At 42.6% G+C, this 144,179-nt stretch overlaps 3 protein-coding genes across 13 annotated transcripts in view; 2 read left to right on the top strand and 1 right to left on the bottom strand.

Annotated features, from left to right (window-relative positions):
- The window catches only part of frmd4a (FERM domain containing 4A), a 496,550-nt gene extending 479,318 nt beyond the window's left edge, over positions 1 to 17,232 (top strand). For 9 of the 10 annotated variants that reach the window (XM_073066422.1, XM_073066423.1, XM_073066424.1 and 6 more), the window contains 2 exons: positions 8,890 to 8,986; positions 15,085 to 17,232. In XM_073066422.1, coding sequence (XP_072922523.1) covers positions 8,890 to 8,986; positions 15,085 to 15,187 — 200 coding nt within the window. In that variant the 3' untranslated portion in view covers positions 15,188 to 17,232. Of the gene's footprint in view, positions 1 to 8,889; positions 8,987 to 11,640; positions 11,716 to 15,084 lie in introns of all 10 variants that reach the window. The other variant, XM_073066419.1, reaches the window with a different exon arrangement.
- A 21,490-nt stretch (positions 17,233 to 38,722) lies between these two features.
- Positions 38,723 to 68,084, bottom strand: prpf18 (PRP18 pre-mRNA processing factor 18 homolog (yeast)). 2 transcript variants are annotated; one of them, XM_073066415.1, is made up of 11 exons: positions 67,990 to 68,084; positions 66,318 to 66,395; positions 65,757 to 65,783; positions 59,347 to 59,451; positions 56,679 to 56,792; positions 53,842 to 53,988; positions 48,008 to 48,076; positions 46,319 to 46,459; positions 44,899 to 44,970; positions 40,424 to 40,579; positions 38,723 to 39,256 (listed from the first exon to the last, which is right to left on the bottom strand). In XM_073066415.1, the coding sequence occupies exons 1-11, from the start codon at positions 68,053 to 68,055 to the stop codon at positions 39,176 to 39,178; spliced, it is 1,056 nt and encodes a 351-aa protein (XP_072922516.1). In that variant the 5' UTR covers positions 68,056 to 68,084; the 3' UTR covers positions 38,723 to 39,175. The 2 variants fall into 2 exon arrangements, with proteins under 2 accessions (XP_072922516.1, XP_072922517.1); XM_073066416.1 differs by lacking the exon at positions 65,757 to 65,783.
- Positions 68,085 to 68,124: 40 nt separating this feature from the next.
- On the top strand, positions 68,125 to 142,734 carry bend7 (BEN domain containing 7). Its single transcript, XM_073065305.1, has 10 exons — positions 68,125 to 68,157; positions 82,449 to 82,821; positions 90,116 to 90,190; positions 105,846 to 106,187; positions 109,105 to 109,221; positions 113,400 to 113,689; positions 128,904 to 129,129; positions 131,774 to 131,893; positions 138,391 to 138,447; positions 139,822 to 142,734. The coding sequence occupies exons 1-10, from the start codon at positions 68,125 to 68,127 to the stop codon at positions 139,893 to 139,895; spliced, it is 1,707 nt and encodes a 568-aa protein (XP_072921406.1). The 3' UTR covers positions 139,896 to 142,734.
- The last annotated feature ends 1,445 nt before the right edge of the window (positions 142,735 to 144,179 follow it).

Here is a 144,179-nt window from a genome sequence, read left to right as displayed (position 1 = left end):
CGAAATGACAAGCAGTACACAATATGCGATTAAACAATTAAAATTTTATGACTCTTACTTGGACTATGGGATTAATAGAGAACAAAATATAAAATAAAAGGCGCCAAGAATTTATTTAATCAGTTCGTGCACAATTCGGCAATTCGTTGGAGCTCACGGTTTTCCTTCACTGATCCGCCTTCGACCCCCACTGGGTCCTGTGCCCCCCCCCCCCCCGACCCCGCTCAGAGTCTGCTCCATCGGCCAGCCTACAGCATTTCTTCATGCGTGTCTCCTCTCTTCAACCCCAGTGCACCTTCTGGCCAAAGCCCGCTGAAATCAACAGCTTTCAGACCCCAAGAAAGAATAACATCTCTCCCATTGGTTAGCAACTGAATCCCAAAGTCCCGTTATCACTAGTTATAACCCAAATATGCTGCTACAGAGAACCCGTTACCTCAGCAGTTTACATTACAGAGAGCCATTTTATTAGCCTTAGCAGTTAGTATGAAAGAGAAACCCTTACATACAGGTTAGGGTTAGTGAGTTGTGGACATGCTATGTTGGCACCCGAAGCATGGTAACACTTGCACAATATTCGCTGATTTGTTTTGACACAAATTGCATGTTTCACAGTATTCAGTGACAAATAAAGTCTCAGAATGAGCACTGCCTGAAGAGGGATTAGATTAGATCAGATCAGATTATTTTTATTTTTAACATGTACATTGAAATATCGAAACGTACAGTGAAATCATCATTTACATCCACGACCAACACAGTCCAAGTATGTGCTGAGGGCAGCCTGCAAATACCACCACATTCTCTCACCAACATAGCATTTACTAAACCTAACCTATGCATGTTTGACATGTCTGAGAAAATCAGAGCACCCGGAGGAAATCCATGCGGTCAAGGGGAGAACATACAAACTCCGTAAGATAACTCCATAACTCCAGAATTAGGCCTTTCAGCCCATTGAGTTATTCAGTCATGGCTGATTTATCACCCTCCCCAACTCCATTCTCCTTTGACACCATTACTAATCCAGCACTCATGCTACAAAAATACCCAATGACTTGGCTTCCACAGCTATCTCTACAATGAATTCCATGGATTCACCACCTTCTAGCTGAAGAAATTCCTCCTCATCTCTGTTCTAAGTGGGTAGACATATCCTGAGGCTCTGCCCTCTGGTCCTAGACTGTATGGGAAGCATCCTCTGCACATCCTCTATCCTTTCAGTATTCAGAAGGTTTCGATGAGATCCCCCTCATTCTTCTAAAACTCGTGAGTTAGAGGGTAGAATGCACTGAGATTTATGGGATATCTCCTTAAATGCTGGACAATACTGACCAAGCACGTTATCCTTTCGTCTGGTTTTCCCAGACTGCTTCTATACACTTGAGAGAAGAAAGAGTGGACAGCACAGGCAACTGGAATATCCCCAGATCTGAGGCTGTAAAACTGAGACAGGTCAAAGGTCAGCCTAAATGTAATTGGAAATTCTCTTGGCTTCATTTTGAAGAAAATGCCACATAATCCTGTAACTCACTTCCCCCTCTTCCTGTACTTCCAAGTACCTTATCCTCCAAGTTTACAACATTTCCTGCACTAAGTGATTTACTGTCAACAGAAGATAAAAATCACCAACGTTTCTTCTGAAGCCCCCCCACCTTCCTCAGAATGTAGTGTAAAAAAAGCTCCAAATGATCTGGATAATGCAAACTGTTAGATTTTCGATTCCATGCACTACTGTGGGGTGACACAGCTGCGCAACGGTTAGCATAACACAGTTACAGCGCCAGCAACCAGGGTTCAATTCCCACTGCTATCTGTAAGGAGTTTGTACCTTCTTCCCTGTGGCCGCATGGGTTTCCCCTGGGTGCTCCAGTATCCTCCCACAGTCCATAGGCGTGCCAGTTCATAGATTAATTGGCTGACATAAATTGTCCCAAGTGTGTGGGTGAGGGGATGAATCTTGCGGTTATTGATGGGATATGGGGCAGAATAAAATGTGAATGTGGGTACTGGCATTGACCTGATGGGCTGAAGGGCCTTTTTCTGTTTTACATCAAAGTCAAAGTAAAATTTCTTATTAAAATATGTATATGTATAAAATAAAATCCACTTTCTTGCAGGCATCTGTTTAATATTTATTTAGCGATACAGCACAGAATAGGCCCTTCCAGCCACACTGTCCAGCAACCCCTGACAACTGCAATTTAACCCTAACTTAGTCATGGGACAATTTACAACGATCGATCAACTTACCCAGTAGGTCTTTGGACTGTGGGAGGAAACCGGAGGACCTGGGGGAAACCCACACGTTCCACAGGAGGACATATAGAATCCTCACAGATGACACTGGGATTGAACTCCAAACTCCGACATCCTGAGCTAACTGCTATGCCACCGTGGTGCAGGAAAATGAAAACAATGCAATAGAATTTGTGAAAAATCTGTACGTTATCTAAACGTTCCCTCTATCTTTATATTATAGCTGCACAGACCAACCACTGCTCTGAGCTCAAAATTTTTACATGTCCTTAAAACTGCGCGGCAACAAAGGCTATGTGCATGGGAGCATTTGAGTCACTGCGCAGCCACACACTCACACAGCTTAGAGGGAACAGTAATGAAGAAAGACTGACAATTAACTAGTAGGCAAATGAAGACAAACATACATGTGCAAATTAAAAAAAACATTCATGACTGATCAAGAATTAAATATCTGAAGTGTTCCCTCCGTCAGCTTTAGACATCAGTACATCTTTACATGACAGTGGGATCGGGTGGGTCGTGGCTATTGAGCGGATATTTGGTAGATCACATCGTTCACTTTCTAACCAGCTGCCCAGAGTTGGAGCTTGCTACCACACTTCCCTTCTGTGGTCTATGTGACTCCTATCACCCACGGGTCTTGTGGGTCAGACTGTAACTGGAGGCCAGACCTCAAGTGTCGCATCCTGAGTCCCAGTCCCAAGCCAACCCAAACACCTCTGTCCTCATCCTCCTCCTCCTGAACTCTCAAGGTCCCTGAAAGTGATTCAGATCTTTAAAAGACTTTTACCATGCCGCAGTAGCGTAGCAGTTAGCGCAACACTATTACAATTCGGGGCATTGGAGATGGAAGTTCAATTCTGGTGTCCTCTGTAAGGAGTTTCTATGTTCCTCACCATGACCAAGTAGGTTTCCTCTGGGTGTTCCTGTTTCCTCCCACAGATCAAAGGTGTACCAGCTGGACCAGTTAACAGGTGTATGTTAACTGGTCATTGTAACTGGGCTCGTGATTAGGCTAGGATTAAATAGGTGGGTTGCTGGGTGGCGAGATTCATTGGGCCTATTCTGCACTGATTCTCTAAATAAATAAATATTAGTAAAAGTTATTGCAAAATGTCTTAAGAACTATATATTTATGGAAACATTTAAAGTATTAGTTAATGTTAGATAATTAAAACATGAATATACAGAGAACAACTAAAAATATAACACTATTAAATTTAGCAGGTTAATGCAGCCGGGTATCTAACAAATGGGGTAGTGATAGATAGGGTTGACACATAGATGAGGGGCCAGATGCAAAGAGTATACACGTCACTCGGGTCAGTATCTTTCCTAATATCTCTAGGTTCAGTGGTTACATAGTAACACAGCACAGAAACAGGCCCTTTAGATGAATGTGTCCGTATCTGAGCAAGTCCCACTTGCCCACATTTGACTCTCATCCTTCTAACCTTTCCCATCTAAGTGTTGTCCAAATATTGCAATTGTATCCACCTCTACCACTTCCTCTGGCAACTCAATCCAGATACCAACCATCCTTTGTGTCATAAAAGTTGCCCCTCAAGTCCCCTTTAAAACTTCCTCTTCTCTTCTTAAATCTCTGTGCTCTAGGCAATGTGGTGGTGTAGCAGTTAGCTTTACACTTTACAGCGCCAGCGATTGGGGTTCAACTCCCACCACCGCCTGTAAGGAGTTTGTAGGTTCCTCCCAGTGACCGCGCAGGTTTCCCCTGGGTGCTCCGGTTTCCGCCCACAGTCCAAAGGTGTACAGGTTAGGATTAGTAAGTTGTGGGCATGCGACATTGGTGCTGAAAGTACGATGACACCTGTGGGCTGCCCTAGCAGATCCTTGGACTGTGTTGGATGTTGATACAGATGATGCATTTCACTGTTTGGATGTATGTGTGACAAATAAAGCTAATCTTTCATCTTTAATGTTTTAGACTCCTCTACCCTGGGAAAACAACAGTGACCTTATCTGTCCACCTTATCTATTTCCCTCATTTAATTGGAGTTGTTTATTTCTTTATTTAGTGATACAGTGCGGAACAAGCCCTTCTGACCCAACAAACTGCGCCGTCCAGAAACCTGCCAGTTTAACCCTAGCCTGAATCACTGGACAATTTTAAATGACCGATTAACCTAATAAACCGTACATCTTTGGAATGTGGGAGGAAACCGGAACACCCGGAGGAAAGCCAGCACTCACATAGAGGAGCGTGCAGTCTCCTGACAGACAACTCTGGAATTGAACTCCAAACTCCAGAACGTCCCAAGCTGTAATAGCACCGTGCTACAGTGGCCCCAAAACCTCAATAGAGTCGCCCTCTATAACAGGGGCTCCCAACCTGTGGTCGACAGACCCCTCACTTAACGGTATTGGCCCGTGGCACAAAAAAAGGCTAGGAAGCCCTCTTCTATAAGGTCACCTCCCTCGGCCTCTTCCACTCCCGGGAAAAAGTCCCAGTCTCTCCTAGCATCTCCTTGTAATCACAGCCCTCCAATCCTGGCAATATCCTTGCAAATCTTTTCTGGTCAGCTTGGGGTCAGTGGGATGTTGCGTGCAGCCAGTGTGGAACTCCAGTGCATTCCATGTTTCTTGTCGGAAGTGTGAGCAAAAGATGTAATCCAGAGCCCGCAGTCACTTGCATTTCCTGTGTACTGTCAGAGGATTCATACACCAGCTGCTGTGCTTTTTCTCTACAGGGTTCTTGCTGGTATAAAAGCTGATGCTTATAAAATGTTTTTAAAGATGAGGATTAGTTTTATTTGTTATACGTAAAGAGAAACATGCTGTGAGATGTATTGTTTGCGTCAACAACGAGCCTCAGAATGGAGGGATGTTCCTTTAGAACTGAGATGAGGAGGAATTTCTATCATTGGGAGATGGTGGATCTGTGGAGTTCATTGCCACAGAGGGCTGTGGAGGGTAGGTCATTGGGTGTGTTTAAGGCAGAGCTTTGTAAGTTTTTGATCGGTAAAGGGAAAGACAGGAGAAGGAGAGTGTTGGGCGGGGGGGGAGAGTGCTGAAAGATAATCAGCCATGATTAAATGACAGACAGACACAATGGAGCCATGATCTAATTCTGCTCCTTTATCTTACGGTCTTATGATCTCATCCTAAACACATGTGGGTTGATTAGTTAATTGGGAGCCACAGTAGCATAGTGGTTAGCATGAGGCTATTACAGCTCGGTGCGTCAGAGTTCAGATTCCAGTCCAGTGTCCTCTATAAGAAGTTTGTACATCCTCCCTGTGGAATGTGTGGGTTTCCTCCGGGTGCTCCAGTTTCCTCCAACAGTCCAAAGGCCTACCAGGTAGGTTCATTGGTCATTGTAAGCTGTCCCGTGATTGGGTTAGGGTTAAATCGGGGTTGTCAGGGGATGCTCAGCAGTACAACTTGAAGGGCTGGAAAGGCCTATTCTGCACTGTATCACGAAAATAAAATAAATAAATAAATTGCTGCCATGTGTAGGTGTGAGGTAGAATCCAGCAGGGGAGTTGCTGGGAATCTGGGAAGAACAAAACGGGATTAAAGTAAATGGGTGGTTCTCGTTCTGCACAGACTCGATGGACTGAAGGGCCTCTTTCTTTGCATGACGGAGATATCTAAGCAAATGTAAATGGGGTAGATTTTAGGAGTATTATAAGTTAGGCCAATCGGCCCATCGAGTCTGTTCTGTCATTCCATCATGACTGATTTATTATCCCTCTAAAACCCCATTCTCCTGCCTTCTCCCCATAATCTTTGATTCCCTGATTAATCAAGAACCTATCAAACTCTGCGTCAAATACACCCAATGACTTAACCGCCACAGCCATCTGTGGCAATGAGTTCCACAGATTCACCACCATCTGGCTAAAGAAATTACTCCTCATCTCTGTTCTAAAGAGGTGTCTTTCTATTCTGAGGCTGTGTTCTCTGGTCCTAGATCTTAGGACTATAGGAAATGTCCTCTCCTTGTCCTCTCTTGTCTTGGCTTTTCAATATTCGATAGATTTTAATGAGATCCAACCCCCCCCCACCCCAAGAGTACAAGCCCAGAGCCATCAGCCAACACTCCAAATGTGTTAGCCCTTTCATTCTCGGGATCATTCTTCTGAACATCCTCTGGACCTTCTCCAATTCCAGCACGTCCTTTCTTTAGATAAGAGGCCCAAACCTTGAAGTGGGATCTGACCAATGCCTTATAAAGCCTCAGCATTAAAGTACTGTGTAATAGTCTTAGGCACCCCAGGTTTTTTACATAAATTTTGTTTGAGATGTTTATTCTTGTCTTCTGCATTAGTATGTCAGTAGAAAATAGTAAATTTTAGATTTCCAAACATTAATTTTCCAAAAAGTTTAATGTTACAGAGAAATGTTTGTATTAAAGAAAGTGACATATTAAGTAATAGACCACTTTACAAACAAAAACTTGATTTCTTAGTAGGCATGTGGTCCAGTGCATGATTAAACAAAGATTACAAACAGGATGCTAATGATCAGTGACATAATAAGTTGAATGAACTAAACAGAAACAGGTGCAGAAGGAATCAAACCGGGCAAAGGACAACCAAACTAAAAGGTGGCAGTGAGGTAGATGTGACAGTTTAGCTTCAAATCATCAATTTTTACACCAAGAGTGAGCATACCAACAAGATACAAGGTGGTCATCATGCATCAGCAAGATCTCTCCCGAGCAGAAATTTCATGGCAGACAGGAGTTTCAAGATGTGCTGTCCAAGCTCTTCTGAAGTAGCACAAAGAAACGGGCAAGGCTGAGGACTAAACAGAGTTGTCGGCCACAGAGGCTGCGTGCAGCAGATGAGATAAACTGATGTCCCTTCGAAATCAGAAGAAATCTATCACTGCTATCAACACTGAACTCACAGAAACCACTGGAACTTAAGTACATCCCTCTAAAGTCCGGAGAAATCTTGTCAGAAATAGTCTTCATTGAATTTTCTCCTAGATTAGAAAATAGTGTATGCCTTTATTCCTTCTACCAATGTGCAGATCCATCTAACCTGGGGCAGTTTGCAATAGTTCAGAGATAAGAGGTGAGAAGAAAATTGCACTGGAAACAGAATCATCAAACTGTGATAAATTATGATTTGTTCAGTGTATAATTCTGGAACAGAACTTCAGAACGAATAACAGAAGGAAAGAGTCAAAGACATTTGGGGTCCATTTGAACAAAAATGTACAATTCATGAAATTGACAGGGTAGTGAAGAAAGCTGGCCTTTGTAAGTCAAAGCACTGAGTATACGGTGTGGTTAGAGTGTTAGAGAATTATCAAACCGCATTTGGACCATAGCCCATTGTAGCCCTCCCATCCATGTACTTATCCAAACTTTTCTCCAATGTTACAATCCAACCTGCATCCACCACTTCTGCTGGCAGCTCCTTCCAGGATGTTTGTAAGGACACCGACGAGGCCGCTCTTGAAGTTTTATTAAGCACGAATGAGTCCTGAAAAAAAATTACAATGATGTTGCCAAGACTCGAGGGACTGAGTTAAAGGGAGATGTTGGATAGGGTAGGACATTATCCGCCTGGAGCATAGGGGCCTGAGATGTGATCTTATAGAGGTGTATAAAGCCATCAGGAGTGAATGCACATAGGCTTTTTCCCAGCTTTGGGGAATCATGAACCAGAGGACATACTGTAGGTTTAAGGTGAGAGGGGAGAGATTTAATAGGAAGTAGAGGGGCAACTTGTTATATATAGATAGTGGTGTGCATATAGAACAAGCTGCCAGAGGAAGTGATTGAGGCAGGTACAATAATGACAAAAGGACAGTTGGACATTCATTCATTCATCCATCCATCCATTTATTTATTGATTGATTGATTGAGATCCAGCGCAGAATAGGCCTTTCCAACCCTTCGAGCCACACTGCCCATAACCCCCAATTTAACCCTAGCCTAACCCACAGGACAATTTACAATGACCAATTAACCTACCAACCAGTACATCTTTGGACTGTGGGAGGAAACCGGAACACCCTGAAGAAACCCACACGATCGCAGGGAGACAGCAGTAGGAATGGATAGGAAGGGTTTAGAGGGATTTGGGCCAAATGGGATTAGATGGGGTATCTGAGTTGGCATAGACCAGTTGGGCCGAAGGGCCTGTGTCCGAGCAGTATATCTGACTCTGGCAGTTTTCAGCCTGTGTCATTCAGAGATTTGTGCAAATATTATTTTGTGACTAATTGTGCTGTATTGTAACTATATGTGGTGTGTGTGACTAATGTGTTTTGCACCTTGGCCCCAGAGGAACAGTGTTTCGTTTAGCTGTATACATGTGTATGGTTGAGCGACAATCAACGTGACCTTGAACTATGACACAAAATGGGAGAGAGTGTAAGTTTTCAGTAGCAGAAGTGATGCATGTTCCTGACAGGACAGTTCAGAGGCAGGGACACCCAGTGTGACCAGCAGAATGCAGCCTTGCTACAAACAATGGTATTGACATTACTGCAGAATGGTTTATACCTTCCATTGTGAGTTTAATGCTGAATCGAATGCCTTAATCCTAAATCTAACCCGTGAGTCAAGCTTTGTCAGAGGTTTTGTATTATCTGCGTGGATCTCTGTCAGACTGTTAATCGTGTTTTCTTTTCCCTCTCGGACAGCTTCACCTCGCAGTCAAAGGAGCACAACGCAGCCTGCTGAACTGGCCGTGAATTCCCCGTCAAGCAGTCCTCACCACATCGTGTCCTGGCAGAGTGGGTGAGTCTCGCTGTCCGCCAACAAAGCCCACTGTCATCCTACAGCTTTTACTCACAACTGTCCTTCACCTATCATTATCGCTTCAAAGCCCTTTTGCCAAACTTCTGTCTCCATTGTTAATTAATTCGAGGATAGGACCCTACAGGGGACAATATCTGTGCGGTAACCATGCTCTCTGGGGAGCCTACCTAAGTTTCAATAGCTACCATCAAGGATCAGGGTTACATATGTTTTCCTTATATTTATTTAAATAGAACGTAGAATATTCTAGCACAGTACAGGCTCTTCGGCCCATGATATTGTGCTGACCTTTTATCATACTCCAAGATCAGTCTAACCCTTCCCTTCCATATTGCCCTCCATTTTCCTTTCATCCTTGTGCCTATTTAAGAGATTCCTAGATGTCCCTAATCTATCTTCCTCTAACACCAGCCCCGGAAGTACATTCCACGACCCACCACTCTCTGTGTAAAATGCTACCTCTGACATCTCCCCTTATACTTTTCTCCATTCTACTTAAATGGCTGTCCCCTGGTGTTGGCCATTGCTGCCCTGGGAAAAGGAGCTGGCTGTCCAGGGATAAAGGCTCCGGCTGTCCACTCTGTCTATGCCTCTTATCATCTTATACACCAGTATCAAGTCACTTCTCATCCTCCTTCGCTCCCAAGAAAAAAAAGCCCTAGCTGACTCAACCTTTCCTCATAGGATGGTGTCTCTAATCTAGTCATCATCCTGGTTTCCTCGGCACCCTCTCGAAAGATTCTACATCCTTCCTATAAGTGAGTCGACCAGGACTGAACACAATACAGCAAGTGTAATTTAACCAGGGTTTTATAGAGCTGCTACATTACCTCGCAGCTCTTGAATCGAATCCCCTGACTAATGAAGACCAACGCACTATACGCCTTTAAGCACTCTATCAACTTGTGCGGCAACTTTGAGGGATTTAAGGGCATGGATCCCAAGATCCCTCTGTTCCTCCAGACTGCTAAGAGTCCTGCCATTAACCCTGTACTCTGCCTTCAGTTCGACCTTCCAAAGTGAATCACTTTACACTTTTCTGGATTGAACTCCATCTGCCAGTTCTGCATGCTGTCAGCGTCCCATTGTACCCACAACCACCCTCTATCCACAACTCCACCAACAGTGAGGGTGGGTAACCCTTGTGCGTCTGTGTAACACATAAAGCTACGGTAGCATAGCAGTTAGCACGATGGTATTACAGCTCGGGGCGTCGGAGTTCAGAGTTCAATCCCGGCATCCTCTGTAAAGAGTCTCTTTATATCGTCCCCTTGGAATACCTGGGTTCTCCCAGGGTCTACAGGTTTCATCCCACTGTCCAAAGACATACCGGGTAGGTTAATTGGTCACTGTAAATTTTCCCACGTTAGGGTTAGGGTTAAATCTGGGTTGTTGGAAGGTGGAACACAGCAGGCCAGGCAGCATCTATAGAGAGAAGCACTGTCGACGTTTCTGGCCGAGACCCTTCACCAGGACTCAAAGTCAAAGGACAAAAGTCCTGAGTCCCGATGAAGGGTCTTGGCCCGAAACGTTGACAGCGCTTCTCACTATAGATGCTGCCTGGCCTGCTGCGTTCCACCAACATTTTGTGCGTGTTGTTTGAAGTTGCTGGGCGGTGCAGATCTACTCCCCGCCTGCGTCTCTAAATTTAAGAATTAAAATTTTCAAAAAAGTAATCTTCATGTTTATATCCAGGCAGATCATTCTGTACATAAACACATCAAGACGGTACAAAAGGAAACCAAACAGCGGATATGGGATTACAGATACAGGGAAAGTGCAGTGCAGGCAAATAACTAAAGTGCTGGGGCATTGACAAGCTAGATCAAGTGATCACGTTCATTTTGATTACATGAGAGGTCTGTTCAATAGTCTGATACCAGTGGGATAGAAGCTGTCCTTGAGCCTGGTGGTTTGTGTTCTCAGATCTTTACTCATGGGCTTGAAACGTTATCTCAGCATCCATCCAGTCCTACCACCTCAGAATCGTATTTCTTGTATTAAGAATCCACCCCCCAGCTGCTGTTTGTGTAGATTAAGTCAACTTTTTCTTTGCTTATAAAAGGCTCTTGATCAGTAAAGCATCGGGGAAAAGGCAAGAGAACAGGGTTCAGAGGGATAGTAAGTCAGCCATGATGGAGCAGACTCAATGGGCCAAATGGTCCAATTCTGCACTTATGTCTTATGGTCTAAAAACCTTTTGGTCAACTTGTGAATCTCCCCTGAAAGGAAATATATCCTTTAAGTGCATAGTCCAAATCTGGTGCAGTCTCATCAATGCCATGATCTACTGTAGCAAGGCTTCCCTCTCCTGTACCCCAGCGCTCCTGGAATAAATAGTTGGATTGAGAGTGTGAGTGATGGAATTGTTGTATAGTCTTATATTTTGTAATCTTCCACTTTGGCTTCTGTGTTCTACCGTGCATGCAGCTTAAAACCCAAGCAGAATATGAAATGTCTGGCTGATGTAACACACAGTTTCATTAACGAACGAGTTCTTGGTCATTTCAACACTAAAAGGCATGTTTCGTACTAACCTTCTGACCTCAAGTTCTGACTAACCTTTTCCTCACTTTCTTCTTTTTCACTAATATTCAATCTTACCTGGTCCTCTTTCGCCTGCTATCCTATAGAGAAGCAACAGAAAACAGCCCACTTCACGATGAGCAGACTCTCTCGCCAGCTCACCAAAGCCCAGTAAAGTAGAGGTACAGTAAAGCTGAGCCGTGTGGTACACGTCCCTCACTCTGCACAATCCGTTTCTGCGTATTCCCTTTGTGATGTACTGTGATGTTACTTCAGTAAACTCCTCCACAAAACCAGCTTAGAAGTTCGAGCTTAGAGGAATGAGGGGGATCTCATTGAAGCGTATTGAGTATTGAAAGGCCTGGGTGGAGCGGATTTGGAGATGGGGGTGTCCAGGGCCAGAGGGCACAGCCTCAGAATAGAGGGATGTCCCTTTAGAACAGAGATGAGAAGGAATTTCTTTAGCCAGAGGGTAGTGAATCTGTGGAATTAATTGCCACAGTTAGCTGTGGAGGCCAAGTCACTCGGTATTAAAGTAGAGGTTGATAGGTTCTTGATTAGTCAGATTATCCAAGGTTACAGGGAGAAGGCAGGAAAATGGAGTTGAGCTGACTCAATGGACTGAATGGCCTAATTCTACTCCTATGTACAGCCTTAAAATGAAACCTCTGTGACGATAAAATTGTCACTGCAGTGCGTGGTTTCATGTACACAAAACTACCAGGGGGTAGTTGAGGGAGACAGTAAGAATCGATTTGCTTTGGTGGGGGTGTCTAAAACAAGAGAAGAGAGGGAGGAGATTTGGAGATCTGTGGGGGATGTTTATTTCCACTCACAGACTTGTGGGAAGCTGTGTCTGCCTAAGGAGATGGTGAGGCTGAGAGACTCACAACACTACAGAATTACCTGGACGAGCTAAGACGAGAAGGTGAGGCTGAGAGACTCACAACACTACAGAATTACCTGGATGAGCTAAGACGAGAAGGTGAGGCCCGGAGACTCACAACACTACAGAATTACCTGGACGAGCTAAGACGAGAAGGTGAGGCTGAGAGACTCACAACACTACAGAATTACCTGGACGAGCTAAGACGAGAAGGTGAGGCTGACAGACTCACAACACTACAGAATTACCTGGACGAGCTAAGACGAGAAGGTGAGGCTGACAGACTCACAACACTACAGAATTACCTGGACGAGCTAAGACGAGATGGTGAGGCTGAGAGACTCACAACACTACAGAATTACCTGGACGAGCTAAGACGAGAAGGTGAGGCCCGGAGACTCACAACACTACAGAATTACCTGGATGAGCTAAGACGAGAAGGTGAGGCTGAGAGACTCACAACACTACAGAATTACCTGGACGAGCTAAGACGAGAAGGTGAGGCTGACAGACTCACAACACTACAGAATTACCTGGACGAGCTAAGACGAGAAGGTGAGGCTGACAGACTCACAACACTACAGAATTACCTGGACGAGCTAAGACGAGAAGGTGAGGCTGACAGACTCACAACACTACAGAATTACCTGGACGAGCTAAGACGAGAAGGTGAGGCTGACAGACTCACAACACTACAGAATTACCTGGACGAGCTAAGACGAGATGGTGAGGCTGAGAGACTCACAACACTACAGAATTACCTGGACGAGCTAAGACGAGAAGGTGAGGCCCGGAGACTCACAACACTACAGAATTACCTGGATGAGCTAAGACGAGAAGGTGAGGCTGAGAGACTCACAACACTACAGAATTACCTGGACGAGCTAAGACGAGAAGGTGAGGCTGACAGACTCACAACACTACAGAATTACCTGGACGAGCTAAGACGAGAAGGTGAGGCCCGGAGACTCACAACACTACAGAATTACCTGGATGAGCTAAGACGAGAAGGTGAGGCTGAGAGACTCACAACACTTCAGAATTACCTGGACGAGCTAAGACGAGAAGGTGAGGCTGAGAGACTCACAACACTACAGAATTACCTGGACGAGCTAAGACGAGAAGGTGAGGCCCGGAGACTCACAACACTACAGAATTACCTGGATGAGCTAAGACGAGAAGGTGAGGCTGAGAGACTCACAACACTACAGAATTACCTGGACGAGCTAAGACGAGAAGGTGAGGCTGACAGACTCACAACACTACAGAATTACCTGGACGAGCTAAGACGAGAAGGTGAGGCCCGGAGACTCACAACACTACAGAATTACCTGGATGAGCTAAGACGAGAAGGTGAGGCTGAGAGACTCACAACACTTCAGAATTACCTGGACGAGCTAAGACGAGAAGGTGAGGCTGAGAGACTCACAACACTACAGAATTACCTGGACGAGCTAAGACGAGAAGGTGAATAGGAGCAGACTAGACCTTAAGACTGGTGCGAATGTTGTGGTCGGTACAGACACAGGCACGTGGCCGGTGCAATACCGACCCTGTGACGGGTACAGGTTTTGTGAGGAGGGGACCCAGCGGGAGGTGATAGGTGAGGAGAGGAGTTAAGAGGCCAGAGTGAGGAATGGAAGGGGGAGGGGGAAAACAATGTTCATGTCATCAGGTTGGAGGCTACTCAGACAGAATATGAGGTGTTACCCCCTCCACCCTCAGAGTGGCCTCATCGTGGCAAAAGAGGAGGCCACGGACTGACGTGTTGCAACAGGAATGGGGATAGAAGTTAAAATAGTTTGCCACTGGGAAATTTTGGTTGGCAAAGCGGTCCCCCAATTTATGTCAGGTGTCAGAGTTGTTCTGGGGAAAGGACACAGTCTCTAAAGTTGGGTCATAAATCAGCCACTGAACAGGCTGAAGGGGCTGTATGATAAATAGGTTTATCGTTGTCACAGGTGTTGAGGTACAGTGGAAAACATTGTTTTGCACGTCATACATTTCAGATCATTACACAGTGCATGAGGTAGTACAAAATAAAACAGTAACAAAATGCAGAATAAAGTGTTGCAGTTAGAGAGAAAGTGCAGTGCAGGCAGGCAGTAAGGTTCAAGGCCTTTAGAAGGCAGATTGTGAGTTCAAGAGTCCATCTTAATCGTACTAGGGAACAGTCGAAGAATCTGATAACAGTGGGGTAGAAGCTGGTCCTTGGCCCAATGGGAGAGGGGAGAAGAGAGATTATCTGGGATGGGCAGTGTCTTTGATTATGCAGGATGCTTTTCACGAGGCAGCAATAAGTGTAGACAGAGTCCATGGGAGGGGGGAGGATGGTTTCTGTGATGTGTTGATTTGTGTCCACGACTCTCTGCAGTTTCTTGCAATCGCGAGCAGAGCAGCTACCATACCAAGGCGTGATGCATCTGGATAACAACATTGAAAGGATACTCAGACAGTTACGTGGATAGGAAAGGTAGCTGGATATGGGTCGAATGCAGGCAGTTAGGACTGGCTTAGATAGCATCTTGCTCAGCATGAACAAGTTGGGCCGGAAGGCCTGTTTCCATGCTGTGACTAGTGAACTACAAGTTAGCAATGTGCTACTGTACATTTTGCTAAATAGCCAATGATGTGTTTGACTGACTGTGAGTTTCTCTTCCTTCAGGCCCTATCAGGACACTTGCTACATGGACAGGTCCCTCTATTCAGAATTAGCAGACGTCCAGTGGTATGGGAGCGATAGTGCTAAACCTGGAACTCTCGTCTGACCAATGACCTCAGCTCAAAGTACAAGCGTCAAGTCCACCTGGTGATCATCTCACTGCCCTTTGTCACTGCCTTACTCTATGCACAGCTAGGGACCAGAAATCTCAGCTCCAAGCACACCCGCAAAGGAAATTTCTAAGCCAAGCTAAAGTGAATCCTCAGTAAAGTACCACAAACTGTGCTCTATTTTCCTCTCTCTCTCTCTCTCTCTCTCTCTCTCTTTCTCACCCCACTCTCCCCTCCACCCCTCCCCCTCTCACTCCCTCTCCCCCAAACCCTCTCCCCTCTCTCACCCCACTCTCTCTCTCCCCCTCCCCTCTCTCTCCCTCTCTTCTATTTCTCTATCTCCCCTCTTTCCTGTATTTTTCTCTGTCTCTCCCCATCTCTCTCTCTCTTTATCTCTATCTCTATCTCTCTCAGGTAACCACCTGGTCAAGAATAACAAAGGTTTTTTACAGTTGAAGTCAGATTGCAAATCCCACCCACCAGACCTCCCTTTGTAGAAGTCTGTGTGATTCCATTCCGATCTCTAGTGGGGAACAAATGCCAATAGTTTAGGAACAAGATACTTCAGAACTTAACCAAGCTTAATGTTTACTTGAATTTTACCAAAGACCAACTTTAAGCTAAAGAGAACAAGCTGGACAGATGTTGTCCATTGGTTACCGGTTAAGTAAACAAGCGGGCAAGCACGGAACAATGGTTATGTTTGTCTGCGTATCCCAACTGGAAGGGGCTGAGCAGACTCAAATACAGGACCGGAGGTTTGATTCCTAGCACCTGTTTCACACTGGCGTTGGAAGAGGAATTTGACCCCAGTACGTTGCCAATTTGTGCTTCACTGACAGGCCCTGCAAAGTATCTGAAAAATGCATTGGTCATGTTAATGAGTGCCGGGGTGTAGGAAAAAAGTCTTTCCTCTCTTTACACAACACGGTTATGAAATGGAGACTGTATGATACGTCACTGATACACAGATTCAGTGTGAGATAAAGCACATGATTAATATAATCTGTATATTTTTGAGTTGGGAGAAAAATTGATATAAAATCAGTCCCTGGTTCAAGATGAAAATCATTTAACTAGTCACGCATTCTCTTCAAAGGCTTTAGCTGATTTAGTGGAAGAGACCTTGGAGAGTTATCAACCCTTGGAAGGCCTCACGAAATTTTAAAAAAATATTTTCCCATGAAGTACTCATCAGAAGTAATTTAGTGACTATAAAGTTTGGCAGGCAGAGTGTGTGTGTGTGCTCACTCCAGATTTCTCAGCAAGGGGGCTGTTACAGACATAGAACTCCCTCTCTCTCTCTCTTCTGCATTTCTGAATGGCGGAGGGTTTCCTGTTTGAGAGGAAGGTGAATTGAATATCAGTGCTGAGGCAGCACCACTGTGTGTGGTCCCGGAGCAAGGATAAATTGCTTCAGTAAACCAGACACCACCGTTTGTTTTCGGGAGACAGCTAAGAGGGATTTGCGTTCAGTTAAAGAGGCCAACATTCTCAGATGCCACCATGCATTTATCGTGGGGTGAATTTTTCTTTCTAATTCTCCGTTTCTGTTACCATTGTGGAAAATGTTAAAGTTCCAATATGTTTTATAAATCAGTATTAGTTTAGTTTGGCCATAGACAGTCACATTCAGGTGCTCACCCAACAGAACAGTTACCACTAGAATAGATGTAGGGTTTAAAATCTATAAATGTCAATAGTTTTATTACAAGTTTGTGTAAATTAAAGCAATGTAGTTAAAACAAATTCAGTAGATTGCGGCCTGAAACGACTGTAGATTCTAAAAGAGCATGTAAAATGTCTTTTTTTTTTACCCCTCTTTTTGTTCAATTTTAATCAAAGAGGATTATGTATGGCGTAGAAAGTGCAGAATTATGAAATTCTGCTATTAATTTATTCTTTTTGTATTAAGAATTTGTATAGTACCTTTACATTTTACAGAAGTGTTGTCGAGAATTCCAAAATGAAGCATTTTCAAGATAATGAATTTGGTGGTTCTTGAAATTAACAAAATAAATTATTACTGTATGTTACAAAAGCCTGGCACTTGTTTTTGGATTCAGATTCATTTGTTGATCACATGTACATTGAAATATTAAGTGAAATGCACTGTTTGTGTCAACAATCAACTCAGTGTGACTCACCACAAGTGTCGACACACTTCCAGCACAATCACAGCAGGCGTGCAACTCACTAACTCTAACCTGTATGTCGCTGCGATATGGGAGGAAGCCAGATCATCCGGAGGAAACTTATGTGGTCACGGGGAGATCATACAGACTCCTTAAAGACAGCAGTGAGAATTGAACCCTGATTGATGGCGCTGTAAACATTGTTTTACAGGCCACATTACAGTCCTGAACACTGAAAAGTCCCGATGAAGGGGCTCAGCCCGAAACATTGACTGTTTGTTCCTCTCCATAGATGCTGCCTGACCTGTTAAGTTCTTCCAGCATTTTGTGTGTGTTGCCAAGCCTGTTCTGGGGGTCAGCCCATAAGTGTCGCCATACATTCTAGTGCTGACATAGCGTGCCCACAATGTTCAGCAGAACAACATGACATCAAAAAAAAACCCTTTTGCTCCCTTCCCCCGTTTACATACACGGACAGGCCTCCTCTCGGCCCCAGCCTCCAGTGGACTGGCAGACATTGGGCCCCTGACTTCCCTAGTGGACTCACACACCAGGGCATCTCCTTTACTTGCCATGGAGGATTTGGCTCAGACATGTCTCCGTATCAGAAATGTTTCTCCTCTGATAAAACTTAAACAAAGTTCCAGCTCCTTGGGCTTTCCTGGTGACCTAATTTTTTTTAATTTAACTTCTTGATTGTATAATGTAATTAAAGGAACAGTTATTGCATTTTTAGAAAATCTGCAGAATAAGAAATACCTACCAGCATAATTGTATTAATAAAATATTGCATGGTCCATTGATTACGGTTTAATTGAGGTCTGGAGGCATATGCACCCTAGTGATAGAGAATACTCTTTTTTTTCTCACATGCTCATGATAAATGTTCAAGAATCAACTATTTTATAGTTGACCCTCGACTTTTATTCAATGTTCAGAAATGTGAGTATGATGCGATCGCTATTTCTGATCATGCTCCTTTAAACTTAATATTTGAACTGAAAGATGTTGTTTCTACCAGACCATTTTGGTGTTTTCCAGAACATTTATTACAAAGTTCAGAATTTGTTGAGTTTATTGAAGCTCAGATAAAAGAGTTTTTTCTCTTTAATAATATAGGAAACGTCTCTAAGTAAGTAATTTGGGATACATTAAAAGCTTATCTACGCGGTCAAATTATTTTGTATATAGCTAAACTGAAGAAACAAACAAGAATGGAATTAGATAAAATCTAAACAAATTAAAGAATTAGATAACATCAATGCAATCTCTACAAATGTTTCATTTAAAAGAAGAGTAGAATTACAATCACGGTATAATTTATTACTAACATATCCTATTGAAGGATATTTGCTTAAACTTGAAAAGACAATTTTATATCTTTGGGATAAAAATAATAAGCTCTTAGCTTCTCAATTAAGAACAGCTGGAGCTAAAAGACAAATCTTAAAGATTCGTAAAAATAATGGAGATATAGTAAGTAATCATGAAGACATTAATAATACTATGTTTCTATTTTTACTCTGGTCTTTATAGATCTCAATTTCCTGCAGATTCCTCTAAAATGAAGGCTTTTTTACATAAGATTAAATTTCCACAAATTTCTCTTGAAGATCAACAGATGCTTGATGCTCCAAATACCAAGCATGAAATTCAGAAAGCTATTTTATCAATGCAATCAGGTAAAGCTCCCGGACTTGATGGTTATTCAGTGGGATTTTACAAAAAATTTGAAAGATTACTTTCTCCATATCTTTTGGAAATATTTCATGAATCCTTTGAGAAGGGTAATTTACCTTTTTATGAAGCATCTATTTACTTAATTCTTTAAAAAGATAAAGATCATGTTGAATGTTCATCATATAGACCTATTTCTCTATTAAATGTGGATGCAAAAATTCTCTCTAAAATTATGGCTAATCGCTTGGAAAATATTTTAACTAAAATCATTTCTATGGATCAAACGGACTTTATTAAAGGCCATTAAATCTCTTACGTTCAGAGATTGATGAACATTATATATTCATCATTATCTAAGCAACCTCAATGTTATCTCTCTCGATGCAGAAAAGGCATTTGATAGAGTTGAGTGGCCATATTTGTTTAAAGTATTAGAAAAATTTGGTTTTGATAATTTCAATAGATGGATTCAAATGATTTATAAGAATCCTATTGCCATGGTCATTACTAATAACTGCAGGTCTTTTTTCTCACTTTCTCGTGGCACTAGACAGCGATGTCCATTAAGTCCTTTATTATTTAATCTTGTATTGGAGACTTTAGCTATAACACTTTGTGAAGCTAAAAATATTCATGGTATCTCTATGAATGAAACCATACATAAGATTTCTCTTTATGCAGATGATCTTTTGGTTTTTATTTCAAATCTTGAGGAATCAATTCCTAATCTTTTGGAAACACTTAAAGATTTTGGTAAATTTTCAGGATATAAACTTAACTTGAATAAAAGTGAATTGTTTCCATTAAATGTCCCTGTTAGTATATATAATGACATTCCTTTTAGAATTGTTAATACATTTAGATATTTAGGTATTATAATTACTAAAAAATATAAAGATCTCTATAAAGCGAATATAGTTCCTTTAATGGACTCCATGAAACAACTATTTTCTAGATGGAATCCACTTACTCTTTCTTTAATAGGTCATATTCATGCTGTGAAAATGATGATTTTACCTAGATTTTTATATATTTTCCAAAATATACCTATCTTTTTAACTAAAATTTTTTCAATCAAATTGACTCTCCTATTTCTTCTTTTATTTGGAACAATAAGAAACCAAGGATTAACAAGTATCATTTACAAAAATTTTTAAAAGATGGTGGACTTGCACTTCCTAATTTAAGACTATTATTGGGCTGTGAATATTAGACAATTATGTTTTTGGTTATATTGGCTTGATTAGAACCAAAAACCATTATGAGTTGATTTGGAATTAAAAGCTGTTAAACAATTTCATTTAACTTCAATTTTAGGAGCTCCATTACCTTTACAGCTCTCTAAAATTCCAAATTTAGATATATCCAGTTATTAAACAATCCCTACGGATTTGGGTTCAGTTTTGTAATTTTTTTAATTTTAAACAATTTAAGTTGTCTAGTTTTTTATATCAAAACTTTTCATTTAAACCTTCAACAACTGACCCCATTTTTCTTCTATGGAAAAATAAAGGAATCCATTCTTTTACAGATTTATTTTGTGATCGTCGATTGATTACTTTTGAGGAGTTAATTAATAAATTTTCTCTTGCTCATACACATTTTTTTGCAATATTTTCAGGTCATCATTATTATGTGCCATGTCGCATGACGTGGGCAATTGTGGTCCATGACCGTGGTTGTTCTTGGCAAATTTTCTACAGAAGTGGTTTGCCATTGCCTTCTTCTGGGCAGTGTCTTTACAAGACGGGTGACTCCAGTCATTATCAACACTCTTCAGAGATTGCCTGCCTGGTATCAGGGGTCACATAACCAGGACTTGTGGTATGTAGCAGCTGCTCATAGGACCATCCGCCACCTGCCCCGTGACCCTGATTGGAGAGGGGGGTACTAAGTAGGTGCTACACCTTGCCCAAGGGTGACCTGCAGGCTTGCAGAGGAAAGGAATGCCTTACACCTTCTTTGTATGAGATGTATCTCCACCCTGGCATCCACCCCTCGAATTGGACAATAATAATCCAATACCAATAATAAGCATTTTAAATTTAATTTATTTACAGTTGATGTTTTAGGCTGAGACCCTTCATCAGGACTGGAAAGGAAAGACAAGACAAAGTTATAAGGTGGGGGAGGAGTAGAAATACAAGCTCGAAGGTGATAGGTGGAGCCAGGTAGGTGGGAAAGGAAGAAAGAAGATGGGAGGTGATAGAGGGAAAAGGCAAAGGGCTGGAGATGAAGGAATCTGATAGGAGAGGAGAATGGAGTGGGGACAAAGAGAAGGAGGAGGGCCACCAGGAAGAGATATTAGGCAGGTGAGAGGGGAGCCAGAGGAGGAAATACCAGAACTGAAAGAAATCAATGTTCAAATCAACATTCACCTTTTACATATTGTTATTTTACCTGCTTTATCTTCTTCCTCTGGCATTTCATTGCAGACACCCACCACTCTGTGTAAAAATAAAGTTGCCCCTCAAGTTCCTTTCAGATCTCTCCCACCTCACTTTAAACCTGTGCCCGTTTGTCCCAGATTCCCTAACCCTGGGTAAAGGTCTGAATCTGAGTGCCTAGAGTAACCCCATTTGAAATGACTGAAAATTATTTGAAGAAAAGCTATCCTGGTTCATTTAATTATTTAACTGGTCATTGAGTCAAAACACACCACAGTATAGAAATGGGCCCTTCAGCCCATCTAGTCCATGCCAGCCTAGTTTGATATAGCCGCAGGTAATGTAACAGACCATAGCCATCGAGAGACATCCATGTATCCAAACTTGTAGAAGTATTGCAAATGAATCCACAGCATGTTCCTCACCCTGAGTGATGAAGTTCCCTTCAGACACCCCGTAAGTATTCCACCTTTCACTCTAAACTTATGACTTCCCAATCTAACCTTGCCCAAAATGAAATGGCAAAAGCTAAATACATTCCCTTTGTCTATACATTTCATGCTGCCTGGATCAGAGAGCATATTTTGTGAGAAGCTTGTTATTCTCTGGAGCAGAGGGAAGCTAAACGCAATTTATTATAAGACTATGAGAGCATAGGTAGGAAAATCTCAAACCTCCGCTGCCTTGCAGCTATATCCACTCATGGGGGAGGCTTCGGGATTAAACCCCGAGGAAGAATCTGAAGTCCCTAACATTGAGTTCAACAGTGATTGACAACTCTTGCAATGCTACTGGTGCCAAATTGTATCAGTCTCTGCCGTTCCTTGGGTTTCATCAGATGTGTGGAAAGAGGGAGCCTGCTGCATGGGCAACAGCTTGCTCTCCATATTGTACTGCCCTGGTTTACGTACTGGTTTGCATATCACATTGACAGCTAGGTCACAAAATCCATGGTTGACCCCAACCAACGGAGGCCTACAAGATAGAGTAGACACTTGGTATCTTTTTTCCAGAGTGGAAATGTCTAATACTAGAAGGCATGGATTAAAAGTGAGGTTGGTAGTGTGATAAGTTCAAAGGAGATGTCAGGGGCAAGTTTTCTTTTTACACAGAGAGTGACGGGTGCCTGAAATGATATTAAATAAAAATTCAACAGGCTGGGCAGCATCTGTGGAAGGGAATTGGTGATGGACCAGATGAAAGGTCTTGAGCCATCAACCAGATGCAGGAGCCAGATCTCAAACAAGGATGAGACAACATACAGAAAGGAGACAGAGAGCCTAATGGCACGGTGTCTTGAAAACAACATCTCCCTCACTGTAAGATGATGGAGACAAATGTTGTTTCTTGTGAGTCTGAGTCTTAAAGGTGCAGATGAAGACTTGGAAAGAAGAATTTGGTCTCATTTTCCACTCCCCATTCTGGTTATCTTCTCACCCCTTCTCTTCTCACCTGTCCATCACCTCCCTCTGGTCCCCCTTCTTCCTTCCCTTTCTCCCATGGTCCACTCTCCTCTATCAGTTTCCTTCTTCTTCAGCCCTTTGCCTCTTCCACCTATCACCTCCCTTCTTCTTACTTCACCCCCTTCCCCCACCCACTGACCTTCCCCCTCACCGGGTCTCACCTATCACCTGCCAGTTTGTACTCGTCCCCAAACCCCACCATCTTATTCGGCCTTCTGCCTTCTTCCTTTCCAGTTCTGATGAAGGATCTCAACCCAAAATGTTTATTCCCCTCCATCAATGTTGCCTGACCTGCTGAGTTCCTCCAATATTTTGTGTGTGTTGCAGACAAATTCAATTACTTGGCATTTCTTTAGTTGGTACAGTCATGATGAATTGAATGGTTCTGTGGTAATCTGACAATGATGGTCTCTGGTGTCAGCACCGACTTTCCATTTGGTCCTGGGTATGTCATACACACACAGTTAGTGGTATGGTAAGGAAGCATTGTGGTTAACGTAGCACTTCACAGTAGCAGCTGTAAGATCGGTATTCAATTCCTGCCTCTGTCTGTAAAGAGTTTGTATGTTCTCCCCATGACCTCCAGTCTCCTACCACATTCGGAATACATACGAGTTAGAGTGAGTGAGCCGTGGGCATCCATGTTGGCGCCAGAAGCACGGTGACACTTGCGGGCTGCCCCCAGCACCTCCTCGGACTGTGTTGGTTGTTGATGCTAATTACATTTTTCACTGCATGTTTCATTCTACGGTACTGTGCAACAGTCATAGGCACATATATAAATATATATATAGAGAGAGAGAGAGACCTAGGACTATATATATATATATAGTCTAAGACTTTTGCACAGTTCTGCAGTAATTTTATGTATTGCACTGTACTGCTGCCGCAAAAAAAAAAACAAATTTCATGACATATGTGAGTGATGGTACGGGTCTCCTTTGTGGACTGAGAACGGGAAAGGTGGCATCCCCACCCCTGGCACTCCCTCTCTGCCACCTGTCCCACACCTCACTCATGGCATTCCACCCTCGCCATTCCTAACACACTTTGCTCCCTCCAGATTTGCAGACTCGCTTTCCACTCCACGATGACAAATACAGTGCTATGCAAAAATCTTAGGCACCCTAGCTATATATATGTGCGCAAGATTTTTGCACAGTACCATACATGTGACAAATAAAACTACTCTTGAATCTTCAGTGTTCTCCTAGAGTGTAGGAGAATGAGGGGAGATTTGATAGAGGCATATAAAATTATGAGACGTATAGAAAGACGTATGCAAGCAAGCTTTTTCCATTGGAGGTTGGGTAGGACTGAAACTAGAGGTCGTAGGTTAAAGATGAAAGGAGAAATGTTCGAGGGAACCTCAGGGGATCAACTTCATTCAAAGGGTTGTGAGAGTGTCAGCGCAAAAGGTAGATGTGGGCTTGGTTTCAACACTTCAGAGAAATTTGGATGAGAAATAAGTACATGAATGGGAGAGGTATCAAGGGCTATGATCCAGGTGTGGGTTGATGGGACCAGACAGATTAATAGTTCAGCATAGGCTAGATGGGCCGAAGAGCCTGTTTCAGGGCTGTAGTTCTTCATGGCTCTATGACTCTAGTCTGCCTGAAACAGAATCTGTACAACAAATGGATATTCCAAAGCCATAGAACTTGGAGCAGAAAAATAGCCTTCACCGCAATGTGTGGAAAGAGGGAATATGATGGATAGTTCTCACCACATCTGTCTCACGTTCTGCAAAGGCGCAGGAAGTGTAAAAGTAAAACCATGTGCAAGAACAGATTGTGGTCCAACAAAGCTCTGTCTGTCAGACACCAGCCTGCGCTGCAGGCAGGGAAGGAACTGGGAATTCTCGGGCCCGACCTCCCTCTGTGAAGGGCAATGAGGACATGTGAACACTTTACAGCATTGGAACAAGGCCATTAACTGCTCTAAGTACTCATTAGCTTTACAATCTCAGTATTTATTAGAAAAACTGAAGCCAAGTGTTTTGTGACTTCTCAGATCTCATGGATATCACGTTTAATTTTATTTAGAGATACAGCACGGTAACAGCCCCCTTCCAGTCCAATGAGCCCGCGCCACCCAATTAAACCCATGTGACCCATTAACCTACTAACCCGTACGTGTTTGCACTGTGGGAGGAATCTGCCACACCCGGAGGAAACCCATGAGATCAAGGGGAGAATTTACCAACTCTGTACAGACTGAAGCCAGATCTTACCAGATCTTACGGCTGGTGCTGTGAAGCACTGCGCTAACCACTACACTACTGTGCCTCCCATCTATCGTCAGGCCTTCCGGTGCCCTGCAGATGTGGCTAATGCAGATGCAAAAATCTCCAATGTGAAGACTTTCTGTTACATTACCCGCGGCAATATCAAAACTAACATCATACAGTAATGCTTCATATTCCAACAACCCAATGTGATAATGACAGATAATCTGCTTGAGGGGTGGACACAGAGGGGTAATGTCCTTCCTCGTTTTCCAAAGAATATCATAGATTTTGTTTTATTTAGAGATACAGTGTTGTAACAGACACTGCGTCCCAACGAGCCCGCACCAGCCACTCACAGCCAGGTGGCTAATTACCCAGATAACCTATACAGCTGTGCGGTATGGGAGGAAACCACAGCGGCTGAGGAAAGCCACACTGTCACGAGGAGAATGCACACACACGCAGCAGTGGAAATAGAACCTGGTGCTGTAATAGAGGACCGCCACCACACCGTGGTTTGCAGGCTTGCGTACCGCAACGACCCGGAGAGCTACGCTGGCTGGAGTCAGGGCTTTGCGCTTTGCCTCTTGGCGGGGTTCACCCATTCCAACCAGGTCAAAGGGTAGAGGCCAGGCTAAGAGTGGTTCGCTGGCCCGCCAGGTTTGGGGGGTTCAGCTCAGAGATAACAGCCCTGACCGGTAAAACAAGAAAATGAAGAATCCTCCTACGTCTGAGAGCGACGGTGTTCCTGAGTCTCCACCCGGGACTTGCATGACTGAGAGTAGAGAAAGCCAAGAGGAAGCTATTGACACGATGAAGGAAACCCTGAACACCACCGGAGATGGAGGACCTTCATTGCTGCCCTAAACACCAGCAGCATAACAGGCAAGAACATAGTACCACATAGTGTTCTCTCTTTGTCTCCGTTGTATACACTGTCCCATCCGTGTTTAAGATCTCACACCACCTGGTTGATCAGGCTGACACCCTTCATTTGGTTCACTGTCCATTTCCTTCCACAGACAGTCCTTTGCAAAAGCCTTAGGCATATATATATAGAGAGAGAGAGAGCTAAGACGCCTAAGATTTTTGCACAGTATTGTATTTGTCAACGTGGAGTGGAGAGCGGGTTTGTAAATCTGGCAGTAGCAAACAATGTTAGGAATGGCGAGGGTGGAGTACAATGGGAGGGGTGTGGGACAGGTGGCAGAGCAGGAAAGCCATGGATGGAGGGGGGGTGGTGCAGGTGCAGACTCACCCAGCCCTGAGACACCAGGCAATGACATTAGATTCCAAACAATTGGTTTACTGATCAATATAGAATGTCTCCCTGGTGCTTCCAGTCCCTCCCCTTTTCCCAACCATGATTCCCCTCTCCCTGCCCATTCCCCACTCCCAGTCCACAACAGAGACCCATATCAGAATCAGGCTTATCATCACTCACAAATGTCATGAAATTTGTTTTTTTTGTGGAAGTACAGTGCAAGATATAAAATTACTACAGTACTGTGCAGGAGCCTTCGTCACCTAGCTATATGTGTGCCTAAGGCATTTGCACAGTATTGTTACTTATATATTGTAACATTTACGAGTAGAGTTGCCACAAGAAAACAGTGACCATCATCAAGGGCCTCCACCATCCAAGCCATGCTCTCCTCTCAATACTACGATCGGGGAGAAGATACAGGAGCCTCAGGACCCACACCACCAGGTTCAGGCACAGTTATTACCCTACCACCGTCAGGCTCCTGAACCAACGTGGATAACTTCACTCACCTCAACGCTGATTCCACAACCTGCAGACTCACTTTCAAAGTCTCTACAAATTCATATTCACTGTATTATTTATTTATTTTTAATCTCCGCTGTTTGTCTTCCTTTTCCCATTGGTTGTTTGTCAGTTGTTGTTTATTTATAGTTGTTCATAAATTCTATTATATTTCTTTATCTTCCTGCAAATGCCTGCAAGAGAATGAACTGCAAGGTAACGTGTGGGGATGCACAGTGTCTGGAAGCAGAGATGACAGAGCTGTATAAAGGCTGCTTGATAGATAGGTGATTCTACAGGGATATAGATCATGTGCTGGCAGAAGGGATTTAGTTCATAATTCTATAAACATCTATCAGGTCTTCTTATGATCCACAGCTGCTTTGATTTCTTGTTTTTAATCCGGTGAGCATAATTATAATTGACAGCTGAAACCAGAAATAATTTAACAAACAGCTGACTTTTCACTCTGAGCACCATTTAGTCGTTATTTTAAGAAACAGTTTGAGAGCAATATGGATGCCATTTCCCCATGGATACTGACAGCACTCCCTCTTTAGACTCTTAGACTAATGTCATCCTCAGCAATCTGGAGTCCTTGAGAGATCCTGAGGGGGAACTCACTTCACTCAGAGGGTAGTGCGGGTGTGGAATGAGTGGAAATGGTGGAGGCAGGTTCGACTGCAAAACTTAAGAGAAGTTTGGATAAGTACATGGATGGGAGGGTTGATGAGACTAGGCAGAACAGCAGCACAGCATGGACTAGATGGGCCAAAGGGCCTGTTTCTGTGCCATTGTGCTCTATGACTTTTTAACTCAGAAACAACATTGCTCCAATGCACTGATGAGGGGTCCAGGCTCTGAGCTGAGAGGAGTGTGAATTCAGTGACAACATTGCAAAGCTTAGATCAGTAATGATTGGTGAGAAAGGGTTAAACCTGTCGGGATTGTTGGTAACTGTGAGTTTGATGCTGTAAGAGACTCCCTGTAATTTGTGCCAGTTATACTGCCCACACTTCAATGGATACAGGCCTATAAAAACATAATAGTATTCCTGCTCTGTATGTAACTATCAACCCTTGAAACACAGGCTCCCTCTAGTGTCTGCATGAAATTCTGCAGTGGCCCTGATGAGAGTGATCATGGAGAGGATGTTTCCAATAGCCCGTGGAGTCTAAGCCCAGAGGGCACAACCCCAGAATAGAAGAACAGAGATGAGGAAGAATTTCCTGAGCCAGAGGGTGGTGAATCTGTGGCTGTGGAAGCCAAGTCATTGGACATATTAAAGTGGAAGTTGGTAGGGTTCAAAGGGATAATAAATCAGCTGTGATGGATTGCTGAAGCAGACTTGGTGGGCCAAATGGCCTAATTCTCCTCCTGAGTCGTATGGTCTCAAAAAATGCTACGGATTCTGAAAATCGGAAGTACTCACCTGTTGGCTTAGTGCCTCACATTTTGAAATTTCAGGTTGACTAGCCTTGCACTAGACTAAAAATCATTACTGAATTAATTATTTGTGATATACAATGGATTTTGGTTAATTGGGCCATCAGTTAATTGGGGTAACCTCTTTTTAGGACAACTTTTAAAGAACAACAAAAAATTGAGAAAATTCTCTGTTTACTTGAGACACTATTCCGCTTAATTGGGGCAGTTTTAACTGTTGCTGACAGTTTCCAACATTGGGCACGCACACTTGGGTGACTGTTATTGATGCCACGTTGCTTTGAGCGAAAAGTTTTTAAATAGCACCAGTTGCATGTGTTTGTGTTCAAAATTCAGTGATTGTTGTCACTGATAGTTGGCGAGAAATAAGCAGTAAGACAACTCACTGCGGTTTCAAGCATTCAGGCTTGGAGATGCCAAAAACGGGCAGGAGTGAAAATGAAATGATTTTACTACTTCAACAAGTTAGGAACTAGCTAGTTGATTATTGAAGGTATCAATAATCATCTAGAATGTTGAAATGAAAATGAAGATTTGGGGCATGTAATCATCAAAAGCATTTTTGAAGGCAATCCATCACCTGTACTGATTTTGTTCATTCCGTACACTGGATGAATTCCTTCATTGATAACTATTAGAAACAAATACACTGTTTTATAATACTGTAGTAGAAAAATAGAACACAGAAAGCCTACAGCACAATACAGGCCCTTTGGCCCACAATGCTGTGCCAAACATGTACTTACTTTAGAAATTACCTAGGGTTACCCATAGCCCCCTATTTTTCTAAGCTCCGTGTACCTATTCAGGAGTCTCTTAAAAGACCCTATTGTATCCGCCTCCACCAATGTTGCCAGCAGCCCATTCCACGCACTCACCATTCTCTGCGTAAAAAACTTACCCCTGACATCTCCTCTATATCTACTTCCAAGCACCTTAAAACTGTGCCCTCTTGTGTTAGCCATTTCAGCCCTGGGAAAAGCCTCTGACTATCCACATGATCAATGCCTCTCATCACGTTACACACCTCTATCAGGTCACCTCTCATCCTCTGTCGCTCCAAGGAGAAAAGGCCAAGTTCACTCAACCTATTTTCATAAGGCATACTCCCCAATCCTGGCAACGTCCCTGTAAATCTCCTCTGCACCCTTTCTGTAGTTTTCACATCCTTGCTGTAGTGAGGTGACCAGAACTGAGCACAGTACTCCAAGTGGGGTCTGACCAGGGTCTTATATAGCTGCAACATTACCTCTCGGCTCAAATTCAATCCCACGGTTGATGAAGGCCAATACACCAAATGACTTCTTAACCACAGAGTCAACTTGCGCAGCAGCTTTGAGTGTCCTATGGACTCCGACCCCAAGATCCCTCTGATCCTCCACACTGCCAAGAGTCTTACCATTAATACTATATTCTGCCATCATTTTGACCTACCAAAATGAACAACCTCACACTTATCTGGGTTGAACTCCATTTGCCACTTCTCAGCCCAGTTTTGCATCCTATCGATGTCCCGCTGTAACCTCTGACAGCCCTCCACACTATCCACAACACCCCCAACTTTTGTGTCATCAGCAAATTTACTAACCCATCCCTCCATTTCCTCATCCAGGTCATTTATAAATATCACATAGAGAAGGGGTCCCAGACCATATCCCTGAGGCATACCACTGGTCACCGACCTCCATGCAGAATATGACCTGTCTACAACCACTCTTTGCCTTCTGTGGGCAAGCCAGTTCTGGATCCATAAAGCAATGTCCCCTTGGATCCCATGCCTCCTTACTTTCTCAATAAGCCTTGCATGGGATACCTTATCAAATGCCTCGCTGAAATCCATATACACTACATCTACTACTCTACCTTCATCAATGTGTTTAGTCACATCCTCAAAAATTCAGTCAGTTTCATGACCTGCCTTTAACAAAGCCATGCTGACCATTTCTAATCATATTATGCCTCTTCAAATGTTCATTAGTCCTGCCTCTCAAGATCTTTTACACTAACTTACCAGCCACTGAAGTAAGACTCACTGGTCTATAATGTCCTGGGCTATCTCTACTCCCTTTCTTGAATAAGGGAACAACATCTGCAACCCTCCAATCCTCTGGAAAAGAGGATTAGAGGATCAAAGATCATCACCAGAGGCTCAGCAATCTCCTCCCTCACCTCGCACAGTAACCTGGGGTACATCTCATCCAGTCCTAGAGACTTATCCAACTTGATGCTATCGAAAAGCTCCAGCACATCCTCTTTCATAATGTCTACATGCTCAAGCTTTTCAATCCGCTGCAAGTCATCGCTACAATCACCAAGATCCTTTTCCGTAGTGAATACTGAAGCAAAGTACTCATTAAGTACCTCTGCTATTTCCTCCAGTTCCATACACACTTTTCCACTGTCACACTCTATTGGTCCTATTCTCTCATGTCTTATCCTCTTGCTCTTCACATACTTGTAGAATGCCTTGGGATTTTCTTTAATGCCTTGGGATTTTCTTTAATCCTGGCCCCTTCCGGCTCTCACTATTTCATTCTTAAACTCCTTCCTGCTAGCCTTATAATCTTCTGGATCTCTATCATCACCTAGTTTTTTTGAACCTTTCATAAGCAAATATTAATAGTGTTCTAATTTATTCTGTAATTCATTTAACCACATAATTTGTTAGTCTATCTTTTGTTAAATACTTTTTTAACCATTTCCATGAAAGTTCAGCTAATTGGGGCAGCCGCTTAATTAGGCCAAAATGCACTGCTCCCAATTAACTAGAATTGAGGATGACACCAAGATTGACAAAGTTTTGGACATTATTACTACCATCAGGGAGGAGATACAGGACCCTGAAGACATCCACACATTGTTTTCAGCCCGAAACATCGACTGTACTCTTTTGCTAGATGCTGACTGGCCTGCTGAGTTCCTCCAGCATTTTGTGTGCATGGCTCAGTGTTTTCAGAACAGCTTCTTCCCCTCTGCCATTGGATTTCTGAATGATGCATGAACCCATGAAGACTACCTCACCATTTTGTTCTTGTTTTGCACTACATATTTAATTTTATATATTCCTTAGTTATTTTTATAAACAACTTGGGTGAGGAAGAGAAAGGTGGGCTAGTAAGTTTGTAGATAACACAATGGTTGGTGGTGTTGTGGCTAGTGTAGAAGATTGTCGTGGGACATTAACAGGATGCAGAGCCAGGCTGAGAAGCAGCAGATAGAGTGGACGTTTGGAAGGTCAAATTTGAAGGCAGAATATAGTGTTAATGGCAGGATTCTTAACATTGTGGAGGAACAGAGGGATCTTGGCGCTCACAGCCGTAGATCCAAGTGCAAATTGATAGGATAGTTACGAAGTTGTGAGGTAATGTTGCAACTCCATAAAATCCTGGTTACACCTCATTTGGAATATTGTATTCAGTTCTGGTCACCTTATTATAGGAAGGATGTGAAAGCTTCAGAGAGGGTGTAGTGGAGATTTACCAGGATGCTGCCTGGATTAGAGAGCATGTTGTATGACTTGTCCTGTGTTCAATGCTTGCAGTTCTGGTCAGAACGGCAACCCTCACATCTCAATGTAATTCATAAACTTCTTTCCACACTGGGACTTGCTTTCTTTTCATCTATCTTTCCCTCGTCAACACTTCCTATCCCTGTAGTTCACTGCTATTTATATCCTTTGCCTCTACATATCCAAATATCGATCTTACTTCCAGTTAGTTGGCAGGAGGGTGTTCAAGAGTAAATATCATAAATGACTAAAAAAAAATTCATGAAATAAAGATCTCCTTAACAAGAGATTCATGAGAACTAGGAACAGGAGTCAGCCATCTGGTCTGATGAGCCTACTCCAAAATTCAATAAGGTCACAGTTGATCCGACTGTGAACTCAGTTACACCTACCTCCCTTTTCCCGCTTTGCAAAATCAATCTAACCACTGTATGTCTTAAATCTATTTAAAGAGGAAGACTCTATTGCTTCCCTGGGCAGAGAATTGCACAGATCCACCACTCTCCGGGAAATTCAATAAATCAAGAATATGTTTAGAGTCATAATTGTCCCCAGATGTTGATTTGCGTAGTTTGTGTTGAAGCCTGTGAATTTTGGCTGCCAACCTAAGATTAAAGTCAACACTTTCAGGTAGCCCTATTTATTAATCCATGATTGTGCTAATCAACCTTAGAAGCTGTGTGGGTCTGATAACTACTATGCCTCAGCAATCAAAATAACTTTTCCAGAGATTCAGACTAACAAGCAACATGATGAAAATCAGGAACAAAGTTTAAATCAAACATTAAAATCATTAGAAAAATAAATGGGAAAATGGGCATGATGGAAGTTTGTACTATTTTTGGTCTCCATTGGTGTGGAATTTACCATGAACAGACCAGTCAGATTGATGCACTGGTTTACCACATGCAAGTTCTTCTGTTTTTGATCTTAAGAGCAGAAGTGAAGTATTTTCACAGGAGAGAGATGAGAGAGTTAAGGTCATTTCATCACATGATACCCTTAAGCTCAAGAGATTCTGCATGTGCTAGAAATGCAGAGCAGCAATGCTGGAGGAACTCAGCAGGTCCGGCAGCAAAGTTCAAAGTACATCTATAATCATATTGTAGAAATTATACAACTCTGAGATTCATCTGCTTAGAGGCAGCCACAAAACAAAAACACCCCAAAATAATCCAATTTAAAAAAGACCAAAACCCAGCGTGCAGAGAGAGAGAAAAAAACATCATGCAAACAGCAAAGCAAGCATCAGCATTCAGAATGAAATTGAGTCCATAAACCTGAAGCATAAAGCCTCAGTTTCAGCTCATCTTTGTAGTGAAGGGTGGAGCTGCCAGAGCGTGACACAGCCTCAGTGCTGAGGAGAGCGGAGTAAAACATCGCCGAACAGAACCGGCCCCGGCCCCGACCTCTGCACTAGGACCCAAGTCCCACTGCAGCAATACGCTCTGGGCTGGCCCATGCTCAACATCTCCAAATCAGCCCAGCGTTTAGATGGATCCAACCTCACTCCTGATTTAGGTTGACGGACTCCGAAACAACTCAGATCCATTCTCCCCTGCTCCGTCTCAGACTCAGACTTCATCTCGAACGTGTCGCGACCTCCCTCCAGCCATTTGAACACGCCTCGACCATGTTCCGTCTCACACCCTCACACTTCAGCACTCGGATCAGCCTCACCTTTCCTTGCCTCTTAATTGTTTGCGGTGATCATTTACTACAATTTTCCACGTAATAAATGTTATTAATAGAGTATTTAGTCATACTTCCTGCTTTGAAAACCACCCACCCTCAGCAGCGCCATCTTAAACAGCTGACACTTTGGCCTGAGACCTTTCATTAGGATACCCATGCAGGGTTCATAGATCATGAAATATTATTGGAAAAATCTCAGTCACTGTTAGAAGAGAATGGAACGGAATTAATTGAGACTAATAAAAAGGGGATAAAATTGATTTACTTCGTCAGTATTTCCCACTGCCTCAGTAAAGCAACCAGCACAACCAAAGACCTCACCCACCTCCGACATTTCCTTCCCCCCTCCTTTCATTCGGGCAGCAGATACAAAAGCCTGAAAGCATGTACCACCAGGCTCAAGGACAGCTTTGACCCTGCTTTTAAACTACTGAATGGTCCCATAAGACATGGGAGCAGAATTAGGCCCACCAAGTCTGCTCCAGAATTTCATCATGGCTGATCCGTTTTCCCTCTCAACCCCATTCTCCTGCCTACTACCTGTAAACTTTCACACCCTATCAACCTCTGCCTTTAATACGCCCAATGACCTGGCTTTCACAGTCACTCATGGCAAAGAATTCCACAGATTCACTAAACTCTCGCTGAACAGGGGTTCCCAAACTTTTTTATGCCAGGGAGCATTACCATTAACCCCAGATTGGAACCGCCTGTCTTAAAAAAAAATTCCTCTTCATCTTCGTTCTAAATGAATGTCCCTCTATTCTGAGACACTGCTGTCTGGTCCTCGAGTCCCCTTCCCAGATGAAAACACCATACATAATAGATGGTGGACTCATAACCTACCTTATTATGATCTTGCACCTTATTGTCTCCCTGCACTGCACTTTCTCTGAAGCTGTTCTGTCGATAAAAGTAGTCAACTATTTATTCCTTTCCAGAGATGCTGCCTGATCTGCTGATTTCCTCCAGCATTTTGTGGTTTGTTATTCTTTTATCTTGTTCTACCTCAATGCACTATATAATGATTTGATCTGTATAAACAGTATTGGTGTTGGTATGGGGTACATGTACCAAGATACAATGAAAAGCTTGTCTTGCACATCGTTCATGCAGATCAGATCAATGCATTTTTGTAGAATACAGTAAACCAATAACAATACAAAATACAGTATAAAAGCTACCAAAAATGCATAGTTTAGAGAAATGATAAAGTGCAAGATCATAATGAGGTAGAACAAGGTAGTGAGAAAGGCTTCTCACTGTATCTTGGTACATGTGACAATAATAAACTGTTATATGAATTTTCTCAATATGGGTTTGTCTATTTAAATTTATTTATGGAATGTGGGCGTTACTGGTAAAATCAGCATATATCACCCTTCAGAAACTCAAGAGATTCTACAGGTGCTGGAAATCCAGAGCAACACACAAAATACTGGAGGAACTCGGCAGGTCAGGCGGCATCTATGGAAGTGAATAAACAGTTGACTCTTAAGGCCAAGATCCTTGGTGTGGATCACATTGTTGCCTGTGTCAGAGGCGTCGGAGGAGTTGGTGCGTGAGCTGTCTAACAGTGAGTGACGCAAGCCCCTGTTGGTAATTGTTAATGTGGAACGCTGCAAGTCCAATTCACTGATTTATTGGCAGACAGTGGGAGAGCTGTGTGGCTTTGGTCAGAGCAAGGGCAAGGCCCTGAGTGGCAGTGTCACTTGTTTACAGCTGCCCGGGAGAAAGGCGTCATAGTTGGCGCACCCCACCTGAGGTGGTGTGGCACACTGTCCAAGCTGGAGTTGGAGCTACCCCTCCTATGTATTTGTGTTCAACTGCAGATTGCTGCAACATACATGGACTATGTATTTTTGTGTGAATAAACAGTAGATGTTTCAGGCTGAGACCCTTCATCAGGACAGCGAAGGATGGGGGATGAAGCCAGAATAAGGAGGTGGGAAGGGGATGGCAGGGGAAGGAATATAAGCTGGCAGGTGATAGGTGAGACCAGGCGAGGGGGAAGGTGGGTCATTGGGGTACTTGAGATGAAGAAGCAGGGAAGCGATAGGTAGAAAAGATAAAGGCCTTATTGAGCAATATTAAAAATTGTTCGCATAAGCTCTTTAAACGTAGATTAAAATAATTTCTAACTTTTGTTAACACATATACTATCTTAACAAGTCACTAAACTGCACCAAAAAGCAAGACATGAGTGACTTTACTTGTGGGTTTGCCTGCAATTTAAGCAATTATCTTGTGCACATAGAGTTAGGAAGTTGCAATGTTTATGCTGCTGATCTGGAAATTAGATCTTATTCACTGCTTTAACTGAGGTGTCAATTTGACCAACAAATAGACGAAGAAAATGGATCCACAATGGGATACAGCTATCATAATACAAGTTATCCTGAGACAATCCAGTGACTGCTCCTGGCTTCAAACACAGGCAGCTGGAAATTGTTACAGAAATACTGTGAGAACATTTTTACAGACTGTCCTAGTTCTAAATGGCTTCATTCCATAAATTGCTGCAGTATAGAGTTATTGTCACTTGGGGCAGTTCTCATTAGATATTAACTCATTTATCAAAGGTCAACTCAGAAGTTGCACCTTTTTTTTTTACAATATCTGTAAACTCAAGCATGTTGAGTTCTGTTAAACATAAATGCAAAAAGTTCCCATACTAAATCTGCCTTAATTGGTGTAGCTGGTTCTATTTACCAGCCTGGTCATTAATTTTCCAATTCCAACTATAATTTGAGAAGTAGTGTGGGAATAGCTTACCTATGTCAAGGATTGATATAAAGTGTATTAGTTTGAAGAACCATTATGCAAATACATTCACTTAACAAATATTAACTGTTCCACAAAGATGCAATATTAGTTTAACTCTTTGCAAAATACTCAGATACTGGCTATTGTATTAGGTACACCAGTATACCTGTTCGTTAATGCAAATATCTAATCAGCCAATCATGTAGCAGCAACTCAATGAATAAATGCATGCAAACATAATCAAAAGATTCAGTTTCCTTCTCCAGAAATTTATAGACAGTTCCTAGTCTTGTTCACATTCACCCTGCATGTTGCAACTACACTCGCTTCTGCCCCACACTCTCGAGTTTCTGGCATTCTCCAAAGACTGACATATAATACTTACAGTGCGTCCACCATTTCTTTGTCCACCCCCCATTACTACCTTCCCAATGTTATTTTCCAGCAGTTGGATATCCACTCTCACCTCTTTTGCTCATAGAATATCTGAAAAAGGCTTTGGTATTCTCTTTTATTATGCTGGATAGCTTACCTTCGTATTTCATTTTCTTCCAATCCTCTAATTCCCCATTAATTTTTGTTTTATTATATGCCCACTCTTTTGCTTTTCTGCTGTCTTTGACTTCCCTTGTTAGCCATCGTAGCCTCATCCTTCCTTTAGAATACTTCTTCATCTTTGGATGTATCTATTCTACAATTTCCAACTTGCTCCACGTAACTCTAGCCAGTGCTGTTCTGCCTTCATCCCTGTTAGTGTCCCCTTGAAATCAACTTCAGCCAGCTCCTCTCTCATGCTTCTGTAATTCTCTTTACTCCACTGCAATATTGATACATCTGACTTCAGCTTCACCCTCTCAAACTGCAAGGTGAATTCTATCACATTATGATCACTGTCTCCTAAGGGTTTCTTTACCTTAAGCTCCCTAATCAGATACTGGAAATCCAGAGCAACACACACAAAATGGTGGATGAACTCAGATCAGGCAGCATCAATGGAAATGAATAAACAGTCGACATTTTGAGCTGAGACCCTTCTTCAGGACTGGAAAGGAAGGGGGAAGATGCCAAACTAAAAAGGTGGGGGAAGGGGAAGGAGGACCAGCTAGAAAGTGATAGGTGAAGCCAAGTGAATGGAAAAGTAAAGGGCTAGAGAAGGAGGAATCTGATAGGAGGGGAGTGTGGGCCATGAGTGAAAGGGAAAGAGGGGCACTGGGGGGAGGTGATAGGCAGATGAGGAGAAGAGGTAAGAGACCAGAGTGGTGAATAGAAGAAGAGCGAAGGGAGAGGGAATAAAAGTGCACCAGAAGGAAAAATCGATGTTCATGCTATCAGGTTGGAGGCTACCTAAACAGAATATGAGGTGTTGTTCCTCCACCGAGAGTAGATTCATCGAGGCAAAAGAGGAGCCCATGGACCAACATGTCTGAAGGGGAATGGGAATAGGAATTCAAACGGCTGGCCTCTAGAAAATTACACTTTTGACAGATGGAGTGGAGGTGCCTGACAAAACAGTCCTCCAATCTATGTCAGGTCTCATCACTGTAAAGGAGACCACATTGGGAACACCAAACACAATAGATGACCCCAGCAGATGTGCAGGTAATGTGTTGCCTCACCTGGAAGGACTGTTTGGGGACCTGAATGGAGGTGAAAGAGGAGGTGAGTGGGCATGTACAGCATTTCTATCGCTTGCAAATGGAGATTAGTGGGGAGTGACAAATGGACAAGGGAACCACGGAGGAAGCAATCCATTTAGAAAGTGGAGACTTGGCGTGTGGGGGGGGGGGGGGGGGAGGTAAAGATCTGTTTGGTGGTAGGATCCTATTGCAAATGGCGGTATGCAAAACAAATGATGTATTGGATGTGCAGGCTAATGAGTGGTAGATGAGGACAAGAGGAGCTCTATCACTGTTAAGGTAGCAGGCAGACGTCTGGGAAATGGAGGAGATCCGGGTGAGGGGATCATCAAAGGCGGAGGCAAGGAAGCAAATCTGCACTAAAACTTCCCTCTAAACTAAATCTGTAGCAGAAATGTCAACAACATCAGCAGGAAATTATTAAAGTCATAGAGAACAGAAACAGGCCCTTCAGATCAACTGGTCCATGCCAACCAAGATGCCTCATATAAACAAGTCCCAGTTGCCATTTTGGCCTATAACCTTCTAAACCAGGGTTTTTTAAACCATTTTTTAAATCCTTATTCGGGGAGTCTGTGGACCTCAGGTTGGGAACCCCTGTTCCACATAAGATGCCACCCTTTGTGTAAAAAAAAAAGTTGCCCTCAAATTCCTCTTAACCCTTTCCCCTCTCACCTTAAACCTCTGCCCTTGACTTTTTGATTCCCCAACCCAGGGAATCACGTTGTAAAAGTATTGTAAATGGACACCCTTCAATCTGAGATGGATATTCAGCATGACTTGCTATAAAGGCAACATCCAATCATGTCATTTGAACTGTGTGCAGCCAAATTATTTTTATTACAACACAACAAAGATTATCAAATAAGGCAGTAAAATAGTAGACTGTATCTGAGTGGCAAAAGTGCAATCATAACAAAAATGAAGACTATTTATTAATGATATACATATATAATACAAAACTACCCCCAAACACCACTTTCTTCTTCTTGCTGAGATACTGTGTGAGTTCTGCTCAAAATGACATTTCTTCTCATAAAAAAGGATTTGAATTACTGGAAGGCTAATTGAAGAGAACTGAATACAGATGTTTACATGTTATTTGATATTAAACAATTGTAGGGAACAAAGTTTTGATGCTTTTCTTAAGAACCTAATGTAATATAAAAAGTAATATAAAAAGCACATAATTTTCTAGAGTTCATTTTGGTTCTGAATCTCAAAGTTTGTCTAATTGGTGAATAATAGGATGTCTCATTCAGAAGCAGATTAGAGAGCATTATACTCCACACACTTTGAGGGATCTGTTGAAAAGTGCTTCTGACAGATAGTCATCAATCTCTTCAGCCCCTAGAAAATTAAAAAAAAATTATATTGGGACAAACTTCAATATATTGTCTAAAATGAAAGAACACAAGAAAACAGGAGCTAAGACAGACAAAAAAGAGATTAGCTTTATTTGTCACATGTACAGTACTTGGAAACATACAATGAAATGTGTCATTTGCATCAACAACCACAGGCTGAGGATGTACTGAGGACAGCCAAGCTTCCAGTGCTAACACAGCAAGTCCACAACTTACTAACCCTAACCCTTACATCTTTGGAAAGTGTGAGGAAACTAGAGCACCAAGAGGAAACTCACATGGCATGGGGAGAACATAGACACTCCTCATAGACAGCAGTGATAAATGGACTCCCATCAGTGATCATGGTGCTGTAGCATTATGCTAACCTTATCTTACTGTACTGCTACCATGCTGCAAAGGGAACAGTGGTTGGTGCCGAAGCATCTGTTTCCATTCATTAGGAGTTTAAAGAAATTTAGTATGTCACCAAAGACTATCAAATCTCAACAGATGTACCATGGAGAGCATTCCAACTGGTTGCACCATCGACTGGTATAGAGGCTCCAATGCACAGGATTGTAAGCTCAGCCAGCTGTATTATGGGCACTAGCCTCCCACCACCGAGGAGATCTCCTAAGCTTCGTTCCTCAACAAGGTTGCATCCATCATTAAGGATCCTCACCATCCAGGACATGCCCTCTTCTCTTTACTGCCATTAATGTGGAGGTACAGAGTACAAAGAAACACAGGCAATGTTTAGGAACAGCTTCTTCCCTTCAGCCATGAGATTTGATGAACCATCTGAACACTACCTCACTATTTTGCTCTCTTTCTCCACTAATTCTTTTTAAATATGTAGTAAGTTTTGTATGTATTGCACTGAACTGCTGCCACAAAACAACATATTTCACAAATATGTCATTGATAATAAACCTGATTCTGATTCCATGTTGTACAACTCTATGATTAAGGTCTAAAATATAACGGCAAAATAGACGATTAAAAAGTGCCAACCATCTTTCAAACAACACAGAAAGGCTGGAGAAACCAGGCAGCATCAATGAGAAAATGTATAGTCCATGTTTCAGGCTAGCACCCTTCACAAGACTCTGAAAGAGTTTTGAAAAAGTTCAGTATGGATCTCCAAATATAGAGTTTGGAAACCAACCTGAATGTACTTCCGCTGTGTTTCGTCATTTAAAACATGGGCCACGTGCTTGGAAAAGATTTTTTCTCGGCCAGTACGTGCATGGATACCAACCATGGTGACTCCAATAGGCCAGGGCGCATTCCCAATGGCCATCTGAAGGTAAGCATCATTCGCCTGTGGAAAATGGACATAATCACTGAAATCAACTCCAACTAGCTAATTTTTCATTACTAAATAAGCTTAACAAATGGACTCATGTACGCTCAGTGGTCACTTTATTAGGTACACCTGCTTATTAATGCAAATATCTATTCAGCCAATCATGTGGCAGCAACAAGGCATAAAAGCATGCAGACATGGTCAAGAGGTTCAGCTGTTGTTCAAATCAGATCAAATATTAGAATAGGGAAGAAATGTGATCAAAGTGACTTTGACGGTGGAATAATTGTTGGTGCCAAATGGGGTGGTTTGAGTATCTCAGAAACTGACCTCCTGGGATTTTCATGCACAATAGGAACCTCTCTAGAATGGTGTGAAAAGCATCCAGTGAGTGACAGTTGCTTCAAAATTGTTTTGTGCCATTTCCAGTAAACAAGTGTAAAGGAGGACCGTCAGCCAATACAGCATATCAAAAAAAATACCAAGATAAAGAAAACAATATTGTTTAAAACCAATAAACCTACTGCCCAATGCCGTGCCAAACATGTATTTACTTCAGAAATTACCCAGGGTTACCCATAGCCCTCTATTTTTCTAAGCTCCATGTACCTATCCAGGAGTCTCTTAAAAGACCCTATCATATCCGCCTCCACCACCATCGCCGCCAGCCCATTCCAGGCACTCACCAATTTATCCATAAAAAACTTACCCCAAACACTTTAAAACTGTTAGCTATTTCAGCCCTGAGAAAAAGCCTCTGACTATCCACATGATCAATGCCTCTCATCACCTTATATACCTCTATCAGGTCTCCTCTCATCCTCCACTGCTCCAAGGAGAAAAGGCCAAGTTCACTCAACCTACTCTCATAAGGCATGCTCCCCAATCCAGGTAACATCCTTGTAAATCTCCTTTGCACCCTTTCAATAGCTTCCACATCCTTCCTGTAGTGAGGTGACCAGAACTGAGTAAGTACAGTACTCCACGTGGAGTCTGACCAGGGTCCTATATAGCTGCAACATTACTTCTCAGCTCTTAAACTCAATCCCACAGTTGATGAAGACCAATGCACCATATGCCTTCTTAACCACAGAGTCAACCTGCGCAACTGCTTTGAGCATACTATGGGCTTGGATCCCAAGATCCCTCTGATCCTCCACATTGCCAAGAGTCTTACCATTAATACTATATTCTGCCATCATATTTGACCTACCAAAATGAACCACCTCACACTTATCTGGGTTGAACTCCATCTGCCACTTCTCAGCCCAGTTTTGCACGCTACTGAAGTCCTGCTGTAACCTCTGACAGCCCTTCACACTATCCGTAACACCTCCAACCTTTGTGTCAACAGCAAGTTTACTAACCCATCGCTCCACTTTCTCATCCAGATCATTTTTTTAAATCACAAAGAGCAGGGGTCCCAGAACAGATCCCTGAGGCATAGCACTGGTCATCGACCTCCATGCCGTATATGACCTGTCTACAACCACTCTTTGCCTTCCGTGGGCAAGCCAATTCTGGATCCACAAAGCAAGGTCCCCTTAGATCCCATGCCTCCTTATTTTCTCAATAAGCCTTGCATGGGGTACCTTATCAAATGCCTTGCTGAAATCCATCTACTGCTCTACCTTCATCAATGTGTTTAGTCACATCCTCAAAAAATTCAACCAAGCTCGTAAGGCACGACCGCCTTTCACAAGGCCATGCTGACCTTCCCTAATCATATTATGCCTCTCCAAATGTTCATAAATCCTGCCTCTCAGTATCTTCTCCAGTAACTTACCAACTACTGAAGTAAGACTCACTGGTCTATAATTTCCTGGGCTATCTCTACTCCATTCTTGAATAAGGGAACAACATTTGCAACCTTCCAATCCTCCGGAACCTCTCCCATCCCCATTGATGATTCAAAGATCATTGTCAGAGGCTCAGCGATCTCCTCTCTCAACTCCCACAGTAGCCTGGGGTACATTTCGTCTGGTTCTGGAGACTTACCCAACTTGATGCTTTCCAAAATCTCCAGCCCATCCTCTTTCTTAATGTCTATATGCTCAAGCTTTTCAGTCCGCTGCAAGTCATCCCTACAATGACCAAGATCCTTTTCTGTAGTGAATACTGAAGCAAAGTATTCACTAAACTCCCTCTGCTATTTCCTCTGGTTCCATACACACTTTTCCCTCGTGTTTTGCATACTGTTCATACAGATCAAATCATTACACTGTGCATGAAGTAAAACAATAACAAGGCAGAATAAAGTGTAAAATCTGCACATAAAGTCCAGTGCAGGGAAACGATAAGGTGCATAATTCATAATGAAGTAGATTATGAGGTCAAGGATCCATCTTATCGTAGAAGAGGTCCATTCTAGAATCTGATAACAGTGAGATAGAAGCTGTCCTTGAGACTGGTAATATGTTTTCAGGCTTTTATTTCTGTTCCTGTGGTACAGAGCTTTTGATATAAACATTTCTGATGTTTTGTGTGTATATTTGGTCTACTTAGTTCATGAAGATCTTTGCCTCAGAGATTGGGTCGTTTAAGTTCCTGTGATAAAGAGTCAGACTTATGAGGGAAAATTGAGTTGATACTCATTGGTTTAGAATAGAGGTTCCCAATGTTTTTTATTGCACAGACCCCCACCATTAACTGAGGGGGACCATGGAACCCAGTTTGGGTACCCCTGGTTTCGAACATGATTGCACTGAGAATGTAAAACTGGGAAAGTATAAAGAGATTAGCTTTATTTATGTGTACATTGAAATATCAACACATATATTGAAATGCATTACTGACCAACAGTCAGGGGATGCAAGGGAGCAGACCACAAGTGTTGCCAGTCTTCTGGTGCCAACATAGCATACCCACAAGTTATTAACCCTGATGTGTACATCTGTGGAATGTGGGAGGAGCACCCGGAGGAAAAACACGTAGGAAGGGGGCAGGAAGAGGAGAATCATGATTGGGAAAAGGGAAGGGGAAGGGAGAGGGCAGAGAGCAGAAAGTACCAGAAAGACATTCTGTAATGATCCATAAACCAATTGTTTAGAATCAAATGACCTTGCCTGGTGTGCCTGCTCCTGTGCCAACCCCCCAGCCTGGCATGCCTTCTCTGCCACGTCCCACACCCCTCCCACAGTGCTTCACCCTCACCATTCCCAACATCATTTGCCCCCACCAGACTTACAAACTCCACACTGACAAATACAGTTCTGTGCAAAAGTCTGAGGCACTCTAGCTATAGATATATGTGCCTAAGATTTTTGCACAGTACTGTAGATCCCTCAAAGTTGCCATGCAAGTTGATAGGGTTGTTAAGAAGGCATATGGTGTGTTGACCTTTGTTATTTGGGTGGGGGGAGTGAGTTCAAGAACTGCAACATTGCCTTGCTACTCTATAAGTGTCTGGTTAGAAACATATGGAGTATTATGTTTAATTCTGGTCACCTCAATTTAGGAAGGATGTGGAAGCTTTAGAGAGGATGCAGAGGAAATTTATCAGGATACTGCGTGGATTACAGGGCTTGTCTGACGTGAAAAGGTTGAATGAGGATGATGAGAGGCAACTTGTTAAAGGTGCATAAAATTAAAATTATGAGAGATATAGTTACAGTGGACAGTGAAGACCTTTTCCCAGCAACCAGCTGATTCACCTATGGGCAGAAGGCTCTTTTTGCACGAGCTTTCGAGTGCACGTTTTTGTCTCGGTGGGCCTGGTTTGTTCCTCCCATACAGTAAGTTGCTCAGCATGTACCATGTCTAACATGACTCAGTGAGATCGTTTAACCCTGCTGCTTTATTGTTGCCTCTGCTCCGCACAAGCAACATGGGTCTCTTTTGTGGACTGAGAGTGGGAAGGGAGCAGGAAGAGGGGAATCATAGTTGGGAAAAGGGCAAGGGAGAGGACAAATACAGAGAACATCCTTTTGAGGTGAGTAGTGGAAAGTTTAGAGATGTCAGAGGCATTTTGTTTTATAACATAGAGTGGCACGTGACAGAATTGTATTGTTGGGAGTGGTGGTGGAGGCAGATACATTACAGACATTTAAGAGACTCTTAGCAAGGTACACGGGTGCTAGAAAAATGGATGATTATGGGCTACTTAGGAGGGAGGAGTTAGATTGGTCACAGAGTGGGTTTATACAAGTCAGCACATCATTGTGGGCTGAAGGGCCTGTACTGTTCTGTTCTATATCCTAAAGTCTAAACTTTTCCTACAAAAATATTGATATTTAACTGACAAACAACCTTTCAAAAAATTCATCTTATTCACTTTAAGTTCTAAACTCCATAAAATAGTGAGTGAATGATGTCTAGTAATTGGATCAATATACCTTAACATACTCCCGTTGTAACATGAACTTGATAATATCAGTTATAGATTCTTTGATGTCCTGTGGCAAAGTCTGGGGAAGAAAAAGAAACGTGCACTCATTTCAACATTTCAAATGGATCATAATTCATGGAATCTCAGCAATTTAATGTCAGCACTAATATTCAAGTGTAAAGGAGAACAAAATAATCATTACTCCAATTTTGAAGGAGCGCAAAAAAAACACTAAAATAAAGAACACAATAATAATTTTTAAAAACACTAAATACATTCTATAGCTTATATACAAAGACTGACTATGTCCATAAAGTGATGCTAGGCACAGGAGTGTCTACGTAAAGTGACTCTCAGAGGAAATGATAAAGTAGTGGTGTTTGGGTGTGTGGAGGGGTGGGTCAGTGGGTGGAGGTGTTGGCTTGCAGCAAGTAACTGTTTTTGAGCTTAGTGGTCCTGGCGTGTATGCTACACAGTCTCCTCCCTGATGCGAGTAGGACAAACGGTCCGTGAGCTGAGTGTGTGGGATCCTTCAAGATGTTATTGGCCCTCCTCCGGCACCTTTCTGTATACATGTCCTATATAATCATGACTGACTCGATTGTCTTCTCATTAACAGCCTGGGCATTGCCAAACATATATCAAAGTCAATAATGAGAGGAAAAATTTCATTAATTATGAATGTCAGCTTTCTAATGAAGTACCAGCAGACTGAGAGGGCGAAGGACAAGTTGCCCAAGGATTATGGATTTCTTATACAATCAGAATTATTCAGCATTAAAAAGTTAATTTAAACCTTTTAAATTAAAATTGCTACAGACATTTTAATCTCCATTGCTGGGGAATGTTCATTGTTACGTTTTGATTACTGAAAATGCTTAGCTGTTCAAAACTGACAAACAGTCACTGACATAATGCATTAAATAGTTCTCAATCCACTCAGAGCTAATGCGTATTACCAGTATTTTCTGCTTTTATTTTGATTGCCAGCACTTGCAATATCCTGCTTCAGGACCCTCTTCTCATTACTTCCATCACATCTCCTTTGAAATTACCCTCTCTCACTTTCAATGCATGCCCTCCAGTATTAGAAATTTCAACCCTCGGAAAAAGAAATTGTCTGTCTACTCTATCTACACCTCACATAATCTTATAAACCACAATCAGATCTCCCCTCAGCCTCCGCCGCTCCAGAGAAAACAACCCAAATTTGCCCAACCTCTCAATATAGCACATGCTCTCTAATCTGGGCAGCATCCTAGTAAACCTTTTCTGTACCCGCTCCAAAGCTTCGACACTCTTCCTACAAATGCGATGATCAAGACTGCGTGCAAGTCTCCAGATGCAGCCTAATGGGAGTTTTAAAAAGCTGCAATAAAGCTGTAACATAACCTCTGGATGCAGCACTTTCTGAAGAGGCTTCTTACCTTTTTCCGAAGTTTCCTGAAGAGAGGTTTTAAGTAGGATTCCGTCTGCTTGTGAGTTGCTCCGGCCAGTTTACCCTGTACACTGCACTTTAAATAATCCTCTCTAGCATTTAGATCTTTTGCCCAAACACCGAGAAGAAACTAAATGAGAAAAAATAAAAGTTGATTAGAGTGCCTTACAAAATAGATTACAATAATTAGTTTTATCAAAAAAGATAAAGATTTAAAGATTAGCTTTAGTTATTACATGTACATTGAAACACAATAGTGAAATGTGTCATTTGTGTCAGTGACCAACACAGCCTGACGATGTGTTGGGGGCAGCCCACAAGTGTCGCAATGCTTCCGGTGCTGACATGGCATGCCCACAACTTCCTAACCCTCGCCTGTACATCTTCATGACAGGAAACTGGAGCACCTGGAGAAAACCCATCCAGGGAGAACGTACAAACTCCTTAAACGCAGTGGTGGGAATTGAACTTGAAAAACATTATGCTAACCGCTGTGAACTTGTACATCAGTAATGGGATTTCACACTCACGTTCTATTCCAAAGACAATGACTCTTCGTTAGCACAGACACAAGGAACCAAATGGCACCCTCCTGTGTTGTAATTTTTTATTATTATTTTACGATACTGATTGTATAATTAGATTGTGAGCAGTGAAAACACAGCAAGAAAACAAGACAGCTGTCATGATTACCATTTCTGGAGCCAAAACTTGTAACAGCAACACAATCTCAACTACAATACCTTAGGACAACATATCCATATTTAAACAATGCGGTTGAGATAAAAACATTTAAGAGTACATAACGAAATCTGTGAAAATCTAGGAGAATTCATCAGTTTAATTAACAAGTTAACGAGTAAATCACTATCAGGGTCTCACGGCCCACTTTATCCATGCCAGCCATGAAGTCTATCCACTCTAAACCCATTTGCCCACATTAAATCCAGATCCCTCTGCTTCTTTCCTATCCAAGTACTTTTGCACGTCAATTCTGTGTCAGTCTTCATTTTGTATAGTTTTTCATATATTCTATAGCATGTCTTTATTTATTTGTAAATACCTGCAAGAAGACGAATCTCACTGTAGTACATAGTGACAGACACAGTACGTACTTTGATAATATTCTGACTTTGACTTTGTCCAGAACGTCTTTTAAACATGCACATGGATCTGCCTCTACCACCTCTTCATGCATTCTAGGAACTCACCACTTGTGAAAAATATTACCCCTCAAATTTCTTTTAAATTTCATACCCCCCGCCCAAAACTGTACCCCTATGTTCCATTGAGAACAAGTCCAACCTACCAAATTCTCTCCTTATAAGTACAACACTCCAGACAGAAGAATATTTTATCAACATACTAGTAACGGCCTGGAAGACAAGCTGGATTGCCTTCATCTGTGGCTGACCCAGCGTGAGATGAGGAACTGCCTTGTGCTTGTTCTCACGGAAAAGTGGCTCCAGGACAGCACTGCATTCATCATCAATCTTCAGGCCATGCCACTCCAGAGATTTATGCTAATACTATTTTTGTGACTGTATAGTGCCATCATAACTGTATGTGCTGTGTGTGACTGTATGTACTGTGTATCGCACTTTAGCACCTGGCGGAATGATGCTTCCCTAAACTGTATACATGTGTATGGTTGAATGACAATTAAACTTGAACTTACCCTCAGAACTTTGGTTATAATGTCCATGTCTTTATAGTCATCACCCTGACCCAAGGACTCACCCAACGCCTGCATTGGAAAACAAACATTTATTACTACTGTGTTAAAGCTTTCAAAATTAACCACTTAGCAGCTAATACAACAAGAAAACAACTCTGAATCACTTCAGCAATAGATATGTCCTGGTCCTACCACTTAATATTCAAAAGATTATTGATAGAGCAACATAGCACTGATAGAGGCACTTCAATCCAACCAGTCCATGCTGACCTGGGTGCCACCCGGCAGGTCCCCATTTCCGGTATTCAGCTCATATCCCTCCAAGCCCCATCTCTCCATGTACAGTATCTATTGAAGTGCTGCTTAAATGGTACTTCCTCTGTCAGTTTGTTCCATACATTCAGCACTCTGCATGAAAAAGTTATCCCTCAGAATCAGATTACCATTGATAAATGTTGTGAAATTTGTTGTTTTGTGGCAGCAGCACAGTGCAAAATTAAAATTACTGTAAGTTACAATAAGAAATAAGTTTAAAAATAAAACAGCGCTAAAAGATCAAAATAGTGAGGTAATGTTCATGGTTCATGACCATTCAGAAATCTAATGGTGGAGTGGAAGAAGCTGTTCCATAATGTTGGGTATGCACCCTCAGGACCCAGTACCTCTTCGCTGATGGCAGTAATCAGCAGAAGGGTTCTTAATAACGGATGCTGCCTTCTTGAAGTACCACCTCTTGAGGATGTTCTCAGTGGTGGGGAAGGTAGTGCTCATGATGGAACTGGCTCTGCAGCTTTTTTCGATCCTGTGGATTGCAGCCTCCAAACCAGGTGGTGATACAACCCGTAAGAATGCTCTCCACTATACATCTGCAGAAATTTGCTCAAGTCTTTGATAACAAAATAATATCTTCAAATACGTGGTGAAGTATAGCCACTGGCATGCCTCTTAAATCTCAGGTCTTTATTAAATCTTTCCTCTCCCACCTTAAATATATGCCTCCTAGTTTTTGACTACCCTGGTGAAGCGGGGTGGAGATACGTCTCTACCAATGGAGGTGTAAATAGGTGGTGGATGGTCATATGAGCAGCTGGTACATATCTCAAGTCCTGGTTATGCAACCACTGACACCAAGTAGACAGTCTCTGAAGAGCACTGATAATGGCTGGGGTCTCCTGTATTGTAAAGACACTGCCTAGAAGGAGGCAATGGCAAACCACTTCAGCAGAAAAATTTGCCAAGAACAATCATGGATATGGAAAGACCACGATTGCACAAGTCATACAATACAGCACATAATGATGATGACGACGACCCTGTTAATGACTGATCTCTGTCACATGGCAATAAAATCAGAAAATACTGGGAATATGAGGGTTGGGAGCAGGGGGACTGACATTAATCTACCACAGTAATTCTGCTGTACTCAATTCAAATACTCTGACATGCCATGAATTTCCAGCATTTGGTTTTTACTTCAGGCGACATAACTATTATCTTTTACTGCTCAAGAAAGCATGTCAGTAAAAGTTTGAGCAAAATAATTCAGAATCAGTTTACATATCACCAGCATGTGTCATGAAACTTGTTAACTTAGCAGCAGCAGTTTAATATAGAAGAATAAAAATAATAAGCAAATAAATCAATTATAGTATATTGAATAAATTAAAAATCGTGCAAAAAGCAGAAATATATATTAAAAAAGTGAGGTAGTGTTCACAGGTTCAATGTTCATTTAGGAATCGGATGGCAGAGGGAAGAAGCTGTTCTTGAATTGTTGAATGTGTGCCTTCAGGCTTCTGTACCTCCTACCTGATGGTAATAGTGAGAAAAGGGCATGCCCTGGGTGCTGGAGGCCCTTAATAATGGGACGCTGCCTTTCTGACACACTGCTCCTTGAAGATGTCCTGGGTACTTTGTAGGCTAGTACCCAAGATGGGGCCGACTAAGTTTAGAACCCTCTGCAGCTTGTTTCGGTCCTGTGCAGTAGCCCCCCCACCCCCCATACCAGACAGTGATGCAGCCTGTCAGAATGCTCTCTACAGTACATCTATAGAAGTTTTTGAGTGTATTTGTTGACATACCAAATCTCTTCAAACTCCTAATGAAATATAGATGTTGCCTGGCCTTCTTTATAACTGCATCGATGTGTTGGGACCAGGTTAGGTCCTCAGAGATCTTGACACCCAGGAAACAGAAACTGCTCACTCTCTCCATTTCTGATCCCTCTATGAGGATTGGTATGTGTTCCTTCATTTTACCCTTCCTGAAGTCCACAATCAGCTCTTTAGTCTTACTGATGTTGAGTGCAAAGTTGTTGCTACCACACCACTCCACCAGGTGGCGTATCTTGCTCCTGTACGCCCTCTCGTCTCCATCTGAGATTCTACCAATAATGGGTTGTATCATCAGCAAATTTATAGATGGTATTTCAGCTATGCCTAGCCACACAGTGAAGGGTATAGACAGAGTAGAGCAGTGGGCTAAACACACAGCTCTGAGGTGCTCTGGTGTTGATCACCAGTGAGGAAGAGATATTATCATCAATCTGCACAGACTTATCACGTGTACTGTACATCGAAAGATAGAGTGAAAAGCATGGTTTTCGTTAACAACCAACATACCCAAGGATGTGCTGGGGCAGACTACAAGTATCAATACACATTCCAGCGCCAACATAGCATGTCCACAATGTTCACCAGAGCACACAAGGGCTCTGGATTCTTGCTCTTAGAGATGACTTAGACTGTGAGGAACTCTGGCTAAGGCCACTTACTTTCTCCATGGATGAGGGGTGAAGGACGCCACCCCCCCCCCCCCCCCCAGCAAACCTCCAGCTCCATTTCTGTCACATCTGTGCAGGTTTGAATAGTGGGGGAAGTGAGAAAGTGACAAACACCAGTTTTTTTTTGCCCAACAAGTACAAAGTAATGTTATAAATACAAGTTACAACAATGTTGCTAGGACTTAAGGATCTGAGTTATAGGAAAGGTTGAATAGGATAGGACTTTTTTCCGGGAGCATAGGAGAATGAGGGAACATAGAAAATTATGTAGACTATACAAAATGATAAGCAATATAGATAGGGTAGATGCAAGCAGGCTTTTTCCACTGAGGTTGGGCAAGACTAGAACTAGAGGTCATGGGTTAAAATGGTGAAAGGTTAACTGCTTAAATGGTGAAATGTTTCATTTGCTGCATGGAAGATGATGACCAGTAGTGTTCCACAGGGATCTGTTCTGGGACCCCTCTTCTTTGTGATTTTTATAAATGACCTGGAAGTAGAAAGGTGGGTGAGCAAGTTTGCTGATGACACAAAAGTTGGAGATGCTGTGGATAGTCTGGAGGGTTATCAGAGGTTACAGCAGGACATTGATAGGTTGCAGAACTGGGCTGAGAAGTGGCAGATGGAGTTCAACCCTGATCAGTGTGAAGTAGTTCATTTCAGTAGGTCAAATTTAAAGACAGAATATAATAAGAGTCTTGACAGTTTGGAGGATCAGAGAGTTCTTGGGGTCTGTGTCCATAGGACACTCAAAGCTGCTGTGCAGCTTAACAGTGTTGTTAAGAAAGCGTATGGTGTGTTGGCCATCATCAACCATGGGACTGAGTTCAAGAGTCGTGAGGTAATGTTACAGCTATACAAGACCTTAGTTAGACCCCACTTGGAGTACTGTGTTCAGTTCTGGTCACCTCATTACAGGAAGGCTGTGGATTCTATAGAGAGAGTGCAGAGGAGATTTACAAGGATGTTACCTGGATTGGAGAGTATGCCTTATGAGAATAGGTTGAATGAACTTGGCCCTTTCTCCTTGGAGCGAGACAGGATGAGATGTGACCTGATAGAGGTATATAAGATGATGAGCGGCATTGATCGTGTGGATAGCCAGAGGCTTTTCCCCCAGGGCTAACATGAACGGGCATAGTTTTAAGGTGCTTGGTAGTAGGTACAGGGGGGATGTCAGAGGCAAGTTTTTCCACACAGACAGCATTGGGTGAATTGAATGCACAGACAGCAAAAGTGGTAGAGGCAGATTCAATAGGGTCTTTTAAGAAATTCTTAGATAGGTACATGGAGCTTAGAAAAATAGAGGGCTATGTGATAGGGAAATTCTAGGCAGCTTCCGGAGTAGGTTGCATGGTCAGCACAATATTGTGGGCTGAAGGGCCTGTAATGTGCTGTAGATTTTCCATGTTTCTATGTCTTTGCTTCTATGTTTAAGGGGGAACTTCTTCACTCAGAAGTGGTGAGAGCATAGAATGTGTGGAAGTGGAAGTGGTAGACTTGGGTCCGATTTCAACACATAAGAGAAATTTGGATAGGTAAACGGATGGAAAGGGTATGGAGGACTATGATCTGTGTGCAGGACAGTGGGACTAGGCAGATGCCTAGGATGACTAGGCCAACACAGATGCCTTGTGCAGGAAGGCACAGAGTCGACTGTACTTCCTTAGAAGGTTGGCGTCATTCAATGTCTGTAGTGAGATGCTGAAGATGTTCTATAGGTCAGTTGTGGAGAGCGCCCTCTTCTTTGTGGTGGCGTGTTGGGGAGGAAGCATTAAGAAGAGGGACGCCTCACGTCTTAATAAGCTGGTAAGGAAGGCGGGCTCTGTCGTGGGCAAAGTACTGGAGAGTTTAACATCGGTAGCTGAGCGAAGGGCGCTGAGTAGGCTACGGTCAATTATGGAAAACTCTGAACATCCTCTACATAGCACCATCCAGAGACAGAGAAGCAGTTTCAGCGACAGGTTACTATCGATGCAATGCTCCTCAGACAGGATGAAGAGGTCAATACTCCCCAATGCCATTAGGCTTTACAATTCAACCGCCAGGACTTAAGAACTTTTTTAAAGGCTATTATTAATGCTTTTTGAGATAGTGATTTAGATGCATATCATATTTTTTACTGAGTTAAGTATTGTATGTAATTAGTTTTGCTACAACAAGTGTATGGGACATTGGAAAAAAAGTTGAATTTCCCCATGGGGATGAATAAAGTATCTATCTATCTATCTTAATGGTTTTGCACAGATTAGATAGGTCGAAGGGCCTCTTCTACAGAACAAAACCAGTAGAAATCAGATAATGAACATGTAGGAACATCAGCAACTTCTCAAAGGCAATAAATGCTGGTCCAAACAACGATGCCTATAATCCCAAAGCATTTTAAAAGAAAAGATTCCCAACTAACCCTTCCCCGCCCAGTAGTTTGACCATTTGCTGCTCCAAATTCCCATTCTCTCTGCAAGACAGTGCTAAATAATAAAATCAATGATCAGAGCAGATTTAAATGCAAAAAAAAAGACAAACTGCTGGAGGAACTCAGCAGGTCCGGCAGCATCTGTGAAGTGAAATGGAGAGTTGCCATTTCACCTGATCTCAACCTGAAACTGTCATTTTCCCTCCAGAGATGCTGCATAATACTGAGTGAAGTGGATAACTTCACTCACCTCAGCAATGAACTGATTCCACAACCTATAGGCTCACTTTCAGGACTCTACAACTCATGTTCTCAGTCTTATTTATTTATTATTTGCAGTTTGTCTTCTTTCGCACATTGGTTGTTTATCTGTCATTTGTGCGTAACTTTTCACTAACTCTATTTTATTTCTTTGTTTTCCTGTGAATGCTTGCAAAAAATTAATCTCAGGATAGTATGTGATAACATATACATAGTTTGATAATAAATTTACTTCAAACTTTGACCTCCTCCAGGAGTTTATTTTTTTTACTCCAAATTCAGCAATTGCAGTCTGCAGAAAGATTTAAAACTTTTGTTGAACTTTCCTTTAGACAAATCTGATGAGCAAGGTGGAAATCAACACACAGTTCTTACCTCCAGCTCCTCTATCGTGGTGTTTTCTTCATGAACTTTTAGGTCATTCTGTTCCTCCTCTTCACCTTGCTCTTGTCCGGCCACAATCTCATTCAAATACTGCTGGTCTATCTTATCCATAGCAGCTTTTAAGTCGTTTCTCAAACCCTGTGGGAAGTAATAATGAATTTAACAGCTAGACCTCCTCATCAGAACAATCCTGTTCTGTAGCTGGATTTCTTGCTCCCCACCATTGAGCACATCTACACAGAGCACAGTCACAGGAATGTAGCATCCACTGTCAAGGACCACCACCATCCAGGCCAGGCTCTACTCTCACTGCTGCCATTGAGAAGGTGGTACAGGAGCCTCAGGACTCACACCAACAGGTTCAGGAACAGTTATTACCCCTCAACCATCAGGCTCTTGAACCAGAGGGGTTAGCTTCACTCAACTTCACTCACCCCAACAATGAACTGTTCCCACAACCTATGGACTCACTTTCAAGGACTCTTCATCTCGATTTTGATATTTATTGCTTATTTATTAATATTATTTAGGGTTTTCTTTTGCTTCTTTGTATTTACTGTGAATGCCTGCAAGAAAATGATCCCAGGGTTGTACATGGTAACATCTATGTGCTTTAATAATAAATTTACTATGAACCTACAGGCCTTCTTGTGTTTCAAAATACCCCATTGAGGATGACCACCATGCGACCACCAGGCTCTGTTGCACCAGTGTAACATTGTAATTGTATCTGCCTCAACTGCCTCCTCTGGCAGCTTGTTCCAGATACCCACCTCTGTGTGAAAACCTGCCCCTCAGGTCTCTCTTAAATTCTTTTCCTCTCACCTTAAACCTATATCTGCCAGTTTTGGAACACACCCACGCGAGGAAAAGGTCTGCCTACCTTATCTCCGCCCCTCATAATTTTATAAATCTCTATAAGGTCACCTATCAGCATCTGTGTTGCAGTTAGAGTTAACCCAGCCTACCCAATCTCTCCCTACAAGTAAAGCCTTCTATTCTAGGCAATATCCAGGTGAAGACACAAGAGATTTCAAAGCTGGAATTGGGAGCAACAAACAATCCGCTGAAGGAACTCAGTGGGTCAAGCAGCATCAATGCGAGAAAAGAAATTTGCAATGCTTTGGGCCAAAATTCTGCAGGACTGAGAGTAGAGAGGAGAGATGGAAGCACCGTGGCAGCTCACTTGCTCTGTCATCATGCATTCTCATTTCATTAATCCCACAAATACCCAGCCTAAGTCTTTGTTCCAGCAAGACCAATGGTGTGTGACAATTCATTGCCTGCCAGTGATGTAGTCAGAACTCTGTCATTCATCAAGATTGACTGACCTTTGCACTATTTTTACCTATCCCCAATCCCTCGAGTTTTTTGTTATCCACTTATTTGGAATTTTATTGATTTCCATTGAATTGAAAATTTTAATAAGACTGGAATATTGGTTTATTATGATTGTTGCATTCACGAAGGTACAGTGAAAAACTGCCTGGCATGTCATCCATGCAGATCATTTCATTCCATCAGTGCATTGAGAAAGTAAAAGTGAAAATGATAACAGAATGCAAAATAAAGGTGTTATTTACAGAAAGTGAGGTGCTGGTAAGGTCATAATGGTATAGATCAGGGGTTCTCAGCCTGAGCTCCACAGACCCCTTGCATAATATAGTCCATTGCTTAAAAAAAGGCTGGGAATCCCTGATATAGGTCATGAGTACAAGAGTCCATCTTTTCATACCAGGGGAACATTTAATAGCATATAACAGTGGGGTAGGAGGCGTCCTTGAGCTTGGCGGTACATGGTTTCGTATATTTTGCCCAATGGAGAAGGAGAGAAGAGGGAATGTCCCAGGATGAGCTTACAACAGAATCTCCACAGCCCTCCAGTGATGAGAATTCCAAACATTCACCACCCTCTGAGTAAATTTCTCATCTCAGTACTAATTGTCCCATCCCTTACTGAGTTGGAATTCTGGATCTAAATTCTTCAGTTAAGGGAAACATTTTCCTTACATTTAGCCTGCTGAACCCTGTAAAAATTATGCAAGTTTCAATTTCATATCCTCTTATTTATCTAAAAACTTGACAATACAGGCCTCCACTACACAAGCCCTCCTCGTATGACAAACTCATCATTCCTGGGATGAGCCTTGTGAATGTTTACTCCTTTTCTTCCCCTCCCCCCCACCAAGACCACAACTGCACACAACTCTGTAGTTAGTCTCACTAAAACCTTATACAACTGCAGTGAGACTTTTATTCCTGTATTTAAATTGTCTCATTATAATATTAATCAAATCATTGATACAAAAGCCCGAAAGCATATACCACCAGGGTCTTTCAGAGAGTTTCATTCATTACTGTAACACAATTGAATAGACCCTCTTACAATAAGATGGTCTTTTGACCCCCACATTATTATCTATCTGCACTGTACTTTTCTACATTGTGTAATTGTTTTTCCTTTATACTACCTAGATATATTTAATTTTTGGTATGATCTTTATGGCTGATATACACAGCCAAGTTTTTCACTGTATTTTGGTGCATATGACAATTACAAAGCTAATACACTTGCTTACTTCACCAACATGTTGACTTTCAGTGACTTATGCATCTTATAAAAATTAAGTTCTGAAAATGTAAATTTTTTGTAGTTCCAAAATTCTACAATAGAATAATTTGCTTTTGTCAATGTTTTCCTGTTAAATATTTCACAAATTACATTTTTAAATAAGCAGCATGAAGTTCTAGCTTCAAGAAGTGGCCATACTTCGATAAAAATGTGATTCAAAAAAAGGCTTTACAACTCATGCAAAAAGTAACATTACCTTATTAATTTCAGGAGTTAGGATTTCTATTTTCCGAAGACGTTGAAAGGCTTCATAGTCTGTCTCAGCGAACAATCGAATTGGTTCTCCTCTCTCACGGAGCCTTCGAATTACCTTGGAGGAGAATGAGATTTAATTTTAATTTTGCAGGAATGCTAGACTTAGCCACTTCTTTGGGCATCATCTGCCCTCCCACCTAAGCGCATCTACACAAAATGCTGTCGCAGGAAATTAGCATCCATCATCAGGACATGCTCTCTTCTCGCAGCTGCCATCAGGAAGAAGGTACAAGATCCTCAAGACTCACGCCACCAGGTTCAGGAAAAGCTATCACTCCACAACCATCAGACTCTTGAACCAAAGGATATAACTTCGCTTTCCCCATCACTGAAATGCTCCTACAAGCTATGGACTCACTTCCAAGGATTCTTCATCTCATAGACTTGATATTTATTGCTTATTTATTTTTTGTTTGTCTTTTGCACACTATTTGAATGCCAAAGTTGGTGCGGTTTTTCATTGATTCTGCTGTGATTATTATTCTATTATGGATTTATTGAGTGTGCCTGCAAGAAAATGAATCTCAGGGTGACATATGTACTTTGATAAATTTAATTTTAACTTTGAATGGGGGAAAACCTGTGCTGAACAGAAGGAAAAATAATAATGCTGACTCCAACGATTTGCAAGAGCAAACACAAAGCTTTCAATGTCACCCTCAGGGGACATGGCAACGTTCGATTTGAGACAAGCATCTGTGCTGAGTTTTCCCTTCAGGGAGTTATGCTGCATTAACTGAGGAAGCACTGCTCCTTTTAAACCTCAATCTGGGATGGTACAATAGTACCACCTACTGCAATCTCATCCAAACACTTTAAAGAGAAGAATAATCATTTTCAAAACTGATCCTTCAAATTTCAAAGTTAGTGATTTGTAGAAAAAGACATCCAGATATAGGTTTATCATGGTATTCTGAAGCACTTGGGATAAAGTACTACTGGATTGACTGCACTGATGCACTGTAGAAAACATAGCAGCTGATTTATTCAAAATGACCTTCCACAAATAGAAATATCATAATGTCCAGATTTTGTAGCATCTAAAGAGGGAAGTAAACAGGCAATGTTTCAAGCTGACGTCAAAGAGGACCACAAACTTGTGGTTTGGAGGCCAGACTAAGAGTGGTCCACCAGTTCCTCCAGGTCCAGGGGTTCAGCTCCAGAGCTAACAACCCTGACTGGTAAAACAAAATTGCTACGGAAACAGCAATGAAGAATCCTTCTACATCTGAGTGCGATGGTATTCCTCAGTCTCCAGCTGGGATGTTTGACTGACTGTAATGAAAACCAAGAGGAAGCTACTGACAAGATGGAGGAAGCCCTGAAGAAATTCCTCCTTAGACCAATTCCAAAGGGATTTACAGCACAGGATAGGCCCTTCTGGTCCTTCAAGCCATGCCACTCAGCAATTCCCAACAACCCCGATTTAACCGTAGCCTAATCATGAGACTGTGCTAGAATTTACCACTACAAGAAACACTCTCTCCACGTTCACCTTATCCAGGCCTTTCAGTATCCAGCAGGTTCCTTAAAATTCACCCCCCCCCCCCCCCCCACACACCTAGTACGACCATCCTTCTAAACTCTAATTTCAGGCCTGAAGCCATCAAATGCTTCTCACAGGTTGATAATGCTTACGGACCTTCTTTGGACCCTTTCCAGGGCCTGTGCATCTCTCCTTAATTACAGGGGCAAAAATAGCTCACAATATTCTAAGTGCGGTCTGACCAATGCGTCATAAAGCCTTAACAGTACATCCTTGCTTTTATATTCTAGGCCGCTCGAAATGAATGCTATCCTTTGCCTTTTATAACCGCCAATTCAATCTGCAGGTTAACCTTGAGGGAATCCTGAACTAGGACTAATTCCCTTTCCATCTCCGATTTCTGAATTTTATTCTCACTATAAAACAGTCTACACCTTTATTCTCCCTGTCTGCTCTACTGAGTATTGCAGTCACGCCATGTTGGCACCAGTATGTGTAGTGATACTAATGGGCCGCCTCCAGCACATCTTCAGTGTGTTAGTTGTTAATGCAAATGACGCGTTTCACTGTATGTTCCAATGTATATGTGATAGATACATTTTAATTGGATAAATAGACTTGAATCTTGAGTGTTCACACCAAAGGAGGATCAGAATAGAGGGATGTCCTTTTTGAACAGAGATGCAGAGGAATTTCTTTAGGAGTTGTGAATCTATGGGATTCGTTGCAAAAGGTGGTTGTGGAGGCCAAGTCATTGAGTATACTTAAGACACAGGTTGATATATTCTTGATTAGTCAGGATATGAAAGGATACAGGGAGAAGACAGGATATTGGGGTTGAGAAGGAAAATGGATCAGCCATGATGAAATGGTGGAGCAGACTTGATGGGCCAAATGGCCTAATTCTGCTCCTGTATCTTATGGTCTTATATTGCTGTATTTTCCAATAGATTAACTAATAAAACAGAGCTACTAATATTTGACAATTTTGTATCAAAACCCCATTAAAAATACTTAATTCCCCACTATTACTGAATATATATATATTAGACAAATTCTGATTAAATATTAACATTTTGAAAATCCTCTATACATAGAAACCATTTACTGCACAAAAACGTACCTCTTGCCTGGAAAGGGTCATTGGTAGCTTCTCTTCTGCAAGCTCGAGTTCAAGCACTGGATGTGACAATGATGAATCATCTTGTTCATTTGTTTTCGACTGTACCTGTATATTGACAGCATTCAGCAATAATTCTTTACTGCAGGATCCAGCCTGTAACTTACACCACCACACCAAGTAAACGCATAAACACAAATTCACTCTGGAATGTCGAAGTGAAGGCAGAATGCAGGGGTAATGGCAGGATTCTTAGCAGTGGGGGATATTGTGTTACACACCCATAGATTTCTCAAAATTGCTACACAAGTTGATAAGGTGGTTAAGGCAGCAGATGGTGCATTGGCTTTCATTAGTGGGGGGATTAAGTTCAGGAGCCATGAGGTAATGTTGCAGCTCTATAAAACTCTGGTTAGACCATACCTGAAATATTGTGTTTGTTCTGGTCACCTCATTATAGGAAGGATATGGAAGCTTTAGAGGGTGCAGACAAAATTTATGAGGATGCTGCCTGTACTATGGTTGGCGGGGTGCAGTTACGTCTCTAGCAAAGGAGGTGTAAAGCACTCCTTCCCTATGCTGGCCTGCAGGTCACCTTTGGGCAAAGTGTAGCACCTGCTTAGCCCCCAGATCAGGGTCACATGAAGTCAAAGGAGCAGAAAGTGGATTATAAGAGGCATAGAAGAGAGGACAGCCAGGGATTTTCTCCAGGGTGCCAATAGCTAATACGAAGGAACATGATTCTAAGGTGAGTGGAGGGGGGCAAGTCAGAGGTAAGTTTATTCACACGGAGTTTGGTGGGTGCAGGAATGCCCTTCCACGCATGGTGGTAGAGGCAGATACATTAGGGATATTTAAGAAATTCTTAGATAGGCACATGGATGATAGAAAAATGTTAGGCAATGTTGAAGGGAAGGTTTAGATTGATCTTAGAGTCGTTTATAAATTTGGCACAGCATAGTGGGCAGAAGCCTGCATTGTGCTGTTCTATGCTCTTTAAGTTACATTACGTATTGCTTTCTGAAACAAGAAAAATATATTTCTCAGGAAAGAGAGCTACTATATTTAGGTTAATGAAGAAATGGACCTTCAATCTAATATTTCATGAAATTTAGTAAAGACAGTGGTGTGGTACTATACAGTTAGGGCAACACTTCACAGCACCAGTGATTGCAATCAGGGTTCAATTCCCGCCACCATCTGTGAGGAATTTGTACATTCTCCCAGTGACCGCGTGGTTTCTTCTGGATGCTCCAGTTTCCTCCCACGTTCCAAAGACGTACTGCTTTGGGTCAGTAAGTTGTGAACATGTTATGCTGGCACCAGAAGCATGGTGACAATTGTCCCCAGCATATGCTCGTACTGTGCTGGCCATTGGCGCGAGCAACGCATTTCAATGTATGTTTCAATGTATATGTGACAAATAAAGCTGACGCTCAAGACGTTTATTACACACAAGTAGCATTCTATATAAAGCAAGCAACTAACAGTGAATGCATAAATAAAGATATTAAAGAAACTAATGAGATTAAAAGCTGGCAGATCTTACATACAGACCTTCTCTGCACTCCTGGATTCTAAGGGACGGCTGCAGAGAAAGGGAATGCAAAATGCTGCAGGGCGGTCCCAACAAAGGGGACAGACAAAGGGCAGACTGGAATTTAATGCTTTGAATTGGAGGAAGACCAATTTCAATATCAGAGAATCTGAATTTGAGACTGGAAGCAGCTACTTCCAAGCAAGTCTAAATCTGACAAGTAGAGATCATCAAAATGTGAAATAATGAGAGTCCCCTGCAAACTAATAATGTTAGGGACGTACAATGAATGGCAGAGCCCAAGGGCTTATCGAGGAATCAGAATCAGGTTTAATATCACTGTCATATGTTGTGAAATTTGCTGACTTGCGGCAGCAGTACATTGCAATATGTAAAATACATAAGTTACAATAAGTTGAAATTAATATAATTAATACACAGAGTACTACAGTAAGTTTATGTATTGCACTGTACTGCTGCAAAATTTCATGACATCAGTGAGTGATGATAACCCTGATTCTGATATGGGTCACTAATGTGGACAGAGAGTGGGAAGGGAGCAGGAAGCACCAGAGACATTCTGTAATGATAAATAAACCAATTGTTTGGAATCAAATGACCTTGCCTGGTGTCTCAGAGCTGAGAGTGTCTGACCCCACCCCTGACACTCCTTCTCTGCCATCTGTCCCACACCCCTCCCATGGTGGCCACCCTTGCCATTCCAAAATTCTTTGCTCCTGCCAGACTTACAAACTCACTCTCCACTCCACATTGATAAATACAATACCATGCAAAAGTCTTAAGCACCCGAGCTCTCTCTCTCTCTATATATATATATATATATATATATATATATATATTATACATACACACACAGACACACCTAAGACTTTTACATGGTACTATATATATATAAAATTAAGTTAAAATAAGCAGTGCAAATGGGAACAAGAGTATTGAGATGGAGTTCATGGGCTCATTGTCCATTCAGAAATCTGATGGCAGAGCAGTAGAAGCTGCTCTTAAAAGGAGCAAATATCCAGAGTACAAAATCCAATGATCCCTGAATGTGGCAACACATGACGATAAGGTGTTAAAAGGACATTTGGGATGTTTGTCTTCTTTAACTGGGACATATCTTCTTTAATTGTCCCTAGGATTAAATCGGTGGGTTGCTGACCAACCAAATTTTTCACTTCTGCATATAGTTCTATAATACAGATTGATCAATCATTCCTTGAAGGTAGTATCACAGGATCGAAAAGCTTTTGGCACACTGGCCTTCATAAATCAGAGTATTGAGTACAGGAGTTGGGATGTTATACTGAAGACATACAAGACGTTGGTGAGGCCTTATCTGGAGTACTGAGTGCAGTACTGATCATCTGCCAACAAGAAAGATCTGAGATTGAAAGAGTACAGAGAAAAATTACCAGGATTGCCAGGACTTGAGAGTCTGAGTTATAGGGAAAGGGTAAATATGTTAGGTCTTTTTTTTTTACCTTGGAGCATAGCAGAATGCAGGGAGAGTGGATAGAGGTATACAAAATTACAAAGAGCATAGGGAGGGTAAACAAAAGAAGGCTCTTTCCACTGAGGTCGAGTAAAACTAGAACTAGAAGTCATGGGTTAAGGGGGAAAATGAAACATTTAAGGAGAACATGAGGGGGGACTTTCACTCAGAGAGTCGGGGTGAGAGCCTGGGATGAGCTGCCAGCAGAAGTGGTGAATGTGAGTTCAATTGCAACATTTCAAGAAAAGTCTGGACTAGAAGGGGTGTGGAGGGCTACTGTGTGGGCTGATGTGACTAAGCGAAATAACATTTGGCAAGGACTAGATAGGCTGAAAGGCCTTTTTCTGTGCCATAGTGCTCTATAACTATGATAGAGCATATGCAATGCAAACAGGCAGAAAGACCTATATAATTAAGACTGCCTGTTTCAATTGGAGTGGTTAATAGACAATGAACTCTAAATCTGAGAAGCGACAAGTGAAGACAGAAACCAGGGAACATATCCCAGTGGACAAAGGAGAAAAGCAGAGGTGGCAGAGTGAAGAGGTCAGGACCAAAACAAAGGGGACATTTAGTTCAGGAATACAACATTGCAAGAGACATAGACAAGTTAAGAAAATGGAAAAGACTAGCTTTCATTAGCAGAGACGCGAGCAACTAGAGGCCCTGGGTTTAAGTTAATTGCAAGAAGATACAAAAAGGAGTTAAGAAAATATGATTTCATTCAGTAAGTTTATGGAAGTCTAGAATTCAAAGCAGAAATTCTCACCACATTTTAAAATTTCATGTCACATGCCGGTGATAATAAACCTGATTCTGATATTACCTGTTCAGCTCCTGAAGAGCTATAACCTGGATGGCTTTGGACAAAACTGCTATAGTAATCTGAAATCCATCTTTTCTTCAATAGTAACATGATGCGCCAATGGACTAATCGCCAAAATATTCTCTGACAGACCTTCAGTCATAATCAACATGTAAGGAGGGGATTCTGCGTGGGATATTCCAGTATTCCAAAAATCCTTGACTAAAGAATTTTAAAACTATTTCTATTATTTGCCGTGATAAAAGGTGATATTGAATAAATTTCCTTGTATTCCATGCTCAACATCCATGCCTTCACCAATGGAAAATGGCATTTAACTGTCAATAACAATGCTAGGCAGGCAAGCAGACATCTTTAAAAACCACACGACGACTTTCGACTGCATTTACTAACACTATGCAAATGTGTGTGCACACACACATACACACATTTGTCCACTTATTTCATGCACAAGGTATTAACACTGCTCCACAAAAATAAGCATTTTATTCTTTTGCAGCCAAGTGCAAGAAAAAATGCAAAGCGCTGAACGCCCTTTAAACTGAGCAGCTCTAGAAGTGGCTATCAGCTGTTTACATAGAAACTTACCTGTGTAAGATTTGGCATTATAGCAGGAAAGAATTAATCAATCCATAATTGTTAGATTTTAAAAATATATTAGCGCCTGATTGAGGTCACAGTTAATGAGGTCATCAGTTCCCTTTTAGGGACCTCGAACCAGCACTGGCTATTTGTGTTGGATTGGCAGGCTCCTGGAACTTGAGGTCCTTTTATTACCCCTCAACCATCAGGCTCTTGAACCAGAGCAGATAACTTCACTCACCCCAACAATGAACTATTTCCACAACCTACGGACCCATTTTCAAGGACTTTACAAATCAAATTCTCCATTTTTATTATTTATTATTGTGATTTCTTTTTCCTTTTGTATTTGTATGTCTTTTGCATCTTGGTTGTTTGTGCATTGTGTGTGTTTTTTTAATTCTTTCTATTGTAATTTTTGTATTTACTGTTTATACCCACAAGAACGTGAATTCCAGGGTCGTATATGGTGTCATATAAGTACTTTGATAACAAATTTACTTTCAACCTTGGGTGGAACAGGAATCTGCATTAAAGCAGTGTAGGTACAGTACACATCAGTTTGATAAGAACTGGAAGTTGATACTGTTTGAAGCCACGTACTCCACTTAATGTCCCTGGAAATTAGCCATATATGCATCTGAGCAAAATAAAGTCCATAATGGTGTCTACCTTCTTACAACCGGTGGATCAGCTGAGAAGTGTGCTTAAGTCACATTAGCTAGCCTGCCTTGACAGAGACCAAGAAAATGAGCACCTCTGCTGCAAGCTACCGAAACAAGCTGCCGACTGCTGATCTGACACCTCCTTCCATCTGATACAGGACATATGTCAGTATCGTGTAATCATATTCTGATATTTATGGGAGCTCCTGCTTCTCAGATAGCCAATGGACCACATTATTCTGCAGCCCTCCTGGGATAATATTGAAAATAAGTTAAAATCTTACAAACCTAACCACCAGTACACATTTTTTAAAGATTAATATATAATTGTACAAGTAAATTTATTATAATTCAAATTATTGCAGCAGAGCACACCACCACAGAAACTGGCCTTCCAGTCCATCTCAATTGTGCTAAACTATTATTTTATATCGATCTGTGTCTGGACTTCTCTTAAATGTTGCATTCAAACCTACATCCACCACTTCTGCTGGGAGCTTGTTCCACACTCGCACCACCTGAGTGAAGTAGTTCCCCTCACGTTCCCCTTAAATAATTCACCCTTCACCCTAGACCTCTAGTTCTAGTCTCACCCAACCTCAGGGGGAGAAAACCTATCTATACCCCTCAATTTTTTTTGAACTATCAATCTTTCCCTACAACTTGGGTCCTCAAGACCCAACAACATTCTTGTAAATTTTGTCCTGTACTCTTTGAATCTGAAATTTGCATCCAATCTTCTTCCTTTTAACCCCAGACCAATAAAATCTATGCAATCTCCCACAAGTAAAATAGACTGTAGCCATTAACAAAGATGTATATAACTGCATGGTAACATTTTTCCAACTTTTGTCTTCTACCCTGTGGAAGATGCAAGTCCATCCTTTGCTAGGCCTAAGAAATGTGAATACTGTCGTGGCCCACTCACTACTGAGAGTCAGAGCATGCTAATCGAAGACGTATTGTGTTGTGTGAAAAAGTAATTTAAGTAGCAGTATAATGTACTATGTTTGCTTGGTAATCTCAGGTAAAGCTACACCTCTACCTGCAATGCAAGTGGTGAGCATGCAAACTATTTCAATGAATTACCACAATTATTTGGTTGATAACTGAAAAACATTTTATTCCAATAACTAAAAACAAAAATAAAGGGGCCAGCCAAATGTAATCAATCAACACAAAAACCCAAAGCCAAGCTACGGAATCCCAGCTCACTCACCAATTGCTTTCATGCACTCAAGAAACCTGACTCACATGCAGTTCAAAACAAGAGTGTTTCTGAACCCATACCTTTATCGGCGGCTCCTCATTTACAACCTATTGACACAAGTTTCATAGGGAATATTTGCTGTAAGTGGTCTCACTGGCAACATGTAATGGTCTTAACAATTACAGAAAAAACAATAAATTAATTCACAATGTTGGAGGAACCCAGCAGGTTAGGCAGCATCTACAGAAAGGAATGAAGAGTCGAGGTTTGGGGCCGAGACCCTTCATTGGGACTGGAAAGGGAGGGGACATAAGCCAGAATAAGATGATGAGTGAGGGGAAGGAGTACAAACTGGCAGGTGATAGTGAAGCCAGGTGAGGGGGGAAGATGGGTAGAGGAAGGGGGATGAAGTGAGAGCTGGGAGGTGATAGGTGGAAAAGATAAAGGGCTGGAGAAGGAGGAATCTGATAGGAGAGTGGACCATGGGAGAAAGGGAAGGAGGACAGACATCATAGGGAAGTAATAGACAAGGGGGGGAGACAGGCTGGAGAATGGAAGAGAGAAGGATTCCAGCATCTGCAGAATCTCTAGTGTTAACAAATTCATTCACTACTGCTATCCATTAAATGCAAAAGTAGTACCTTATAACCACACCTCTCCAAATAATTCTCCTCCTCCTTCCGAGTCAGGTCACTGCGCTTGAAGTACTTTTTTGATTCCTGTAATTTCAGAAAAAAACAATAACCACTTCATTTTCATCTCAGAATCAGGTTTAGTATCACTGACATATTTGCAGCAGTACAGTGCAATACATAATAATAAACAACTATACATTACTAAGAAATATACAGTATACCTAAAATTTAATTTAAAAAGTAGAGCAAATAGAAAGCAAAAATGGTGAAGTAAAGTACATGGGCTCATCATTCAGAAATTTGGAAAGCAATGTACAAATATTGTGAAGAGGTGCTAGAATACTTATTATAGCAGTCTTGATGCATTGCATGCATTCAAGAAGAGAAAGAAATAACTTTTATATCACTGTACTAATATTACTCAACCACTGAAACCAGTATCAGAATCAGGTTTATTTTCTCTGACCTACGTTGTGAAATTTGTTGTTTTGTGGTAGCGGTACATTTCAATACATAAAAATAATAAAAATTTTATTAAGAAATATATATTTAAAAAGTAATGCAAAAAGAGAGGTAGTGCTCATGGATTGGTTCATTGTCCATTCAGATATCTGATGGCTGTGGGGTAGAACCTGCTTCAAAAACATTGAATGAGTGTCTTCAAGCTCCTGTACTGCCTGCCTTATGATATCAATGAGAAGAGAGCACGTGCTGAGTGATGGGAGTCCTTAAGGATGGTGGCCAACCTTCTGAGGCATCGCCTTTTGAAGTTGTCCTCAGTGCTAGGGAGGCTAATGCCCATGATTGATTCGGCTGAGTCTGCAACCCTCTGCAGTTTTTTCCAGTCCTACGCATTGGCCCATCTATACCAGATAATGATGAAGACTGTAAGAATGCTGTCTACAATACTTCTGTGGAAACATGCCAGAGTCTTTGGTGACATACTAAATGTCATACATAATACTAAATGTCCTCAAACACCTAATTAAATATAGCCACTGACATGCCTTCTTTATATCATTAATATTTTTTCATCAATATGTTGGGTCTGGGATAGATCTTCAAAGTTGTACATATAAGCCACATTCCTAGATGTGCCCATTCAACAGTGGCACACAAATTTGTCCAGATGAGCATATCACCATTTAGGGTCAATTTCAAACTTCGAGTTAGACACTCCTATTGTGTCAGTTCACCAACTAGCATAAATCACCAGACGTTGTAGCTAATTTAGAAAAGTAAACATCAAAATAGGAACGGGGGCGCGGAGGACGAGGATGTTGAAAGGGGCTCCTGAAGTAGCCATAGCCCATCCCCGAATTCCACACTGCTCTCCCACCGCCTGCCCGTTCTCTTGCCCACCATAACAATCACCCTTCTCTCTCACGCTCACCCCATATAACAGCCCGCCACTCTCTCCCTTACTCACCTATATCATTCCCCACAACCCCTCAACCTTCCTCACACACATACAAACTGCTCCCCGACTCTCTCTCTCCCCACGAATTCCCTTTATCACCCACATCCGCACCCTCCTTCTGCCACTTCGCCACCCACTCACCCTTCTCCACCCTCATCACATACACAAAAACACCTCAATCCCTCATCTACACCCCCCACACTTACGGCACGCGTTCACCTCCTTCCCTCACCCACTCCATCCCTACCCCTGTCTCACCCCCAGCAGCTCCCGTTCCTCCACCTGCCGCCGCTTCCGGGCGATCTCTGCCCGCAGCGTCTCCATGACGGCGCCGCACTGGCCACCGGGAAACGCAAAAGGTCAAAGGGCACAGCCCCGCCGCGGTGAGCGCGCATGCGTAGTATTCGGGAGGCCGCTGTCATGGCGGTAGGATGTGACAACGATACGTTGGGGAAATCTATCGTGTCAGATGTGTGGGTAGCGAGCAAAGTGTCCCCTTCGAGGCAAAACTTTAAAGCAAAGTCCAATTGTCTGCCTTCGCAGATGGACGTAAAAGATACCATGGGCCTAGTACTTGGGATTTTAAGCTTGCTCGCAAAATGATTAATAGTATTTAACATTTAAGAAATAAGAACGGGCTTTTCATAATGGTATTAGTTTCTTATCGTCAGGACTTTGAGAACAAATTGGTAAAGATGCAAGTTTTCCCTGCAAAACTTCTGATGAAGATACCTTGCTCTCATAGATTCATAGTCAGAGCGCACAGAATAGGCCCTTTGGCCCATCTAGTCCCATGCCAAACAGTTACTCTGCCCAGTCTCATTGACCCACACCCAGACTATAGCCCTCCATACCTCTCCATCTATGTAATTACTTAAAACCATTACGCCGCTGGCATTTAGGGCAGCAATGAAGTCTTCCATCACTGGCAGGGTTAAGGGCTTCCTTCATCATGTCAGTAGCTTCCTCAGGGTTTTCATTACTGTCAGTCTTGCAAGTCCCAGTTGGAGACTTAGGAATACACCATCGCACTCAGATATAGAAGGATTCTTCATGTCTATTTCCATAACAATTTAGTTTTACCAGTCAAGGTTTTCAGCTCTGAGCTGAATCCCCCAAACCTGAAGGACCGATGTACCTACCTTAGTCTGGCCTCTACCCTTTGACTTGTTTGGCATCGGTGACCCTACCACTAGCCAAAGCATAAAGTCCTGACTCCAGCCAACACAGCTCTCCGTATCAATGAGGCACACAGGCCTCCAAACCAAAAGAGAGTGGTGCTCTTCAAGGCTCCATCCATGTACTTATCCAAATTTCTCTTAAATTTTGCAATCAAACCTCCATTCACTGTTTCCACTAGCAGCTCATTCCATACTCACACCATCCTCAGTGAAGAAGTTCCCCATCAGGCTCTCTATAACTTCAATACCCAATGTCCTACAGGTAGATTTGCTTTTTCCCTGTAACTGCATGGGGTTTCCTATGGATGCTCTAGTTTCCCTCCCACATTCGAAAGACCTGGTGGTTAGGGATAGCAGGTAGTGGGCATGCTATGTTCTGCTGGAAGTATGGCAACACTTGGGACTGCCCCCAGCACATATTCAGCATGTGTTGTTCATTGATGCAGGCAACATATTTCACTGTGTGTTTTGGTGTTTCAATTTACATATGACAAATTAAGTTCTTATATGATAAACCAGTAGTCTTGACACATAAGGGCTTCACATTGGTAGCATATCATGTTGCCTTTAGTACATAGATCATGGATGGAAGTTCATTATTATATATGGAAAGAAAATTAATTTCTTACTGTTGATGTCAAAAACATTTTAATGTTACACTTTATTTTAGTTGCAGAATACTTGAGTACAGGTTATTATTACCTGTCAGTATCAATTTTCTGGAGATTGCAAGACCTAGACAAAGTAGATGTGCAGAGGACGTTTCCAATAGCGGGAGAGGCTAGGGAGCAGAAGGCACATCCTCAAAATAGGACATCCTTTTAAAAACAGAGATGAGGAGGAATTTCTTTAGCCAAAGGGTTGTGAATCTGTGGAATTTATTGCCATAGATCACTGTACACGCAAGGTCATTGGGCATATTAAGAGAAAGTTGATAGGTCCTTAATTGTCAGGATGTCAAAGGTTATGGGGAGAAGGCAGGAGAATGGGATTGAGTGGGAAAATATAGTCAGTGGCCAAGTTTATTAGGTATATCAATCATAAAGCAGCAACTCAGTGCATAAAAGGTTGCAGACGGGGTCAAGAGGTTCAGTTGTTGTTCAGACTAAACATCAGAATGGGGAAGAAATGTGATCTAAGTGACTTTCACCTTGCAGTGATTGTTGGTGCCAGACGGGTGGTTTGAATATCTCAAAAATTGCCGATCTCCTGCAATTTGCACTCACAACAATTTCTAGAGTTTACAGAGAATGGTGCAGAAACAAAAAGCATCTGGTGAGCTGTAGTTCTGTGGGCAAAAACGCTTTGTTGATGACAAAATGGCCAGACTGGGTCAAGGTGACAGGAAGGCAACAATAACTCCAAAAAACCTGCATTACAACAGTGGTGTGCAGAAGACCATCTCTGAATGTACAAACACATCAAGCGTTGAAGATGTTTAGGCTACAGCAGCAGATCACACTGGGTTCCACGCCTGTATCTAATAAAGTGGCCACTAAGTGTACATCAGCCGCGATCGAACAGCAGAGAGACCCGAGGGGCCGAATGGCCTAATTCTGCTACTATGTGTTATGTTGTTGAGGGTGAAACCCTCTGATGATTGTGCAGTTGTACGTCAGAGCTGCAGCAGCTCCTCCTCCTTACTGATTTTTTTTTCACAAACATGCATCACGGGCAAGGCCTGCTTTTGTATCTCACGCCTAATTGCCTCTGAGAAGGCGATGACGCACCCATCCTCCTTGTTGACTAAAATCAAAAAAAGTAGATGAGGGTAGGGCAGTAGATGTTACTACCCTACAGAGATAGTAAAAACAGCCAAGAGGATCACTGGGGTCTCACCTCCCCACCCCCATTTGTGTATTTGTTGTAGATGAAGGGCATTGTTGTTGAAGATCCCTACCACCCCATTCCACAATCTCTTTGACCCATTACCCTCATGAAAGAGGTACAGAAGCATCAGGACCAAGGCTGCCAGACTGGGTCACAGCTTGTTCCCTCAGGCTGGTGAGACCAATAAATACCCTACCACCATCGTTCTTGTCACTAGCAAGATGTTTACTGTTTACCCTGTGATGCACACTATGTGCATTTTTGAATGATATTTTAATAACTATTTGTGGTAATATTTTGCTTTATGTAACACACACAAATGCTGGAGAAATTCAGCAGGTCAGGCAGCAACTGTGGAATTGAATAAACAGTCGACGATTCAGGCTGAGACCCTTCATCCAGACTGGAAAGGAAGGGGGAAGATGCCAGAGTTAAAAGGTGAGTGGATGGGAAGGAGGATAGTTAAAAGACGATAGGTGAAGCCAGGGAGGGTGGGAAAAGGTATAGGGCTGGAGTGGAAAGAATCTGATAGGAAGTGGAGAGTGGACCATAGGGGAAAAGGAAGGAGGAGGGACCCAGGGGGTAGATGATAGGCAGGTGAGAGGAGGTAACGTGTGTGATACATGGGTCGCCATGGTAGCATAGCAGTTAGTGCAATGCTACCACAGCTCAGGATATCAGAGTTCAGTTCTGTCGTTGTCGGTAAGGAGCCTGTTCGTCCCTCCCTGTGGAATGTCTGGGTTTTCTCCAGATGCTCGGGTTTTCCCTCCCATAATCTAAAGGACATGCCATTGGTAGATTAGTCGGTCATTGTAAATTGTCCTATGATTAGGTGAGGGTTAAATTGGGGGATTGCTGGTTGGCATGGCTCAGAGGGCCGGAAGGGCCTATTCCACACTGTATGTCAATAAATATGTTGTGTGGGTGCATCATGGTCCAGAGGAGTGTTGTTTCATTAAGTTGTACATGGTACTGGTTGTATAAAAGTCATAGGCACATATTGCTGGGGTGCCTAAGACTTTTACACAGTACTGCATATAATGTCTTTCCAATTACCAAATAACACTTAATACTACTAAGGTAATACAAAGCTAAGCACTGAAATGACAAATTATAGAAAACACTATATACACTCAAATGCATTTCGATTAATTCTAGGTAGGAGAGGAGGATAACAGACATTAAAATTTACACAATGGTCAGATAAAATTTGTAAGGATATATTATCAGCAATGAAAACAGGATTCAGCACACCATGTGAGCATATGCAATTCTAATAAGAAGTATATACTACTAAGCTTAAAAGAAAGCACAACACAGAAAAACCAAGAAATTATCTCTATTCAAAGAAAAAGTTAACCGATTTAAGAGCATGATCTCCATGGAAGACAGTCCCACGATCTGAGCAGACTAGATGTTGACAAGGAAATGACAAACACCTGGCTCAGAGTTGGAGACCTCTCCCAGAAACAGAGGGGTTCCTTGTGGCAATATAGGACCAGGTGTTTAACACACAAAAAAGCTTTAAAATGTATAATAAAAGACCAATAAATTGAATTGAATTGACTTTATTTCTAACATCCTTCACATTCATGAGGAGTAAAAATCTTTAATGTTACGTCTCCATCTGAATGTGCAAATTATAGTAATTTGTAATAAATAGTATATACAGTAAGATATACAACAGAACAGTCAATATAGCTTAGAAATACAATTTGTGTCAGCATGAATTAACCAGTCTGATGGCCTGTTGGGAAAGAAGCTGTCCCGAAGCCCTGTTGGTCTTGGCTTTAATGCTGCAGTACTGTTTCCCAGTTTGGTAGCAGCTGGAACAGTTTGTGGTCGGGGTGACTCAGGTCCCCAATGATCCTTTGGTCCCTTTTATGCACCTGTCACTGTAAATGTCTTGAATAGTGGGAAGTTTACATCCACAGATGCGCTGGGCTGTCCGCACCACTCTCTGCAGAGCCCTGAAGTACAGTTCCCATATTAGGAAGTGATACTCTCAGTTGTGCCCCTTAGAATTTGGGGACTCATGCCAAACTTCTTCACCTGTCTGAGGTGAAAGAGGCATTGTTGTGCCTTTTTTCACCACACAGCCCATATGTACAGACCAAGTGAGATCCTCAGTGATGTGTATACCGAAGAACTTAAAGCTGTTCACCCTCTCAACCCCCAGATCTATTGATGTCAACTGGGGTTTGCCTGTCTCCCCATTCCTCCTGTAGTCCACGATCAGCTCCTTTATTCTTGCAACGTTGAGGGAGAGGTTGTTTCCTTCACACCACTGTGTCAGGGTGATGACTTCTTCTCTGTAGGCTGCCTCGTTATTATTTGAGATTAGGCCAATCGATGTAGTATCATCTGGAAATTTATTTAGCAGATTGGTGCTGTGGGTGGTGACAGTCATGGGTATACAGAGAGTAAAGGAGGGGGTTTAGGACGCAGGCCTGGGGGACTCCTGTGTTGAGCGGCAGAGGTGAGGGAGCCCACTCTTACCACCTGCTGGCGATCTAACAGGAAATCCAGGATCCAGCTACACAAGGCAGGGTGAAGGCTGATGTCTCTGAGATTCTTGGCAAGCGTGGAGGGAATTATGGTGCTGAATGCTGAACTGTAGTCCAAGAACAGCATTCTCACATAAGCATCCCTTCTCTTCAGCTGCGTAAGGATGCTGTGTAGAGCTGTGGCTATTGCGTCATCTGTCGAGTGGTTGTGTCAGTAGGCAAATTGTAGAAGGTCTAGTGTGATGGTAGCATGCTGCAGATGTAGTCCATGACCAGCCTCTTAAAGCAATTATTATAGAGGTGAGTGTGACAGGACGCCAGTCGTTCAGGCATGTTACCTTGGTCTTTTTAGGTACAGGGGACAATGGTGTATGTTTTGAAGCAGGAAGGCACTGGGAGAGGGAGGGAGAAAAATGTCTGCAAACACACCAGCCAGTTGAGCTGGGCCATGCTCTTGAGTACCCACCCTAGGATACTGTCTGGTCCCGCAGCCTTGCGGCTGCTCACTCAATATACAAATGTTTGTAAATTCAAGATGATAAATGCCAGAAAATGCCAAGAACATCCAGAAAACAATCAGCTACATTACAGGATTCTGCAGTGTTTTAACTCAATCTGATTACAGAATCTACACAGGCACAATCAAGAGGCAAACATCATTCACCAAAATGTTGGGCTTAAAATACAAAACTGATAAAAGACACCAAACTTTACTATAAATACAAGCCTGATCCAGTTTTAGAGTCAGAGTCCTACAAGTTATATTGTGACCAATCCATTATTACTGATAGTGCAATCCATAATAACTGTCCAGATTATAATAATACATGATAACAAGAACAACTTACTTATAGATATAGCCAATCCCAATTACACATAACATACAGAGATCAATAAGTGAAAAAACACCAGAAATGTCCTGAATTTTTCTTTCCCCAAGCCATCAGACTCCTCAATACCCAGAGTCTAGACTGACATCTACATCATCTATTATTATATTGAAATTTGTCCTCTTCTGTGCCTATTGTCCTTGTTTATTATTTATTTGTTAATTAATTACTGCCCTACACTGTTTTGTTCACTTTACATATTCCTGTGTAGGTCTGTAGTCTAGTGTAGTTTTTGTGTTGTTTTACATAGTCTAATGTAGCCTTGAGTTGTTTCATATAGTCTAGTGTAGTTTTGTGTTGTTTCATGTAGTACCATGGTTCTGGAGGACCGTTATTTCATTTTTACCTTGTACTGTATCAGCAGTTTATGGTCGAAATGACAATAAAAAAGCAACTTGACTTGACTTGAATTAAACAGAGGAAACTGAAAGACTATGGAACATGAACAGGATATACATTGTCCCGATAGTAGGATCTACCATTTGTACAACAAGTACCATCCCAAAGTCACAATGCAATTACATTAAACAATTTGGCTTACACAGCAATATTTATTGTAAATCTTCTGAAAGCCATATACTAAATGCCACTAGAGTAGTCCGAAAGTTCCTAGCAATTGAGAAATGAGTGTGCTTGGTTATGTCCGTACTTCAGATTTTACCAGTTTCAGCCGAGAAAAAAAAATTCAATAAATAGTATTAAGGACACAAGATGAAAAGGTCTTGAAAGTGGAGTTCATAGGTGGGTGGGAACAGTTCAGTGTTGGGGTGAGTGAAGTTGAGTGAAACTATCTCTTCTGGATAAAGAGCATGATGTTTTGAGGGTTAATAACTATTCCTGAACCTGGTGGTGTGAGACCTGAGGCTCCCGTACCTTCTTCCTGGTGGGCAGTAGCAAATAGAAAAGACTATAAGAAATAGGAGTAGAAAAGGCCATTTGGCCCATTGAGTGTGCTCCGCTATTTCATCATGGCTTATCCATTTTTCCCTCTCAGCTCCAATCTCCTGTCTTTTCCCCTTGTATCCCCTCATGCCCTGACCAATCACGAATCTATCAACCTTTGCCTTAAATATACATAAAGACTTGGCATCTATAACTGCCTGTGGCAAAGGATTCCATAGATTTACCACTCTTTGGCTAGAGAAATTCCTCATCTAAGGATGCTCCCTTATTTTGAGGCTGTGTCCACTGGTCTTAGACACTCCCCACCATGGGAAACATCCTCTCCACATCCACTCTATCAAGGCCTTTCACCATTCAATTGGTTTCAATTAGGTCACCCCACATTCTTTTAAATCCAGTGAATACGGGGCCCAGAACCATTTAGTCCTAGAATTATTTTTGTGAACCTCCTTTGAACCCTCTCCAATTTCAGCACATCCTTTCTAAGATTAGGGACCCAAAACTGCTCACAATACTCCAAGTGAGGCCTCACCAGTGCTTTAAAAGTCTCCAACATTACACCCTTGCTTTTATATTCTCATCCTCGGGAAATGAATGCTAACATCACATTTGCCTTCCTCACCACAAACTCAACCAGCAAATTAACCTTTTAAGGTATCCTGCACAAGGACTCACAAATCCTTTTGAGCCTCAGATTTGGTAAGGCTCTGAAAACCTGTGCCAACCAACTAGCGGGAGTATTCAAAGAAATTTTCAACCTCTCACTGCTATGGGCAGAAGTTCCCAGTTGCTTCAAAAAGGCAACAATTATACCAGTGCCTAGAATAATAATGTGGGCTGCCTAAATGACTATCGCTCGGTAGTGCACACATCACAGTGATGAAAATGCTTTGAGAGATTGGTCATAACTAGAATGAACTCCTGCCTCAGCAAAGACCTGACCCATTGCAATTTGCCTATCGCCACAATAGGTCAAAGGCAGACACAATATCAATGGCTCTCCACATGGCTTTAGACCACCTGGACAACACCAAACACCTACGTCAGGATGCTGTTCATCGACTATAGCTCAACATTTAATGCCATCATTCCCACAATCCTGATCGAGAAGTTGCAGAACCTGGGCCTCTGTACCTCCCTCTGCAATTGGATCCTTGACTTTCTGACCGGAAGACCACAATCTGTGCGGATTGGTGAAAACATATCCTTCTTGCTGACCGTCTAGATTGGCGCACCTCAGGGGTGTGTGATTAGGCCCATTTTTCTATTCTCTATATACACACGACTGCGTGACTAGGCATAGCTCAAATAACCGTCTATAAATTTGCTGACAATACAACCATTGTTGGTAGAATCTCAGGTGGTGACAAGAGGGTGTACAGGAGTGAGATATGCCAACTAGTGGAGTGGTGTCGCAGCAACAACCTGGCACTCAACGCTAGTAAAATGAAAGAGCTGATTGTAGGCTTCAGGAAGGGTAAGACAAAGGAACACATACCAATCCTTATAGAGGGATCAGAAGTGGAGAGAGTGAGCAGTTTCAAGTTCCTCAGTATCAAGATCTCTGAGGATCTAACCTGGTCCCAACATATCAATGTAGTTTAAAGAAGGCAAGACAGCCAGCTATACTTTATTAGGAGTTTGAAGAGATTTTGGCATGTCAAGAAATACACTCAAAAACTTCTATAGTTGTACTGGAGAGCATTCTGACAGGCTGCATCACTGTCTGGTATGGAGGGACTACTGCACAGGACCAAAAGAAGCTGCAGAAGGTTATAAATCTAGTCAGCTCCATCTTGGGTACTAGCCTACAAAGTACCCAGGACATCTTTAGGGAGTGGTGTCTCAGAAGGTAGTGTCCATTATTAAGGATCTCCAGCACTTCTGTGGTATTTAAAAGCTTCCCAATCCCCTTAATTGCCCCACTAATTTTTGCTCTACTATATGCCCTCTCTCTTGGCTTTGACTTTCCTTGTTAGCCATCTTGCCTTTAGAATACTTCCTTCTGTACATATCCTGTGCCTCTGAATTGCTTCCAGAAATTCCAGCCATTGCTGCTCTGCTGTCATCCCTGCCAGTGTTCTTTTCCAATCAATTCTGGCCAATTCCTCTCTCTGCCGCTGTAATTCCCTTAACTTCACTGTAATACTGATCCATCTGACTTTATCTTCTCCTTCTCATATTTCACATTAAATTTGATCATATTATGACCAATTCTCCTAAAGATTCTTTTACTTTCAGCTCTCTAATTAATTCTAGATCATTACACAACACCCAATCCAGAAAAGCTGATCCCTTTAGTGGGCTCAACAATGAGCTGCTCTAAAAAGCCATCTCATAGGCATTCTAGAAATTCCCCCTCTTAGAATCCTGTACCAACCTGATTTTCCCAATCTACTTGCATATTGAAATCCCCCATGACTATTGTAACATTGCCCATTTGGTACGCATTTTCTATCTCCTGTTGTAATTTGTAGACCATATCCTTACTACTGTTTGGAGGTCTGTATATAACTGCCATTAGGATCTCTTTACCCTTGCAGTTCCTTAACTTTATCCACAATTATTTCAACACCTTCTGACCCTTCACCACCACTTTCTAATGATTTAATTTCATTTTTACCAAAAGGACCATGCTATCCTCTCTGCCTTCCTGTTTGTCCTTTGATACAATGTGTATCCTTGGACATTAAGTTCCCAGCTATAATCTTTTCTCGGCCATGATTAAATGATGCCCTACAACATCATACTTGCCGATCTGCAAACTGTGCTACAGATTCATCGCTCCTTATTTTTTATACTGTGCACATTCAAATATAAAATCTTTAGTCCTGTATTCACCTTCTTTGATATTTTTTCCACCTTTTGCATTGCAACTCAGCTTGTTAGCTACAATTTTGCCCTATAATCAGCCTCTCCTTGCTAGGAGTCTCACTGTGCATTGCCTCTGTGTTTGTAAAGCAACTACCTCATCTTTCGTATTATCACTTCGGTTCACATATCCCTGCCAAATTAGATTAACCCCCTAAGCAACTCTAGCCAGCCTGCCTGGAAGGACATCGGGTTTCAGATGTGACCCATCCCTTTTGTACAGGTCATAACTTCCCCAGAAGAAGATCCCAATGATCTATAAATCTGAACCTCTGCCCTTTGCACCAGTTCCTCAACCATGCATACACCTGCCAGATCATCCTATTCTTATCCTCACTGGTATGTGGCACAGGCAGCAATCCAAAGATTACTACCCTGGAGGTCCTGTTTTTGCAGCTTTCTACTTGGCTTCCTAAAATTTCTTTTCAGGACCTATGTCATTGGTACCCAATATGTACCAAAACTTCTGGCTGCTCACACTCACCCTTGAGAATTTCATGGACATGATCCTAGACATCCCTGATTCTGGCACCAGGTAGGCATGGCCTGGGCGGTAGGGGTCCCTGATGATGAATGCTGCTTTCCTGTAACAGTTCTCCATGTAGACGTGCTTAATCATGGGGAGGGCTTTACTCATGATGACTGGGGCTGTATTCACAACTTTTCTTTTGGATTTTCCATTCAAGGACAAGGCTATGATGCAATCAGTCAATATACTCTCCACTACACATCAATAGAAGTTAGTCACAGATTTAGATGTGTACTGAAGATTGTGTTAAAAGAAGATACTTGTTCCAAACAAAACACAGAGACAATTCCATGGTGATCCATAGTTTTTGTTGCTGAGGTAGGGTGAGTCTTTCCTGCAGGTCAGTTCAAGAAGCTGGTGGTTGTAGGAAAATAGCTCTTCCCAAACCTGGTGGCACGCAGCTACAAGTCTCTGTACTTCCTGCCCGATGGTAGGCAGCAAGATGAGGGCATGACACAGATCGTGGTGATCCTTGATGACAGATGCTGCCTTCTTGAGGCAGCACCTCCTGAAGATGCTGTCAGTGGTAGGGTAGGGAGTACTGTGCCTGTGATGGACCAGGCCATGCCCACTACTCTCTTGCTTTCCTGCCCATTGGAATTGCCATACGAGGCCATGATAGAATTAGTCAGCATGCAGGAGGTGGTACTGGAGTTTGAAGACACACATTCAATGCTTCAGGAACAGCTTCTTCCCCACTCGCCATTAGATTTCTGAATGAACAATAAATCCATGTACACTACCTCACTTTTTCTTTGCTCTCTTTTTGCGCTACTTATTTTATACCACTGTATATATTTCCTATTGTAATTTAGTTTTTATTTTGTATTGCATCAACAACATATTTCATGAATTATGCCAGTGATATTAAACCTGATTGCAATCTGTATAAGTTTATTAGATTATTTTCATGACATGACTGTTAACATACATGACAGAATGTAAAGCTCGTTACACTCAGAGCAGTGACTGCACTTCATAGGAAATACTGGAAACAGTAATTTTCAACCTGAAAGCTTAACTATTTCTCCTTGTACACTGGCTTCCTGATTTTTGAGTATTGCCAGTATTTTCTGTTTTCATTTCAGATTTCAAACAAATGCATTTTTTATTTATTTTGATTTTAATTCTGACTTGTTATGTGGGATCAGAGCTTGAAGTATAATTTTACTACATTGTTTTATAGTCTTCATACTACTGTATAAGATTCCACGAAGCAGGATTTATGTGATGAAGTTCTCCTTCCTTTCTCTAAACTTGCCTGGTGCGAAGTCCAGCTTGTACAGTTGCCATAGTTTCACCATGACACAGCTCACCCGATCCAGGGGAGGCTAGTTCCCGTCATGGGCATTGGTCTCTCCATCACTGAGCACATTTTCAAAGGGGAAGAAGAAGAAGGAAGAAGAAGAAGAAGAAGAAGAAGAAGAAGAAGAAGAAGAAGAAGAAGAAGAAGAAGAAGAAGAAGAAGAAGAAGAAGAAGAAGAAGAAGAAGAAGAAGAAGAAGAAGAAGAAGAAGAAGAAGAAGAAGAAGAAGAAGAAGAAGAAGAAGAAGAAGAAGAAGAAGAAGAAGAAGAAGAAGAAGAAGAAGAAGAAGAAGAAGAAGAAGAAGAAGAAGAAGAAGAAGAAGAGAAGAAGAAGAAGAAGAAGAGAAGAAGAAGAAGAAGAAGAAGATGAAGAAGAAGAAGAAGAAGAAGAAGAAGAAGAAGAAGAAGAAGAAGAAGAAGAAGAAGAAGAAGAAGAAGAAGAAGAAGAAGAAGAAGAAGAAGAAGAAGAAGAAGAAGAAGAAGAAGAAGAAGAAGAAGAAGAAGAAGAAGAAGAAGAAGAAGAAGAAGAAGAAGAAGAAGAAGAAGAAGAAGAAGAAGAAGAAGAAGAAGAAGAAGAAGAAGAAGAAGAAGAAGAAGAAGAAGAAGAAGAAGAAGAAGAAGAAGAAGAAGAAGAAGAAGAAGAAGAAGAAGAAGAAGAAGAAGAAGAAGAAGAAGAAGAAGAAGAAGAAGAAGAAGAAGAAGAAGAAGAAGAAGAAGAAGAAGAAGAAGAAGAAGAAGAAGAAGAAGAACTTTATTGATCCTGAGTGGGAAATCCACACAGCAGTGTTCAGACTTAACTAATAATAAAGTACAGAATAATAATATACACAATAATAATTTATCAATGTGCAATAATAATATGTGAAATAATAAAGCAGAGACTATTGCACAATGATGTGTGTTCTCCTGTCTCACAGAGATGAACTGTTGTATATGCTTATTACATTCGGTAGGGAAGAATTTCAGTAACAATCCTTGTGACACCGGAGCTGAATGAGCCTGTTCGAAAGGGTGCTTATTCAGTAGGTCATGGAGAGGATGTGCCAGATTGTCCACAATGGATAACAGTTTGTTTAGTGATCTCTTCACCACCACTAAGTCAAGCGAGTTCGGGCTGTAGCCAAAGACGGATTCAGCTTTCTTGATGAGTTTATTTAATCTTCTTGCATCACCAGCACTGATGCTGCTCCCCCACATTAAGCAGCAAAGAAGACAGCATTCATTACCCATTAAAAGATCTCCAACACCCTGCTGCACACATTGAAGGATCTCAGCCTCCTTAGAAAGTAGACTCTGCTCATCCCCTTCTTGTAAACAGCCTTTATGTTGGTTTTCCAGTCAAGTCTGTTGCTGAAGTGAACATTTGTAATCCTCAACCATGGCAACTTCTTCTCCCAGAATGAAAACAGGGATCATTACAGTCCTCTTCCTCCTAAAATCAACCACCATCTCCCCTATTTTGGCCATATTCAGGAGCAGGTGATTCCTCCCGCACTACTCCACAAACTTGTCCACCAGTCCTCTGTACTCCGACTCTTGCCCATCTGTGATACACCCAACCACTGCAGAGTCATCAGAGAACTTCTGCAAGTGACAAGACTCAGATTTGTACTGAAAGTCTGAGGTGTACAGTGTGAACAGAAACTGAGACAGGACAGATAGACCTCCGTTTTTACAGCTGGGTAGTTCTCTGTCTGAGATGGTGGTGCTACAGTGCCACTCTATCTGTCTATCTGTCAGGTAGTCAGCAAACCAGGAGATCGTGGATTTATTCACACCTATCCTTTGCAGCTTGTCTCTCAGAAAAAGTGGCTGGATTGTATTGAAAGCACTACAGAAATCAAAAAAGAAGATGGCATTCATTCCTCATTTTCTGGGACATGCCCTCTTGGAGGAGGTGCAGGAGCCTGAAGACCCACACTTAACGTTTTAAGAACAGCTTCTTCCCTTCTGCCATCAGATTTCTCAACTGTTCGTGAATGGTCCAGACTATTTTCCTCTCTTTTTGCACTTCAAAAATTTTTATATGTATTTGCATATGTATATTTACATGTAATTTGTATGTATTGCGCTGCACAACTGCTGCAAAACAAACATTTCACGACAAAAATCAACGACGATAAAATAGATTCTGAAGCACCTCAGGGGTACTGTCTCCCAGGAGAGTATCACTTGACATTGAAATGTAGTTCAACAGCGAAGCTCACGAAGCTGCCGTAAAGCCCTGGCATTTCTCTGGTACTGCGTGCCGGCATGGAGTGCCTGTTGATGGGGCTTTTCGGGTGTAGAGCTCCTGGAATGCCTTGCCCTCCAAGGAATATGTGGAATATGTTGACCCCCCCCCCCCCCCCCACAGGATGCAATTGACCCTGAAAGAAGCCCTGGTCCCCGATAGTATCCCTGGGCTCAAGTTTCCCTTTCGAAGGGTCCCCTTTTCCTCACACCCACCTCCTGACAGAAGTCCAGGTGCAGTGTGCGGGATAATGTCCACCCGGCAGAGCCCCTAGGAGGTGTTTCCCCCGTGAAACTCCGCGGGAGCTGTGTCCCCCTGGCGGAGCTCTCGGGTGGCGGTTTCTCCGTGAAACTCCATGGGAGCTGCGGCTTGCTAATGCAGCGTCCCCCTGACGGAGCTCTGGGAAGACGTTTTCCTGCTGAAACTCCGTTAAGTGTAGTGTCCGATGCAGCTCCCGCGGTTGAAGTAGCCCCCTGGCGGAGCTCCTGGGTGGTGTTTCCCCGGTGAAACTCCATGGGAACTGTGTACCCACCCCACCCCCTTAGATCCCCGCGTGTGCAGCGGCCCCCTAACGGAGCTACGTGGGCGCAGCGTCCCCCTGGCGGAGCTCCGCCTGACGAGGGCCGGCCGCCGCTCCTTCCCCGCAGGTGGCGCCGCAGTCCCTCGGCCGTCCCCCGGGCCCCGGGCGCGGTTTGAAGCCGGCGTCTCCCTCCAGCGGCCCGAGTCCCGGACTCGGCCCCCGACCCGGCTACCTGCCCGCCGTCCCGGGAACGGGGCACCCATGGAGGCAACCGAAAGGAGAAGAAGCCGAAAATCCCAGAGCTTCAAGAGAGTGGCCGAAGGTGAGTGAGGGTGAGTGGGAGGGAAGGAAGGAAAAGAGGAGGAGGATGAGGGATAGAAAGGAAGGAGAGGGCGTGAGGCGGAGTGAGTAAGTGTGAGAGTGAGAGGGAAGGATAGAGGGACTAGAGGAGGAGGGAGTGTGTGGCAGAGAGGGGTAGGAAGGAGAGGTGTGATAGAGTGGATGGAGGAGGAGAATAGAGGGGAGGGTGAAGGAGGAATGGCGAAGGGGTATGATAAGAGAGTGAGGGAAATGGGGGGAGGAAGAGAGAGACCAGGGAGAGTTGGGCTGAAGGAAAGGGACTGAGGAAGGGGGTGGAGGGAGGGACTAACTGAGAGGGCCAGAGTAGGGAGGGCGTCGGAGGAGATCCGAAATGGGGATACAGACAGAAAATGTGGAGTAGAGGAGCAGTGAGGAGACTGGGAAAGACTTGGCTTGCAGGTGGTTAGAAGGAGAGGGTCTGTGGAGTTCCTGATGAGAGGTGTGCACTGGAGGTTCCTTAGGAGAATGAAGATGTCTGAAGGAGGTGATGTGAGAGTCCAAGCGAGAGCTCAGTATGAGAGAGGGAATTGAGGAGACCCTTAGGGTTGGTGCCTGAGGAGGAGCTTCTGAAGGTGTTCTTCAGTTCATTTCAAAAGATCAGATGTCACTTTTTGGACTTTCTGAATAGAAAATGCAACCAATTTTGAAAAAAAACTTGAATCTGATATTACTTAGAAGAGTTTTTAAACCAATCAGATGGTGGATCTTTAGGGATGTGTTTTGCCTTGCAGCTTGTATGTTGGTGAGGAAAATAGTTGCTCTTAAGATTTATAATGTCCGGTTTAAAGTTTGTTTGCCTCGGTGATTATTTAATTATCCACTGATTTCATACACTGCTTGTTGGATAAATTCACTCACCTCAACACTGAACTGATTCCACAACCTATGGACTCGCTTTATGGATTCAACAACTCATGTTCTCAATATTATTTATTACTTATTTGTTGTTGTTATTATTTGCTTTTTGTATTCACACTGTTTGTCAGTCTTTGTTTCTGTGTAGTTTTTCATTAATTCTATTATATTTCCCAATTATCTACTGTGAATGCCCACAAGAAAATGAATCTCAGGGTAGTATATATGTACTTTGATAATAAATTTACTTTGAACTTTGTTCAGTTTCCGCTGCATTGAAATGTCAGCAGCAGTGCATAACTGATCTGGTACCATCTGTTCTTGCTACCAAAGTCTCCCCACAGTCAGGCAGCATCTGTGAAAAAGAAACAATTAATGTTTCAGGTCAGGACTGCAATGTTTACCACCCTTTTGTCCCCACAGATGCTGCCCAACCAGCTGAGCTTCTCCAGCACTTTTTGCTTCATTTTCTGGCATCTGCTGTCTCTTGGATATACAGATCAGGGTTCACTTGGCTTTGAAAATTATTTATTTATTGAGATACAGCACAGAATAGGCCTTTCAAGCCATGTCACCCAGCAACCTCCAATTTAACCCTGGCCTAATCACAGGACGTTTTACAATGACCAATTAACCTACTAGCCAGTACGTCTTTGGACTGTGGGAGGAAACTGGAGCACTCAGATAAAACCCACATGGTCACAGGGAGAACGTACAAACTCCTTACAGACAGCAGCAGGAACTGAACTTGGGTTGCCTATACTGTACTGTAAAGTGTGTGCTAACCACTACACGACCGTGTCACCCCAGATGGGTTCATCACTCATCTGTCATCTCTTCGAAACTAAAAGCCAAGTTGGCACCCACCAACTCTGATTGAGACGTACTCACCTCTGCCTCTATTAAAGAGATTAGCTTTATTTGTCACGTGTACATCGAAACATACAGTGAAATGCATCATTTGGCATCAAATCAAAACAGCAAAGATTGTGCCATGGAGCCCGCAAGTGTCACCATGCTCTGGCACCAACATTACGTGCCCACAACTCACTAACCCTAACCCCTATGTCTTTGGATTGCGGGAGGAAACCAGAGCACCCAGAGGAAAACCACGTGGTAAGATGAGGGAACGCATGTCAGTCCTCATCGAGGGATCAGAAGTGCAAAGGGTGAGCAGTTTCAAGTTCCTAGGTGTCAACATCCCCGAGGATCTATTCTGGGCTCAATATATTGATGCAGTTACAAAGAAGTCATGACGGCAGCTAGAGTTCGTTAGGAGTTTGAAGAGACTTGTATGTCACCAGAGACACTTGCAAATTTCTATAGATGTGCCGTGGAGAGCATTCTAACTGGCTGCGTCACTGTCTAATAAGCTGCAGAAAGTTGTAAGCTCAGCTCCATCATGGGTACTAGCCTCCCAGAATCCAGGTTGTACCCTCTTCTCATTGCTACCATCAAGAAGGAGATACAGGAGCCTGAAGACACACACTCAGCATTTCAGGAGTAGCTTCTTCCCTTCTGCCATCAGAGCTCTGAATGGACGTTGAACCCATGAACACTACCTCATTTTAATTCTCTTTTTGCACTTCTTGTTTAACTATTTTAAATATGTATGTATATTTTATAATTTAGTTTTTATTATGTTGTATTGCATTATACTGCTGCTGCATATCAACAAATTTCACGATATTAAACCTGATTCTGATTCTAGTTATGTGGAGAACGTACAAACTCCTTACAGCGGCTGGAATCAAACTCCAATCTTACACCTGGCTCTGTAAACCAATGCAACTAATGCTACGCTATCATGCTCACTAAATCCACAATGTCAGCATAACACCTTCTCCCCATCAACAACGAGGTTCATAGTTACTCTTAGAGAGAGGTTGGCCAGGCCTGATCTTATTCCTTCCAATGTAGGAGAATGGGAGACCTAGACAAATGTGTTTAAAATTAAGTGGGTGGTAACAGTTTTTTCCCCAAGGTAGGGGAGTCCAAGAGTAGGGTGTATAGGTTTAGGATGAGAGGGGAAAGACTCAAAGAAAACTTGAGGAGCAATTTTTTTCATGCGTAGGAAGGTGAAAATATGGAATATATGTAATGAACTGTCAGAGGGTATGGTTGAGGCCATTTAAGAAGCACTTGGATAGGTACACAGACAGGCAGGAATAGAGGGATATGGGCCGACTATGGATGGGCAACATGGTTGTCATGGGTTCACTAGGCCAAAGAGCCTATCTGTGCTGTGTTGCTGAGAACTGGAGGCGATTGGGGTTGGAGGATTGTGTATCTGCATGGGTGGGCGGGAGGGAGGAATGCAGCTTGTATCACTGTTGCTGTGTTCTTTGTTGTTCTGCCGAGCTTTGTAGGCAAGTTATGTTGGCGCCAGAATTTGTGACAACACTTATGGGCAGTCCCCAGCACATCCTTAGGGTCATGTTGGTTGTTATCGCAAATGATGCATTTCATTCGCAAACACAAGGAAATCTGCAAATGCTGGAAATTCAAGTAACACACACAAAATGCTGGTGGAATGCAGCAGGCCAGGCAGCTATACTTCTTCCTATAGATGTTGCCTGGCCTGCTGCGTTCCACCAGCATTTTGTGTGTGTTGCTTGATGCATTTCATTGTATGTTTCAATGTATATGTGACAGATAAATTTGAATCTTAAATCTGTTACTCTATGTTTCTACGACTCTTAAGACCATAAGACATGGGAACAGAATTAGTCCATTCAGCCCATCCAGTTGGCTCCACAATTCTATCATTGCTGATTTATTATTCCTGTCAACCCCATTCTCCTGCCTTCTCCCCATAATTTTAATCAAGAACCTATCAAGTTCCTCTTGAAATATCCCCATTGACTTGGCCTCCACAGTGGTGTGTGGTAATGAATTCCACAGATTCACCACCCGGTGGCTGAAGAAATTCCTCCTCATCTCTGTTCTAAGGAAACATTCTGTTCTGAGGCTGTGCCCTTGGGACCTAGACGTGCCCACTATAGGAAACATTCTCTCCACATCCACTCTATCTGGGCTTTCAGTATTCCATAGATTTCAATGATAGCTCTTCTCTTTCTTCTAAACTCCAATGAGTACAGGCCTGGAGCTATCAAACGTTCCTCATACATTAACCCTTTCATTCCTGGGATCATTCTTGTGAACCTTCTCTGGAACCTTTCCAATGCCAGCACATCCTTTCTTAGATAAGCAGCCCAAATCTGGGAACAACAACTGTCTGTGGTCTTAACTCTGGACCATGTCAATTGCACATTTGAAATTCCCGATACAATTACTGCATTTTGAGCTGTGTTGCAGCTAGGTGAACCAGGTGAATCAGAGAAAAAAACAATAGACAGTAGGTGCAGGAGTAGGCCATTCGGCCCTTCTAGCCAGCACCACCATTCACTGTGATCATGGCTGATCATACACAGTCAGTACCCCGTTCCTGCCCTCTCCCCATATCCCTTGACCCCGCTATCTATAAGAGCTCTATCTAACTCTCTCTTGAATGCATCCAGAGACTTGGCCTCCACTGCCTTCTGGGGCAGAGCATTCCACATATCCACCACTCTCTGGGTGAAAAAGTTTTTCTGCATCTCTGTTCTAAATGGCCTACCCCTTATTCTTAAACTGTGGCCTCTAGTTCTGGACTCACCCATCAGCGGGAACATGCTTCCTGCCTCCAGCGTGTCCAATCCCTTAATAATGGTCCTTAATAATCCCCTAATGTTTCAATCAGATCCCCTCTCATCCTTCTAAATTCCAGTGTATACAAGCCCAGTCACTCCAATCTTTCAACATATGACAGTCCCGCCATTCCGGGAATTAACCTTGTGAACCTACGCTGCACTCCCTCAATAGCAAGAATGTCCTTCCTCAAATTTGGAGACCAAAACTGCACACAATACTCCAGGTGGGGTCTCACCAGGGCCCTGTATAGCTGCAGAAGGACCTCTTTACTCCTATACTCAATTCCTCTTGTTATAAAGGCCAGCATGCCATTAGCTTTCTTCACTGCCTGCTGTACCTGCATGCTTGCTTTCATTGACTGATGTACAAGAACACCTAGATCTCGTGTACTTCCCCTTTTCCTAACTTGACTCCATTTAGATAGTAATCTGAACTTCAAAGATGTTCTCAGAATCTCCATGGAGAAAGTGTAACATTCCTATTTACTCTGGCCCATGAATGCACAGACAGAAGATAGAGAGTTCAGGATGGTATTTCACCCAGACAGTGATCAAAGTGGATGGAATATAGAACATAGAACAGTACCGCACATGGACAGGCCCTTTGGCCCACAATATTATACAAGCCAGTTAAATTAGTAATCAAATTGCCAACTAAACTAATTTCATCTGCCTACACATTTCCCTCACACTCATATGCCTAAGCATCTCTTAAAAGTCCCTAATGTTTCTGCCTCTACCACCACCCCAGACAGTGCATTCTAGCACCCACCACTCTGTGTAAAAAAAAACTTGCCCCTCACATCTCCTTTTAGCTCCAGCCTTGTAAATGCCACACTCATCTCAGTGTCATTGAGCAAATCTTATGAAATAATTCAAAAAAAGACAAATCCAACCAATCTTCACATATATAATTTCAAAATTATTACCTGATTTCTTTGAAGACAAAATAAAAGCTAAGTTGGAAATTTAGTGAAAAGTGCATATACAATTCAGGATTGAAAGAAACTCATTTACTCTGATCGTGAGCCCGGCTATGGGAGCAGGTTAGACACTGGGAACCCTGTGGAGAGTAACTCACCTCCTAACTACCCAAAGTTTGCCACCATGTACAGGGCTCAGTTCAGGAATGTGATGGAACACTGTCCACTTGCCTAGATGAGTGAAGGCTTGAAGCTCGATACCATACAAGATACAGCAGCATGGTTGATAGACCCCCCCCTGCCCCCCCCCATTCATAGCCATTCACTCATTCCATCACCAACACACTGTGTTGTACTGTTCCATATTTGATATGTAATGTTCTAGGATATAACAGCATGCTTGATAGACCCCCCCCCCATTCACTCACTCTACCATCTCTGCACAGTAGCAGCAATATGTACGGTCAACAAACCGCACTATCTCCTCAGAAAGCATCTTCCAAACCCACCACCTCCACGAGCTGGACGGACAAGGGCAGCAGAAAGGGCGTCACGGTACAGTAGTGGTTAGCACGACGCTATTACAGCTCAAGGCATCAGAGTTCAATCCCGGCATCCTCTGTAAGGAGTCACTGTACAACCTCCTCTGTGGAATGTGTGAGTTTCCTCCAGGTGCTCCGGTTTCCTCCCGCAGTCCAAAGACGTACCGATTAGTAGGTTAATTGCTGATTGCGAATTGTCCTGTGATCAGGCTTGGGTTAAATTGGTGGGTTGCTGGGCAACAGGCTCAGTGGGCCAGAAGGCCTGCTCCACGTTGAACCTCTAAATAAATTTTTTAAAAGCTTGGGGGACGGGGGGAAGCTGCCCTCCAAACCACACACCATCCTGACTTGGAAATATATCGTCGTTCCTTCACTATCACTGGGTCAAAGTCCTGGAGTACACTCACTAGCAGCACTGTGAGTGTACCCACTGCAGCGGATCAGAAGGCAGCTGACCATCACCATCTCAAGAGCAACGAGAGATGGGGAGGGGTTGATTAAGTGTTGGCTCAGTCTGTTCAACTCACATCCCCTGAGTGAATAAAAAAAAAGGACAAGACAAAAAAGTGAGAAGATTTGAGTTATTCGGATTATGAGCATGGAGGGAGAAACAATGTTGTGGACTTGCAGGGGTTCCCAGCCTTGGGTCTGTGGACCCTAGCTTAATGGTATTGGTCTGTGGCATAATAAAGGTTGGGAACCCCTGTGGAAGTATGGTTGATTGTGTTTTTGGATCAGTGTTCTACACTTTTGTTAATATCCCATTTAAGAAATTGTATTTTGCAAGTGGAAAGTAGACTGAGTGGCTGGCTTGTGACAAAGTATAATTAGTATTTTCTAAAGATAAAGATAAGTTGTGGCTTTATTTGTCACGTGTACATCAAAACATACAGTGAAATGTACCGTTTGCATCAAAGACCAGCACAGTCTGAGGAGGTGCTGGGGGGCAGCCTGCAAGTCTCACCATGCTTTTGCCCACAACCTACTAACCTTAACCTACACAGGTTTGGAATGTAGAAGGAAACCCAAACAGTGGTAGGGAGCACATACAAACTCCTTACAGAGAGCAACAAGAATTGAATTACTGATCACTGGTGCTATAAGGCATTGTGCTACCATATTGCCTGGTAGTTCTCTAACTTGTCGGAGGTGTAATTTCTAATTTCCTTTTCAAGACCACTGATTAAGGAAAGTTACTGATACTGAGACAATAAATATGTACTAATCTGAATATTTTGTTTCAGATTGTCCAGATGATAACTGTTCCGACAGCAGTAGTGAACACGTAGGAAAGCCACAGGATTCTCTGTATGTTACAGGTATGCATTCCTTGCACAGGTAAAAATATCTATAAAATATAGAGTACATTGATATAAGACAGCTTTAGAGATGTAAGACACAAGAAAGCTAGAGAAATCGTATCAGTTCCAAACTTAAAATATTAATCAAAGAAGAAATTGAGTTTTGTTGTAAAAACGAAGCTTCAGACAAACTTCTCTGAGGTTAGATGTGAGGGTGATCTTTGTTTTAGAAAGTAACTGTTTCTAAAGAAAATATCACGTAGACTCACTTTCAATGGACTAACTTTCAAGGACTCTTCATCTCATGTTCTTAATACTTACTGCTTAGTTATTTATTATTATTACTCTTTTGGTGTTTGCGCAGATTGTTGTCTTCTGCACTCTGGTCGAGTGCCCAAGTTGTGTGGTCTTTCATTGATTCTGCTTTGGTTATTATTCTGTAGATTTATTGAGTTGCCCACAAGAAAATGAACCTCAGGGTTGTATATGCTGACATAAATGTACTTCGATAATTTACTTTGAACTTTTGAACATGGGATAAATGTGGGGGAAATCGATTTATTATGTGTCTCTGCTAGTGGGTGCATGCACTAAAGTGAGACTGCTTTATAGCAAGAGCTATTGCAGATGCTGAAAATCTTGAGCAATACATGTCTCCTGAGTTCCTCCAGCATTTTGTGTGTGTGTTGCTTTGTAGCAAGTAGCAGATAACGTGACATTTGTCCATAACTGACTAACCAGGCTACTAGCTGCAGGATGTTCCATGTTGACCAGTCTTTGAAAAGCTCATGGATTAGTTGATCCTGCTAAACCTCTTGGCCCCTTGCATTGGTGACACCGGAGTAAATGAACAGGAGGAAAGTTGATTCAAGCACAGTGTTCAGTAAAGAGTTGATGTTTGTCAGGAGAATGACAGAGGAGGGTTAATTAAAATTCCTCAGCTATGAATGTCCAGTGTAAAGCTGATTAATAGTTATTTATTGTTATTGTTATTTGTATTTGCACAGTTTGTTGTCTTTTGCACGTTGATTGTTTGTCAGTCTTTGAACTTCTTTCATTGATTCTATTGTATTTCTTTGTTCTACTATGAATGCCCACACGAACATGGATCTCATGGTAATATATGATGACATATACGTACTTTCATAATAAATTTACTTTGAGCTTTGAACCTGGGATCCACAGATCAGGAGCAGACAGAAGCCCTGTGTAAGGAGCATGCTAACTCCCCACAGAGAGTAAAACTCTGATTGTCTGCCTGTTCAGCCATTTGTAACAGTATCAATCTTTCATCATTTGTCAGTCTTCTATTGTATGTCTTTTGTAGTTTCTACTGTATTTCTTTTTTTTTCTGCAAATCCCTGCAAGAAAATAAGCTCAAGGTAATATACAACCCGCAGTCTCTTTATTAGGTGCAGGAGTGGAACTTGCTGTCGTCTGTAGCCCATCCACTTCTAGGTTTGGCATATTATGCTTTCAGGGATGCTCTTCTGCACACCACTGTTGTAGTACATAGTTATTTGAGTTACTGTCACCTTCCTGTTAGCTTGAACCAGCCTAGCCGTTCTCCTCTGATCTTTCTCATTGAGAAGACATTTTCACTCACAGAACACTGACTGAATGTTTTTTTTTTAAGTTTTTCTTACCATTCTCTGTAAACTCTGGAGACTGTTGTGCATGAATATGCCAGGAGATCAGCAGTTTCTGATGTACTCAAATCACTCTGTTTGGCACCAACAATCATTCCACGGTCGAAGTCACTTAGATCACATTTCTTCCCCAATCTAATGTTTGGTCTGAACAGCAACTGAATCTCTTGGATGCTGGCATGCATTTATGCATTGAGTTGCTTCCACATGATTAACTTATTAGATATTTGCATGAACGAGCAGGTGTACCTAATAAAGTGGCCATCAAGTATATAGTGATATATATGTACTTCGATTTTTTAAAAAGCTTTAAAATTTGAAATATTTTGGAAAAAATATGATACCAATAATTTTCTTTTCCTTTTAATGAAGATTTTATTGAGAATTATGCCATGGTCGTAATCTGCAGATCATATGAAGCATATGACATGAGCAGCTATGAGAATTTACATTTAGATAAGTTAGAGTACTTAATGGAAATGATTTCCCTTTTAACCCAATTGTTCGAAGATGTATGAATATAAGTACTTCCAGTGTTTGTTCTTCATAGTCAAACTCAAAGTTGAGTTTATTGTCGTCTGCAGAAGTCCATGCGTGCACAGATGCGATGGAAAAACTTGCTTGCAGCACCATTACAGGCTCCAGAGCATCAGATAAGCAGCATTCACAAGGACTTTGCCGAGATTTGAGGATCTGAATTGTTAGGAAAGGTTGTTTAGGTTGGAACTTTATTCCTTGGAGTGTAGGAAAATGAGGGGAGATTTGATAGAGATATATAAAATTATCAGGGATGAAGATAAGGTAAATGCAACCAGGCTTTTTCCACTGAGCTTGGATGAGACTGCAACTGGAGGTCACGGGTTAAGGGCGAAAAGTGAAATATTCAAGGGGAGCATGGGGGAAAGCTCTTCACCTGGAGGGTGGTGAGAGAGTGGAACGAACTGGCAGTGCAAGTGGTGGATGTGGGTTTGTTTTAAGTATTTTAAGAGAAATTTGGAAAGGTACATGGATGGGAGGGGTATGGAGGGCTATGATCCTGGTGCAGATCGATGGGACTTGGCAGAATAACAGTTTGGCACAGGCTAGATGGCCTGTCTCTGTGCTGCAGTGCTCTATGATGGTGTGGAGAATTCTGAGGATAAGATAGTCCTATGGGGAGCTGATTTGGGGATGTTCAAGATGCCAGGATTACGTAGTCTGCAAGGTTTGTGGGGCTGGAGTTCACAGAGTCATAGAGGGCTGTGGCCTGGAAGACCAGAAGCTGCTGTATATCAGCAGAATGGGTGAAGGCTGAATGGACCTACAGTAAAGAGGAGGGACCAGGGAGTTTTATATATTCTGCTTGCAGAGAGTTGAACAAGGGAAGCTGGGTAAGAGTATGTTGGAATAATCTTTTGTCATGTCCTTTTTTTTTGGAAACTGTGAAGTGGTTATACAGTTGCAGAGCAGTAAAGCAAGGATACAGACCTAAGGTCACCCTTTGGTGTCCTTCATTCCAAGGAATCAAGGCCTTGCCTGGACAACCTCTCCCTGTAACGCTGATTTTCTAGCCCTGACAACATCTTTATTGCACTCTTTCCAGTGTAACCACGTCTATCTCATAACAGAGTGACCAAAACTGTACACAGTACTTTTTTCAAGGTTTATAAAACAAAACAATGTAAAATCTTGAATATACAGTGGAGTGCACATCATGTGCAGCTATATAGGACCCTGGTCAGACCCTACTTGGAGTACTGTGCTCAGTTCTGGTCACCTCACTACAGGAAGGATGTGGAAGCCATAGAAAGAGTGCAGAGGAGATTTACAAGGATGTTGCCTGGACTGGGGAGCATGCCTTATGAGAATAGGTTGAGTGAACTCGGCTTTTTTCTCCTTGGAGCGAAGGAGAATGAGAGGTGACCTGATAGAGGTGTATAAGATGATGAGAGGTATTGATCATGTGGATAGTCAGAGGCTTTTTCCCAGGGCTGAAATGGTTACCACAAGAGGACACAGGTTTAAGGTGCTGGGGAGTAGGTGCAGAGAAGTTGTTAGGGGTAAGTTTTTTACTCAGAGAGTGGTGCGTATGTGGAATGGGCTGCCGGCAACTGTGGTGGAGGCGGATACGATAGGGTCTTTTAAGAGGCTTTTAGATAGGTACTTGGAGCTTAGTAAAATAGAGGGCTATAGGTAAGCCTCATAATTTCTGAGGTAGAGACATGTTCGGCATAACTTTGTGGGCCAAAGGGTCTGTATTGTGCTGTAGGTTTTCTATGTTTCTATGTGGCTGTTAGACACCACACCGTGTTTAGAGTGAACAGATTTTAAATAGTGTAATTTGTGTGTGTTTTTGTTCAAAAAGTAGTGAATTTTGTCACTGACAGTTGGCGAGAAATAAGCAGTAAGACGATTCAGAACTGTTTTCTCACTGTGGTTTCAAGCATTCAGGCTCAGAGATGCCAGAGACGAAAGGGAGTGAAAATGAAATAATTTCACTACTTCAATTTAGGAACTATGAAGAATTTGAAGGTATTGACAATCATCTTGAATGTTACAACGAAAATGAAGATTTGGAGGATGCAATCGTCAAGAGCATTGTATAAAGGCACTTGTTATCTGCACTAGGTGCCTGCATTGATTTTGTTAATTTGCAGTCAATCAAAAGAATATGGCAGTGTACACTGGGTGAATTCCTCCATTGATAACTATGAAGAACAAATACACAGTTTTAGAATACTGTAGTAGTATTTGTAAGCTTAATTTTTTCTGTATTTCATTTAAATACTTTATTTTTACTCAGTTAATTGGTGGCTTATATTTTTAATACCTTTTTCAGTATTTCCCAGAAACTTCAGCTAATTGGGGCAGTTGCTTAAAGGGGCCAAAATGCATTGGTTCTAAAGTGTCCCAGTTAACTGGAATCTACTGTATTTGGAAATTACAACTAATGACTGTAGGATGAAAAACTGAATACTTTTCATGAGTAGTTTAGTGACAGAGGAATTGGATCAGGACAGAGGAAAGGCACATTCAAGAAAGTAAAGCACTTAATTCACTGGGCAGGTGGAGTCTCAGCACTGTACTCAAGTAGTAATACTCAGGGTGTTGGCTTGGGTTTCTGGAAGACGTTTAACCCCATCATAAACACTAGAGCTTCGGGAGATATTGGAAATCTTGAGCAACACACACAAAATGCTGGAGGCACTCAGCAAGTCAAGCAGCATCTATGGAGAGGAATAAATAGTTGGGTTGGAGGATCAACACCTTGTATTCCATTTGGGTAGCCTCCAACCTGGTGGCATGAACATTGATTTCTCTAACTTCTGGTCATTTCTCTCCCCTCCCTATTCTCTATCTTTCCATTCTTCATTCTGGTTCCCCTCTCACCACTTCTCTTCTTCTCACCTGCCCATTATCTTCCTCTGGTGCCCATCTTTCTTTCTTCCATGGTCCACTCTCCTTTCCTAACAGATTCCTCTTTCTTCAGTCCTTTACCTCTTCCACCCATCACCTCCCAGCTTCTTACTCCATTCTCCCTCCCTCCCCCCACCTATCTTCCCCCTCACCTGGTCTCACCTATCATCTGCTAGTTGTATTCCTCCCCCTTCCCCATCTTATTTTGACCTTTGCCCACTTCCTGTCCAATTATGATGAAGGGTCTTGGCCCAAAACATTGAGTGTGTATTCCCTTCCATAGATGCTATCTGACCTGCATTCCTGCAATATGCTGTGTGTGTGTGTGTGTGTGTAACCCAGAATATTCTGACTAAAGCCAATACTGTATTTCAGTGATCACAACTTCATCTTATTGTAAGTAAAAGCAAAGTGTAGTGAAACAGCACATAACGTGCCTTTTGGAACATTATAATGTCTCTTTATTCGGACATCTCAGATCTAATTTCACAGGCTGCTGCATCAGCATATCCCATTTTTGCCAGCTGCTCCATATATATCCATTAATCACCAAAAAATACTGCAATAGCACTGTCCGTAGCAAGATGTTTCATGCCCCTGTAACCTCCACATAAATAAATTTAACCTGCACCATTACTGCATTCACTGTGGCAATATTAAATTAATGATCCATGTTGCAGATCAGGAGAATTGACATTTCCCTATCTAATCTATCAAGATGCTTGGGGTAAAATAAAATTCCCTTGTAGACATTCTCCACTTGGCTGCAGTAGGTCACACATCAATTTATTTACACAAATTTTGTTTATCTTCCCTCAAACCTTCCTCAGTGATGCCCTAATCCACACGTCGGATCCTGCACATTTACAATTTTTTACAGACAGCGTAGGGATTAATTTTATTCACCACATTACGTTCAGTAACCACTTTATTAGGTTTCATTACCCACTCAGTTTTCAAAGATGGCACCGCGTATGGAGGCCATGTTGCACACTCCGTTCCAAATCTACAGTATACTACTAATTTCTACAATTTTCTTAGCATTTTCTGCTCAAATAGCTAATAGTCACATCAGATACAATAGACTGACCCTACTGAACATCGGAAAGACGGCATTTACCCTCTGTGTGCCACCTTTCCTACACTGGGATCCCCTGCATGTGTGATCCATGGGACACTCATCTCTTACACCGCCACCACCTCGAAAGAAGCACTGGTGGTGAGGGAGAAGGTCCGGCGTCCTGATGAGGCTGAGACAGCGTGCTAATCGGCCGCCGCTCCCCAGCATACTCCTGGCTAACGTTCAGTCCCTGGACAACAAGCTGTGCGAGCTGACAGCCAGAATCTCCTATCAGTGGGAGACAAAGGAATGCAACATTTTGTGCTTCGTGGAGACCTGGCTGACGGAGGAGATACCGGATCATGCCATCGAGCCCTCTGGGTTCTCCCTGTTCTGGACAGACAGGTTAAAAAACCTCTCTGGGAAGAGTAAAGGAGGAGGGATATGCTTCATGGTCAGCAATGCTTGGTGCGACCCCCAGAATGTGCATGCACTCAAATCCTTTTGTTCCCCAGACCTGGAATACCTGGCGCTGCTCTGCAGACCCTACTGGCTGCCTAGGGAGTTCACGGCTGTTATCATCACAGTGGTGTACATTCCGCTGCAGGCTGATACTGACCTGGCTCTCTTGGAACTGTATGAGGCCATTAACATGGTGGAGACTGTACACCCAGAGGCTGCCTTCATCGTCACCAGTGACTTTAATCGAGCATAGCTGACAGAAGTCTCTCTGAATTTTTGCCAGCACATCCAGGTGAGCACTCGTGGAGATAAGACATTTGACCACTGCTACACTCCCTTCCGCAAAGCTTACAAAGCTCTCCTTTGCCCAGCTTTTGGACGTACAGGCAGAAACTGAAACAGGAGGCGGCCATAGTTAAAATTGTACACTGTTGGTCCAACCAATCGGCTTCCATGCTGCAGGACTGCTTTGATCGCAGGATTCTGCAGAGAGTGGTGCGGACGCCCAACGCATCTGTAGATGTGAGCTTCCCGTGGTTCAGGGCATTTACAAAGACAGGTGTGAGAAAAGGGCCCGAAGGATCATTGGGGACCTGAGTCACCCCAACCACAAACTATTCCAGCTGCTACCATCCCAGAAACGGTACTGCAGCATAAAAGCCAGGATCAACAGGCTCCAGGACAGCTTCTTCCACCAGGCCATCAGACTGATTAACTCACACTGATTTGAGTGTATTTCTGTGTTACATTGACTGTCATATTTATTACAAATTATTATAAATTACTATGATTGCACATTTAGACGGAAACATAACGTAAATATTTTTACTCCTCATGTATGTGAAGGATATAAGAAATAAAGTCAATTCAGTTCCTGTATCTAAAGAAGCACTGAGTATATGTTCATGGTCTTGTGCTGCCGTGGCCTAGCCACTTCAAGGTTCGACATCTTGTGCGTTCAGAAATGCTCTTCTGCACATCACTGTTGTAACGCATTGTTATTTGTCTTCAATGCCTTCTATGCTTGCATTGACTGTCAAAACACGGAGAAACCATCACAGACTCCCACACACCCTGATGAACCTGTGATTTCGGTTTCTGAGGCCAATGTGCGAGCAGCCTTCAGGAGGGCGAACCCAGGAAAAGCATCGGGTCCAGATGGGATACCTGCCAAGTACTTAAATCCTGTGCTGATCAACTGGCTGGAGTGTTCACTGAGATCTTTAACCTGTTGCTTTGGTGGTCTAAGTTACCCACTTGGTTCAAGCATGCTTTGCTTATACCTGTGTCTAAGAAGAGCATGATAACCTAACTCAATTACCATCATCATCGCAGCCCAATATGGAAATACCAATACCCTTGAACGGAAAATGCTACAGCAAGTAGTGGATACAACACAGTCCATCACAGGTAAAGCCCTCTCCACTACTGAGCGTTGTCGCAGGGAATAGGCATCCATCATCAGGGACATCTGCCATCCAGAACATGCTATTTTCTCACTGCTGCCATCAGGGAGAAGGTACAGGAGCCTCAGGACCCACACCACCAGGTTCAGGAACAGTTATTACTCATCAACCATCAGGCTGTTGAACCAAAGGGGATAACTTCACATGCCCCATCACTGAAATGTTCCCACAACTTATGGGCTCACTTTCAAGGACTCTTCGTCTGAATAATCATCGCTTTATTATTTATTTATTTATTTTTATTTTATTTGGTGGTGGTGGATACAGCCCAGTCCATCATGGAAAAAGCCTTCCCCACCACTGAGCAGTTTAACAAGGAGTGCTGCCATATTGTCCATCATCAGGGACGCCCCCACCATCTAGCTCATGCTCTCTTCTTGCTGCTGCCAATGGGCAGGATGCATAGGACCCTTGGGTCCTATACCACCCGGTAGAGGAGCAGTTATTACTCTACAACCATCAGGCTTCTGAACCAACGTAGATAACTTCAATCACCTCATTGTTGAACTGTTCCCACAACCAATGGACTCGCTTTCAAAGACTCTTCATGTGCTTGATATTTATTATTATTATTATTATTTTCTTCTCTTGTTTTTGCAGCTTGTTGTCTTTTGCATATTGGTTGTTTGTCCTTCCAGTTGGGTGTGGTCTTTTATTGATTCTATTGTGTTTATTGAATTTACTCTGTATGCCCACAAGAAATTGAATCTTAGGATTGTATATGGTGTCATATATGTACTTTGATAATAAATTTACTTAGAACTTTTTAAAAAGTGTTTTTCCCTCCTTCCTTTCCTCCCATAGCAGGATAGAAAAGCAAACTAGATCACTTTCAATTGTGGAGCAGACTTATCCTGTCTCTTGCCTTAGTTGTTACAATCAGCCATATTGTGCACAATGAAGGAATCATCATCAAAGATCATCTTTATTTACCATACATATTTATAAGCATTAGAGATTTGCTTTGGTGCATTGGTCAGGGTGGGACATGCAAAAAAAAGTCAACAATTAAAAAGAATAAAGAATTATATGTCAAGTCAAGTCACTTCTATTGTCATTTTGACCATAACTGCTGGTACAGTACATAGTAAAAATGAGACAACATTTTTCAGGATCATGGTGTTACATGACACAGTACAAAAACTAGACTAGAGTACATTTTTTTTAAAACAACACTAAGAAAGCTACACTAGACTACAGACCTACACAGGACTGTGTAAAGTGCACAAAACAGTGCAGGCATTACAATAAACAGGACAATAGGGCAAGGTGTCAGTCCAGGCTCTGGGTATTGAGGAGTCTGATAGCTTGGGGGAAGAAACTGTTACATAGTCTGGTTGTGAGAGCACGAATGCTTCGGAGCCTTTTCCCAGATGGCAGGAGGGAGAAGAGATTGTATGACGGGTGCATGGGGTCCTTCATAATGCTGTTTCCTTTGCTGATGCAGCGTGTAGTGTAAATGTCCGTGATGGCGGGAAGATAGACCCTGATGATCTTCTCAGCTGACCTCACTATCCACTGCAAGGTCTTGCGATCCGAGATGGTGCAATTTCCGAACCAGGCAGTGATGCAGCTGCTCAGGATGCTCTCAATACAACCCCTGTAGAATGTGATGAGGATGGGAGATGGACTTCCCTCAGTCTTCGCAGAAAGTAGAGACGCTACTGTGCTTTCTTTGCTATGGAGCTGGTGTTGAGGGACCAGGTGAGATTCTCCGTCAGGTGAACACCAAGAACTTTGATGCTCTTAACGATCTCTACCGAGGAGCCGTCGATGTTCAGCGGGGAGTGGTTGCTCCGTGCCCTCCTGAAGTCAACGACCATCTCTTTTGTTTTGTTCACATTCAGAGACAGGTTGTTGGCTCTGCACCAGTCCGTTAGCCGCTGCACCTCCTCTCTGTAAGCTGACTTGTCCTTTGCTGATGAGACCCACCACGGTTGTGTCATCGGTGAACTTGATGATGTGGTTTGAGCTGTGTGTTGCAGCACAGTTGTGGGTCAGCAGAGTGAACAGCTGTGGACTGAGCACACAGCCCTGGGGGGCCCCTGTGCTTAGTGTGATGGTGTTGGAGATGCTGCTCCCGATCCGTGCTGACTGAGGTCTCCCAGTCAGGAAGTCTAGGATCCAGCTGCAGAGGGAGGTGTTCAGGCCCAGTAGGCTCAGCTTTCCAATCAGTTTCTGAGGGATGATTGTGTTGAATGCTGAACTGAAGTCTATGAACAGCATCCAAACGTATGTGTCTTTTTTGTCCAGGTGGGTTAGGGCCAGGTGGAGGGTGATGGCAATCTGTTGAGCGGCTGGGATGGTACACAAACTGCAGGGGGTCCAGTGAGGGGGGCAGCCTCATGACAAGCCTCTCGAAACACTTCATGATGATGGATATGAGTGCAACGGGACGGTAGTCATTTAGGCAGGACACTGAAGACTTCTTTAGCACGGGGACGATGGTGGAGGCCTTGAAGCACGTTGGACGGTGGCGCTGCTCAGGGAGATGTTGAAGATGTCAGTGAGAACATCTGCTAGCTGGTCTGCACGTCCTCTGAGCACTCTACCAGGGATGTTGTCTGGTCCAGCAGCCTTCCGTGGGTTGACCCTGCACAGGGTTCTTCTCACATCGGCCATGGTGAGACACAGCACCTGGTCATTTGTACGAGGGGTGGACTTCCTCGCCGCCACATCATTTTCTGCCTCAAAATGGGTGTAGAAGTTATTCAGCGCATCTAGGAGGGAGACATCACCTGCACAGTCAGGTGATGTTGTCCTGTAATTGGTGATGTCCTGGATGCCCTTCCACATGCACCGCGTGTCACCGCTGTCCTGGAAGTAACTGTGGATTAGCTGAGTGTGTGCACGCTTTGCCCCTCTAATGGCTTGGGACAGTTTGGCCCTTGCTGTTGTTAGAGCTGCCTCGTCGCCTGCTCTGAAGGCGGAGTCGCGGGACCTCAGCAGCGCACACACCTCCACGGTCATCCATGGCTTCTGGTTAGCACGTATAGTGATGGTCTTGGACAGAGTAACATCATCAATGCACTTGCTGATGTAGCTGGTCACTGATGCTGTGTACTCCTCTAAGTTGGTAGAGTCGCCATCGGTTGCAGCCTCCCTGAACATGTGCCAGTCAGTGTGCTCAAAGCAGTCTTGAAGAGCAGAGATGGCTCCTGCTGGCCAGGTTTTCATCTGCTTCTGAACTGGTCTGGAGCGCCTGACCAGCGGTCTGTATGCTGGGATTAGCATAACAGAGATGTGGTCTGAGTATCCGAGGTGGGGCGGGGATCTGCCTGGTACGCGTCGGGGATGTTTGTATAAGCAAGGTCCAATGCGTTCTCCCCTCTCATTGCAAAGTCCACATACTGATGGAATTTAGGGAGCACTGACTTAAGGTTGGCATGGTTAAAATCACCGGTGACAATAAACAGTCCATCAGGGTGTGCGTTCTGCAGTTTGCTAATAGCCCCGTACAGTTCACAGAGCACCTCATTAGCATTAGCGCTGGGGGGAATGTAGACATCGAATATAAGAACAGAGGTGAATTATATATTATGTATATTATAAATTATATGCATATTATATATTATAAATTATATATAAAATTAAGTTTGAGATTAAATCATTAAGTAAAGAATAAAATGTGCTTAAATATATAAATACCTGTATGTATTTACAATGGAAACAGCATTATAAAAAGTGTTTGCAGTGCAGTGAGGGGGGTAATAGATAGAGGGGGTTGGGGACTAGCTAGAGTGATTGACCAGATTAACTGCCTGGGGGAAGAATTTTTTAAGATAGCATGAAGTTTTTGTTTTAATAGCCTTATAGCGCTTTCCAGACAAGAGCATTTGGAAAAGGCAGTTTGTAGGTCGGGACTGCAATTATTTTCCCTTATAATTTTATAACTTTGTCTCTTAAACACAAGTCATTCTGCAGATGCTGGAAACCCAGGGCAACATACAAAAATGCTGGAGGGATTCAGCAGGTCAAGCAGCATCAATTGAAATGGATAACAGTTGATGTTTCAGGTCTGATGAAGGTTTAACAAGACTTTGAGCCTTGGCTTCTGTGCTTATTTTGAACTCTCTGATACCCAGTGCTGCAGATATCCAGTTCCTGCGTACTGTAAGCTCAAGGTGAGATTGATTAAGAAATGAAATAGAGTGAAGTTGAGGTCTAGTGTCAGTAGTGAGCTCATTCTCTCTTCTCCCCTCTCCCATCGGGTAGAAGATTCAAAAATCTGAAAGTTTGTATCACCAGGCTCAATAACGGTTTGTATCCCATTGTAGTCAGACTCTTGAATGGACCTCTTGTACAATAGGGGGGACCTTTTACCTCACGACCTACTCTACCATGGCACTGCACCTTATTGTCTGCCTGCAACTGCACATTCTCTAACTGTAACACTTTATTCTGCATTCTGTTATTGTTTTCCCTTGTCCTACCTCAATGCACTGTGTAATGAACTGATTTGTATGAGCGGTGTACAACATGAAGTTTTTTCTGTCAATATAAGTGATTATATCAAACCAATTTACTGATTCACTCCACTCCTTATCTTTATCTTCTTACACAATGGTCTCTCTTATGGGCAGATATTTCCACACTGTATTCCACATTTTCCACACTTGGATTATTGTCTTCTGTTCTGGCTACAACATTATAGGAAGGATGTGGAAGCTTTAGAAATGATGCAGAGGAGATTTACCAGGATACTGCCTGGATTAGAGACCGTGTCTTATGAACAAAAGTTGAGGGAGCTCGGGCTTTTCTGTTTGGAGTGAAAGAGGATGAGAGGTGACTTGGTAGATGTGTACAGGATGATAAGAGGCATATAATAAGAGGTGTACAGGATATGAAGTGGATAACCAGCACATCTTTCCCGGGGGGGCGGGGAATGGCTAATACGAGGGGGCATAATTTTAGGGCATTGGGGGGGGGGTAATTTTTTTCATATGTACCTGGAGTGCTTTCACTGGATGATGAAGAATGCTGTAACACCAGTGTATATTTCAGCAAATTATTTCTCTTGGCATAATATTGACCTTTGCATTCAAGCACACAATCCATGCTTCGATGCATACAAAATGCTGGAGAACTCAACAGGTCAGGCAGGGTCTATGGAGAGGAAAAAGCAGTTGTCATTTCGGGTAATAACCTTCTGGTAACCACCCCCTCCTAATTTTTATTTTCCCCCCATTCTGGTGGCCCTTTCACCCCTCCTTTTTTTTCTTGTCCTCATGACCTGCCTATCACCACCTCCTGGTTCACTGTCCTCTCCTATCATGTTCCTTCTTCAGCCCTATCATGCTTCCACCTACCACCTCCCAGCTTCTCACATCATTAACCCCCTCCCCCACCCACCCACCTTTCCCCCTCACCTGATCTCACCTATCACTTGCCACCTTGTACTTCTCTGCCTCCTCCCACCTTCTTATTCAGGCTTCTTTCCCCTTCCCTTTCAGTCCCAATGAAGGGTCTCAGCCCGAAATGTCAACTGTTCATTTCCCTCCATAGATGCTGCTGAGTTCCTCCAGCATTTGGTATTGGTTTACATGTACCAAGATACAATGTCTTACATACCGTTCCTACAGATCAGATCATTGAACTGGAATAAGGTAAAACAGTAACAGTGCAGAATAAAGTGTAAAAGCTACTGAATATGTGAAGTACAAGTAAATGATAAAGTGCAGGATTATAGTGAGGATGTTTGTGAGGCCAAGACACCATCTTATCGTACAAGAGATCAAGAGTCTGATAACAGTGGGATAGAAGCTATCCTTGAGCCTGGTGGTGTATAGCTTCGTGCTTTTGTATCTTCTGCCTGGTGGAAGGGGGGAGAAGAGAGAATATCTGAGGTGGGTGGGGTCTTCAAGTCAATTGGAGTACACTTATTATCAAAGAATGTATAAATTATACAACCTTGAGATTTGCTTGCTCACAGGTAGCCACAAAGCAAGAAATCCGAAAGAACCCAAATAGAGCAAAAAAAGAATAAACCAAAAGTAAGAAAGAAAAAAAATTAAAGATCATACAAACAATTGAAGCGAACAACAGCATTCCGAACCAAAACTGAGTCCTCAGATCTGAACCCCGGAGTAGGCCCAAAGCCTCGCTTATCAGTTCATCATCGTAGTAGGCACAGAGCACCATAGTTGGGGCAGTTTTCATAGCCTCAGCACCCTTGGAGATAACCATTGCGGAGAACAAGCAAAATCAGCTCTCGCCTCGGATCCCGACACCCTGACTTTTCAGTGTATCTAGGCAGGCATTTTAAATTGACCCAACAATGGAGAGCGAAAGGCTCCAGCGTACTGGAGAGAGGATTGAAGATTGCAGAAATAGAGTGAAATTGGTTCTCGCCTCAGGTCTGGGCTGGTGTTTAAATTGTCTAAACAGCAAATCTTATCTCTCATTAGGACCCAGTTGCAGTGAAAGGCTCCAGGCCTAGACCAGTGACTCGCTCTGGGCCCAGAATTTGTCACGCAACCTGAAGCTGCTCTCAAGCTCTTCAAATCAGCTCGGCGCCCAGAGAGATCCAACTCTGCACCCAAGCCAATTAACACTCACCAGATCTTCTCTGCTGGGACCCAACTTCTCCCTTTGGTGCCCAGAGCAATCCAACCTCGCTCCCAGGCCAATTGAATGCCCACTAAATCTTCTCTGCCTGGGCCTGACTTCTCCCTTTGGTGCCCAGAGCAATCCAACCTTGCTCCCAGGCCAGCTGTACAGGCATCAGAACTCCATTTGCAACGATTCTGCAACACACCATCTCGTCTCACCATCACTTGCCCCTTCACTGTTTATGGTGATAATTTAACACAATTTACCTAATAAAAAAGGTATTTTTAGTGATGTTTTTATGATGCTGGCTGCTTTACTGTGGCAGCAAGAAGTGTAGGTAGAGTACAGAGAGGAGAGGAATGCACTGAGGTATGAGCTCTTGTGGACACCTGCAGAGGTGTTGCCATACCAAGGGGTGATGCATCTAGGTGGGATGTTTTCCATGATGATCAGTACAAATCGGCAAGAGTCAATAGGGACATGCTAAATTTCTCTAGCCTCCTGACGAAGCAGATGTGTTGGTGAGCTGTTTTAGGCTATGCTGTCAAAGTGCTGGACCAAATTTCAAAGTAAATTTGTTATCAACGTACATATATGTCATCATATGCAACCTGAGATTCATTTTCATCTGGGCATATGCAATAAATCTATAGAATAATAGTCATAACAGAATCAATGAATGACCGCCCAACTTGTGCATTCAACCAGAGTGCAGAAGACAACAAACTGTGCAAATACAAAAAGAAAGAAATCATAGTAAACAAATAAACAACATATGTCTAGAACATGAGATGGAGAGTCCTTGAAAGTGAGTCCGTTAGTTGTGGGAACATTTCCATAAAGAAGCAAGTGAAGTTGAGTGAAGCTTGGTTCAAGAGCCTGTTGGTTGAGGAGTAATAACTGTTCCTGAACCTGGTGGTGTGAGTCCTGAAGCTTCTGTACTAAGTGATGTTCACACCTAGGAACTTGTAGCTCTCAACCCTCTCGACCTCAGCACTGTTTGTGTGAGTTACTCTGCATCTGTAGCTTTTGCAGTCTCTGTTATGTAGCCCTGCTTTAAAGCCATTTCCTTTTTGACTGTCTGCCAGATAACATATGCCAGGGCCTGAAGAAGCAAGTTTCTGGGATGCGGCGCTTACTGGACAACAGAGTGAACTGTGTGAGGATCCATCAGCCCTTGATGCAGAGCAGAGGAAAGGAGAAGCGGGAACCAGAGGCTCGTGAGTTAACGTGGCTCCAACGCAGCACAGGTCTGCACAATGCCCATCGTGACGAACCACATTCGTCCCAGAGTGTTGTCTGGAAGGATATCCAGGTTCAGACACATGACACTTTTGTTTCGGGGGGATACAGCGGGGAAGGCAGCAGGTCATCCAAACCAATCATCGATGCAAGTACTGAAAGAATTCAAGGCATCTTGGAAAGCAACGGTGCGTAATTTTAAAAAATCTTGTGCTTGAACATACCTGAACTTGTAGTAATTGTTTCTTGTTGAATTAAAGTGCTGATGTTAGCTAATTAAAGAAATGGGAATACTGATGATGGGTTTAAGAGCAGAAAAACATTAGCTATGTTGCTGATACATACTACTGCTACTGCAACAGTTTGCTCTCCATATTGTACTGCCCTGACTTGAGTATCACGTAGACAGCTTGGGTGCAACATCCATGGTCGACCCCGACCAATGAAGGGCCTCAAAAAGTTAAGAACTGTGACCTTTAAGCTTAAATTCTCATGTGACATCACTTTACCCTCTTAATATTTTTGTAAAATAACTTGATCATTTCTGTGTTGAAACATTGTAATAACAATCTGTAATGTTATAAAATACAGTACAGTTGGCAATTTTCCAAATGCATTCATTTTCAGAGTTACAGAAAATGAATGCTACTGGTCCATGCTAACCCGAGTGCCCATCTAAGCTAGTCCTACTTCCCACATTTGGCCCATGTAAAATCGGAAGACATAGCAACAGAATTGTGCCATTTGGCCCATCAAGACTGCTCCACTGTTCAATCATGACTGATTTATTAGCCCTCTCAAACCCATTCTCCTGCCTTCTCCCTGTAACTTTGACACCCTTACTAATCAAGACCCTATCAACCTCTGTGTTAAGTATACCCAATGACTTGGCCTCCATGACTGTCTGTGGCAATAAATTTCATAGATTCACCACCCTCCGGCTGAAGAAATTCTCCTCATTTCCATTCTAAAGGGATGACCTTGTATACTGAGGCTGTGCCTTAGGTCCTAGACTTCCCCACTATAGGAAACATCCTCTCCACATTCACTGTATCTAGGCCTTTAAATATTTGATAGGTTTCAATGAGATTCTTCCCTTATCTCTTCTAGTCTCCAGTGAGTATAGGGTCAGAGCTATCAGACACTCCTCGTGTTAACCCTTTCATTCCCTGGATTATTTTCATGAACCTCCTCTGGATCCTCTCCAAAGCTAGCACACCCTTCCTTAGATAAGGCACCCAAAACTATTTCAAATACTCCAAGTGTGGTCTGCCCAATGCCTTGTCAAGCCTCAGCATCACATCCTTGCTTTTATATTTTGGTCATCTCGAAATGAATGCAAACATTGTATTTGTCTTCCTTACCACCAACTCAACCTGCGAATTAACTTTTTAAGTAATCTTGCAGAAGGCCTCTCAAGTCCCTTCTGTACCTCTGATTTCTGAATTTGCTCCCTGTTTAGAAAATAGTCTACATCTTTATCCCTTCTACTAAAGTGCATGACCATGTACCTCCCTATACTGTATTCCACCTACCACTTCTTTGTCCACAGCAAAGTCCTTCTGCAGGCTAACCTATATACGTAACCAAATTTAATTTAAATGTTGCTAATGTACCTGCCTCAACCACTTCCTCTGGCAGCTCGTTCCATGAATGCACCACCCTCTAAGTGAAGAAGTTACCACTCAAGTCCCTTCTAAACTTTCCCCCTCTCACCAGTGTCCTCCAGTTTCTGGTTTCCTGTCCTGGGGAAGAAAAGCATTCACCCTACCTATACCCCTCATCATTTTATGCACCCCTCAGTCTTTAACGGTCCAAGAAATAAAGTCCTCACCTGGCCAACCTTACCCTATTACTCAGGCCCTCGAGTTCTGGCAACATCCTTGTAGACGGTTTTCACTGTTTGGTGCAAGAGGTTCTGCAGATGCTAGAAATCCAGAGTAACTCTCACAAAATGCTGGAGGAACTCAGCAGGTCAGGCAACATCTATGGAGAGGAATAAACGGTTGCTGTTTTGGGTTGAGACACTTCATCGGAGGGTGGTGGGAGAGGAAGGAGTGCAAGCTGGCTGCTGATGGGTAAAGCCAGGTAAGGGGGAAGGTCGGTGGTGGGAGAGGAAGGGGGGGTTGTGAAATGAGAAGCTGGAAGTTGGTGGGTGGAAAATGTAAAGGGCTGAAGTAGAAGGTGTGACGTCTGGCCAAGTGGTTAGGGAGTTCGACTAGCGATCTGAAGGTCGTGGGTTTGAGCCCAGCCGAGACAGCGTGTGTCCTTGAGCAAGGCATTTAACTACACAATGTACCTAGTCTACCCAACTGAAAAATGGGTACCAGCAAAAAAATGCTGGGGTCAACCTCACGATAGACTGGGTGGGGGGGGGGGGGGGGGGGTACTCTCGTACTCTCAGTTGCTTCAAGCCATGGAAACCAGCATAAGCACTGGCCTGATGAGCCACAAAGGATTCTGTAGAAGTAGAAGGATTCTGATAGAGGAGAGTGGACCATGGAAGAAAGGAAAGGAGGAGGGTCACCAGAGAGAGGTAAAGAGAAGAGAAGGGGTAAGTGGGGAGCCAGATGGGGAATGGAAAAAGAGTGGAGGAGACTGGGGGAGAAATTGCCAGAATCTAGAGAAAGTCTTTTTTTCCCATGGTTGAAATGTCTAATACCAGAGGGCATGCATTTAAAGTGAAAGGGGGTAATTTCAAAGGAGACGTGAGGGGCAAGTGTTTTACACAATGGCAGGTGCCTGGAGTGGTGGTAGAGACATTAGGAGATTTTAAGAGATGTTTAGATAAGCACATGAATGTGAGGGAAATGGCAGGATATGGATATTATATAGGAGGAGGGATTAGTTGAGCTGGCCATTTGATTAGCAATATAATTGGCTAGGCACAACTTTGTGGGACAAAGGGCCTGTTCCTGTGTTGTACTGTTCTACCCTCTGTATTCTAAATTGACGTTCATGCTGTCAGGTTGGAGGCTGCCCAGACAGAATATGAGGTGTTGCTTCTCCACCCTGAGAGTGGCTGTTAAACATCGGTTATTTTGCCACCTGTGCAGTGTTTCAGGAAACAGAACTAACAGTAGAATGTCTGTTGGTTTTCTATAGGGGAGATGCCTTATTCTGCAATGGGGTCTAACTGTTGTATGTGCAATTGTCAGCCAACATTGCTAGCAATACTACAGGAACTCCGGACGCTGCGAGAGCTGATGCAAGCACAAGCAGGTAAGGACTGACATTGTTGTAAAAAAAAATGTGGACGTGTTTTAAATATGAAGTACAACATAACATGTATTGGCTCATCAGGAGAACCTCCTAGTGAACAGCCATTTCAATTTTACACTCAGTAGCCACTTTATTAGGTACAGGAGGTACCTAACAAAGTGGCCACTGAATGTATGTTCCTGGTCTTCTGCTGCTGTAGCTCATCCACTTCAAGGTTGGACATGTTGTGCATTCAGTGGTGCTCTTCTACACACCACTGTTGTAATGTGTGGTTATTTGAGTTACTGTCGCTTTGCTGTCAGCTTGAACCAATCTGGCCTATCTCCTCTGAGCTCTCTAATTAACCAGGTGTTTTCGCCCCCAGAACTGCTGCTCATTGGATGTTTTTTGTTTATCGTACCATTCTCAGTTAACTCTAGCGACTGTTGTGTATGAAAATCCCAGGATATCAGTGTATCTGTGTCACTTGGATCACATTTCTTCCCCATTCTAATATTTGATCTGAACAACAACTGAACCACTTGACTATGTCTGCTTGCTTTTATGTATTAAGTTGCTGCCACACGATTGGCTGTTTAGATACTGTATTTGCATTAATGTGTATGTGTACAAGTGTAGTTAATAAAGTGGCCACTGAGTGTACTTGCCACACGACAACATGTCTGTCTATGTTTCCAATGCTGACGAAGGCTGGATGCAGCTTAGAGGAGCATCTGTTCATTCCATCTTGATAGTCTCCAACCTGACGGCGTAACTATTCCTTCTCTGTTCCTGCCCCCCCCACCTTTTTTGACCTACCCCTTCCCCTCCACCTCCTCCCTCCCCACCTCTTACCTCTCTCTCTCTCTCTCTCTCCCTCCCTCCCTCTCCCTCTCCCTCTCCCTCCCATCCATCCAATCACCTTCAGCCCTTTGTCATTGCTAGCTGCCACCTCACAGCTTCTACCCTCCTCACCTGGATCCACCTATTCACCACCCACTGGCTAAAGAAATTGTTTTTCATCTGTTGTAAATGTAAAGCAAGTAGAGCAGGGGGGGTTTACCCATGATGGACTAGGATGTATTTACATAACATCCCTTTTGCTTATTTCCACACCCCATTGCAAAGAATCTGTTATCTTTTGAACTCTACAATGATGGTGCTAGCAGACTTTCATAATTGTCAAGTTCTAAACTTTTATATCTCACGGGTTGGCAGTGAGAGACACAGGAGGGACCTCTGTGAGTTGCTTCCCCCACCACATCAAAGAAATGTTGCAGTTTATATTTTCCCCACTGTTACAGAACAAAAATTGTCATTGCAATTTTAGTGACCATGTAACAGCTTTTTAACAAACTTGTTTCTTGTTTGCTAATGCAGTGACTGTAACCACAACAAACTTTCTTGCTGCACAGTCTTTCCATTGTTGCTTGGATTTTAGTATTGGTACTGGTTTATTATTGTCCCATCTACTGAGATACTGTGAAACGTTTTTTCACATGCCATCCATACAGCTCATGTCAGATATCGAGGCAGTAGAAAGAAAAATGAATGCAGAATAGAGTGTCACAGAGAAAGTGAAGTGCAGGTAGACAAAGTACAAGGGCCACATTGAGGTAGATTGGGAAGATCAATAGATTAGTGCAGGAGTCCCCAACCTGGGGTCCTTCCCTAAATGATATTGGTCCTTGGCATAAAAAAAAGGGTGGGAACGACAGGTGTACGATTGGTCGGTTCAAGTGCCTGGTAACAGTGGGATGTCCGTGAACCAGGTGGTATGTACTCTCAGCTTTTTGTATCGTCTGCTTAGTTAGAAGGGGAGAAACGAGAATCTCCAGGGTGGGTGGGGGTCTTTGATTATATTAACTCTATTCCTGAGGCGGCAGGAAGTGTAAAGCAGAGTTAATGAACGAGAGGCTAGTTTTTGTGATGGATTGGGCTCTGTTTGCAGTCGTAGGCAGAGCACAGAGTTTGGATACGTCTGGATAGGATGCTTTCCGTGGTACGTCTGTAAAAACTGGTGAGGGTCGTCTGGGATATGCAGAATTTTCATAACCTTCTGAGGAAGCAGAGGCACTGCTGTGTTTTCTTGGCTGTGCCAGACCAGGGCAAATCGTTGGTAGCAGGAACATGAAATGATGTCAGCTGTAGTGTTGAGCCTCTGAGTCATGCTTGTGGATTCAAATTCCCTTCCTTTTGAGATTTAAGAACAAAATTCTAGGTTGACACTCCAGCACCATTCTGAGGGAGCCTTTCCACCTTCTAGCTATCCTCCTTCCCCTCCACCCACCTTTTTATTCTGGCATCTTTCCCTTTCCTTTCTTGCCCTGAAGAAGGGTCTTGGCCTGAAACATCGAATGTTCGTTCATTTCCATAGATGCTGCTTGACCTGCTGAGTTCCTCCAGTATTTTGTGCGTGTTGCTTAAGATGAGGATTGACTTTATTTGTCACATATGCATCAAAACATTGAAACTGGCATTGAAATGTGTTGTTTGTGTCAATGACCAAGGATGTGCTGGGGGCAGCCTGCAAGTGTCGCCTTTCTTCTGGCAATCAACAGATCATCTGTGTTATAGGGACAAAATAAAGGGACGTTTATCAGCTAGGACAACAGGATGAACTCTCTTGTTCTTCAAAGCAGCACCGTAGAATTTTCTCCATCTACCCAAAGGACCATATAGAGTCCTGATTATCTAACAGTTGGCCCCTACACCAATGCATCACGTCATGTAGCAGTCAAGCAGTAAGGAGCTTGTACTTTCTCCCTGTGACAATGCAGGTTTCTTCTGGGTGTTCCGCTTTCCTCCTGCATTCCAAACACGTGTGGGTTAGGGTTGGTGAGTTGTGGGCATGCTGTGTTGGTCATTGATGCAAATAACACATTTAATTTGTATATTCTGATGTACATGTGACTCATAAAGCTTTAGTAGGCATTTTCAAGATAGATTTAATGAAAGTTTATAATGAGATTTGAAATTTTTAACAGAAACTTTGGGCAACTTTTTTCTTACACAGAGGGTGGTGAGTGTTGTGTACTTAATATGTCAGTTAAATTTGAGTAATCTTTTAAACATATTTGATTAAGCATTCTTGTTCGTTTCAATAATTTATTATGGGTTATATGTATAAATATGTGAATTGCATATGTCATCATGCTACCACGTGATACGTGCGCACCAGCTTAAAGTGAACTCAAAGTTAGACACGCATTCCCGGTTTCCCACGTCTTCCCACGAATTAGTTTAATGTTTTGAAGTTACAATTCAGAACAGTGAGTGTGTGGAGGAAGCTGCCAGAGGAAGTGGTTGAAGCAGATACAAAAACAACTTTTAAAAAGCACCTGGAGCATTATAGGGATAGGAAAAGGTTCAGTAGGTGATGGACCAAATCCTTACGAGTGGGACTAGCTCAGATGGGGAGTCGTGGTTAGCCAGGACCAGTTGGGCTAATAGCCTGTTTCCATGCTGTTGAGTGGTTCACTTCAAGGCACTTTAGAAGTAAACTCCTTTTACCATTTCTTACGACATCTTTTACAAAATCAGAAGATACCAAACTGCTTTACCACTAATTGCCTTGTCTCTATTGCGATGCAGAAAATGCAAATTTATACAAATGATCACACATAAGCAGTGACATAACAACCGTAAGAGTCATGTTGGATGATGGTAAAATGTTCACCAGGATGGCGGGAAGAAGCCCTCTGCACAAAAGCAAACTCATATTGTCTTTAAACATTCACCCATGATGCCAATGACTGATCCATTTCCCTCTCAGCCCAATCTCCTGCTTTCTCCCCGTAACCCTTCATGCCCTGACTAATCAAGAATCTGTCAACCTCTGCTTTAAATGCAACACTTTATTCTGCAATCTGTTATTGTTTTACCTTGTTCTACCTCAGTGCACTGTGTAATTTATTGATCTGTATGAACAGTATTCAAGATACCGGTAAACTTTTCACTATCTGTATGCGCCGGAGCATGGTGACACTTGCGGACTGACCCCTGCACATCCTTGGACTCTGTTGGTCATTGATGCATTCGATGTACCGGTATTTCTTTGTATGTTTTGATGTGTATGTGTTAAATAAAGCTATTTTTAAGGCATTAAAGTAATCTTCGGTACATTTCTAATTCCAGAACAAAATGTTTATAAACACAGCAAATGTCAGAATCTTGCACCTGTGTTATTATTTCCACAGGTCCTCAGAATGCTGTTCATATGACATCTACCCACACAAATCCGTTCCGGTCAACTTTGCTACGGAATAAAATCATTAAAAAAAGACTGATCCACAGGCTGCGGCCTGTTCCGGCTCAGCCCAGTCGGAAGTTTCACAGTCAGAATGTCAACGTGCCGCAGGCAGAGAAGAACCACACATTGTCCACGGAGAGGTTGAACACAGACATGAACCCAAGGCATGTCCCACCAGGCCGGGGAGAGAGCTGTATTCCAGAAATGGAAAGCATGCACAACAGTGATCTTTTAGAGGTAGGTGAAAGTATTTTAAACTCCCGCTCTCTGTACCATGTAGAACAGAGCTTCATTTTCCCCAGGAGAAGCTCTATAAGGCATTGGTCAGACCATATTTGGAGTATTGTGAGCAGTTTTGGATGCCTTAACTAAGAGAGTATGTGCTGGATTTGGAGAGGGTCCAGAGGATATTCATGAGAATGAACATTGAAATAAAAAGGTTAAAATATGAGGAGCATTTTGATGGTTCTGGGCCTGTAGTCACTGGAGTTTTGAAAAATTGGGGGAATCTCATTAAAACCAGTCGAATATTGAAAGGCCTAGATAAAGTGGACATGTAGAGGGTGTTGCAGATAGTGGGGTAGTCTAGGACTCAGAGATCACAGGCTCAGAATGGAAATGAGGAAGAATTTCTATAGCCAGAGGGTGGTGAATCTGTGGAAATCAATGCCACAGATGGCTGTGAATTCCACATCATTGGGAATATTTATAGCAGAGCCACAAACACAAGAAAATTTGCAGATGCTGGAAATCCAAGCAACATGTGCAAAATGCTGGAGGAATTCAGTAGACTAGGCAGTGATGCACCATCAATAACTCTCTGAGACGTGAGGCGAGATATTGGCTTTTATTAACTGGAAGAAAGAACAAGCAGCAATTGACCACCATGCTACATCCTGGAGACTGAGAGGCAGGGCTGAGGCCCCAATCGCCTTTATACCAGGGTCTGTGGGAGGAGCCACAGGAGCAGTCAGTGGGGGGGGGGCGTGTCCAGACAGGTATATGTAGTTCACCACAGGCAGCATCTATGGAAAAGAGTAAATAATCGATATCAGAACCTGATGAAGGGTTTCGGCCCAAAACATTAACTGTTTTTTTCTTTTCCATAGATGCTGCCTGGCCTCCTGAGTTCCTCCTGCATTTTTTGTGTGTGTTATTTAAAGCAGAGGGTTATTGGTTGCTGGTTAGTATGTGTGACAAAGGTTGCGGAGAGAAGATAGAGTGGGTTTGAGAGGGAAAATAAATCAGCAATGATGGAATGGCAGAGCATACTTAATGGGCTGAATGGCCTAATTCTGCTCTTGTGTCTTATGGAAATACCTTCGTCCTACCCACCTTTTTGCAATCTCCTCGGATTGCAACCCGCTGTGATTTCTGTGCTCCCCCTATTTTGGCTTAGAACATTGTAGCACCATATTGGCCCTTCAGTTCATGATGTCATGCTGACCTTTTAACCTACTCTGACCCTTCTCTCATACATAGCCCTCCATTTTTCTATCATCCATGTGTCTATCAAAATGTCTCTTAAGTGCCCCTAATGTATTTGTGTCTACCACCACCCATTGCAGGGCATTCCACGCACTCAGCCACCATTCTCTGTGTTTTTAAAAAAAGACTCTTATATCTCCCCTATACTTTCAACTATTATTAGCCATTTCCACCTCAGGAATAAGTCTCTGGCTAGTCGCTCATTCTATGTCTGTTACCATCTTGTACACCTCTCATTCTCCTCTGCTCAATCAAAAATAAATGAATTAAAACCAAAAATAGTTGGTGCAAAGAGATCCTAGTGTTGCTAAACTGTATTGAGTAAGAGTAACACGCACAAACTGCTGGAGGAACTCAGCAGGTCAGGTATCATCTGTGGAAATGAATAAGCAGTTGATGTTTTGGGCAAACATTCAAGATTGCCAGTATCTGCAGAATCTGTTGTGTTTAGCATCAGATAAGCAGTATTCACAAGAAAAATCATAAATTATGCACAATTTTTACAAGAAAGAATGCAATTCAGACATTAAAACAAGTCAAAATGTCCAAAGTGGTCCTAGTGGTGGTAAACTAGTGTTGAGGGTAGTGCCAGTTGGTTCAAGAACCGAATGGTTAAAGGGAAGCAGCTGTTCTTGAATCTGGTGGTGTGGGACTAAGGGCTTCTGTCCCTCCTGCCCGATGGGAGTTGTGAGAAGATGGTATAGTGAGGATGTTTGATGATAGATGTTGCCTCTTGTAGACAGTCCTGATTGTGGCGAAGGATGTGCCAGTGGTGTATTAGATTGAGCCCATCTGCAGCTTTTTGAGTTCCTGTGCATTCAAATTGCCATTACCAGACCTTGATGCAACGAGTCAGGATTTTTTCAAAATAAAATGTTGTTGATGTTTGATGGCATGCAATGGAGCCATCCATTGGTCAGGGTTGACTATGGATATTGCGTCCTATCTGTCTACGTGATATGCAAGCCAGAGCAGAATGATATGGAAAGCAAGCTGTTACTCTTGTATTGGACTCCCTCTCTCCACATAGCCGATGAATGTAAAGGAATGGCAGAGACTGATACAGTTCGAAACCAGCGGCAACACAGAGTTGTCTATCAATATTGAACTCAACGTTCAGGGCTGCCTTAGGGAGTCCAGCTCTGAATTTTTCCTCTAGGTTTAATCCCGAAATCTTCCCCAAGAGTGGGTATGGCTGCAAGGCAACAGAGGTGTGAGATCAGAGTTTTCCTTCTCCGAGATGAGCTACCAACCGCAGCTGACATGTGCCATCTGCCTTAACCTCCTAAGAAAGGAAAGACACTGGCACACTTTTCTTGTGATTGCATCTACGTGCTAGGCCCAAGGACAACTCATCCAATGTGTTGGCGCCCAGGAATCTAAAACTGACCATTTGACTGAACTGTGTCTGCACTTATCCTGGTGGTCAGTACTTACAGACTGCAGGAAAAACTTGTATTCTATACCTTCCCAAAATTAATTCATTAATTATTCTGCAGTTCAGTGAAGCCATGGCTCAACTGCCTCTCCATTCCCTCCACCAACAGTTCCTCCATGTATCAGAAAATCCCTCTCCGATCTGAAAGCATCCACTGTCTTTTGAGGGAGAGAATTTCATCTGACAACTCCCTTACAGTGAAGAAATGTTTCAGATCGTCTCTCCTGAATGATCTGAGTTAGACACTGACCACATCTGAGAACATTTTTGCATTCAGTATTTAATGATCTTCCCAAAACTACCCACCAATTTATCCTCAGATAATAGGTCTGTACAACCTCAACAGGATTTTTAAAGCTTGCTTGCACCTTGAGGAGTTAATAAATTATGCAAGTAATTCCTGATGAGATTCTCGAGCTGATTAAATACGATAGTGCAATGTTATCCATATATCCGAATAAGAACAGTGTCTGTGCAATATGTAATTAAATGCAATGCAGTTTGCTTTGAATTTTTCCCACTATAATTAATTCAAATACCTGTTTTGCACTTCAAAAGATGCCTATTTATTACTTCGCATTGTAAATTTGTAATTAATCTCCTGGGAGCAAGAATGAAGAATCTGTGGGCACACTGTGTAATATAAATACAGACAGAACTGCAATCTTCTCCAGCTCCAAACAAAAAGCAGAGGGTTGTACACTCAGCCAGCTGCATCATTGGCTCTAGCCTTCCCACTATCCAGGATATCTTTAAAAGGTGATACCTCAAGAAGGCAGCATTCATCATTAAGGATCCCCATCACCCAGGATGTGCCTTCTTCTCTTGGCCATCAGAGAGGGGGTACAGGAGCCTGAAAACGCACACCCAGTATTTTAGAAACAGTTTTTCCCCTATCCCATAGAATTCTGAATGATCCATGAACATGTCCTCACTCTTTGCTTTCTTTTTACACTACTTATTTATGTTTTTTTATTTTTCTCATTGTAACTTATAGTAATTTTTGATGTGTTGCACTATACTGCTGCCTCAAAACAACAAGCTTCACAGCATAAGTCAGTGATAATAAACCTGATTCTGATTTTGAGAAGCCCAACTCTCAGGAACAAATTACCCTTCAACTGTCAGGCTTCTGATCTGGCGTGGATAACTTCATTCAGCTCATCTCTGAATGAACAGATTCCACCATCTATGGACTCATTCTTAAGGATTCTACATCTTCTCAGTGTTTATTTCTGAGTGGAAGGATGGAGATTTTTTTTGTGTGTGTACCATACTCTGCCAGAGCCTCGGCGACCACTTATTTTGGTTGTCTTGGAGGAAAGATTCTGTGAGTGGTCCCCCTCATCCTTTTTTTTACGAGGCAGAGTTGCGAGCTCGACACTCAACCCGGATGAAAAGCATGTCCGGGAACAGCCCGACTAGATTCGAACTCGGGAACTTTCGCTCCGGAGTCCAGCGCTGATTGATATCACTGTGCCACCAGCCGGCGGTACATCTCACCAAAGGAGGTATAAGGTGCTCCTTCCCTCTGCTAGTCTGCAGGTCACCCTCAGTCAAGGTTTAGCACCCCCCCGATCAGGGTCACAAGAAGCCATGGGAGCAGGTGGTGGACGGTCATATGAGCAGCTAATGCATATCACAAGTCCTGGTTATGCGACCACTGATGCCAGGCAGACAGTCTCTCAAGAGTATTGATGATGGCTGGGGTCACCTGTCTTATAAAGGCACTGCCCAAAAGAAGGCAATGGCAAAACTACTTCTGCAGAAAAGGTCTGTTAAGAACAATCATGGTTATGGGACAATGATCACCCATGTCATACAACATGGGACAGAATTATGATGGTATTTATTTATTTATTTATTTACATTATTTGTTTATGTACAGTTTGTCTTTTGCAAATTGGTTGGTTGTCAGTCTTTGTGTGTAGTTTTTCATTGATTCTATTGTATTTCTTCATTCTACTGTGAATGCCTGCAAGAAAATGAATCTCAGTGTAGTACATGGTGACATATATGTACTTCAATAATAATTTACTTTGAACTTGCATATAAATGAGTCTCAGGGTAGTATATGGTGACACATACATACTTTGATAATAAATGTACTTTCAACTACTCTGCTGCCCCCATTCATTGGTTAAGTTCTGCCCGGCTGCTCAGCGTTTATATCTAACTCTGTTCTCAGTGTCAATATTGAATCTGCTTCCATCATCCCTTAACACAGTGTGTTCTCCATCAGGATTTCACAGCTACTTCCCCTCAATTGTTCGGTTCTTGATCCAACCGGCACAACCCTATTCACTGGAGTTTAGCAACACTCTGACCACTTTCATCACTTTAAATCAATGGTTGTGTTCTCCTCTACACTTTTAAAGTGAAGAATGATGATAAACAATCTTGAATCTTTGCACTTCTGCTCTGTGTGTTCATTTTTATATAAAATTTACACATAATTTATGTTTAATTTGTTCTTGCTTCTTGTAATTGACACTGTGCCTGTGACTCCAGATTCAAGATGGTTTATTCTCATGCTTCAGTACACGAGTGTAAAGGAATAAGAAATGATTGTTAGTTCAGATCCAATGCAGCACAAATAATACACAACAAGCATAAAGAACACAATAAAAGAAACAAAAATAACCCAATAAATATAAGTATAAAAGGCCTATAAAGTACAATGTACCAATAACATACACATAGACTAATTGTACGTACATAAAGTGACACTAGGTGATGGATGTGTAGTGGTGGAGTGGGTCAGTGGGTGGAGATGTTGATCAGTCACACTGCTTGGGGAAGTAACTGTTCTTGGGTCTGGTGGTCCTTTTCCATATATATGTCTTTGATGGTGGGTAGGCTGGTGACAGTGATGTGTTGGGCAGTTTTAGCAACCCAGTGTATAGCCTTCTTGTCCCCCGCAGTGCAATTTTTCATCACTGGCATATGTTGTGAAATTATTATTATGTGGCTGCAGTACAGTACAAAACATAAAAACTAAATTACAAAAAGAATATATATTTAAAATGTTATATTAAATAAGTAATGCAAAAAGAGAAAAATATTGAGGTAATGTTTATGGGTTCAACGTCCAGTCAGAAATCGAGTGGCAGAGGTGAAGAAGCTGTTCTGGAATCATTGAGAGTGTGCCTCCAGGCTCTGTACCTCCTCCCTAATGGTAACAATGAGAATGGGGCAAGTCCTGGGTGATGGGGGTCCTTAATGATGGACGCCACCTTTTTGAGGCATCACTCCTTGAAGATGTCCTGGATGCTGAGGAGGCTAGTACCCATGATGGAGCTGACTGAGTTTACAACTCTCTGTAGCTTATTTTGATCCTGTGCAATAGATAGATAGATACTTTAGGAAATTCAACTTTTTTCCAATGTCCCATACACTGGGACTCCCGACCCATACCAGACAGTGACGCAGCTAGTTAGAATGCTCTCCACGGTACATCTGTAGAAATTTGTGAGTGTCTTTCATGACATACCAAGACTCCTCAAAATCCAAAGAAAATATAGCTGCTGTCGTGCCCAGTTTGTAACTGCATCAATCTGGTGGGCCCAGAATAGATCTTCAGAGATGTTGACACCCAGGGACTTGAAATTGCTCACCCTTTCCACTTCTGATCCCTCGATCGTGTATTCCTTTGTCATTCCTTTCTGAAGTCTCCCATCAATTCTTTGGTCTTACTGACATTGAGTGCAAGGTTGTTGCTGCAACACCACTCAACTAGCTGACCTATCTCACTACTGTACGCCTTCTCGTTAACATCTAAAATTCTGCCAACAATAGTTGTGTCTACTACAAGTATGCTTTCCATTGCACCTGTGCACATATGGACCTGTGCTTATGACAATAAACCTAACGTTGTGTATAAATCTCTGACTGCTTTACTAATCAACTTGACTTGATGGGAAATTCTGTTTTACCTTCTCCAGTCCCTCCATCAGAGCCTGGTTAGTTCTAATGTCTAAGGGGTGTAGTTATAAAGAGAGATTGAATGGTCTGAAAAGCATAAACACTAACAATTCTGCAGATCTTGAGCCACACATTCAGACTGCTGGAGGAACTCAGCAGCGATAGAGGGATATTAACAGTCAATGTTTCAGGCCAAGGCCCTTAATCAGGATGGAAAAGAAGGGAGCAGAAGCTAGAATTAGGCTTTTTTTGTTCTCACTGGAAAGTAGGAGGCTGAGGGGTGACCTTATTGAATCCAGAGATAGGGATAGTTGGAATCTCCTTTTCCCAGTACTAGAGGCACGGATTTAAGGCAAGAAGGGGGATAACTGTAGCATAGTGCCAGCAATCAGGATTCAGTTCTCGTCACTGTCTTTAAGGTGCTTATATGTTTTCCCCATGACTATGTGGGTTTCCTCCCACGTTCCAAAGATGTACTGTTTAGCGTTAGTAATTTGTGGGCATACTATGTTGGTGTCAGAAGCATTGTGACTCTTGTGGACTGCCCTCAGCACGTTATATATTATATGATAATAATGATGAAGCCTCTGGGTCAGCCATGGATGTTGCGTCCTAGCTGTCTAGATACACAAGCCGGAGCAGTACGATATGGAGAGCAAGCTGTTGCCCATGTAGCAAGCTCCCCCTCTCCACGCATATGATGGATCCAAAGGAACAGCAGAGGCCATACAGTTTGGCACAGCAGCATCGCAGAGTTGCCAGTCAGTGTTGAGCTCAATGCAGGACTGCCTTAAGGACTCCAACTGCAGATTTTTCCCTCTGGGTTTACTCCCAAAGCCTTCCCCATGAGTGGGTATAGCTGCAGAGTAGCAGAGGTTAGTGAGCAGAGTTTTCCTTCTTTTTGATGAGCTGCCAACCACAGCAGACAAGCCTGGTCTGCCTGAAGCGACTGGTTTTAAGGCGACAGTAATCCCACTTTTGTCCCTTCTCCTGTCAGTAGAAACAATTCTGATGGGCTTAGTAGCTAAGCCACATATGAAGCCCAGAAGCTGGACTTGGTTGTCAGAGGCTATTTGAGGCACACGCCATTGGGAGCTAGCAATAATAATGATGATTATTAGTATTATTGTTATTCTTTTGGTGTAATATCTTGATCCAAAACCAATCTAGGAAATTTACAAAGAAGAATAAAAACTAAAATAAAATTTTTTAGAAAACTCTATGTACGCTCGAACACACTTAGATTAACACTACCTAGGACAGAAGGAGGAAGAGGAATAACAGACATTAAAAATTTACACAGCAGTCAAATAAAACTTTTAAGGATATATTTTTATCAATGAAAACAGGAGCACTCCACAAAAGCATATGAGATTCTGACCAGAAATATACACCGCTAAACTTAAATGAAAGCACAATCGAAAAAAAAAGAAATTATCACTACAGAAAAAAAAGTTAACCAATGGATCAGCATGACCTTCCATGGAAGACATCTGCATGATCTGAGCACTCGATGTTGACAAGGAAGCATTGAACACCTGGCTCAGAGTTAGAGACCTCTTCCCAGAAACAGTGGTTCCTTGTGGCAATACAGGACCAGGTGGTCAGCACAAAAATAATCAAAAATGCATAATAAAAGACCAACAAGTTCAAGACAGTAATGCAGAAAATGCCGAGAGAAACCAGAAACAGTCCTCCACATTACAGAATCCTGCAGCAGTTTAACTAAATCTGATTACTTATACAGGCTCAATCAAGTGACAAACATCATTCACCAAAATCTTGCTCTAAAACACAAACTCATAAGAAACACCACACCTTACTATAAATACAAGCCTGATCCAATTTTAAAGTCGGAGTCCCACAAGTTATATTATGACCAATTTGTTATTGCAGATAGGACAATCCATAATAACTATCTAGATATAATAATACAGGTTAAACAAAGAAAACAACTTACTTAGTAGATACAGCCATTCCAAACACAGACAACGTACAGAAATCAGTAAGTGAAAAGCACCAGAAATATGTTGAATTAAAAGAGGAACATGAAGGACTACAGAACATGAACAGGGTCCCAGTAGTAATATCTATAACTGGTATCATACCAAAGGCACTGCACAGCAATGTTTATGTAAATCTCCATAAAGCCACAGTACTAAACACCAGTAGAATAGTCCAAAAGTTCCTAGCAAATGAAAAATGAGTGTGCTTGGCTATGCCCGATCCTCAGGTTTTACTGGTTTGAGCTGAGAAAATATAAAAATACAATAATGATAATAATAACTTAATTGAGCACTTCTCATACAGATGATGGAGTTCAAAGTACTTTACAAAGGGATAAAGGTGCAAATATGAAAATAAAATAAGAAATAAACATGAAAATCAAAGACAAAAAGATGTTAGTTCAAAGCAAGGTTAAATAAATAGGTTTTAAGCTGGCCTTTAGTGAGTATGATCTGATAACCACTACGGAGATGTAGCTGAAAAGAAACAAAAGCTGTGAACTAAATGTTCAGGGCACTCAATGGATATTTGTTAAATTGTTTTATTACTGTCATCCTGTACCAAGGTACAGTGAAAACTTTGTCTTGCATCTCTGAAGATGCAAAAGCCTGAAAGCATCTACCACCAGGCTCAAGGACAGCTCCTATCCCACTGTTATCAAATTCTTGAATGGACCTCTTATACAATAACATGGACTCCTGACCTCGTAATTGACCTTTTTGTGATCTTGCCCTTTATTGTTTAACTGCACTGCACTTTTTCAGAGGCCTTTACATGTTTATTTATTTATTTATTGAGATACAGCATGGAACAGACCCTTTGAGCTGCACCACCCAGCGATTCCCCAATTTAATCCTTGCCTAATCATGGGACTATTTACAATGACCAATTAACCTAGAAAAAAAGGAGAACATACAAACTCCGTACAGAAAGCAGGAAGAATTATTCTGCATTCTGATATTGTTTTCCCTTGTACTACCTCAATGCACAGGGGCAGTTTCTTCCCTTTCGCTATCTGATTCTGAACAGTTCATGAACACTACTTCACTGCTTGGCTCTTATGCACTAACTTAATTTCTACTTTTCTTATGGTAATTTATAATGATTTTAATGTATTGTACTGTGCTGCTGCTACTGTAAAACAGCATATTTCATGATATACAGTACTGTGCAAAAGTCTTAGGCACATGTAAAAAAAATTCTGTGAGGTGAAGATGCTTTCAAAAATAATGAATTGAAAAGTTTCTTAAAATCAAAAAAATTGCTATAGAGAGCAGTAATCAGTAAAAAACTAAATCAGGTCAATATTTGGTGTGACCACCCATTGCTTTAAAAGCTGCATCAATTCATAAGTACACTGCCATGCAGTTTTATAAAGAAATCCGCTGGTAGGATGTTCCAAGCATCTTGGAGAACTTGCCACAGTTCTTCTGCAGGCTTTGGCTGTCTCACTTGCTTCAGTCTCTCCAGGTAATCCCAGACAGCCTCAATGATGTTGAGATTAGGGCTCTGTGGAGGGCACACCATCTGAAACCTAGATCTAGAGTGCTTAAGACTTTTCCGTAGTACTGTAGAGTATGTCAGAAATTCTAATTCTGAATCTGCCTCATAATGGTCTTACACTTTATTGTTTAACTATGCTATTATTTTTCAGTACCTTTTACGCTTTATTCTGCATTGTTATAATTTTATTTTATACTACCTCAATGCACTGTGTAATGACCTAATCTGATGGACAACATGCGAGAAAAGCTCTTCTCTGAATCTCGATACATGTGATGATAATAAACCAACACCAATTCCAATCATACAAGTCATTTTATCACATTAGCACACGAGGGAGAAACAATAACCAAATTAATTATTCCAGTTACAGAGGAAGTGCAGTGCAGATAAACAATAAGATGCAACGCCACGATGAGGTAGGTTGTTGAGGTCAAGAATCCATTCTGTTGTACTAGGGGACCATTCACTAACCTTATAATGGTGGGGTAAAAGCTTGAGCCTGTTGATCTGTGCTTTTAAGCTCTTGTGTCTTCTGTCAGATGGGAGGGATGCAAGAGAGAATGTCTGGGGTGCGGGTGGGTTTCTTAAATTAGGCTGGCTGCTTTACTGAGGCAGTGAGAAGTGCAGACAGAGTCCACGGTGGGGAGGCTGGTGAGAGCTAATGAAAACCAGTGTCCCATCCGTGGACTCTGTCTCCCCTTCTTGTTCCCTTATTTTGTCAATTTTTCAACATAAAGGAAAAGGAGGAGAGTGAGATTTATCAATAAAAGACCGAGATGGGTGCAGTAGTGAGGAATGGGTCAGATACTCAAGGTGCAGAAATCACCTACGTGAATGGACACTTACCAATAGCTAGGACAAAGTACAAATGAAGAAATAATAGAGATCGTAAGAATGGTACTTCAAGAATCATGGGTGATACAGTCGTCAAATAACTTTGGCAAATGGTTCAGCATTGTCCTCTGTGCAGAAGAGTATATAGAATGTATTCAGGATGGTTTCTTTGAGCATTATTTTGATCACCAAAAGGGAGCAGGTTCAGAATCAGGTTTATTATCACTGACATACAGCATGTTGTGAAATTTGGTGCTTGGAAGTAGCAGAACAGTGCAATACATAAACTATTACTTAAGTTACGTGTTGGCATGTGGCCAAGTGGTTAAGACATTCGTCTAGTGATCTGAAGATCACTAGTTCGAGCCTTGGCTGAGGCTGCGTGTGTGTCCTTGAGCAAGGCACTTAACCACACATTGCTCTGCGACGACACCGGTGCCAAGCTGTATGGGTCCTAATGCTCTTCCCTTTGACAACATCGGTGTCGTGGAGAGGGAAGACTTGCAGCATGGGCAACTGCCGGTCTTCCATTAAAAAAATCTTGTCCAGGCTTGCGCCCTGGAAACTTTCCAAGGCCCAAATCCATGGTCTATCGAGACTAACGGAGGCCTCCACTCCACTTAAGTTACAATGAGAAATATATTAACAAAATAGTGAGTTGGTGTTCATGGGTTCATACACCATTCAGAAATCTGATGGCAGGGGTGGGGGGGGGGGGGGAGAAGATGTTCCTGAAACATTGAGTGTGTGTCTTCAGACTCCTGTATCTCCTCCTTGATGGTAATGAGAAGAAGGCATGTCTTGGATGGTGATGACCCTTCTTGATGCATCACCTTTTGAAGATGTTCTCGATGGTGGGGAGGGTTATGCCCCTGATGGACCTGGCTGAGTCTACAACCTTCAGCAGCCTCTTCCAATCCAGTGCATTGGTGCCTCCATACCAGACAGTAATGTAACCAGTCAGAATGCTCTCCACCATACGCCTGTAGAAATTTCCTAGAGTCTTTGGTGACATACCAAATCTCCTCAAACTCCTAATGAGATATGGTTACTGCCATGCCTTCATCATGATTGTATCAATAGGTTGGGCCCAGGATAGATCTTCAGAGATGTTGACACCCAGGAACTTGAAGCTGCTCACCCTTCCAATGCTGATCCCTCAATGAGGACTGGTGTGTGTTCCCTCGACTTCCCTTTCCTGGCTACTTGTCCGGTGTAAGGACTAATTAATGATCTCATTGGAAAGGACTTCCTCAGAAAAAGTGATAATAGCATGGTGGAATTTTAAGATAAATTTGAGGGTTTGCAGTTGGACAAGAGGTTGGTGAGGCCATGTTTTGTATCTTTTTATTTAGTGATACAGCATGGAATAGGCCTTTCCAGCCTTAGAGCCGCACTGCAGAGCAACCCTCGACAACCCCGATTTAGCCCTAACTTAATCATGGGATAATTTACAATGACCAGTTGACCTACCCGGTACTACTTCGGACTGTGGGTTGAAACTAGAGGACCTGGCAAAAACCCATGGGGAGAACGTACAGAGACTCCTTACAGAGAATGCTGGCATTGAACTCTGACACCCCGAGCTATAATAGTGTTGTGCTAACCGTGGCGCCTAAGTATTATGTTCAGTTTTGGTCACTCTGCTGTAGGAAAGATGCCATTAAGCTGGAGAGAGTGCAGAGCAGATCTACAGGACAGAAAGGGCGAAGAAGGATGTGGGTGAAATGCAAGGAAATGGGATTGGTGCAGATGGGGATCTTGGTTGGCATGGGTGAGTTGGCCCAGGGCCTATTTCCATGCTGTATAACTCAATGAGGGTGAGATAACCTGTGCTAAACTTCAAGGTGATTACAGGTGTGTAAGGCACAGATGGCAGAAGCAGATCGGGAAAACCAGACAAAAGGGTAATGTGCTCAATCAGTTGCATCCAGCTTTTAAGGAACTATCTCATAAATCTCAGTGCATTCTACCCTGTACTCACTTGAGTTTAGAAGAGTGGGGGAGGGGGAAATCTCATTGAAACCTACCAAATATTAAAATGCCTAGGTAGAGTGGATGTGGAGAGGATGTTCCCTGTTGTGGAGGAGGTCCAGGACCAGAGGGTACAGCCACAGTATAGAAGGACATCCCTTTAGAACACTGATGAAAAGTAATTTCTTTACCCAGAGAGTGGTGAATTCATGGTCACAAACTGCTGTGGAGGCCAAGTCTTTGGGTATATTTAAAGAAGAGGTTTGTAGGTTCTTGATTCTGCTTTGTGCCTTATGGTTTTTATTTGACCCAAGCCCTCCATCAACATGGTGTCCTTAAGCTGCTCTCTAAAACAGCCTAACAAGCCCCTGAGTTCAAGACTAATTAGGCATAAGTAGTAAGTGTTTGTAAACACCTATCAAACATTGAAAGGCCTAGATCAGGGTTCCCAACCTGAGGTCCATGGATCCTTTGCTTAATGATATTGGTCCATGGCATAAAAATGGTTGGGAACCTCTGGCCGAGATAGAGTGGATGTGGAGAGGATGTTTCCTATAGTGGGGGAGTCTAGGACCAAAGGGCACGGCCTCAGAATACTAGGATATCCCCTTAGAACAGAGGTTGCTAAGTCCTTGATTGGGTATCAGAGGTTGTGGGGAGAAGGCAGAAGAATGGGGTTGAAAAGATAATAAATTAGCCAGGACGGAGTGGTGCAGCAGACTCAGTGGGCAATTAGCTTGATTCTGCTCCTGTGTCGTATGGAAAGATAGACACTTTGCAAAGGGCTGTGGCTGAATGAGGAAGCTGAAAATAGTAGCAAGCGGAACGAAGAGGCAGACAATATTGTGTCAGTTATTGGGAGACCTGATAACAGGGAAGCTACTGCAGACCAGTATTTGCCTAGATAAACTTATTAATATTCAGAGTAATTTAAATTAATTATCTCTCAAATATAAAAGAGTGAAGTATCAGAAATTTAACTGGAGGTTTTCTGCATATTTACAAATTGCTTCCTTGTGGTTTGAAGACTGTATCAGAGGTTTTGAAAATGATGAAGAGTGCGAATAACTTTTACTTTTAGGATTAATTGGATTGTATGATCAGAATCTCAATATTTATTGCTTATTTATTTTTATTTTTGTTCAAAGTATTTTTTTAATTCAAAGTACATATATGTCACCTTATACAACCCTGAGATTCACTTTCTTGCAGGCATACACAGTGCATCCAAGAAATATAATAAAATCAATGAAAGACCATACCCAATAGGACGGACAAACAACTAACGTGCAAAAGACAACAAATCGTGCAAAATACAAAAGAGAAAAAAATAAGCAATAAATATGGAGAATATGAGATGAAGCGTCCTTGAAAGTGAGTCCATAGGTTGTGGGAACTGTTCAATGATGGGGTGAGTGAGGTTATCCCCTCTGGTTCAAGAGCCTGATGATGGAGAAGTAGTATCTGTTGTTGAACCTGCTGGTGTGGGTCCTGAGAATCCTGTATCTGCTTCCCAATGGCAGTAGCAAACCAGATAGAAGCGGTTTATTGTCTTTTGCACATTAGTTGTTTGTCCATCTTGTTGTGTGCAGTCTTCCACTAGATCTATTCTGTTTCTTTGTATTTACTGTGACTGCTAGCAAGAAAATGAATCTCAAATTATATATGGTGACATATACAGTACTGTGCAAAAGCCTTAGGCACATATATATAACTAGGCTGCCTAAGACTCTTGCATAGTACTGTATTTGTCAATGTGGAGCGGAGAGTAGGTTTGGCACGAGCAAAGGATGTTGGGAATGGTGAGGGTGTGGGATAGGTGGCAGAGAAGAAGTGCTGGGATGGAGATTAACATGGGTGCAGACACACCCAGCCCTGAGACACCAAGCAAGTTGATTTGATTCAAAACACTTGGTTTATTGATCATTAGAATGTCTCTCTGGTGCTTCCTGCTCCCTCCCCTCTTCCTTCCCTTTCCCCAACCATGATTCCCTTCTCCCTACCCCCTTCCCACTCTCAGCTCGCAATAGAGACCCATATCAGAATCAGCTTTATCATCATGAAATTTGTTTTTTTTTGCAGTGGCAGTACAGTGCAATACATAAAATTACTACAGTACTGTGCAAAAGTCTTAGGCACCCCAGCTCTATCTCTCTCTCTCTCTCTCTCTCTCTCTAAGACTTTTGCACAGTACTGTATGTACTTTGATAAGAAATTTATTTTGAAGTTTGAAGGGAAAACGCAATAATGTTCAATTAAGGTCCTGTTCTCTCCTGGCAGCCTGAAGTCCGACTCGCAGATGGTTATGACGTGTTCATTCCCAAGTCACAGCTTGAGTCCATATTGCTCAATTACTCCCGCACTGGAAGTCTGCTTTTTCGGAAACTTGTCTCCGCGTTTTTTGATGATCGAACGTTGGCGAATTCTCTTCCGAATGGGAAAAGGAAACGAGGGGCCAATGACAACAGGAAAGGTCTGGATCAAAATATCGTGGGAGCAATAAAAGGTAATATAGTAACCCATGCACTCATTTTCAACTGCTCTTCATCTCATGTTCTAGATATTTATTTCTTTTCTTTGTGTATTTGCAGTTTGTAATATTTTGCACATTATTTGTTTGTATTGTTATGTACAGTTTTTCATTGTTTCTATTGTGTTTGTATTTACTGTAAATGCTTGTAGGAAAATGAATCTCAGCGTAACATAAGGTGACATATATGTCCTTTGATAGTAAATTTACTTTGGACTTTTTTTTAATATTGGAAAAAAGGGCATTGCTTCTTTAATCTGAAGATCTAAATTGGGCTATTTTCTCTGGAGTGTCAGAGGCTGAGGGAAGACCTGATTGAAGCAAGCTAGGGACTTTCTCTTTTGAGTGAAGGAGCATAAGAGGTGATTTGATGGAGGTATACATGGTGATAATTGGCAATGATAGAGTGGACAATCAGAGACCTCTCCCCAGGGCAGAAATAGCTAATATGATGCGGTATAATTTTAATGTATCTACCCCTATCACCACCCCGGCAATGACACGCTGCCAGGGGTGGTTGTACAGGCAGGTAGATTGTGGATATTTAAATAGGCACATGGATGGAGGAAAAATGTAGGGCTCCATGAGGGAAGGGTTAGTTTGATCTTAGAGTAGGTTAAAAGGTCAGCACAACATTGTGGGCCTGAGGGCCTGTGCAGTTCTATGTTCCCTAACTCAGTGATTCCATCTATTTAATTTATTCTGATAGCATGTCAATGAGGAAATCAAACGTCATGCCATCTGTCTCCACGGTGCTGTCTGTATTATCACTGCGCGGGTAGAACTCCTCCCTCCTGATTAGTGTGGATCGTAATTTCTGCTTTTAAACTAACAAGATGAGGGATGAATTACAAATAAGACTGATCTAGAAAGAATCCTACATGGCTGGCTACATCACACAGACTGCAGCCCGGAGAGATTAGTGGCAGAACTCATTACGGAGATGGACTATTTTGAGTTGACTGATGGCTGGGATGTGCAGATTGTTACAACGAACATCAACAGAATGAAGTGGCTACACCTCCCAGCAGGCACAAGGCACCAATGTTCAGTATAATAATCACAATGTGCATTGTGGGCATGTTGTGTTGGTGCTGGAATGTGTGGAGACACTTGCAGGCTGCCCCCAGCACATCCTTGGGTATGTTGGTTGTTAACACAAACAACACATTTCACTCGAAGTGTGATAAATAAGCTTGAATCTTGAATCAGATAATGATCACTGACATATGTCATGAAATGTGCTGCTTGGCAACTGTAGTACATTGCAAAACACAAAATTTACTGTAAATTACAATAAAATATATTTTAAAAAGAAGAGCTAAAAGAGAAGAATAGTGTTCATGAGTTAATTGTCCATTCAGAAATCTCTTGGCAGAGGGGAAGAAGCTGTTCCTAAATCGCTGAATGTGTGTCTTCAGGCTCCTATACCTCCTCCCTAATGGTAGCAATGAGAAGAGAACATGTCCTGGGTCGTGGGGGTCCTTAATGATGGATGCTGCCTTTTTTAAGGCATCGCCTTTTGAAGATGTCCAGAAAGCTGGGGAGGCTAGTGCCCATGATGGAGCTGACTGAGTTTACAACTTTCTGCTGTCTTTTACAACTCTAAGCAATGCCCCCTATACCAGAGGGTGATGCAACCGGTTAGAATTCTCTTCACAGTACATCTGTAGAAATTTGCTACAGATTCGCTCCGTCTGCATCAAGCAGGATTTCCCAGTGACCAATCATTATAATTCCACTCCCTGTTTCCATTCCAACATGTTGGTCAACGGCCTCCTCTCCTGCTATTTTGAGATGACACTCAAATTGCAGGAGCTGTACCTCAACATCTGGGTAGCCTCCAACCTGATGGCATGAACATCAATTTCTCGAACTTCCAGTAATTTCTTCCCCTCCCCTTCTTTCTTCTTCCATTCCCTTCTCACCGCTTCTCTTCTCCTCACCTGCCCATCACCTCCCCGTGGTGCCCCTTCCGCTTCCCTATCTACCATGGTCCACTCTGCTCTTCTATCAGTTTCTTTCAGCCCTTTACCTTTTCCACCAATCACCTCCCAGCTTCTCACTTCATCCCCTCTTCCCCCACCTACCCATCTTCCCCCTCATCTGGCTTCTTCCCTCTTCCTTTCCAGTCCTTTTGAAGGGTCTCAGCCCAAAAATCAACTCTTTATTCTTCTAAGATGCTGGCTGACTTGCTGAGTTCCTCCAGCATTTTGTGTGTGTTACTACAGAAATTTGCTGGAGTCTTTAGTGACAAACTGAATCTCCCCTTAGGAATACAACATTTGAGTGCTTTAAGCAGAGAGGCTGTGGGGCGTTCAGGTCAATATGAACAGAATGCTCTCCACAGTACATCTGTAGTAATTGGTTACAGATTGGCTCTGCTCACAATGGACAGGATTTCTCAGTGGCCGTTATACTCCCATTTCCACTCTGACATGTCAAAAGAAAGGAACTTTCCGAGAGTCAAGTTTGAGACAACTTTACACTTCCCATTGTGAAGCTAACTTGTGGGATTTATATCAGTATATTTTTCTCAGCACGACACATCAACGGCAATCCTCAAAAACTGCTACACAGATCTTAGATTTGAGTCAATAACAAAAATTTTAAATTTCAGTTTTCACAGAGAAATACTGCACGTTAAATCAAATTGACCGAGTTCCCGGACCAAAGGATTGGATACAGATTCTCCAGGATCAAATTAAGCTGGCAAGAAAGCGCTTAAAAAGAGGTTCCGGTGAGTAACTGTACTCTGCAATCTCAAGAGTAACTGAAGATGTTATTTTGACGTAATGGCTGGCACCTTCATTACTTTTTAAATGAAGGTGTCTCTGCACACTTTTAAATGTTGTGAAATACAGTGGATTCAGTTAATCAAAGCAGCTACTTATTTGAGACAACTCTTAAAGAGCAAAAACTAATCGAGAAAATAGCTGGGATTCCCTTCATTTATTGGAGACACTGTGCCGGTTAGTTGGGACAGAAGTCTGTTGCCAAACAGTTTCTAGCTAGCGTCAGTCGAGCGCATTTGTGTGGTTGTTAAACATAACACCATGCTTTAAGCAAGCAGTTTTTAAATAGCATCTGTTAGGCATGTTTGTGTTCAAAAGCAGTTATTTTTGACACTGATAATTGGCGAGAAATAAGCAGTAAGACAATTCAGGACCGTTTTGCTCACTGTGGTTTCAAGCATTCAGGCTTGGAGATGCCAGTAGTGGTCAGGAGTGAAACTGAAACAATTTCACAACTTCAGCAAGTTAGGAACTATGAAGAATTTGAAGGTATCAACAATCGTCTTGAATGTTACAATGAAAACGAAGATTTGGAGGATGCAGTTGTCGACAACATTGTATGAAGGCAGTCCGTTACCTACACTAGATGTCTGCACTGACTCTGTTCGTTTATAGTCAAAAACGAACAGGCTGGTGATACGTCTCTACCAAAGAAGGTGCAAGACACTCCTTCCCTCTGCTAGCCTGCAGGTCACCCTTGAGTAAGATGTAGCACCTGTTATGTAGCCCCCGGATCAGGGTCACCTGACGCAATGGGAGCAGGTGGTGGGTGCTCATACAAGCAACTGGTGCATATCTAAAGTCCTGGTTATGAATTGAATTGACTTTATTACTTACATCGTCACATACATAAGAAGTAAAAATCTTTACGTTACATCTCCAAGTGTGCAATGTGCAATTTATAGTAATCTGTAATAAATAGTATGTACAACAGAACCCTCAATATAGCTTAGGAATACAATTGTGTCAGCATGAGTTAATCAGTCTAATGGCCTGGTGGAAGAAGCTGTCCCGGAGCCTGTTGGTCCTGGCTTTTACACTGCGATACTGTTTCCCAGATGGTAGCAGTTGGAACAGTTTGTGGTTGGGGTGACTCAGGTCTCCAGTGATCCTTCAGGCCCTTTTTACACACCTGTCTCTGTAAATGTCCTGAATCATGGGAAGTTCACATCTACAGATGTGCTGGGCTGTCCGCACCACTCTCTGCAGAGTCCTGCGATTGAAGGAAGTACAGTTCCCATACCAGGCAGTGAGGTTGCCAGTCAGGATGCTCTCAACTGTGCCCCTGTAGAAAGTTCTTAGGATTTGGCAACCCATACCAAACTTCTTCAACCGTCTGAGGTGAAAGAGGTGCTGTTGTGCTTTTTTCACCACACAGCTGGTATGTACAGACCACGTGAGATCCTCGGTGTTGTTTATGCTGAGAAACTTAAAGCTGTTCACCCTCTCAACCCCAGATCCATTGACGTCAATAGGGGCTAGCCAGTCTCTATTCCTCCTGTAGTCCACAACCAGCTCCTTTGTTTTTACAACATTGAGGGAGAGGTTGTTTTCTTGACATCACTGTTACAGGGTGATGACTTCTTCTCTGTAGGCTGCCTCGTTATTATTTGAGATTAGGCCAATCAATGTAGTATCATCAGCAAATTTAATTAGCAGATGGGAGCTGTGGGTGGCAACACAGTCATGGATATAGAGAGTAAAGGAGGGGCCTTAGTACACAGCCCTGAGGGGCACCTGTGTTGAGGGTCAGAGGGGCAGAGGTGAGGGAATCCACTCTTATCACCTGCCGGTGATCTGTCAGGAAGTCCAAGATCCAGCTGCACAAGGCAGGGTGAAGACCGAGGTCTCTGAGCTTCTTGTCAATTCTGGAGGAAATTATGGTGTTGAATGCCTAATTGTAGTCCAAGAACAGCATTCTCACATAAGCATCCTTCTTCTCCAGATGTGTAAGGACGGTGTGTAGAGCTATGTGCATCATCTGTTGATTGGTTGTGTCAGTAAGAGAACTGTCATATGAGCAACTAGTGCATATCAAAAGTCCTGGTTATGTGACCACTTGATGCCAAGCAGACAATCTCTGAAGAATATTGATAGTGGTTGGGGTCACCCATCTTGTAAAGACACTACCCAGAAGAAGGCAATGGCAAACCAATTCTGTTGAAAAATTTGCCAAGACCAATCATGGTCATGAGACCATGTTCGCCCATGTCATACGACATGGTGCATAATGAATAAACAGTCAAAAGATCACAACATGGAAGATCCTCCATCGATAACTATAAGGAACTAATACACAGTTTAATAGGACTTGGAGTGGCATTGGTAGTGTTCTAATTTGTTCTGTATTTAATTTAGATACATCATTTATCATTCAAATATGTGATAGCTTGTCTTTTTTAAAAATAATTTTTAACTATTTCCATGAGACCTCTGGGGGAGGATATGGAGAGCAAGCTGTTGCCCATGTAGCAAGCTCCCCTTCTCCACGCATATGGCGAACCCAAAGGAACGGCAGAGACCAATACAATTTGGCACCAGCCACATCACAGGAGTTGCCAGTCAGCATTGAACTCAATGCAGGACTGCCTTTGGGTCTCCAGCTCCAGATTATTCCCTCTGGGTTTACTCCCTAAGCCTTTCCCATGAGTGAGTATAACCGGCAAGGCAGCAGAGGTTTGAGATCAGGGCTTCCTTTCTTCGAGCTGAGCTGCCAACTACAGCTGATAAGCCCCATCTGCCTGAAGCGACTGGTTTTAAGGCACCAGTAACCCACCTTTGCCCCTTCTCCTGTCAGTAGAAACATTCCCGCTGAGCTTAGTAGTGAAGCCTCACGTGAAGGCCAGGAGCTGGATTTAGTTGTGGGCTATTTCAGGTGCAGGCCATTGGAAGCATTTAATACTTATCTCCACTACCACCCCCGGCTATAACAACCTTAAGGGCCTGATTTCCATGAAACCTCAGCCAGTTGGCCAAAATCTACTAGTCCCAATGTATCCCAATAAAACAGAATCCACTCTGTATGGTCACAACACTGATGTCATCTCTCTTTTCTGCTCAGTAATGTGTCACCTGGTAATCTACAGAAGAAATAGAATCTAGTTTTAGAGAGCTCTCATCTTTGGATTCCTCCTGTGTTTCCCTTGACAATTCTATTGTGACAGCAGTAATAATTTTATCTATCGATAACAGTAACCATTTATATTGTTCTTTTAAAGTAATTCAACATGCTTCACAGGAACTTTACCAGACGAAATCTGATACTAGGCATTAAAGGAGATGTCAATGGTCAGGCTTTGAAAGGCTTATCATAGGAGTGTTTGATGACTGTACTTGCTGGAGTTTTGAAGAATGAGGGGGATCTTGTTGAAGCCGATTGAATGTTGAAAGGCTAGATAGAGTGGATGTGGAGAGGATGTTTCCAGTGGTGGGGGAGTCTGGGACCAGAGTGCACAGACTCAAAATAGAAGGATGCCCCTTTAGAACAGAAATGAGGAGGAATTTCTTTAACCAAAATGTGGTGAATTTGTGGAATTCATTGTCACTGACAGCTGTGGAGGCCAAGTCATTGGGTATATTTAAAGAAGAGGTTGATAGATCCTTGATTAGTCAGGGCATCAAAGATTATGGGGAGAAAACAGGAGAATATTGATCCGAGGGATAGTAAATCACCCATGATCAAATGGAGAAACTTGATGGGCTGAATGGCCTAATTCTGCTTTTTGGTCTAATTTTCCACATTGGTTGAATTCTGAGGAAGTAACACTTGTTATTCCTGCCATTGGAAGACATTGGAACCTCTTTTTAAGGTCTGTTTTATTTACAATTTTCTCTCATTACGGTACAGCACTGACTTTTCTTGAATTAGTGATTATGTGGCTAAGCCTGTGCATAATCCTGAGAAGCATAGACAGTCGGCCAGTATCCATATCCCAGAGGGCCTCTAATACCAGAGGGCATGAGTTTACAGTGAGAGGGAGAAATTTTGAAGGAGGTGTGCAGGACAAGTTCTTTACACAGGGTGGTGGGTGCCCATGGTGATAGTGGAGGCAAATACAAGTGGATCTAAGATAAACACATGAACTTGCAGGGAGTGGGATGATACAGATCACAGGTAGAAGTGATTAGTTTAATTAGTTTAACACAACAGTGTGGGCTGTCCTGTCATATGAGATGTGTGGGACAAGTTTTTGACTCAGGTGGTGGCGGTGGGTTTCTGGAACACTTGCCAGTGTTGGTAATGGAGATGGATGCAAGAGGCTCTTAGATCATGATGTGAAGGTGCAGGGAGCGGGTGGATATGGATCGTATATGGGCAGAGGTGATTAGTTTAACTTGCAACATTAGCTTAATTAGTTCAGCACAACGTTGTGGGCCGAAAGGCCTGTTCATGTGCTGTACTGCTCTTGGTTCTAAAATCACAACAGCCGTCTGGGTATTTAACGATTCTCCATAGATTGCAAAAATGAGAATGTGCTGGTCTTCCGGCATCTGAAAACTACCTCACCAAGTTGGTGTTGAAAGGAGGGGGTGGGAATACGTCAGCTGCGAGCTCTGGTATAAATGTCATATTTTGTGAATTAACATTCCCACTTGTGGGTGAGACAATACAAAACAGCCTTTGTCACACACCAAATAAAAATCTGCATTGGAAATATTGCAGTTAATTGTTTTCGGGGTAAGCTCTATTTACAAATGTAAGGCTTCTGTCTGTTTGCACTGGTTTAGCTAAATACCACAGAGCTTTCACTATTTCTGAGCGACATTCTTTCATTATTAACAGAACTATAGATCTACCATGAGGAGTGTAATCCCACTGATGGCTGATAACATTCTCCAATATAAAACTTCGGGCTGTGTTGGGATGAGGGGTAGTTAGAAGCTGATTAAGCTGAAACCTTATTAAAGCCAGAGCATTATCAGCCCCTCTGTTGAGAAGCAAGCATTGGCGAAGGGACTTCTTTATGATTCTGATTCAGCTTCTGCAGTCTGTTCATTATACTTTCAATATGGGCAGTGGTGGTCACTTCTACCCAGGTTGGTGAGGTTGAGACTGAGATGATGAACCCATGGATGAGATCTTCAGCGGCAATGAGCCAGGTATAGACAATCATCAGGGGTGTCGGTTGATAAGGTGAATGGGCATGATCCTCTTGGTGTAAGGGCAAGGATATAATGCTGAGGCATCAGACAGACGTGGAGTATTGTGAGCAGCTAGGGTGGCTGAGTAATGTAGTGGTTAGTTAGCACAACACTTTACAGTAGGGGCAACCCGAGTTCAATTGCTGCCACTACCTGTAAGGAGTTTGTACGTTCTCCTCATGACTGCGTGGTTTTCCTCCAGGTGCTCTAGTTTCCTCCCGTGGTCCAAAGATGTACCAGTTAGTAGGTTAATAGGTCATTGTAAATTGTCCCGTGATTAGGATAGGATTAAAGTGAGCCATTGATGACTGAAAGAGCCAGAGGGCCTGTTCGGCTCTGTATGTCAGTAAATAAGTAAATGAATTTGCAAAGCACAGACATCAATGTGGGCAAGAGTTCTGTGCTGTTGGCATTGAAGCAGTTAATTTAGTCGGCTTTTCTTTCATCTCATTAGTGCAAAAACACAGATAGAAATGTAAATGTTAATGCACTGCCAGATTAGTTTTAAAGTTAAAGTAGAGTTTATTAACAGACTTTCAAGCAGCATCACAGGCACAGAGCAACATTCAGAAGAAAAGCATGAATTAGTCATAAATTATACACAATTTTGCAACAAAAACAATTAGAACAAATGTAAAGCGAAGTCTATTTTAATGCAAAGTGATTGTAGTGTTGCTAAGCTGCAGTGGCGATTAGTGTTTTGCCAGTTGGTTCATGAACTGGCTGGTTGAAGGGAAGTAGCTGTTCCTGAACCTGCTGACATGGGACTTCAGGCTTCTGTACCTTCTGCCTGATAGAAACTGCGAGAAGATGGCATGTCCTGAATAATGGGGATCTTTGATGATGGGTGATGTAATCCTGATGAAGGGCCTTGGCCCAAAATTTTAACTATTTATTCCTCTCTTAAAGATGCTGCCTGACTTGCTGAATTTTTCCAGCATTTTATGTGTGTTACTCTGGATTTCCAGCATTTGCAGAATCCATTGTATTTGATGATGGATGTTGCCTACTTGAGTCCGCCATTCCTGTAGATATTCCTGATGGTGGGGAGGAATTTGCCCGCAATATATTGGGCTGAGTCCACTACTGTATGCAGGTTCTTACATTCCTGAACATTTGATTTGCCGTCCCAAACCGTGCTGTCACCAGTCAGGATACTTCCAACAGTATATTTGTAGAAGTTTGTTAGAGTGGTGACAAGCAGAACTCCCTTAATCATCTTAGAAATTAAAAACACTGGCATACTTTCCTTATTATGTTAACGTTTTTAAATTTTGGTACTAATTGTTTTTATTTCCAGTTCTAGAGCCATTTGAATCCAGTGGGAAGATTGGAACCAGTTTCATCATAAGTACTGGTAAGTTTCTGGTGTGTTCTTTAAAATCAAATATGTCTCAATTTTGCAAAAATGTAAATCTTTTTAAAGATTTAGCAAAAACTGCAAAGGGCTTCTAAAATTTACAGTACTGTGCAAAAGTCTTAGGGACCCTAGCTATAAAACTTTTGCACAACTGTTTTTGTCAACATTGAACGAAGAGTGAGTTTGTAAATCTGGCAGGAGCAAAGGATGAAGGATGTTGGGTGTTGGGAATGGCGAGGGTGGAGTGCTGTAGGAGGGTGTAGGACAGGCAGCAGAGGAGTGGCAAGGCCCAAGGGAAGGGGTGTGGATGGAGACACGCCCAGCTCTGAGACACCAGGCAACGCCACTTGATTCCAGACATTGGTTTATTGATCATTACAGAATGTCTCTCTTGTGCTTCCCACTCCCTCCTGTCTCCCTTCCCCTTTTTCCAACCATGATTCCCCTCTCCCTGCCCCTTTCCCACTCTCAGTCCACAGTAGAGACCCAGATCAGAATCAAGTTTATCATCACTCACATATGTCATGATTTTTTTTGAGGGAGCAGTACAGTGCGATACATAAAATTACTACAGTACTGTGCAGAAGTGTTAGACCCCCTAGCTCTGTCTGTGTGTGTGTGTGTGTGTATAAATATATATACTTTTGCACTGTATTTTATATGTCTTAAATATGCTTTAAGACTTTTGCACTGTATGGTACATCTGTTGACAGTTGAAGAATGTGAATATATTGCTTTACAGTGTCAGTGATCACCAACCAGGTAATGTATGTTCTCTCCATGACCATGTGGGTTTCCTCCAGGTGCTCGGGTTTCCTCCCACAGTCCAAAGACATACCAGGAGCAGCAAACACCAGAAAGGCATTCTAAAATGATCAGTAAATCCATTATTTGGAATAAAATTACCTTGCCTGGTGTCTCAGTGCTGGGTGTGTCTGCACCCGCACCACACCCCACCCCTCGCTCTCCTTCTCTGCCACCTGTCTGATATCTCTCCCACAGTACTCCACCCTCACCATTCCCAACATCCTTTGATCCCACCAGATTTACAAACTTGGTCTCCACTCCACGCTGGCAAATACAGTACCTTGGAAAAGTCTGGAGCTATGAGTATTTATGACATCTTCACAAATTATCATATGCAATAATTCATAATCAGTGAAGTACGTGTATCATAATTGCACTTTGAGCTGCCTTCCCCTTTAACAGACTGCCACTGAAACTGGTCTTAAAAGCACTGGAAATCCATGGCTTTTCTTACTGAGAAATGATTTTCTGAAATGTTGTGTCAGCTACCTTGTTAAGCCTGAGATGAGCTGAATTTTTCTGTCCAATGGTAACTAATAATTCTGAACTGTCTGTCTGTTGTAGGAGGAGGCAGTAATGCGGCCAGCTCGAGTAACGTATGGAACGATTCGGAGCCACTCCGAGCAGTTCAGATGTGATGTTTGGACAGCTGCCTTTTCTCCAATGAAACGTGGTCAATGGAGCAGCTAGTTCACAGTCAACCCTTTACATTCAGATTCATTTTCTCTCTTTCATCTGTCAGCTTCTAAATCAGTTGTGATGTTCCTTTATTAATCCTTTATTCATTTAGCATCCAAGTTAACCATAATAATTCTTCTGATGAAGATTCCTGTTGCTCGAAACACCAATTTGGGTTGCTGTTTCATACAGTGCAGACACGGGCCCTTCGGTCCAACTCATCCATGCTGACCAAGTTGCCAAGTCCCAATTGCCTGCATTTGCCCCTTATCCCTTTAAGCCAGGGGTTCCCAACCTGGGGTCCATGGACCCCTAGGTTACTGATACTGGTCCGTGGCATAAAGTAGTTGGGAAACCCTGCTGTAGGAAAGGCTTGTCCTCCTTCCAATTCCCACCACCTTATTCTGGCTCCTTTGCAGTCCTGAAGAAGGAACTAGGCTTCAAAATGTTGACTGTTTATTCCTCTTCATGGATGCTGCCTGACCTGCTGAGTTCCTCTGGCATTTTGTGTGTGACACAACATAGATTTTTGAATGTTTTGGAAGTGCATTAACAATCAACACAACCTAAGGATATGCTGGGGGCAGTCTGCAAGTGTGGCCACACATTCTGGCACCAACACAGCATACCCACAACACTCAGCAGAACAGCAACAAAACATGACAACAGCAAATCAAGCTCCTTACCCACCCACCCACTGACATACACAGATATCCCTCAAACCAAGGTTGCATCCTCTTCAATGTTCAAGTTGTTACAGGGATCCCTTTGAACATTGAACACTACAGCACAGTACAACCCCTTCAGTCCACAATGTCATGCTAACCTTGTAACCTACACCAAAAGCCATCTAACCCTTCCCTCCCACATAGCTGTCTATTTTTCATTCTGCTGTGTGCCTAACTTAAGAGTCTCTTAAGTGCCCCTAATGTATCTACTTCTATCACCACTCCTGGCAGGTTCTCCATGCACCCACCACTCTCTGTGTAAAACATCTTTCCTCTGACATCCCCTTCCACCTATGCTTTCCTCCAATCACCTTAAAAATATGCCCTCTTCTATTAGCCGCTTCCACCTTGGGCAAAAGTCTCTGGCTGTCCACTCTGTCTATGCCTCTTACCATCTTGCACACTTCTGTCAAGTCACCTCTTGTCCTTCTTCACTCCAAAGAGAAAAGCCCTAACTAGCTCAACCTATGTTCATAAGACATGTTCTCTAATCCAGACAGGATCCTGGTAAAACTCCTCTGCAGCCTCTCTAAAGCTTCTACATAGTTCCTATAGTGAAGCGACCAGAACTAAACACAATATTCCAAGTGTGGTCTAACCAGAGATTTATAGAGCTGTAACAATACCTCATGGCTCTTGAACTCAATTCCCTGACTAAAGAAGGCCAATATGCCATATACTTTCTTAATCACCCTACCAACTTGCATGGCAACTGTGAGGAATCTACGGACGTGGACCCCAAGACCCCTCTGTTCCGCACACTGTCAAGAATCTGGCCATTGACCCTGTACTCTGGACTTTGGTATAATTTGGAATCTTCTGTGAACTGCAGAAGAGGATCAGTTATTATTTTTGTTAGATATTTGATCACCAATGATAACATGGTGGGGTCAGGGGAGGCAGTTAAGTGCAAGTCATTGACTAACCGAACAAGCTTGCAAAGTTAAACAGCTCGCTCCATTATTGTGCTCCTGCAACACCCCCATCCTGAGAGGGATGTTATCTTCACCACTTAGGTATTTATTTTTATTTAGAGATCCAGTGCAGAACAGTCCCTTCTGCCCCAAAGAGCTGCACTACCCAGCAACTAGTTAACTCTACCCTAATCACAGGAGAATTACAATGACCAATGAACCTACTAACTGGTACGTCTTTGGACTGTGGGAGGATGTGGGAGCACTGAAGAAAACCCATGCAGTCATCGAGAGAACATACAAATCCTTATAAAGAGTGCCAGAATTCAACTCCGCATTCTAGCTGTAGTAGCATCATAATAACTACTACAACTACGCCCAGTTAGATAATTGTATACAGTATAATGGAAGATGGGGGTGGTGGGTCAAGGTGAAGGCAGTAAGACTGACGGAACAATCTTACAAAGTTAAACAGCTCACTCCATTATTGTGCCCCTGCAACCTGAGAGGAATGTTATCTTAACTTCACCACTTAGTTATCAGATTAGCATAATCATTTAAAAGAATGCTTCTTTCAGCAGAGATTTACTTTTGCTTGTCACGTCTGTGAATTGTTCAGTGGTCTTTAAATGAAGAAACTGTGATAAATGTGAAGTTTTAATAGCAGAGGCAGTATTATGCAATTACTACTGGCCCAAATTAGTACTTAATCCAGCTCCTTTTAGTTACCCGCAACACTGAAGTAAAAATGGGTGTATATCCCTGTTGGTGATATTGGTGCTCTCAGATTAGACACAAAGATGCTGTTAACAAGAGGGATTGCTTTACAGATTGATTTTACTAGCTAGTTCAAGAACATAATTGTGCAATTAACAACTTAGTTCAGAAATAATTTATAATTGATTTTGTTTTAGAGGCTTCTTTACTAATTGTTAGTTTTAAAAATTGAATAATTAATTTTTTTAAAAATATCCTCATTTTATAAGATCATTGAGGAATGTAAATAATTTGGATTTTTATTAGAAATTGTGCAATTAGTTAAACCTGGAGCAAAAAAGTACTGTAATATATTGTCAGTTACAATTGTTTTAATATGTAACACTTGTATTCATCTTTGTAATAAAAGTTGCTACAATTGTTATTGGCTTCTTGTTGCTACTTTATAAATGAACTGCTGCAGCCTCAGTAACATGAGAGGTTCTGCAGATGCTGAAACTCCAAAGCAACATGTACTAAATGCGGGAGGAACTCAGCAGGTCAGGCAGCATCTATGGAGAGGAATAAACAGTCAGCAGTCTCAGAGTAGAGGGACGTCTATTTAAAATGGAGATTAGGAGGAATTTCTTTAGCCAGAGTGATGAATCTTTGGAATTCGCTGCCACAGTAAGCTGTGGAGGCCAAGTCACTGGATATATTTAAGGCAGGCAGAGGTTGATAGATTCTTAATTGGTCAGGGCATGAAGCGTTATTGGGGAGAATGCAGGAGATTGGGGCTGAAAGGGAAATGGGTCAGCCATGATAAAATGACAGGGCAGACTTGATGGGCCTAATTGCCTAATTCTGCTCCTATATCTTATGTTCTAAAAGACCAAGACTCTTCATCAGGACTAAACGCTACCATGCCACTCTTGGTCTCTTGGCTTTAATAGGTGACCTCTAATATCTCTCCCTCAACTGTAGCTCGGATTAATAAGACAGGTTCAACCTAGTTTGTGCAACTGAGTTTGAAGTGAGCTTGAATGTTTGGAGGAGGAAGGCAGTGGATGAGAGCGTTAGACAGTCAGTTCTAAAGATAACAAAAATGACTGAGCATTTTGCCATTTCCTCCAGGAAAACAAAATTAAAAAGCAATTAAATCACTCGCTTCAGTGGAAGGCATCAGATCATAATAGAAATTTTCCATTCCATTCCCACCAGGGTTCATCTGAAGATTTAAGAAGAATCTGAACTGCAAATATCATCATCGTTGCTATGTGATGCGTCATATGACGCAGGCCATCATGGACTTTCCACAACCACAATTGTTCTTGGCAAATTTTTCTACAGAAGTAGTTTGGCATTGTCACCTTCTGGGCAGTGTCTTTACAAGACAGGTGACCCCACCCATCATCAATACTCTTCAGAGATCGTCTGCCTGGCATCAGTGGCTGCATAACCAGGACTGGTGATATGCACCAGCTGCTCATATGACCATCCACCACCTGCTCCCATGGCTTCATGTGACCCTGATCAGTGGGGGGGGGAGGGGTGCTAAGCAGGAGCTACACCTTGCCCAAGGGTGACCCGCAGGCTAGCAGAGCAAAGGAGTACCTTACACCTCCTTTGGTAGAGACGTATCTCCACCCTGCCACCCAAATACAATCTGTACTTTAATTGTGGTGGAACTGTCATCACCAGAACTGCACTCCGAATTCCAGCTGTTCAATTCTGGTGCCATTCTGTAAGGGTTCCCTGTAAGTCCTCCCCGTGGAATGTGTGGGTTTTCCCCGGGAGTTCCAGTTTCCAAAGATGTATCAGCTAGGTTAATTGGTCATTGTAAAGTGTCCTATGATTAGGTTAGGGTTATCTGGGTTTGCTTGGATGGAATGGCATGCAGGGATGG

The sequence above is a fragment of the Hemitrygon akajei genome, chromosome 14 (assembly GCF_048418815.1).
Source record: "Hemitrygon akajei chromosome 14, sHemAka1.3, whole genome shotgun sequence".
Lineage (NCBI taxonomy): Eukaryota > Metazoa > Chordata > Chondrichthyes > Myliobatiformes > Dasyatidae > Hemitrygon > Hemitrygon akajei.
Note: the sequence above shows the minus strand (reverse complement) of the source record. Positions and strands in the feature narration are given on the sequence as shown.

Bases quoted from the DNA above. Each gene is read 5' to 3' on its own strand.
- prpf18 (XM_073066415.1), bottom strand. From the start codon at position 68,055: ATGGAGACGCTGCGGGCAGAGATCGCCCGGAAGCGGCGGCAGGTGGAG. The intron at 66,396-67,989 runs GTGAGACAGGGG...CTGAAATTACAG, and splicing joins AGGAACGGGAGCTGCTGGGG to GAATCAAAAAAGTACTTCAA. The intron at 40,580-44,898 runs GTATATTGATCC...CATTTTCCACAG, and splicing joins TACAACGGGAGTATGTTAAG to GCGAATGATGCTTACCTTCA.
- bend7 (XM_073065305.1), top strand. From the start codon at position 68,125: ATGCGTAGTATTCGGGAGGCCGCTGTCATGGCG. The intron at 68,158-82,448 runs GTAGGATGTGAC...CGGTTGAAGTAG, and splicing joins GGGAGGCCGCTGTCATGGCG to CCCCCTGGCGGAGCTCCTGG. The intron at 82,822-90,115 runs GTGAGTGAGGGT...ATTTTGTTTCAG, and splicing joins CTTCAAGAGAGTGGCCGAAG to ATTGTCCAGATGATAACTGT.